Genomic DNA, 114723 nt, shown 5'->3' with positions numbered 1-114723 from the left:
TGCAATGACATTTTTAAGCTCTGCATTTTGTCTATTATTACTATTTTTAACACTAATCACAATTCCTTTCATTCATACATCAAAAGGCAGCACTGGTAACCTTGAAAATGTTATATATAAATATATGTTAAGAAGGTTAAATATTTCCACACATTATCTTCAGCCACTATTCTTATCCTTCCTTCCTAAGAGGAGAATGAATGGGGACTAGGCACTTATCCAGCATCTGCCTGTAGTGTCATTCGTTGGCACTAATGATTAGGATGCTTGAACCATGCAGTTATATGTTTTGATTCAATAATGTGACACCTAAATAGCCACTATTTTTTTCAATTTAAGCCTAAGTAGTAGTAATATTTTCATGCCAAGTTTTGACAACTTAATAATTTGTATTCTAGGGGTAGAAAATATCATTTTTTGCTATTAATTATTTAAAAAGAAAATCAGAAATGCCAACTTAATGCCTCATTAAAATAAAATCGAAACTCACTTGAACTTATTAATAATGCTTGATGAAGACAAAGTGATCTCAAAACCATGATTAATATTTACTGACCTACAGAACTAGAAAACGTATTATATTTCCCTGTTAATATAATAAGAATATAATTCTCTAACATGTACAAATACAATTTGGTAATTTATATTTCAAAGGTACGCTATAGTCTCAATGGATTAACAACTTCTATTTACCAATTCTGCATGTTACAATTATCTATAATTATATTTTGACCTTGGCTAGTTACCTGCAAATTATCCTCAACTCCACCATGAATAGGCTGCAAATAATACGTTGATGAAATATTTTAATATTTTTCTAGTTCTCAAAACTTCCAAGCAATAAGCTAATCAATATAATATTTGTATAATATTTGTAAACCCGTATTACTAAAGTTACAGTGGTACCTTTTTATATGGCTGAATCATATAAAATACAACATGGTCACTATGCCAATTGTGTAAATATATGTTACAGCAATGTTTCCCACACAGCAGTACACATATACCACGAGATAACCCTGAGATGATTTTTGAAGTGGAGTGCTACATAGATGAACAATTTATCTTTAACAGTTATATATTTATTTTAATGTTTAATAGAAAAAATATAACTAGCACATAAAATGTAGAATATGTTCAAAACAAGGCTATGATTAAAAAATAAGGCTAAAAAATAAGGTTAAAAATAATAAGTAAACAATGGCACAGGAGATATATATACATATATACGAGATCAGAAGGGTGGTATGTGACTCACATTTGGGAAACACTGTTTTAGGGAATGATTTAATTTAGTCAGCATCATTTCTGGATGCTTGTAATAATAAGCCACATCATAAAGGATTTTCCTCTAGTATGGTAAATTCTGGGTTTTTTCCAGGATAAATATTTTTTTAAAAACATGTGTTTACATTTAGTTTAAGAATATACATTTGAAAGCACTGAGTAAATTTACTTTACTTTAAAAGGATTCATCAAAATGGTAAAAATGTTCAGGAGCATTTGAGGGACATGCTATTCCTACAGAAGAGAAAAGACTACAAAGGCACATTGCATACTATGGTTATCATGGCAGCATTTAAATAAAAGTGATCTAAATAATCATTACCACTAATAATTGACGAATAATTATAATATTCTTTCATAAAAAAGAAGGTACGCTTGTGCACTAAGTGCTCTTGACTCTGGAACCACCTGCACATAAGTGTCACTGACATGGACCCACTGGCCTGCTGACTCCCTATCAGGTTCTTTCAAACCTAACAAAACAAAAAGAAGTATAATTTTACAATAAGTATGTTCTTACTCTACATTATAAACAGCAACATATTCATCACAAACTATATTATCTAATGTTAGATGTTACTGTATAAGTCTGTTTCTTCTTGGGTTAAACATCTTCCTAAATAAATTAATCTTTCAAAGCATTAATATTAGTATAATTTTACTTTAAATATCTAGTGAAATATTAGACAGCCTTGTAAATACTTATTTGCTCAAGGAAAAGAATCATTTTCACTAAAAGAGAAAGATAAAAAAGGTAGTTTGCTGATCCATAACCAAAGCCAGCAAATTTTCAACTCCAATTCTATTCTGAGGACCTGGTATGTCTTCAACAACTTTTGGTATTGTTAAATAAACTGCTACTCTGCTGCAATAAATGATGACTTAATACCTTGAAAAACTGTGTGTCACTTCATGTCACTAGAAGGGTACAGTCTTGATATTTAAGATTCTCCAAGATTATCTAAGTACTCTTAAAGGTATTTCTCACTTAACATTAACAAGTGAATCCACTTGAGGTATCCATGAAACAACTTACCTCTTCCAGAAAAGGAAGAATAAATTCATTTGTTTTTAAAAATAAAATAAAATTAAGATGGCATACCAGGTACATTTTTCTTTCCAGTGATATGTTCCAATAATCTCCTGGAGGGTGTTCTCACTTTCACATAAGCGGTGTAGTGGCCTCCTCTCATCGAGCCACTATGTTCCACTACGCCATAGAGACCATAGAGAACTTTATCTCCCACGCTTACATTCTTTTAGACAAAGAAAACACCCAATTAGTAATATTGAGTGAAATATTATTGTAAGGAAAATTAAGTCAAATGTACATCCTGCTTAAAATAACAGAAATGCATATTCAAACTACACTGAGATACTTTTCCACACAGATTGGACTGGCAAAATGCAAAAGCTGGACAACATTCTCTGTTGGCTGAGCTGTGGGGAAAAGAGTACTCACATACATTGCAAGTGGGAATGCAAAGGGGCATAGCCCCTATGCAGGGATATTTCATGTTATCTAGCTAAATTATATCTGTATTACCCTTAGATTTATCAATCCTATTTCTAGGATCCTATCTCACAAGTACATGAGCAAAATGTAAAAATACATGCACCAGATTATTAATCGTAGAATTATTTATAATATCAAAAAACTGAAATAGACCCAAATGTTCATAAATTGGGGACTGGTTGAAGAAACTCTGAAGCATCCATGTAACAGAGTATTACACTGCTTGAAAAATGGAGAGCAAATATCTCTAAATACTGCTATGAAATAATCTCCAGGATATAATGTTAAGAATAAGACAGGTAAAAGGATACATATTGTAAGCTATGATTATTTAAGAGGAGATATGCACATATACATACCTATTTGCTTATATTAAAAAAAAATAGAAGAACAAATCATAGGGTTTGTTTTTGTTTTTTGCTGAAGAAGAGTCGCCATGAGCTAACATCTGTGCCAATCTTCGTCTATTTTGTATGTGGGACACTGCTACAGCATGGCCACCGATAAGTGGTGTAGAGGTCTGTGCCCAGGAACTGAACCTAGGCCACCAAAGCGGAGCGTGCCAAACCTAACCACTAGGCCACAGGGTCAGCCCAAATCATAGTTTTTTAAAATGGTTATTTATAAGAAGGAAGAAACAGGTAAAACAGATATGGAGAAAAGTTACACTTGTCAGAATTTACCTTGTACTGTACATTTGATACATTTGACTTTGGAACTACATAAATATTTTATGTGTTAAACAAAATTTTAAAAATTTACATTTAAAATTTAACCCAGGAGCCAACCTGAAGTGGCTTTCAGTAGGCAACTATGGTCCCAAAAGACTAATACATTAGAGCATGAATAAAAAGAAAAGTGTGATAAATTGAAACATATCTAATGGGTTTAAATCCATGAATTCATAATGATAAATTAATTGACCAGTTTGAGGAAACCAGTGAATTAATTTATTATTCTGAAAACTGGTTTAAAAGGGGGTAAGGGAAAGAATTGGGCATTTATTCTACCTTTTCTGTAAGAACTATATACCATAAGATAACTAAATAGATGAAAGGAATTTCTCTTTATATAAAAGTGTTCTAGCTAAAAAATGAAGGAATGACAGAATTAGAATATCATCACTCTGTAATTCTTAATGAACTCAAAGATCTAGCATTGAGTATCATTGGTTGCTAATATCATAAAAAGATAATTGGCATTATTTGCCACCTGATAAAAGAACAGAACACTGTCTATGGAATAGCCTTACGGGGGGGGGGGGGGAAGAAAATAACAAACCTGAATCTGTTCAAGCCTCTCTAGACCCAACCACCTATTTGTAGGAAATAAAGAGGATAGAAGAACAATCATCAAAATCTAAACTACGGGAAACTACCAGAAAGACGACCCAATTTCTTCAACAAATAAATTGCAAGGTGGGAGAGAAGGGGAGAGATGGGAGAGGGGAAATATATATCCAAAGAGACATTATCCAATCATAAGGTATAGCTTTTACTTGGAATTAATTCATTTATGAGACAATTGGAAATCCATACACTAGATGATATGAAGGAATTGCTAATTTCTTTTAGTGTGAAAGTGGTATTGTGGTTATGTCTAAAGAAAAGGAGGGGGAGTGATTCTTATCTTTTAGAGATAACAGTGAAATATTTATGAATGAAATGATGCCTGATATTTGTTTCAAAGTAATATAGGAGGAGGAAGTAGATGAGCGTGTGGATGGGGCAGGACTGGCCATATATCTAAGGTTTTAGGGCTAGGCGATGGGTGAAGGGGTTCATTGTACGCTTCTGTCTACTTTTGTGTATGAGTGGAAATTCTCCATAACAGGTACTTTTAAAAAACACGTTTTCATAAATTTAATACAGAGCTTGTTAATTTACATTTTGTTTACCACATTATCAAATTCTAGGAATACTAAGTGTTAACTGACAGATAGTGCTGATATTCCACAGCAGATGAATTGGATTCACTGAAAAATTGCATTTAAGAAATTGTTGATCAATGTATTGAAAATATTAAGTTCACTAAGCATTCTATTAATACCACAAAAGCTAGACTGCTAACTAGTAAATCATGAACAGGAGAATATGTTTTCCCATAAGGGTTTCGTTCCCTCAAGGAAGACAAAGTCATCAATTTCACCCACACAGTTCTTACATGTAAGTACAAGCAATTATAAACCAGTCTCCTTACTATACCTAATTATGAAAGTAACAGCAATTTTATTGTGCGTGTGTGTGTGTGTGTGAGGAAGATCAGCCCTGTGCTAACATCTGCCAATCCTCCTCTTTTTTTTTTTTTTTGCTGAGAAAGTCTGGCCCTGGGCTAACACCCGTGCCCATCTTCCTCCACTTTATATGGGACGCCGCCAGAGCATGGCTTACCAAGCGGTGCGTCGGTGCATGCCGGGGATCCGAACCAGTGAACCCCGGGCCGCCGCAGCGGAGCACGTGCACTTAACCGCTTGCGCCACCCGGCCGGCCCAATAACAGCAATTTTAAAGTTTCATACTCAGCTGACAAGTACACTATTCTCAGCAGTATACATGAAATGGCATGAAAAACAATGCACTAGTATATTGATTTGCAAAAGATAAAGAACTCTATAAATGCTAAAACTACTGCCAATTATGCACATCATTTACAAGGAACAGGAGAGGGCACAAAACCTGCTTACCTCTCTCATCAACTATCTGCTTTCAGCAGCATTTACAAGCGGCTCTGATGACTGCCATGCCTCATACTTGACACATCTTTTCAACTTTTCCTTATTCTATCTCCCAAAGGACAAAAGTCATATTCAGTGTGTCAAATGTTCCACATGTTACTGATTTAACTTCACTAACTATAAAATTCCCTTTCAGAAGAGAAGCTTATTTACAAAAAAGAAAGAAAGAAAAGTATGGCCTAATAAACAATACATAGGATACTTTTAAGCACATTATTTGCAAGTCAATTAAATATCTTAATAACATACTATACCTTAGAAGTAGCAGAACAGAATGGTGCTAAATCAAGCAAAAGTGGAAAATCTACATGTCTGTTTACTTTGCGAAGACTCGAGCCAGCCTTAAAAAGACCAAAAAAATTTTTTTAATGCAACAAACTTAATTAATCTAAATCATTGTGTTTATCAATTAAAACCAAGAGAGGGATCCTAAAAGTTAGTTTTTTGTAGATATAAAGAAGTGACTGGGGCCGGCCCCGTGGCATAGTGGTTAAGTGTGCGTGCTCCGCTGCTGGCGGCCCGGGTTCAGATCCCGGGCGCGAACCCAAGCACCACTTGTCCAGCCATGCTGAGGCGGCATCCCATATAAAGTGGAGGAAGATGGGCACAGATGTTAGCCCAGGGCCTGTCTTCCTCAGCAAAAAGAGGAGGATTGGCATGGATGTTAGCTCAGGGCCGATCTTCCTCACCAAAAAAAAAAAAAAAAAGACTAATTAATAGTCCAAAATTGATATATGACTAAATTTGTAATTAAGTTTCATAAACTGTTAGCTTCAAAGACCATTCATTTACACGGGCATTTTTACCATGAACAATATGGTAATAATCACTTTCACTGTAGCTTTTCAACATTTAGGGAAAGATAAAAATGTGATAAAAGCTAAGCTACTGACACATATGTTATCATGAAAATATATTCAACCAAAGTTTCAGGAGCCTGGTGTTCTAGGCCTGACTCAATGACTGATTAACAGTTAATGTGACTCGAAGCAAACTCATCTGGATCAAGGCAGAAAATAGGTATAAATAGACTAGATTAGGTCCTTTTCAGTTCTAAAATTCAGTGATATTCATTCATTAAAAAGGAAAAAGCCTGAACACTCAAATCATTTTATCAATAAAAGTAAATGTTATATATTACATAAATCAAAATGAACCTTCATGTTCTTAAATAAGCTCTACTTCTTTCTCTATTTTTAATTTCCAAAGGCAGACCTTGAAAAATGTACACTTTGCATTATGTAATGATAATAAAAACTAGCTGATAGAGTATCAAAGGTACTGGATAGGAAACCCACAAATAGAAATAGACTCTATTGGAATGAGAAGATACTTAAATCTGAATTGTCTGGGTATACAAAAACTATTTAATACATGCAATCTTTCATGCAACGCTTTCACGACTTATTTCAATGACTTCTCTTTTCATTTGCACACTAATCACATAATTTTACCTTAGATCTGTTGCCTATTTCTTACCTTTCTTTGAAGAAAAAACACTTATTTTTTTACGAAAATATATCCACTTACTGATTTGTTTCTTCAAGTTATCTTTAGAAGGCTTAACATGATATCTGACGTGAAATTATGAGGTCATATCCCAGGAATAGTTATTTAATCTGTATTCGATTTGTTTGCCTCCTTTTTTTTCATCGGGTGACCTCTATAAGCATCCAATATCAGCATTGTCTGAGATCATTTCAGGCTAGTGCACCCTCCCCAAACAGTACTTTGCTGCTGAGAAATTATCTCAAGAGGAGAGACTTTGTAATGGGCTTTAATATAAGATGAATCTCCTTTTCCAGGGGAATCATTTTTGGAAAATATCTTGCCTTATATTTGGTTTTCCCCATGTCATTAAAATATAAATCTGATGTCCTGCACACAGGACACTTACACCAGGCCTCACATCTGGCATGATCTACAATGACTGGGACACATATTTTTGTGTATATCTCTATTTCCTTACAATAGGTTCTCAGAAGTGGAATTAGTCAAAAGTAATTACTTTTGTTCAAAAATTATGTTTTATTTAAAACATTACTTAATGTTCTTTATATATATATATCTTTTTTTTTTTGCTGAGGAAGATTTGCCCCGAGCTAACATCTGTTACCAATCTTCCTCTTTTTTTGCTTGAGGAAGATTAGCCCTGAGCTAACATCTGTGCCAGTCTTCCTCTATTTTGTATGTGGGTGGCCGCCACAGCATGGCTGATGAGTGGTGTAGGTCTGCACCTGGGATCTGAACCTGGGCTGCAAAAGCAGAGCATGCTGAACTTAACCACCATGCCACAGGGCCAGCCCCTTGATATATATTATTAAATTACTTTCTAGGTGTTACCAACTTACACTCCCACTGCTGGTACATGAGAGTGCCAATATTTCACTTCATCCTTATCAACACTATTATATCTTTGTCAATTTGGACAGGTTAAAAAAGGAATCTCATGTCATTTTATTTTGCATTTGTTTTGCTGGAAAGGATGGACTTTTTTTCCCATAATTCCTTGGCATTTTACTTCTATGAACTGTCAATTCATGTTCTTTACCATTTTACTGTTAGGGTCTTGATATTTTTCTTATTGATCTTTGAGAGCTCTTTACATATTTATGTATCATTTGCCATATTTATGACAAAGATCTCTATCCTGTTTGAGATTTGCCTTTCAGTGTTGTGGATATACAGCTCCAAAGTTACTACAGAGAAATAGGCTTTCAGGGACACTAAAAAACTAGATAGCAGAGACACTGCTTAAAGACTTGGCTCCCTGTAATTTCCAGTCCCTGGGAATGAGAATGTGGCTTTGCTGACATTACATTTAGACTGAGAACAAGAAGGAACTGAGATGTTAGTAAATATTTCCTGTTAAGGGCATTAATTCTTTCTGTAAGTTGTTCCTAAGTAGGGATGCAAGTACCAAATATAAAGTAACTGTGGTACATCATGAAATGAGTTTCTCAGATCTGGCATGCCCCTATCTTGTCCACATGGAGTCGCTGCAGATATACAGCTTCCAAAAGGCATGCTGATGTAATGAGACAAGATCCATCTGCTTCTGCTCTCCATACCCTTTTCATTCCACTGAGCTTCTGTAACCTTGGCTATAGAAATTCAAGAACTTAATCTAATCTTTCTGTGGCTAGGGATGGGGGTGTAGACAAAAATCTCCTCCTGCCCATCTGTGGCCCACATGAAATGTTGCAGATATATAACCAAAGCTCTCAATCTTCCCTGGAGATTTCTTTCATGGGTTTTATATTTAGAAAATCTTCCACACAGAGATCAGATTAATATTCATTTAAGTCTTCTTCTAGTCTTTTGATAATTTGTTTCATACAATTAAAAACATTTATCTGAAAATAGTATTGATCTATGGTAAGGGAGGGAAGCTCTAAATTTTTATTTCTTCACACAACTATTTTTCCTAAGTCCTTTACTGATAATCCAGCTCCCTTCCCAACTGATTTGAGAGCCTTCCTTTGTCATAAAGAGCTTTAAATTATGATGTTTTATTTATAGACAATTCTGACCATACTGTTTTAATTATTATAGTTTTATTTTAAAACTGGTACCAAAAAATCATCACTTCTAACTTTTTCAAAAATGTTTTGGTATTTTACTCATTCTTCCAAGAGAAACTTTAAAATCATTTTATCAAATGCAAAAAAAAAACCTGAGATAAGGCATTGGATTAAAACTTTAAATAACTGGAGAAAAATCTGACACATTAAAAATATTTAAGTTCCCTCCCATTGTAAAGTCCTACAGGGGTTGGCCTGCCTTGCAACCCTTAGTCCTAGCCAACCTAGCCCAGACCATGCACTCCTCTCATCAGGATCCTGAGAGCTCAGAAAACCAGGTGCACTCTGCTATTTCCCTGCTTGTAAATGAGGGTTCTTAATAAGTCTTATTTTCCATTGACATACACAAACACACACACACACACACACACACACACACACACACGCCACTTGGGTTCCTACCACCTAAATCTTCAAGTATTGTGAATTAAACAATTTTAATTAGAAAAGTCTTCTAAGCTATTATGGCTGAAGCAGTAAATGACAAATTTTTAAATTCAATAAATTACTATCTAATCCTTGACAGAATTTTACAAGATTTAGGGCTCTGCAAAACATATGATGAAAATTACTACTGTGCTACTAAAGGGACTTTTTACCTGATGGAATCTTTTAAGATGGAGAATTAGGATGGCTGGAACAGCAGAAATGAGCAATTGCTTCCTGGCATTTGTATAAACCCCTTCTACTTTCTTTTCTGCATAAAATATAATAAATTTATTTGTAACATTCCATTTTATACATTATCTACCATATAATACAGTAAACACTTATATAAAAGCATCATACTACATTTTTGAAAATGTTAAAGAAATTAGATTTCTGGTTACAGGGTGCCTCTACTCCTTTTTAAAAGTCCACTAAAGTGAAAGGGATTTTTTAAAAAGGCACACACTTATAAGGACAAAGAATGGGGGAGGTGACACTTGCAAACAAATTTTGGAAGCTGGAAAGCAGATGGACTAGTAGTGACTTATGTCAATGCTCTCCAGCCAAAGACCACCAGAAACATACCTGTAGTTGAAAAAATTGGGTCATTACTCATTGCAGTGAAAGGAGATCACATATCCTAAGAACCATAGGGAACTTCAGTAAGAGATTGTTAGAAAGGACTTGTGATAGGATTTGAATATGGTCAGTTGCATATATAACCTCAACTGATGTTAGTTGGTATTTCTTTCTTCTCCCATCTAGACATTTCTTTAATTACTAGTGTGTTAAGCATGTCTTTATTCTGATGCTTTGACATCTGGGGCCCTGCTAACACTGGAGGGACGGCCTCTCCCAGAGCTAGCTAATTCCTAGAGATAGTAAACAACTTAACTGTGTTTTTCATATGCAAACCAACCAATTCAAAGCCTATACCCCAGCCACCTCCTTTATTGGGCTCTTATACTCAAGGCCACTATCCACCTGTCCTAATCACACCAGGGCCAGGTACCAGACAACTAGAGATAGCCCCTATAACCCACGGCCCACTGAAATTATTCAAAACTAGTCAATCCTAAACCTGTTTACCTGCCTTGCCCACTCCTTCCCTTGGAAACCACAATAAAGGCTCTTGCCCACGTTCCCCCAACCCCACACACACTGCCTCCTGACCAACCCTGGTGCTTCCCCCGTGGCTCTGTGTGGCATGGCTTAGTAGGTCCCCTCCTCTTGGGAACTGTAAGTCACAAACTATCTTTTCAATGGCAGTCGTCTCTTGATCTGCTGGCCTCACCATACCTGAATAATAATAAAATCTACATTTTGAAACAACTAGTTGCTAAGAATCAGAGAATTCTCTCCATTTAATCAAGACTAGTGGTGCAGTGAAAATTTCTTACTTGACAAATCCTCTTTTTTCCACGTTTCTCTGGTCAACTAAACATAGTTAATATATTACTAGCTTTATAATTATTTAAAATCTTCAAATTTACATCTTATGATATGACTTCACACTAAATTGATAGATTTGTGAAGCACATTAATTTCATCATTAATATCACTATTACCATTGTAAATTTGAGGGAAATTTCTTCCGGAAAGAGTTCAGATAGCTAGTCCTCTGAAATTAGACTACGTGGATTTGCATTTTCAAGGCAGAGATGGATACTTCCTGTTTTCAATTTATTTCAGCAAAAATCTATTGAAAATTTACTCTGTCCAGTCAGTGTCTTCAGTGTTGAGTTACAAATATGAATAAGAGGGCCAGCCCGTGGCTTAGTGGTTAAGTGCGCGCACTCCGCTACTGGCGGCCTGAGTTCGGATCCCAGGCGTGCACCGACGCACTGCTTGTCCGGCCATGCCGAGGCCACGTCCCACATGCAGCAACTAGAAGGATGTGCAACTATGACATATAACTATCTACTGGGGCTTTGGGGAAAAAAAGGAGGAGGACTGGCAATAGATGTTAGCTCAGAGCCGGTCTTCCTCAGCAAAAAGAGGAGGATTAGCACAGATGTTAGCTCAGGGCTGATCTTCCTCACAAAAATAAAAAATAAAAAATAAAAATATGAATAAGACAATCTCTGCCTCTAAGCAGCTCAAGTATGGAGACAAGGTTCTTAGGTTCCTCTGTTTGGGAACTATAATCCACTAGTCACTGACTATCAGATAATCCATGAGTACTAAAAAAAATTAAGCTAAATATTTACCTGCAAAACTGGTTTTCTTTTGGTACTTTTGTTTCTTTTCAGTACAATTCTCACACAGAAGCTTATTATTTCCCATTAGTAACTCCATGGATGTAAAGTGGTAGAGACAGGACTGAACTGAACATTCTTTAGAAGTAGTTATATAGCTCTGAGAAAGGGTTTGAAAAGCATTTTGGGGGCTGTGAGACATCATATGCTTCTCCCCTGAAAAACATAAATTCTTTGGAACATTTAGTGGCTGATTTTCCTTTTTAAAATCTCTATCTCCAGTTACAGTGCCGCTCAAATGAAGTCCAGAAATAGCTTCAGCCACTTCCTCATCACCACTGTCAGTCTTCCTGGCGGGCGGTTCACTTGTTGAGGGATGTCCCTTTGTGTGCACAACGCATCCACCACTGGATCTCAACAACACAGTCTGCTTAGAAGCACTTTCAGATTCTGAAGCTTCACTGTCAGCATCAACACTACTTTCAGAATGGCTGGCTTCTTTTTCACTGCCATTGGTAGGGCTTCCAGTCAGAGTCGGTTCAGTATTCATGATGCTGCTTGCCAACACTGAAGAATCCCCATCTATTTCAAGGTTTTCATTTTTCTGGTGGATGACAACAGCTTTATCTTCTTCAGATGACAATTTTCTTATATGTTTTCTGCCATGAATTAGTTGATTCTGTAAGTTGACAGTGTTTTCAGAGAAAAGAATCTTGTGACCTTACTGAAAATAAATGCCAATAAGTCTTACTTAAACATTCCACAATTAGTAAATACTCTTTCTAGTACCTCTGAAATCCATTTCCTAAATCTAACTAAACTACAACCATTATAAGATATTCTAGTGAATAGTTCTAATTTAAAAGTAAACTTTTACGCAAGAAACCAACAATAGTGGTTACCTATTTGTGGAGAAGGGAACAGGACTTTTGTGGAACAGTGCTGTGAGGGAGGCTTTTCAAGTGTAAACCTCTGTAGGTTTACACAATCTCTGTGTTTGATTGTTTGCACAATCTCTGTAGTCTTGCCACTTAACCTTCTAACAGAGTAAGTTAAATCTAATAATATATCAATTTGCCATGTTAATACACATCATATCAGGTCAAAAAACTTTTTAAAATGAAGTGCAAATTCAGATTGATTTCTCTAAATTTATATGGGATAATTCAACAACCAGGTATGTTCCTCCTGAAATAATGGGTCTAGACAATGGTCATTAATGGCTGCTGACATCAAGAAAAGAGAGACATCCAACATGATGGGCACCTCCTTGATGGAAGTATCACATCACCACTTAAAAGTTTTCTTGGGGCCGGCCCAGTGGCATAGTGGTTAAGCTCACATGCTCCGCTTCAGTGGCCCAGGGTTCACAGGTTCAGATCCTGGGTACAGACTGACACACTGCTTGTCAAGCCATGCTGTGGCAGCGTCCCATATAAAGTAGAGGAAGAAGGGCATGGATGTTAGCCCAGGGCCGATCTTCCTCAGCAAAGAAAAAGAAGATTGGCAACAGATGTTAGCTCAGGGCTAATCTTCCTCACACACACAAAAAAGTTTTCTTCCCAAAAATTAAGTAAATAATCAAACTTAAACCTAATTAGGCCTCTAGATCTAACTACCTTAGAAAGAAAATAAAGGAGACAGAGGCACCTGTTAACAATATGCGGATGCAATAGCAAAATGAATTACTATTGAATGTGAGAAACTGCTGAAGAAAATAACTTAATTTCTTCAACAAATAAATTGCAAAGGAAAAAAGAATGTGGAGGGGGAATCTGTAGATTAAAAGCTTTAAGATACATGGCAATCAACTGCAATCTATAGATTTTTAGATCCTACATTCAAACACAATTTAAAAAGCCAAAAACATCCCACAAATATTTATGAGACAATTGCAGAAATGTAAATATTGACTGGATGTTGGTGCTATTAAGAAATTATTAATATTTTTAGATATGATAATGGTACTGTGGTTATGTCTTTAAAAAGAGTATTTATCTTTTAGAGATACACATTGAAGTATACGATATATCTGGGATTTATTTCAAAATAATCTGTGATGGGGAGAGGGAGAATGTGGGATAGATACAGATAAAACATGATTAGCCATGAGCTGATAACTATGAAGCTGAGAAATTGCTATATGGGAGTTTATTTTACTATTTTCTCTACTTTTGTATATTTTTGAAGTTTCTCTTAATAAAAAGTTGTAAAAAACAGACGTTTCATGAATGCACATAATCTTACCTTATCTTTAGATGAAGAATGCTTCTTGTTGACTCTGGGTTGATGAGTATTTTCCAAAGTAACAGTGCCACTGTACTGACCATTATCTGTCTCCTGTAAACTTCTATATTTACTCATTCTTCCCCAAAGTACAGGTTTTGAAACCTATATAGATGCATGTACATAACACAAAACTTTTTTAGGAAACGGATTTTGGATATCGTCTACTTTTTAAAATTTCTAACTCATTTGAAATATATATAGACAATTTCCTTAACGTTAATTCTCAAAATATAAAGCACAAGTGTTTAAAATCCTTGAGAATAAGAACTGTATCATACTTTATGCATATATACACAAACTCCAATATCAAATACACTGTACAAACTCAATTATGTACATAAATAATAATGATTCTGAGGTATCTGATAATATACTAAACAAATATCTAAATATATGAATAAATAAATGCCCTTCACAAAAGACTTATTATTTTTTTACTCCTTACCCTTTCTTCTATTATAGGAAGTGAAATATCAATAAAAGGATCTTTCACTGTGGAGATCTTAAAAAGAAAACATTGAGAATTTCAGTTAGAATTCTAATATAGACAATGTAGTTTTGTAAAGTCTTAAAGAAATAAAACTTCCCAGGCAACCTAAAATTTTAAGTTAAAAAAAGTTTCTGGGCCGGCCCCGTGGCTTAGCAGTTAAGTGCGCGAGCTCCGCTACTGGCGGCCCGGGTTCGTATCCCGGACACGCATGGACGCACCGCTTCTCCGGCCCTGCTGAGGCCACGTACCACGTACAGCAACTAGAAGGATGTGCAGCTACGACATACAACTGTCTACTGGGGCTTTGGGGGAAAATAAATAAATAAATAAAATTATAAAAAAAAACGTTTCTGAACAAATAGTGATTTAATTGGATATAGCAGCACATATTGTTAATCAAAACAAGATATCCCAAAACTTCAATAAATGCAAGCCAGTTCAATTTTATAATATTGTCAATATGACTAACCTGTAATATTTAAAGTAACTTCAAAATAAACTGCGCTTAATACAACTGATTAACTAAAGACATAAACATATTTTTGGAGAAATTAGTGCCATAACATAAATAAAATATGATATGTTAAGAAAAAGCCATGAAAAAAGCCTGAGAGCCTGACTGTATTTTATAGATTCTTTAGGACAATTTTGTTTTAAAAGAAACTCTCTAACTTTTGCGAGATAAATCAACTTCTATGCTGAATATACGAGAAATTTAAGTAACATACGTTGACACATTCTGTGCTTCAATATGACAGGCTAGAAGATGTAATATATAATCCTGACTTTATAAGACTAGAGAAGCTAGAAAGGTACCCCATAATCTGGGACAGGAAAATGGACATAAAGACTCTCTCTTTTTTGATTAAAATCTGACAAAAGTTTAAACCTATCATACTCTAAGCCATACGCTGCTTTCAGAAATATTGCTTATGAAGCAATTGAAAACCTATAAAAATGTATATGTGTTTCAAGTTATAATTAAAGTACAGATGGCAAAATAAAGATTACCACTAAATTCAAAGATGAGCTGTCTACTAAAAAAAACTTCAACAAGTCATATAAACGTAAACTTTAAATGAAATGTGGTAGATCACCCTACGTTATATTACTACATTAAGTTATTTCTACGGGAATTACATTTTAGGGCAATGCATAGTTACATAACATAGTTACTCTCTTCACAAAAGTTTCTCTTTCATTTCAATCCAAACAAATAGCTAACACATTCGAGCATATTAAAATAGGCTAAAAGAACTTCACAGGTATGTCAAGAGGAAAAACAAAATAACACATTTACTTAAAAAAATTACAAGTTATGTTTACTTCCTAGGAGTGAAGGATATATTTTCAAAAGACTTTCAAAAGCTATTATGTAGTCATCCGTCACAATTAAAAATAAATGACTGCTGATGATTATACGTGAAAGGAAACAATAAAAACAGTGTGATTGTAATCTATTTCATGTTGAAGTGAATTCTAAAGTTACCCACATTTGCACATTCTTCACACATGACCGTGCTGGTTAATTCACCAATAAAGATTTGATCTACGAAGTTCATTTTCACACCTTCTCTTCCGTATGCTGTAAAAATAATACTTTTTAATGCAAAAAAAAAGTCAACCATCAACCTAACAATGTAACATGCTTTTTTTTCTGTTGATTCAAAAGAAATCTGAATCAGGCAGATGTCCACTACCACTCTTAATAAAAATTTTACAGCATGATGTTATAATGTCTTTCTCTTTTACAATTCTGTAGAGAAAATGTGACTATCAACTACAGTAGTCTTCAAGAAATAACGAACTGTTCTTAAACTTAAGAGGTAAAATAAGTAGAGCAATAACCACTATCCGTACCACACCTCAACTCCTCCTATTAAACCCTTTAAGGCCCCTGTGCCTAACCTAAAGGTAGAGAGAGGGATGGGAAAGGAGATTATGCTTTTAATGCTACAGATGCCAGGACCATAACTATGGAAACAACAGAGCAGTAAAACACAGCATAGTGTAAAGAATTAACATGGCAATTAATAACAGTTATATGTATAAGTGCTCAGTTATATAAAAAGTTAAAATTATTCTGTTTAGGAAATATTTATAAATCAAAGGAAATTATGCTTATGATTTGCTTCAAAATAATCTGGGGTTGGAAGGAAACATATGAAACATAATAAACCACGAATTAAATGTAGTTTCAGTGGGGTGATGGGTACCTGGGGCTTCATTACACCATTCTCTCTACTTTAATAGAAGTTTGAAATTTTCCATAGTAAACCATGAGGGAAAAAATATATTAACAAACCTATTCACTCCTCTTTCAAACTTCTCTTCTATCCTTTTTGGGTATCTACCCTTCAAATTTCATATAAACATTTAAAATCATCTTAAAACATTATTGGAAGCAGTGCATGACAGAGCAGACATATCTAGATCTATCAATAAACATTTATTATTTATGATAACTATTTAGAAATTATGGTAAACTAAGATGTTTCATTAGGAAAAATTGTACAAGGGACTGAAAATAGGAAAGATTACAAAACTGGGAAAAGGTGCAAGACTGGGCAGTTACTCTAAATATGCACTAGATGGCACTATCTCAAAACAAAAGAACAAAGAGCACACTTGAGAATCTACATTTTTTAAACTCTTAAACCCTTAACTGTATATAAAGCTTTGGTATATACAATCACAATGGATGTATATTTGTTCATAAATTATAGACATGTAGTATGTACATAAAACACTCCAAAAATACAGAAGTTAGAAAAGAGAACAAATAGAATACAAATAATATTTTTAAATGTCTTCATACTACCATTAGTTAATATCTCAAGCCAAAATACACATTTAGGACAAGGTAAATGGCTAATAACATAGGCTATAAACCCACACTTAAATATTGATAATTATAAATGATCAGCTCTGATTAGACAATTGTTTTTGCCTCATATCTTGGCTGATGAAGAGTCAACACCAGGAGTAAAGTAGACATGTAGCTTGACTTACGAGTACTCTCTTTAATAAATGGTTTCTTTGCAGGAATCTTTGGAGCACTTAAGCATTTTGTCTGGTTAAAACTAGATAATACCCATAAACCCACTTATCCAAGCACACGTCAACTTCAAAATGATATAACATGATGAAAGTGAACTTCAAAATGATATAATATGATGAAAGTGAGGTTGCTACTTTCAACAATCTTTCAAATCTCCCTTAGGATACCTCACATAGGGCATCAGTGTCAATCTATATATTTGATATTAGCTTTATTTTTAAAAATTCACATGGATTCTAACATTTTCTTTCTATGACCCACTAGACTATCTTGCAGCCACTGGAGTTAGGTACGTGTAAGGCCACAACTTTAGAGAATTAGTTCACATAATGCTCAGTTCTTTTTCCCCTGAAAAGAAACTTTTAACATTTTCTTGCAAAAGAAAGTTATAAAAGACTCAACATACCTTTGACTTTTTTTCTGGTTTCATCATCAGCAGTTTTAATAGTTGGGTAATTAAATGCTTTTAGAATGCTAGCTTGTATTCTCTATAAAACAAAGTTAATAAGAATTTAATAAGAATCTACACAGAATGAATTCTTTCAAAGCAGTATTTTGTGTTTCTTTGAATAGAATCAGTTTAGTAACAGTTAACTTCAGCCTCGTCCTCTTAAAAACATGAGGACTTTCAAACAGCAAAGTACACCGGATCTCAGTTCCCTAATCCGTAAAATAAAATGACTGAAATTTTTAAAAAATTGAATATGTCCTTTCTTCCAGTTCTGAAATTTCATGAATAAACAATTCTATAATGCTAAATTCTCCCCCAAATAAGAATCAAAGTTCCTGTGTTTAGGTTCTCTCTTAGGTTTAAAGTCTTTTTCTCAGTCTACAAAAAGCAAGCAGCCTAGTCTCATTTTTCTTATAGGTTTAGAGTAAGTTCTCCTTCTTTCTTCTTTTCTTCTCTCTCTCCTTCTCCCTCCCTCTCCTCTACTCTGTTCCTAAAATGATGTATTCCTTAACCAGGACAAAAAGTAACAAACAGACCATATAAAATTTCTTATCTATGAAGAAAATCTTAATATACAAAAATATACAAAAATAATATACAATATTAAACTGGCACTATGACCTCCATGTAGATTATTTTATTTATATACATATATAAATAAAGTCCAGAATATCAATTAATGTCCACAGCAAGAAGAATACACCAAATCTTGAGAAATTATCATTTTATTTGAATTTAGTTGTCAATAATAATCATGTATTAAAGTCTTTAGCAGCTCTTAGTAAATGACAAGGTTCATATTTCCACACCTTTTGTGTATGTTTTAAGAAAGATACAACTTCACAGGAAACTTTCAGAATGAAATAAAACTATATACTCCAAGAACAAAGACTTATTTAAGCCAATAAATTATCTTTAACACTAACTGTGCCCCTAATTAGTGGATGAATTTAATCTTCTCTAATTCACATTTTAACGGGGTGAGGAGAAAACTTGTTAATTATCCTTCAAAAGATTTTTTTAAAGTAGTCTTAATCACAGGCTCATATGTGAAACCACTGTTTGACTTGGACTTTCTGGTGGGAAAATGATACATAATTCTGTTAAAAAATTATGTCAAAGAGAAACTAACTGCAGGCTTCCCAGAGAACAATAAAAACACTACATATCAGAATCCAAGATATTTTCCACTGTTCACAAAAAAATTCACAGCCTTGAATATTTACATCAATTGAAAAGAATAAAAATAAATGAATTAAGCAGCCAACTTATAAATTTAGAAAAAAGATCTCAAAAGTGAACAAAAGTAGAAGGAAAGAGTTAATGAAGATAAAAGTAGACACTAAAGAGATTTAATAAATGAATCAAAAGCTGATTCTTTAGGTGGGGGATAAATAAAACCACTAGCTAATCTTAATCAAGGTAAGGATGAAAAGGATAACATCACACCTAAGAAAAAAGGGAAACCACTAACAAAATTAAAGACATTTTAAGTAATCAGAGACTACTTTGCTCAACTCTCATGTAATTACATTTGAAAATTCAGAAAAAAATAGATAATTTTCCAGGTAATTAATCCCAGAAAATCTCCCAGCTTTCATGAGGGGGCGAGGGGGAGAACGCTGTTAAATAGGACTCCTTACAAAAGCTCCAGGCCCTAACAATTTCACAGAGGAATGCCACTAAACTATGTTCCAGGGCATAGAAAAAGGGAAACTTCCAAACAATTTTCATGAATCATAATATTGGTACCAAAAGCTGACAGAGAGTACACATAACACACATCAATATCACTTATGAAAATTTTTAAATAAAATATCAGCAACAGAATACAGTAGCACATTAAAAGAATAGAACAGTATGACCAACAGGCTTTTATTCTAGTAATGCAGAGATATTAGGAAATCTATTAATATAAGCCATCATATTCACAGATTTAATATGATAAGATATAAGTCAAATCCCTTGATGTCTCCTATTCACTATTATTTACCACTGTATTAAAGTTCTAGTCAATGTATTTAATAGAAAAATAAATCTCAGAGGTATAAAAATTATAAAGGAGATAAAATTATTTGCAGATGATATGACTTTTTACTTGGAAAAGCCAAAAGAACCAACTGAAATGAAAAACTACTGTAAGTAATAAGAGAATTTAATATGGGGTATATAAATATAATAAAGTCAATAGCCTTCACACATACAAACAAAAACCAGTTAGAAGATATGGAAGAAAATATCCCATTTATAATAGCAACTAAAAAAATAAAATAACTAGGAATAAACTTAAGAAATGTGTAAGATCTAAATGAGGAAAACTTTAAGACACTACTGGTAAAGACAGAAAAGAAAACTTGATCAAATAGAAAGACACACCATGTTCTTGGATAGGTTCTAACATTATAAACATATGAATCTTCCCCCTCAAATTTATGCATTTAACATAATTCCAGTAAAAATAGCAAGTGTTGGGGATTTTTTTAGTTTTTTTCAATGTGAGAGGTTGAAGGGGAGATTGGTTCTAAACTAGATATGGAAAAATAAACAAGAATAGCAATGAAAACTCAGGGGGAAAGTGTAGTGAGAGATGACTGGTCCTACTAGATTTATTAAAATGCACTAAAACCTTCATAATTTAAAGTATGATTCTAGTACTCATACAGATAAGAAAACAGAACCAAGGGAAAGTTGAGAAAAACCCAAATATATATGAAAAGTTAGTATAATTAGGGTGTTACCAACTTAGTGGGAAAAGCATACTATACAGTTTAGATAACTGTAGGACAGCCAAATGAGAAAAAAAGGAAATATCTTGGGAACAGCTTAAATTTCAATGGATCAAGATTTAAATCTAAAAATGAATCATAAGGGCCGGCCCCATGGCTTAGCGGTTAAGTGAGCGAGCTCCGCTGCTGGCGGCCTGGGTTCGGATCCCGGGCGCGCACCGACGCACTGCTTCTCCGGCCATGTTGAGGCCAAGTCCCACATACAGCAACTAGAAGGACGTGCAGCTATGACATACAACTATCTACTGGGGCTTTGGGGGAAAAAAATAAATAAAATTATTACAACAAAAAATAAATAAATAAATAAAAATGAATCATAAAAGTACTAGAAGAAAACATGAGGAAATTCTTTTATAACCTTGGAGTGGGAATGCCTTTTTAACTATGATTCAATATCCAGAAGCCATAAAAAAAAAAAAAAGATTGTTAAGTTCAAAACCAAAAATTTGGGGGCCGGGCCCATAGCTTAGCAGTTAAGTGTGCGCGCTCTGCTACTGGCAGCCCGGGTTCAGATCCCGGGCGCCCATCGACGTGCCGTTTGTCAGGCCATGCTGAGGCGGCGTCCCACATACAGCAACTAGAAGGATGTGCAACTAGGACATACAACTCTCTACTGGGGCTTTGGGGAGAAAAAGGGGGGAAAAAAAAGAATTTTTTAACCTTTATTTATATATTAAAAAAACCACTGCCACATTATAAGCAAAATCAAAACACAAATGACAAACTTGGAAACATTTTCTCTCCCTAGTACATAAAAAGCTTTTAGAAATCAGCAAAGGATCAAAACCCAGTAAAAAAAAAAAAGGGCAAAAAATAAGAAGAGATGAAAAAATATTACTGTCATTCAAAAAGAGAGAAATGTACACTAAAACTACCCTGAGATACCATTTGTCTACCTATCCAATTGGCAAAAATTTAAAAGTTTGACAAAACAATTTTTTGGTGAGGCTGTGGGAAAACAGACTCTGTATCTGGTATGTTGCTGACAGAAGTGAAAATTGCATGCCTATGGAGGACAATTTGGTAATATCTATCAAAATTACAAAGGCATATACCATTTGATTCAGCAATCTCATTTCTGTATTTATATAGATATACTTATACACATGCAAAATAACATATATACATTATTCATCATAGCATTGTTCTTAAAAGAAAAAACACTGGAAATAACATATAAGGGATAATCAACAAGAAATTGGTTAAAAATGTTCAGCTAAAAAACAAAATAAGGAAGCTTCCTATCTGCTGATATGGAAAGATTGCTATGATATGTTAAGTGAAAAAAGACAAACTGCAGAAAGGTATACATATAGTATATGCCACCTTTTGAATAAAGAAAGGAAAAAAAATTATACATACATACACACACCATCAAAGAGAGCATAAACCAAGAAAGACAACGTGGTTTACAGGCAACAGCAGGGCCAACACATAAGAGAGGCCAAGGGAACTCCCAGGAGCACAGTTAGGAGGAATTCCAGAATGATGCCTGTGCATCAAACGTGGGAGGCAACCAATCCAGATTGGAGCAGTGAGACTTATGAGATAGACATACGGTCAACACAAAGAGCCCACTGCCATTTTAATCTGAGAACAGATTATATGGGGAATGAGCTGCTAATGTCCTTATTCTCTCCTCCACGCCCTGCTGCCTGGGTCAGCAGAGGATACACATTATCCCCTAGAACTGTTCTGCTTTGACCTACCCTGAGAGCTATGAGGTGGGCCATGATGAACTCAGAAGCAGAAAACACACAGGAGCCTCTAACTTTTTTGGACCACAGAGCTAGTACCTGGTCTACACCTCTGCCAGTTGTTTTGACTTGGACATGCCTGGCTCAGAACACATTCACGATCTTGCCCACTAACTTCCCCAGTAAGAGCTACTGTAAACTCTGGGAAGCCAAAGCCAGACTGTGTTCCAGAGATTCTCTCAACCCATCTTCTTTTGGGATCCTTCATCCAACAACGGCAATAGGTTTGTGCTTGCTATCCAGTTTTGCAAAACTAAACAATATATTGTTTAAGTATACATAGGTAGCTCTCAAAATTATAAGAAAAAGCAATGAGATGATTTTTGTAAAAGTCAAAATAGTGGTTACCTCTGATGAGGAAGAAGTGTTTGGGAAAAAAAGCAACAAGTAGCTTCTACGGTATTAACAATATTTTATTTTTTTAACTCTGAGGTGGTGGTAGGGAGGAGTGCTAGTGAAGTGATTTTTCTTTATATTATGCTTTAAACTGCCTGTATATTTATACACATTCTTTGTACGTACGATATGATTCATAATCACCCTCCCCCAATAATTGTGAAACTGAGTTTCATTTATTAACCGGTCTATGATCAGCACATTATATTTCCTAGAACTACTCACTATTCTCTTCAAGTGTATTTTGAAAGCTAATGCAAGATTCAAAAGCTTAAATATATACAAAGTAGGGTATAAAAGTAAACATACAGCAATCCACACCATGTCATACTGTTCTGAAATACACTTACATGCAAAGGAAATCAAAATAAAAAAATGTGTCCCAGAAACTATTAAATATTGAAATAATCTCCAATTCAGACTCAAAAAATTTGAAAACTCATATAATTCAGATACTAAGCTAAAGTTGACCTTAACACCTTGAAAAAAGAATTTATTGAACTAAAATAAGCAAATTAGAATGGTGTGAATTCCATGCAGGAGAAATATTTAATGGACTTAAATGAAAAATTCCAATAAATACCAATGTTTACCCATAAACATTTACTATAACTGCAAAAAAGCCTCTCTAGCTACTAAAGATGAAGACCTCTAACTCAACTTAGAAATCTGTAAATTTATTCTACAACGTGAACATTTTACTAACTCAGACACGACTTTCGATATGATTTAATGAGCCTTTACTATATTCTAAAATGTAAGCTATGATATCACAGTATTAAAAAAGAGCAAAAACGAAGTTAACTTTTAAACTATTAGATTTTTGCTTTTTATTGCATCCTAGCCACAAATTTATATTGTCTGCTTTAAACTGTTAAAGAGTTAATTAATAGGTAATTCATCAAGTTGAGTTAAAAAAACAAGTTTAGATCCATCTACAACCTCTCATTGTTAAGAGTTGTGTTTTAAAAAAAAAAAAGAGTTGTGCTTTGAACCATTTAAAAAAAAAAAGATGGACTTTAGTCAGGGAGCTGCTAACAACTGCAGCACATTAATCAACAAGCAGTATGAAGGTTTGACTATTTCAAATCTCCATCCTAAATTTCTTTCAAACCTAAGATGCAAAAAACTCATAGTTTAAGTTAGCTGAGATATTCTGCCTTTAAAATAATTCTATCCAATAATGTATTAAAGTGATATATCTTTGAGAATATAATAAAAATGGAATAGCATTAATTTAGTGATAGCTCAAATTAAAAGAAAAAAGTGAAGAAGCACATATTTGTAAGTTGAAAAGATTGCCTATGAAAGAAATTTGTAAAGTACATTTGATTTTATTTATTTTGCATACAAAAATTTACAATTTTTGCACAAATGATCCCTTTAGTGCTCTATTCAGCAAGAGCATGTTATAGTCCTCAATTTTATAGTCATAAGAAAAAGACTTTAATGAAACAATATGAAAGGAGGTCAGTAGTTTTTAATCATTACTGAAAGACTCTGGTAGTAGACATAACACTCCAGCCTTTATGCAATCAGAAAACACATGGCGGTGACCCACTACAACAGCAGCACGATTAACAGCTGTGGAGTTCCCAGGCCAGACAATGCAGTTCCTGCTTGGCTACTCACTGTAACTGACCGGCACGACTGTCTTTGCTTACGAGACTGAATAGGTCCACAGACTTGACATTTTAATTTTGCTACACCATCTTAAACCCTCAAATAGAGAAAGATAAGAGCTTTCAAAAGCCAATGCTTCCTGCTATACTGCCTGAGCTTTTAAGATACTGTGACTCCCAATGCACCATTCTGACAAAACAATAATTTAATTGTAACAAAGAATGTCATTAACTAATAGAAGTGAAATAAAAAAAATGAGAGGGATAGATTTTATTGTTTCATTTGTAATACCAACAGAGAAACACAACATAAAGGGGTAGTTTTTAATTCCATTAACAATGATATGTGACCACCACACAGTAAACATATTCCTGCAAATCATAGAGGAAAAAAATCATTCTAGCAATTGATAGCCTGAATTAATCTTCAAGTAACTCCGATATCATCCGTACGCTCAGAAGCGTCGAAATGCTTTTACTAATCATAATGCAAAGACTGAGCATCTCTCTCCACCTTGCAACCTTGTATCGACCCCCTCAACAAGAGTATCATAATTACTGAATCAGATTTAATACTTTTTAAATAATGAAATAATTACCGCTAAATTTTAAATAGAAAGCTTAAAAAATATTATTTATACTGGTGACTGATGGCCAAGCATTAAAACTAAACTTTAATAAGCAATATGGCATACAATTAGAAAGATCATTAGCTTGGTAGTCAGAAAAACTTAAATTTGAATCTCCATTCTCAGTATCAGTTTCTAAATCTAAGAAAATGTGATCAAATATTAGCTCAAGGGGATTGTGCTAATATCCCAAAAACTTAATTATAAATCTCTTAATTGATTTTTTAAAACTAATTATAGGTAAAACATAATATAGTATTATCCTGTCAATTTATCAGTTGGTTGTTCAAATTGTAACATATTCAAAATAACTGCAAATCCCCACAAAACTAATTAGTGTAACTTACTTAAAAGACTTTATTTTGTTTTCTTCCCAAGTCAAATCCTCAACAGAAATTACCCATCTAAAGGTTAAGCACAGGGCCGGCCCCATGGCTTAGAGGTTAAGTGCGCGCGCTCTGCTACTGCCGGCCCGGGTTCAGATCCCAGGCGCACGCCGACGCACCGCTTCTCCGGCCATGCTGAGGCCGCGTCCCACATACGGCAACTAAAAGGATGTGCAACTATGACATACAACTATCCACTGAGGCTTTGGGGGAAAAATAAATAAATAAATAAAATTAAAAAATCAAAATAAAAAAAATAAAGGTTAAGCACAGACAACTTATTCAATAAGCATTCACTGAGCACCTACTATGTGCAAGGCCCATGGGATACAGAGATAATACATAGTACCATTCCTAGAGGAGCTCACAATCTAAGAGAGGTAACAAAGACATAAATCTAGAGAGAAGGTGGTAGGGTTCATAATCAAAATACACAAAAGTAGAGATGGCAAAAAGGAAATGACATCTTCAAAAGTTGAATTCAACTAATTTAATATGCAAGTCAATAAATAGCCACTTAAGGAAGAGATTATAATATACACTGTTTGGTAGCAAGAGGGAGTGGAGTGATGAATTCATTCTTTAAGATAATTTATAAGAAAATATTAGAAGCCTAACTCTCATCACTGAAAACTGGCCAATGGGAGTAAAGAAACACTATGATGTTACAATTCAAAGTAGGATTAAAAAGAAGGGGGTGGGAGGGTCTACCCTGCCTAGGAACACAATAACACCTACCAGAAGCATATGAGCACACCATTTTCACTCGGTTGCTTTGCTACATGTTAACATATAGATAAAGAACTATCACCGTGAACAGAAAACAGGATTTCACCTATTATAATAATTATGATTGACAGGGGCTGACCACGGTGCTATATTGAGAATGATTCTGAGGCTGAATCCACACTCAGAAGAACTGTTATGAATGATTAGCAATGTCTGCTTTGAGTGAAAGGGGGAAAATGGAGGATATGCGCTGTGTATTTGACATCTTTAATATCTTGCATTTTCTCTGAAAAATTGTACCCTATTTGCATAGGACCCAACCCAAAAAGTTGAAGTCAACAAACAGTCAAGGGATAGGATTACAAGGTTTGGGGAATCTATCCAGTCCATGAGCCATTCCTTCTTTTCTCAGAAACATTCCCTAGTCCAAGAGGCTGGGACCCCACTCCCTTAGCCACAAGTGACTGACCCCCAAGTGGATTCTAATCCAATATGAGAAAATGAAATTTCTCTCTTTTGGGAATTTAGAGTTGGGATTGACAAACAGCCAGTTTCGTTTTTATATATGCAGAACCGCAACGTGCAAACTATGGTGGTCATGTGCTACCATTCAGACAGAGAAGCAGAGAAACTACTCAGTCTGCAGAGAGCTGAATATAGAAAATCTGCAGAGCCAGAGAAACTAAGGGTATAAGGAGAATATTTTCTGGATTTCTGAGAACCTTCCTGTCCCTATATGCCCAGCCATACTCCTCTTCACCTTGATTCTTAGATTCCCTTTTCTTTATTTAAGCTAGTTTGAATTGATTTATTTATATCCAAAGAGTATTAACTAATTAAGAATAATAGGGTTGCGAAAGGGTGAAAAAAAAAAAATCTTATGGAAGAGGTAAAAAAAAAAAAGGGAAGAATAAATAGAATAGTTAGGAAAAAAATCAAATTACTTCTCAACTGTACATTAATATTACAGTAGAATTAATTCCTTCAGTTTTGAACCCTCCTCTTAAAGAGAATACACGACAAACAAAAAGAAATCTGACCTTTGTTTCTTCTGTCCTCACAGCATCCAGCAGATAATGCAGAAGCTCCTGACTGTCCTGTTGTTGGAAACTTTTAAATCGAGGGGCCCTATAATTTAAAAATAAAACAGGAAAAAAAAACAACAATCATTTCATCAATATATTACCATTATTTAAAATCACTTTGAAATAACATATAGTCAAAGATTCAATTTAGTCCTTCTACTAAGTGGAAAGACAAAATGTGATTGTTCCAATTACAATGAGATCTTAAGTGCACTGAGAACAACATGGCTATCATTTATTAAGCAACTATTACATGCCAAGCACAGGACATATGTTAAGTCACATAATCCTCAAACAAGCTTGGAACCTACTTTCTTCTCCAGCTTATAAATTTGGGCTCAAAGGGATTATTTAAATAATTTGCAAGGTCACACAGTAAGCAGAAACACAGTATTCAAACTCCAGCCACTGTGATCTATTATCTTCCTACCTTAAATAACCAAAAGAAGAGAAGCAGATTATACTAAAATAAAGAACTATAAACTAATATCTGTGTGAATGTATTTATTTTAAGGATTTGACAATTAGATTTCCTATTGTGTATTAATTAAATAAAAGGATCAGGTGCTATTCATGAAGACACTGACACAGCAACTATTTAGCTGATTTCAGTAATTTTAAAAAGTAAAATTTTCGGGGCTGGCCCGGTGGTGTAGTGGTTAAGTTCACACCCACATTTTTTTTTTTTGTGAGGAAGATCAGCCCTGAGCTAACATCCATGCCAATCCTCCTCTTTTTGCTGAGGAAGACTGGCCTTGGACTAACATCTGTGCCCATCTTCCTCCACTTTATGTGGGACGCCGCCACAGCATGGCTTGACAAGCGGTACGTCGGTGCGCACCCGGGGATCTGAACCCGGGCTGCCAGCAGTGGAGCACGCACGCTTATCCACTATGCCACAGGGCCGGCCCCTCCACACACTCCACTTTGGTGGCCCAGCATTCACAGGTTCGGATCCCAGGCACGATCTACGCACCACTCATCAAGCCATGCTGTGGTGGCATCCCACATACAGAATAGAGGAAGACTGGCACAGATGTTAGCTCAGGGTGAATCTTCCTCACCAAAAAAAAAAAAAAAAAAAAAGGTAACATTTTCTGCAATAAACTCCAATGCTAAAATTAATACTTTTGCCTTAAATGCAATAAGTACTGAATTTATAAAGTGCTCTGATCTAAGATGAAGAAAGAATTTTATCAAAATAATACAAAATAATAAGAATATCTTATGGTAGTACAAGACAAGTTTACAACAGTCTCATTACAATATACACAACCTCTCTCATTTGATATACATAACAGTGCTATTAAGGAATTCGTAATTAATATGAACTCCATTTTACACTTGAGAAAACTGAAGAACAGGCTAAATGCCACTGACATAAATCCAGGTCTTTGATTCTTGAGTCCAGTACTTTAAGCATTATTCCTAATTATCTCATGATAAACATTCATCCTAGTAATGCACTACTGTGAGTCCCTGGTGCTAAAAAGTTATCTGAACGAGTAGTGAATCTAGCCTGTAACAGGAACCCTCATTTCAGTTATTCACTCCTGCTAAGAAGTAGCCAAAAGCAGTATGATGTTGAGAACACTTTCATTTACTCCCCTGATGGGCTTCCCTTTCTGCATGTGGTGGATAGTGACCACCTGCTAGATCAGAGATCAGGACAGAAACCAAGAGGGACACAAATTCCAACCCTATTTGGGCCTCCACAGCTGGAATCCACGAAAGGCAGAAATTGCATGACACTACACTTGTGCTGTAGATATCAAGGAAGGGCAGTGAAGTAGAAGACTGGAAGGGGAAAGAGAAATCCTTCAGAGATCCTCATCAGCCAGGGGGCAGGTAGGGAGGGACAGCTTATGGCTTCCCAAGCAGATACACAGGAAGGAAATCATTCCTGAACCAAGGAGAAACTGTCTCCACCATGTCTCTGCCTATAGCCCCATCTCAACCATACACAAAGCACTTACTGCCTTCTACACCACTGAAGAAAATTTAATAAACCGAAAATTTTTTTCTTGCTTCTTTTACTAGGACTGGGGGAAAAACTCATATGATGACTTACAGAATCTGTAAAGGAGCCTATCGGAGCTACCAAAACCAAAAGAGACCTTCAAACTTAAAGGATAAGAAGAGAAAAATCACCAAATATATGAAAAGATTCACCCTATTCAAAATAAAGTGAAAACCAAACATTCACAGGAAATGTACCTTAGTAAAAGTGTTACTGTGGGAAAGAGGAGGAAACTTAAAAATCTCAAGTTGTAATAGGAACATGTATGAACACTCATAAGACAGGAATAGACTGTCAAGAAAAAGAAATTTAAAACAAAAGAGAATTTATAGAGATGTCTTCTGGGTGAAGATGAATCTGCCCACTGATAATCCAAAAACTTTCTCTACTTCAAACATATCAACAAAATATAAAAAGAGAAAAAAAAAAAGCATAAGTGGGATTCAATATAAAATAAATCCCACTGAGCAAAAATAGAACACAAAATAGTAGGAAACAAAAAAACAGACTTGATGGGCTCTGGGCCTGAAAAAGCTCAGTTCTGAAGAGTAGAGGAAACCAAAAGCCCTTCACCTCAGGGAATCTGAGCCAGGCTCCTCGTTTAAGGATGGTTGACCTTACCAAGAGCCTGAAAGGAAGCCCTTAGGCCAATGTTGCCTAAGGCTACAACAGAACAAAGACACAGTCTAGAGACACAGCTAAGCCAAGCCTTCTACAGACTCTTCTCACAGCCCCAAAACTACACAGCAGCACGGTAACTGTGAACCACTAAGAGACCTGGATCTCCAAGGCCAGCCTGGAGAGCGTGAGGGAGACTATCTTAACATTTAAAATTTTCAGGCAGAGAGAGGAGTGGGGCGTGAGGAAAGGAGGTGGCGGCGGTGGCAGGGGAAACAAGGGCGGGTAGAGGAAATGGGAGAAAGCAAGGGGGGCAAAGACGAGGGAGGACAAACAAAACATCTACTCCAAAGGCACCTACAAACCAATATTATAAAAAACATCAAGAAATCTAACGTTAAAAAATCAACACTGGGGGCCGGCCTGGTGGCACAAGTGGTTAAGTGCACATGCTCCGCTGTGGCGGCCCGGGGTTCACCAGTTCGGATCCCGGGTGCGCACCGATACACCGCTTGTCAGGCCATGTTGTGGCGGCATCCCATATAAAGTGGAGGAAGATGGGCACGGATGTTAGCCCAGGGCCAGTCTTCTTCAGCAAAAAGAGGAGGATTGGCATGGATGTTAGCTCACGGCTGATCTTCCTCACCAAAAAAAAAAAAAAAAAACACTGAAATGAATTTACCTCACTCCAAATAAATTTTATAGAACTGTCCCAGAGATGTTACAATAAATATGTTGAGAATGTCTAAAAACATAAACTAAAGGCATAACTGCCAATAAAAGCCTAAATATTAAGAAAAGTAGGAAAAAAAATTAAATAAGATCACGTAGATATTGATAAGATAGCCAATTAAAAATATTAGAAATAAAATAAAACTACAGATATAAAAATACAAAAGACAAGATAAACTCTATACACAGTTGAAGGGGTGAATTAGTAGATTAGAAGATAACACTGAAGAACACACCCAGAACACTATAGTAATACTGTACTTTCATTCTATCTTGAGAATTTGGTGGCACTCCTTAAGATACATGACACACTACAGAATATCACAAAACTAGAAATATATATATATTTCCTTATGGACAAAACCCGAAGAAAGCTCAGTACATCAATATTAGTTAGCAACATGAAGGAGTAAAGGAAGCACAAGATGAGCATGAAAGAGAATGGAGAAACAGAATCATCCTACAGCATTGCTGAATCTTTTAAGCAAAAGTGCATGTAAAAACTGACAAAATTCAAATAAGATCTGTACCAGAGCTGACAGTACTGTGTTAACGTCAATCTCCTGGTTTTGAAATGCACCGTCATTACATAAGGTATTAACACTGGGGGAAGCTGGATGAAGGGTACACAGGAGCTCTGTACTCTTCTTGCAACTTCTTGTGAATCTTAAAACTCCTGTAAAATAACAAGGTATTGGGGGGGGAAAAAAAGGCCAGAAGAAAGATGAAGAACTTGCTCCCAACCATCATTGCAAGTGGTCAAAGCGTCTGACAATCACGATTACAGTCATGCGTTGCTTAATGATGGGAATATGTCTGAAAAATGCGTCTTTAGACAATTTTGTCACTGTGGGAACATCATAGAGTGTACTTACACAGGCCTAGATGGTATAGCCTACTATATACCTAGGCTATATGGTACTAATCCTATGGGGCCACCATCGTATATGAGGTCCATTGTTGACTGAAATGTCGTTATGCGATGCATGACTATAACGGAAACTTCAAGAGATTGGTTCAACTTACAAACACAACATAGATGAATCTCAAAATAATTATGCCAAGTGAAAGAAGTTAGATAAAAAAGAGTATGATCCGGGCCGGCCCCGTGGCTTAGCGGTTAAGTGCGCGTGCTCCGCTGCTGGCGGCCCGGGTTCGAATCCCGGGCGCGCACCGACACACCACTTCTCCGGCCATGCTGAGGCCGTGTCCCACATACAGCAACTAGAAGGATGTGCAACTACGACATACAACTATCTACTGGGGCTTTGGGGAGGAAAAAAAAAAGGAGGAGGATTGGCAATAGATGTTAGCTCAGAGCCGGTCTTCCTCAGCAAAAAGGGGAGGATTAGCACAGATGTTAGCTCAGGGCTGATCTTCCTCACAAAAAAAAAAAAAAAAAAAAAAGAGTATGATTCCATTTATACGGAATTCTAAAAAATGCAAACTAATCTACAGTAACAAAAGACAGGTAAGAAGAAGCCAAGGGACAAGGTATGTTTCCATTGTATGATTCCATTTATATGGAATTCTAAAAAATGGAAACTAATCTACCGTGACAAAAGACAGGTAGGAAGAAGCCAAGGGACAAGGCTTAGGGGAGGAAGTCCAGAGAGAGGGATTACAAAGGGGCCCAAGAAAACTTTTAGGGGAGATGGATATATTCATTATATTGATTGTGGCCATGGCGTCACAACTGTACATATACGTCAAAACTTAACCATTAGTACCCTTTAAATACGTACAGTTTATTGTATGTCAAATATACTTCACTAGAGCTACTCAGAACATCCATTAATACAATTAATTATTTCAACAAAATTAAAAAAAACCCCATATGATTATTTCAATAGATGCAGAAAAAGCATTTGATAAAATCCAATACTTATTCTTTTTCCTTAAAAATTAACAAACATTTATTATCTCATGGTTTCTCTGGGCCAGGAATCAAGGTGTACTAATACCCCTCCTTGATAAGAACTTGCAGAAAAAACTAGGAATGAGAATTTCCTCAACCTGATGAGAGGCATCTATGAAAAACCTACAGCTATTATCACACTTACGTATGAAAGATGAAATGCTTCGCCCCTGATACCAGGAACAAAGCAAGGATGCCCACTTCACCGCTTCAACATTGTACTCGAGTCCTTGACAGTGATATAAAGATAAGAAAAAGATATAAAAGGATACAGATTGAAAAGGAAGAAAATGGTCTTTATTTACCAATGATGTTATTATCTACATAGGAAATCCCAAAGAATCTACATACATAAAGCTGCTATAACCAGTAACTGAATTGAGCAAGCCAGCAAGAAACAAGGTCGATATACAAAAATCAACTGTATTTCCATATATTTGCAATGAGCAATTGGAAACTGAAATTTTTTTTTTTTTTGGTGAGGAAGATTGGCCCTGAGCTAACATCCATGCCCATCCTCCTCTATTTTGTATGTGAGGTGCCACGACAGCATGGCTTGATGAAGAGTGCGTAGGTCCGCGCCTGGGACCTGAACCTGTGAACCCTGGGCTACCGAAGAGGAGAGTGTCAACTTAACCACTACACCACTGGGCCAGCCGCTGGAAACTGAAATTTTTTTAAAAGCACCAATTTACAATAAATGGCATTAAAAAACATGAAATTCTTAAAGTAAATCTAACAAAATACGTGCAGAATTTGTTCTCACAAAATTTTCATGAGAAAAATCAAAGACTTAACTGAAACAATATGTCATAATCATGCATTGGAAGACTCAACATTGTTAAGATGTCAGTTCTCTCCAAATTGATCTACACATTCCATGCAATCCCACTTGACAAACTGATTCTAAAACTCATATAAAAAAAGCAAAGAACCTAGAGCAGTTTGGGAAAAAAAAAGAGGAAAGTTCAAGGACTCACACTATCCAATTCCAAGATGTACCATGAAACTACAGTAATCAAGACAGTACAGTACTGGGGTAAGGATAGACATAAAGAGCAATGGAACAGAACAGAGTCCAAAAACAGATCCAACATTTATGGTTTAAATCTTCACCTGATTTTTTTTTAAATCATTTTTCTTACTATATATCTCTTTTCAAAGTAAACACAATAAAGCAAAAGAAAGTGAAACTTTTAAATATTTCAAACAATGTTTGACCCAATAATCCTATTTATCCTATAGATATACTCTCACAAATGCAATAAGATATATATAAACACATACACACACATATACACACATATATATATACACATGTAAAATCAAATAAGTTATATCCACATGTACTAATATGGAAAGATGTACAAAATACACTAAGCAAAACAATTTGCAAACAATTTATATATATCTGTGTATGCATAATCACTTTCGAAAATAAATAAGAAACATAACAGTTTGAATTTTTATCTATGAGCACCCATTACTTTAATAATTTTTAAAATTTTATAAATCTTTATAAAACCAGAACAAAATGATGCAAAAAGTTATTTTGGGCAGAGTCAAAAACAAATTTCTAAAGCACATAACGTCCTAAAAATTTTTTAACTCTATGAAGCACCCATATCTCTGAGACTATTTTAAGGGATTTTTTGTTCTTCAAGCTTTGAAAAAACAGCATTTGCCAACCAAATGAAACATATAATAAATCCTCTATATTTTGGACTACATTTAAAAGGCCATGGTACATTATGTTAAGTGAAATAAGCCAGTCACAGAAAGACAAATACTGCATGATTCCATTTATATGAGGAATCTAAAAGAGTCAAATTCATAGAATTAAAGAGTGGAATGGTGCTTGCCAGGGGCTGGGGTGAGGAGGAAATGAGGAATTGCTAATCAATGGGCAAAAAGTTTCAGTCAAGCAAAATGAATAAGCTCTAGAGATCTGCTGTTCAATATTGTACCCACAGTCAACAATAATATACTGTACACTTAAAAATTTGTTAAGAGGCTAGATATCATGTTAAGCGTTCTTTCCACAATAAAAAAGAAATTAACACTGGTACAATACTATGAGATAAAATAAAATATAATACCATGGCACAGATAACTAGCTTGAATTAAAATACAATTTTAAAATAAAATTTTGTAGATATACAAAAATGCAAGTTCATGTTGAAAGACTTTTGTTTCTACATATTTTAGTAATTCTGGATTATACAAGTTTATGGGCCCATGACAGGGCCCATTTTTAATATGTTATATGTTGTGTACTCCTGGATTCTAGCTATCACCTGTCACAAAGTAAGCTTTCAATTTTCTAGATGAAGGAATAAATTAATGCATTAAAGTCAAGTCAGCTCCTTTATGGTGTGTGTTTATTTCCAGGCACACAAGGATTTTGTTGGGGTTTTTTTTTTGTTTTGTTTTTTTGTGAGGAAGATCAGCCCTGAGCTAACATCCATGCCAATCCTCCTCTTTTTGCTGAGGAAGACTGGCCCTGGGCTAACATCTGTGCCCATCTTCCTCCACTTTATATGGGACGCCGCCACAGCATGGCTTGACAAGCGGTGCCTCGGTGCGTGCCCGGGCTCTGAACCCAGGCCGCCAGCGGTGGAGCATGCGCACTTAACCGCTATGCCACAGGGCTGGCCCCAAGGATTTTGTTTTTAAACATACTGTAATATCTTGAGAAACTCACTTAAACTCTATTTGCCTCATAGCTCATCTTTAAAAATAAGGAAACTAGGTTAGATGATCTATTATAGCACCTTTTAAAGTTCATAATTCTGTAATTTTCTTACTTTATGTACTACATCACAGGCTTCTGAGTCAGGACAGACCTTTATTTGAATCCTGGCTCTGTCACTATGAAACTAGGTAAGCTACTCAACTTCTGTGAGTCTGTTTCCTTATATATAAAACGGGGATAAACAATCACTTCTTCAGCGTATTATGAAATAAAATTTACATAAAGCACAAAGCTGCAACTAAATAAATGTTAGTTCTTTCTCTTGGTGGTCTAGGCAATCACAGCAATGTTACAGTAAGAGTGAAACTACTCATATTACGTGATAAGTACATTAGAATTTTGTATATTCTACATATAGAATTCTCATGATTATTTATATTAAGAAATAGATGCACCCACTTCTGACAAAGCTGATTAAAAAGAACTGTAGGAGAAAGTGGTCCTTTTTCAGTCTCCTTCATGCTGTGAAGAAACAGGAACAAGGCTGAGGTCAATGGTCCAGGGCTTGAAAGTTCCAACACTAATGGGTCCTTTAAAAATATGATCAACTCTATGTCAGAAACATACAATTTTAAAATAAAATATTATTAAAAATCTAAGAGTTATACTTTATTTAAATGATCACAACTAAATCGCCTCAAGTGTATTAAGAAACTTTATTCCCTCCTATACGAAATGAATATACAAAAATGGAAAATGGAATTAAATGCCTTACCTTGAAAAACACAGGTATTCTCATACCCTCCGCCCTTTACTTAATGAAACTATTAGCTGAAGAGTGAAATCACCAGTCTTTAGTTGCTTTTAACTGTCCCTGAATGTGCTCTCCTAAAAGTAAAATTACTCACGCACCTGATTATTTGTACATCTTCACAAATAATCACAAATTACATTTAGTAGCAAAACTCTATACCCTTCTTTTCTCCAAATATTTCACTAATAAAACAAGGAATTGGAAATTATGTCATAAAATTCGTACCCCATCTTCCGCTTTTAAAGGGCAGACATATAAAGCTTGACAAAAGCAGCTAAAATTGTGTGAAGGATCAACAAACCTTTTTCTACAATTTTTTTTCCCCACCAAGTTTTGTTTTTTAAAATTTGTCTTCACCAGTAACCCCCTCTTCTTACAGACAATGAATAAAAAGCAGATCCCAAATATAATCCTCAGACATTATAGAATGTCATTTTCTAAGACAACTATCAAATATGTTATCTCATTCAGGTATTCATGAAATACATGTTACATATATATTTCATACTAACCATCCTTAAAAATCCACCATCTAGCTAAAATCACAGAAAGGACAGGCTATAATTTTCCACAGCTTTTGAATATCAAAAGTGCTTTCTGCCATGTTAAGTACAGTGAAAGTTACCTCAGGAGTCAAAAATAAAATCTAAGGCAGTTTCAAAGGCCAAGCACTAAGGTATAGTATCCTCTACTCCCAACTAAAGCATTTTTAGATGAAGCAAAACCACCTTCAGAATTAAGTGAGTAAATAACCCTAGTTTTTAAAAGCACACAAACTTTGAAAACAAAAAGTTTGGTGATGAGAATGTAATATGGATGAATCTCGCACACATGTTACAGAAAGAAGCCAAAGACAAAAGAGTACATATTGTATGATTTCATTGATATATAATCTTAAAACAGGCAAAACTAATCTGTCCTGTTGGAAACCAGGTTAGTGGCTATCCTTGCGTAGTCCTGAGGCAGGAAATGGAAGGAATCTGAAGGGGGCTTCCAGCTGCTGGTAGTGTTCTGTGTCTTGAGCAAAGTGATGGTTAGTTTCAGTTCAGTGTGTTCAGTGTGTGAAAATTCATCAGCTATACACCTATGACGTACTCTTTTCTTATGAATACTTTAAGAAAAAGGTTTTTAAAAGTAAGCACACTGCTGATACGCATATAAATATTAACAGACTGAATCCAGCAACATATAAGAAGAATAATTCATCATAAATAAGAGGGGTTTGCCCCAGGAATACAAGATAGGTTTAACATCCGGAAAAAATCAATGTAATTTACCATATTAACAGAGAATAAAGAATAACATAAAGATAAAATAAATAATTACATATGATAATGTCAACAGATACAGGAAAAGCATTTGACAAAATTCCACATCCATTCATGATGAAACTCTGAGAAAACTAGGAATAGAAGGGAATGTCCTCAACCATATAAACAACGCCTACAAAAAACCTAGTTAACTTTATTCTTAATTATAGTGAAAGAGTGAATGTTTTTCCCCTAATTTAGGGATTAAGGCAAGGATGTCTATTCTCATCACTTTTGTTCAACATGTCACTGGTGGTTCACACCAGCACAATAAGGGGAAAAAAAAAAAGGCATACAGGTTACAAAGGAAAACTGGTGATTGAAAGAGTAGTGATCTACACAATAGTCCCATAGCTCAGGTCAACTGTATGTCCTAAAACCTAAGACCTAAGGTTTGAAAATTTCCCTCTTAGAATGACACAAACCTCAAGTGATCAGCTATAATATCTAACTGCCATATAGTAATCTTGAGACACAGCTCCACACGTGAAACACTTAAACTTAACATTCAATAACATTTAATAGGAAATCTTTTCAAATGACTAAGCATGAACTTCCATTTAGTAAAGCAGTCTTCACTATCTCACTATACTTTAGAAGAGGGCATTGGGATCTACCGTAAAAATTGTAAGAGGCTGAATAGGTAATGAGTTTACAGGCTACCTTTTCAACAAAAAAAATGCAATATTGTCCTTCAAAACTGCCTCCTCGGAAGAAAAATCTAAGATTACTACATTGGACTAAGAATTTTTAGAACTCCTTTTCTTAAGTTTCCAAAAGCTAGATCATGAGCTGTATATACACTCTCTCTCCCTCTGAAACACAAACTCGAATCAATTTCTAGCTAAAATCATTATTACTAGTATCAATGCCCTCCAACCAATGACCACCAGGAACATATCTGTAGTTGAACAAGGTGGATTTATTACTTGTCGCACTGGGAGAGAACACACACCACAGGGAACCATAGGGTGTCTCAATAAGAAGGTATTTGAAAGAACGCACGTAGGATTGGGTAATTTGGGAGAAGAGTCTAAGGAAGTGGAGGTCTGCTCTCGATTGGATGCTGCCAGAAAGTAGAGGTAATTCTCCGGTTGGGTATCTCGATAAATCTTATCTTTGGGGGCGGAGACTAGAATAAGGATAAAGCCATAACTAGTAAAGAAGTAGCAGTCACTCATTTTGGCCGAGAGAGGGTGTTGGGGATTTTCTAAGTGATAATCTTGTTTTTGTCTGTGTTCAGACAAAATTATGAAGTAGCCCTGCTTTGTCTCATTTTATCAGTCTTAGGGTAACCTAGCCTGAGGTTGGTATTCTGTGAGATTGTTTGAATAACAGGGCCTAACTGTGGGTGCCAGGCCAGCTTCTGAATGTCAAAAGCTGTTTTTTTTTTATTTTTCACTAGCTTAAAAACCCATTATCAGACTAGGCTCCAAAAAAATCTTTAGATGCTCACTATTAAAATTAAATCCATCTTTAAAAAACAAAAACGCTGGGGGCCAGCCCAGGGGCATGGTGGTTAGGTTCGCACACTCTGCTTTAGCAGCTCCGGGTTCACAGGTTTGGATCCCGGGCGTGGACCTGTGCACCACTTATCAAGCCATGATGTGGCGGCATCCCACATATAAAGTAGAGGAAGATGGGCATGGATGTTAGCCCAGGGCCAGTCTCCCTCAGCAAAAAGAGGAGGATTGGCAGCAGATGTTAGCTCAGGGCTAGTCCTCCTTACCAAAAACAACAACAACAACAAAAAACAAAAGAAAAAAATGCTATATTTAAGAAAATGTCACCAGTAACTACAAAACAGGAGTCCTAGTCATTTTGCTCAACAAAAGTCAAATCCCTTTTGTTTTTTTCTAGTATGTTTGCTTGAAAGCTGCCTCAATATTTTTGTATTGTTTGACCCATGACGTGTGTGAACCATACCATATCTTAAAGTTATGATTTTAGAAATTTTAAATCTGATTGTTTATTTTCACAAAATGCTTTTGAACTATTTTTTCAAGTCCTCTGACTACCATCTCTTGTTTGGAGATAGTCGATATCTATAGTTGATAGTTGTGCGAAATAGGAGAGAGAGATTTCAGCAATATCAGCGGCTCATCTGAAAAGAGCGATTATCCAGACAGTTATACTTCTTACCAGCTGAGAGTCTGAGGAAGGAGAAATCTTGAGTTTTGTCCCATTTTCTTTGATCTCATTCATCAGCTCAGTAAGAATGTAAGACTGTGCCAAGTTCTAAAAGAAAACAAAAGTAAAGGCTTCTGATTCAGTTATAATTTGTCTCTGATTTTATGGAATACTCTCTCAAAGTTTCAAATTTCAGCTAGTACAGCAAAAAAAATTTTTTAAGTTTTAAAAATTTAATTGAATAGATTTTACATTAAATAAATGTCACTATTACTGACAGAGCCATGGAAAAATACTGAGAAGACCTTTCAGATGCACTGTGGAAAAAAAAAAAAAAGGCATATGTATGTGTATGACAATGGCTAATGATAGCCTAAAACAAACAAAGAGAAAACAGAGAAATTTCTGGATTAACATTTAACAGTCATCTGACAGTCTACACATGTGCCAATAAATACAAATTAATTAAAATAATCTTTCACATTTTAGAAAGCTTTCTGATGGCTCTTACCTGCAAGACTGCATTAAAAAAGCAAGTATTTCCTAAATTCGTAATTCCTCTTACAGATGTTACACTGCTGCCTTTTCTTCCTCTCATCTTTTCATCTGTTTCACATTTTTCTTCACAAAGTTTTGAGATTCTAGAAAATGCACCTAAGTTAGAGAAAATGTAATTGACATGAGATGTAAAATTAAATATATATCATCGGACATAATTTAAATATATTATTTAAAATTAAATGAGATTTTTCCGCTGAATCAGTGCTCCTGAAGGGCAAGAATACAAACACAAATAAATGTCTCTGGTTTGGTATCTCACTGCTAAAGCAATTAATTTTAATTCATTTTAAGACACACATCTGTATCTCACACCACACTGCAGAATAAATTCCAGATGAATTATTGCTAATTAACTTTTAAATGTTTGGCTGTATGTCTCTCCAATCAGATTGATGGAGATCACGGAATGTCTCTTATGATTGCTCTTTCTTCCACAGGGGTGTGTGTGATGCTGGGGAGAACACATGTAATAAAAATTCAATATAAATGAAAACTTATAAGATTAAACAGCAAATATAGACTTTTGGCTCTCGCTGTCTCTGATGAGATCTCAAGAGGAAATAAGTTAGGACATCCCATGCTCACTCTGCCCTTCTGCACAACAGCATCAAGGGAGATGAACGGGATGCAGGTGGCCCTGTTCTCAGGGACAGGAGCAGGAAACAAACACTATAAAGAGAAACTTGAGTCTTGGCTACTGGCAGACTCATGTCATGCACATCCTGTTGGTTCAAATACAACTTGACTTGGCAACTGTGACTTTTGCCAAAGAAAAGGCATCCAGATATGGGGCTCGAGTCAATCAAGTGGGATTATTAACACATTTTCTCATAGGGTTTTCATAAGGATTAAATGAGCTACTATTTGCAAAGCACCTGGCATGGTGAGCACTATGTAAGTGTGTGAAAAACAGCTCAGAGAGCCCTCCCAAAATTGTTTTTGTGCCAAAATCCATATCTTTATGAGCTATCTTTCATGTCCATTATTTATCTGCTCTCACTTCTTTCTTCTCTTTAATCATTTCCTGTACTTTCTGGGTTTTTTCTACTCAACTTTATCTCATTTCTAATTGGATTTTCTGAATTGCTAATATGAGTTTTGCCTTTTATATTGACTTTGTGGTTTTCATAATTTCTTAGCTTTTCTTTTTAACATGTGGAAACATCTTACCTTATTGAGAAAAATGAACTGATGGTTTCTAAGATGTTTCTTTCAATAAGCAAATCTATTGTATGGAAAAGACTTTTCTTTCAAGTCTGAACTTTTCTCTTATCCTGTGATGCAATATGTCCTCATAAACCCTATTACCTGTTTTTTCCCCTTTATTCTTGTTTGTTTACTCTTTAAATATTATTGTTGTTACTGGATGTCCGTTGTCCAGATACTGAAGAGTAGTTTTTAACACCCAACCCTAGAATTCTTCGTAAACACAAAAAAGAACTAGCAAGATAAACCTCTTCTCCTGTCCTCCAGATCTTAAAATAGGTAACAAGAATTAAACTGCATACTACGGCTTGGGGACAAAGGTTGGTACAATCAGTGGAGAAGGTCACTGAAGTGCCGAGGCCAGGCATGCAGAAAAGGAAAAGTGGGAAAAGGCCAGACACTATTCAACCTGCAAGTGAATGTAAAAACCAACCAGAAAAGCCAGATTAGTGCTAGAGAAGCGCTACACAAACAAGAGGAAGCCCCACAAGGATCCTGGCTGGGTTTGCAAATGAGAGCAGTCCATCTCTTAATTTTATCTGGGATTCTAACTAGAGCCTAGAGTCGGCTTTACAGCTGTTGCCACTAGATGGTTTCATAGTGATTTTTAAGAGACTTAAGATGAAAGAGTAATTACGTCCAAGCATTACTCCATCTTTTTGGGCAAGGCAGTTACTCTGATTTTACGTTTACAAAACTCAGTCTCAACAGATTAAGTTATTTGCCCAAGGTCACAATGATAATCTTTTGCTTATGAGTCCATTGTCATTTTACTACTAATTTTTCTTCAGTGATTTATATACAATAAGAATTATAAAAGAAAGTAGGGCAAGATTCTTACAGATTGGGGTATATGAAACCCTGAACAAATATGACTCCTCAAAAGTATTTCCTTTAGTTAACATTCTTAATAAATGTCGCCATAATATTTTTTAGCTTATTAACATAAAAACAGAGCAGTTGGGGGAAATAAACTACATATAAATACATAACATACATATAAATATGTTTATTATTCCCTTGGGAAAATACTTCCAAAAATAAATTATATTTCAATCTTATAAGAACAAATAGCATTTTTTAAACTGTAACATGCAAATGATTTATGTATCTGTACCACATTTACTCATCAGTTTTCAAAACATCTGGGATAGCATCCTAAAGTAAACAATGTTCATAAGACCATCTGGACAAAACTGCAGGCAAAAAAAAAAAGCATAAACATATGGAAAAACAGATTTTAGCCTTCCCTTCAGCAGAAAGGGATGACAAATGTCGAACCTCGATATATCCACGCTTCACTGTGCGATGCTTTTCAGCACCACCTGGCTCTCCATGCACAGCCACCAAATATGGACAGCGCTGCCAGAAAGAACATATCCACAGGGCAATGGCAATAAAAATAGTCTATTTCATGGTTAAATAGCCACTTCACACAAGTGGCAAGGGTCTGTTTGTTGACTTTTACATGTAAGTCTGTGAGAATATATTCAAAATTAATTATGCTATTAGACTTGAATATTAAATAGATCAGATAATTTAACTAGAAAATAGAATGACATTTTCTAAGAACTATTTAAATGTGTTTTATTTACAGAGTGAGTTAAAAAAAATAAAGTGCAAGTTTTTCGTTTTACTAAGTAGCACATTTATAAATTGTAACAATTCAAATTCAATTGATTTATCAAATGTCCATTGTATGCCAGGTACTATATGAACCACTATAATTATTATTATCTTTTTGTGTGTGAGAAAGATTAGCCCTGAGCTAACACCCATTGCCAATCCTCCTCTTTTTGCTGAGGAAGATTGGCCCTGGACTAACACCCGTGCCCATCTTCCTCTACTTTATATGGGACGCGGCCACAGCATGGCTCGACAAGCGGTGCAACGGTCAGTGCACACCCGGGATCCGAACCCACAAACCCCAGGCCGCAAAAGCAGAACGTGAGAACTTTACCATTATGCCACCAGGCCGGCCCTAACCACTATAATTATTTATACTTAATTGCTTCTGATTTATGACTAGAGTAGAAGGAATTGATATACAGTGAACAGCACAGAGATATTAAACCTTAAGTTCATGATAACATCTTAGTTAAACTTTTAGAAACTAAACATATGTTTGCTCACTAACAAACTGTCAGCTGAGAGTTTAAGATTCTAGTTTAAAATAAGGGTGTCTGGGGCTGGCCCCATGGCTTAGCAGTTAAGTGTGCGCGCTCCGCTACTGGCCGCCCGGGGTTTGATCCCAGGCGTGCACTGACGCACCACTTCTCCGGCCATGCTGAGGCCGCGTCCCACATACAGCAACTAGAAGAACGTGCAGCTATGACATACAACTATCTACTGGGGCTTTGGGGGAAAAATAAAAAAAAAATAAAAAATTTAAAACAAGGGTGTCTGAATCAGTCTCTCAATTATTTGACACACAAACAGGTATGTGCATTTAATAAAAAAGCAATTTATTACTTCTAATGAAGGATGACTATTGATCATTTTGTTTTTAGAGACAACAAAGCTTTCTCCACCTGGCAGTGATTTTAGATCATATCCACTTTAAGAACTCTTCCTTCATAAACACAGAACCAAATGCACTAAGGACTGAACTTCAAGATGCTTTGAAGTATAGTACAATTAAAAGGACAAAGCTGCTACAGCAATAACAAAAGAAACTATACCAAATTTTGATTATCAATCATTTGTTTTGTTCTCCTCAAGTTTCCCCAAACCCATGAAATGCCCACAGTTAGAAAGAATAATCATAGAATTTCGGAGTTAGGTTACTTTATTAAAAGGAATTTACTCTATCTCACCTTACTTATCTCCATTATGTTACCAACACTGTCATCAGACACTGCAATTTTGTAACAAAAAAATATAAACCCCAGAAAGCAAAAAACATTGAGAGAAAACTTCAGGTATTCTAGATAAATTTTTTAAGCTGTTTTATATCTCTGTAGTTGACCTTTAAGAGTATAATTTGAGTACTCAAAGGGTAGCTGGTTAATTGTGTAGACCTGATAGGCTTTGTACATACGTCAGGTCTTGGCAAGACAGAAAACTAGTTAAAGCACCAGCAAAGCAAAAACAAAAACAAAAACCTGTTTTCAACAACTTGGCTAAGACTAAGACTACATAAAAAGTATCTTAAGTACCTCAAATTTTTCTACCATAAAAATGACTCCAACACAAAGATCCTGTAACCATCTTTTTTTTAAACCAAGTTTAAAGATATTAAATCATAAACACTCAAATAAAAAAACCTAACGTACCAGAAAATCTTAGGTGAATATCTTTATAATCTTGGAGTACAAAAGACTTTCAAAGCATGACCCCAAAGGCTAAAAAACCATTACAGAAAAGATTGATAGACCTGCAACAATGACATTAAAAACTTCACTATTGCCAAAAAAACAAAAACACCCTAAAAACTATAAACAAAGTTAATGCCAAAAAAATAGGTATTCTTGTCAACTATACCCTTTGTATAATCTTTCTGGAGGGCAGTTTAACAAGTTACCAAAATTTAAGACATGTTTATAAATTGCCCAGAAATTCCAAAAAATTTAACCTTTGGAAATAAAAGAGCAAGTACACAGAGATGCAGTTTTGTTTATCATGGGAGAAAACTGAAAACAATAAGAGTGGATTTGTCGTCAAGTAACATTAAACGTCTCTTTTTTCTCAAAGGTATAAATATTTGTGAATTGCCTTGGTTAATCCAGAAGAGGAACACTGGTGCTTGCCGATGCACTTTGCTTATTTAAAGAAAGAGTTTGAGAGCATTATCTCCTCTGATAATTGTCCCCACTGTAGAGATGATAATGAAATCCAGGCACACAGCTAGTTAGTGATAGAGTAGATTCAAACCCAGGCAGTCTGGCTTCAGAAGCCACACACACAAGCATTATGATCTACTAGCTGTCTGTATAATAATGGATGATAAGATTAATGTGTGATCATTTAAGACACTAACAAAATGCTAGTGGTGATATGAAAGAAAAGGCCACTACTCTTAAGCAAAAGCAGGGTGTAATCAATTGCTGGATGTCTTTGGTGCATGAATTTATAGCTTTATTAAAGTTTACAGCAGCCCTTCTCATAGGGTTTTCAAAAGAATTAAGCCCTAATCTCCTAGGCACCCATTGTATGCAATTAGCTTCTCCCTAAGTATCCAAAGGTACTAGTTAGTGCTACCTTCCAGAGAACTGAGAAAACAGTCACTCACATATTTTCTGTGTTCTGTAGTTTGGATGAGGAACTCGGGATTTAAATCTCTACAGGTAACAGTAAGTTGTTTTTCAAATGCCCAACATCGTTTTGTCCCTAACCCCTTTTATTTTTATTTTTAAGATTTTATTTATTTATTTATTTTCCCCCCAAAGCCCCAGTAGATAGTTGTATGTCATAGCTGCACATCCTTCTAGTTGCTGTATGTGGGACGCGGCCTCAGCATGGCTGGAGAGGCAGTGCTTCGGTGCGCACCTGCCATTCGCGCCCGGGATCCGAACCCGGGCCGCCAGCAGCGGAGCACGCGCACTTAACCGCTAAGCCACGGGGCCGGCCCCTCCCTAACCCCTTTTATACATGAAAATAACTATTTCTAGTACTTATTCTGAAAATGCAAATGTCTTAGGCATACAACTGTCACTTTATAAAACAAAATGTATTACTTCAAAAAAAAGTTCAAGTATTACATTACATTCAAATTGTTACTTGTAAAAAGGCACAATATTATTTATCCTTAGATACACTGTTTCAGATCCCAAGTACCATTTACTTTTTTATTTCAAAAGAAGATACAGCAAACTTAGACTTAACAAAACCAAAAGAACCAACATAACTCATGTCTCTTTACACCAAGAATGAATTTAACAGAACATAATATTTTATGCTCTCTTTAAGCTCCTTGAAAATGGCATCCCACCAGTATTAAAATTATGGGCCAAATTTATTGATTTAGAAAAGAATGTGGGATTGTCAATCATCCATCTAGTTTGTGAAAAGTAAACCAATATTCAACGGTATTATTTCACCAGGAATTCCTGTATTCCATAAGTGTTTGTAGAATACTTACGTGACATTTACAAGACTATCAGAGTGACAAGCCTTTCCGAGAATATTAGCCTACTTTTTAATAATACATATTTCTGGATGGGTCTCACAAGAAAGTTTTCTCGCTCTTTTTCAATCTTGTGTTATAGATAACCTTGTCATTATATGGGGATTTTATCTGTTTTTAGTTTTCTGGTATGTGTTTGAGGGGGAGGGTATGGAGGGATTTTTTTTTTAAAGCAAATCCCAGCATCAGATGTGAAATCTACACAGCTGTAAGCATTCTTCTGGGAACCTGCACTGGGGTCCCCTCAACTGTTTAATGCAATTACCTAAACCAATCATGTAGTATTAATGTAATTTGCCCATTTCTACAGCTGAAAAGAAATTTAATCTTTAAAGAGTGGTAAAAAGGAAAACCTTGCTGCCCCACTACTCCTCTACCTTGGAACCAAACAATAATTAACTCACCTGTTTATTCTCAAAATTCCACTAACTCTTAGTTAACCATCAGCTTTGGAAATCTTTATTTAGTCATATAATAAATTGATAATGCCACACGAATGGGCAGGTATCATACAACGGCATTCCTATCTATCTCCAAACTACAGTCAAGTGATTTTTCTAAAATATAAAACTGATCATCCACTTCTCCGCTTAAAATCCATTAGTGGTTCCTCACTGCCTGCAGGATAAACTCTAAACTTACAAGGCCCTTCAACATCTGTTCCTACTTACCTCTAGAGTCTCACCTCTCACCATCCCTCAACGTCTGAAAACTCAACCTTGTAGCCCTATAAGATTCCCTGAACATATCAAGATCCCTCGTCAATGAGCCATTTCCTCTGCCTGGAACACATATCCCTTCCTTCTTTGCCTAGCTAATTTCCAGATATCCTTCAGCTCGGCTTAGAAGGCTCTTCCTCTAACTAGAATTCTGGCTCCTCCAGTCTACGTTAGATACTACTCCACAGTGTTCTCATAGCCCCGTGTACTTGCTCCATCACAGCACTATTTAAACAAGCAATTATAATTAAGTGTGATTTGTCAGTATCCCTCACAGAACTAAAAGATTAATAATAGCAGGAGCTGAGAAACAGCTCTGTCTCATTCACTACTGTATCTCCAATATCCAGCACAGCATCTGGCACAAGGTAGAAACTCAAATCTAGTAAACCGAATGAGTAAATACAGTAATTTTGATTTTAATATTCAGAATTTTTTTGGTGAAAATGCAAAGCTTATCTACTACTTCAGTACAAACTGGAACATGCTAGCTCAGTTCAATTCAGCAAGTATTTACTGCCTAGCCACATGAGAATCAAAAAGAATATAAGCCAGGGTACAATCCCCAAGGAAGGTACAGTTTTATAAATAAGACTCATATACATATGAAAGATAACCACCACAAAGCCGTGTGTTATTAGATTCTCAAGTATGCTGCATAGAAGAAAGAGAGATAAGACAAAGGATTGGGAAAGTGTCCTCGAAGTAGGATTTGAGTTGAGCCGTAGGGCAAGTAAGGCTGAAGACAGAAAACAGAAAGACAGAAATGGGCAGTTCAGCAGTTCTGAGAGTGGATCTGAAAACACCCTCTTCCTTTCAGGAGTCCTGAAGGTCAAAAGTATTTTATAATAAGCCTAAGATGCTATTTGCTTTTTTCACTTTCATTCATTCTCAATTTTACAATACAGTTTTCCAGAGGCTACATGCCATGTGATATCACAACAGACTGAATGCAGAAGTAGAGATGAGAATCCAGCTGCTTCTATGAAGCAGACATTAAAGAGATTTGTAAAAATGTAAAACAATGCCACTTATTAAGTTTGTGCAGTTTTGGAAAATATTTATCTTTTCTAAAAATACATTATTTGTGTTAACATGTCATGGAATTATTGCTATTTTTCAGTGAATTAATAAATAATTTTTTGTTTTAATTTCTAATATGATAAATATTGATAGGTATAACCTACCTAACCTAAAGGGCTACTGAGACCAAAAGTTGAGATTCACTCATCTAGTTGCTTTTAGAGATGGATGGGGACCAGCCTAGATTCTGTTTAGAGAAGCCGAATTAGATACGAAATCAGCTCAGGCATTGCATAACTTAAAAACATGTTTAAGGTACAGATACAAGCTTTCCTCTCTGTAGAGTTATTTTTACTTAATGCAAAATATATTATTATTAATTAATATATATTTTAAATCATTCTTATCCTCCCACCTAAGCACAATACATAGTTTCATATTATTTTTGAATTACCATATACGTAGTTTTACATTTCTACAGTCTTCACAATTATCATTTCAAATAGTTGCATAATCACATCAAGCATTCTTACAAACCTCAATAGCAACTTTCATATTTGATTTCTAAACTGTTTTATAAAAATATACTAAAGCCTAATGCAAGAAAGAATATGGCAGACTACTATTGCTAAAAATCTACTTCTAGAATGCCAACGGATCTTATTTTAAACCAAACTTGCCTGAGAGACGCTGCAGCTTAGAACACAAAGATAATGACATCTTGCCCTAGAACTTCTGGAAGCCTTGAATTCAGAATTATGTCTCTCCTTAACTTTGAAGGTTCTGCAAACTCTCAAACTCCCTCAAGAACCTGTTTCCCACAATTCCAGGTGCTACCCATGGTTCCATAAACACAATTAAAGATTACACTGGTGCCTCCCACCACCTGAAATGATTTCTTCTCTCATGGCTACCCACCCAAAGTTCATCCTTTAAGGGTCAGCTTGAAAGCCAGTTCACCCCTGATTCCTTCTGAGTTCCTTTCCACTGAACATTACATCCCCCTTTGAATAGCTGAAGGACTTTGTGTGAACATCACCCAAACTACAAATTCTATTCTGCTTATTTTATCATTACTTTTTTATCTCACACACTCTTTTAGATAAACTTCTTTAGGGCAGGAACTTTCTTCTCAATCTCTATTCCCTGAAGCACCAAGAAGAGGGAGAAAGTGCTGAGGAAAATGAGGCTCAGACAAACCATAATGGCCCCATGTCACAAAACTAGTGATAGAAAGACTCAAATTTGAATGACAGAGCCCCCCTGACTCAAATTCATGTTCTTTCTACCATCCCATCCCATGTTCCCTACCTTACATCCTTTGTGATAATAAATATTCAAGAAATCTGTAAAACTGAATAGAGTTAGACTGGCTTTGTTCCTAACCTCAAGAAACCTCTAAGGTAAAAAATCCAGAGAAAATAATTTCTACAATTGTACTTTTGCCACCCTTGGCATTTTCCCTACTTTTGTTCTTATTATGGCCAATAAAACAAATTTACTGTGCAGTTTTCAGGAGACAGCATTAAGACCAACATCTGTTCCTGAAGTATTAAGGTCTATCACTGCCATATTTTCCTGGTTCTTTATTTGAGAAGAATTGGAGCTGTGACTAGTATGCCTGGGACAGAGTAAGATTTCAATGTTTGTTGAATAAATAAATGAATGAGTGATAAAATTAATCATTTCTTCTGCTGTCCAGGAACCTGAGTTTACCTCCTCTAGATCCTCCTCCAATTTCTTTGCCATTACTGTCTCAGAGCAATGGCTAACAAAACAATGGTATATTGGGCTATAGAAAATACAACTGACAGCTATATTTTTATATAATTTTTCCATTTCTGAGGCCACCTACTAAGCAGTTCAATTCTGCTTCATGTCCATTCACTCCCCTTCACCTAGTTACTCAATCAAAATCCTGAGGTTTGTACTTGATTCCTCCCACTCTCCCTCACTCAATACATCTAATCCATCCACTTTCTACCAGTGCCTCTACTGGTCTCTCACCTGCCCTAACACAATTACCTCCTTTAACCTTCTTAACAATGTCCCCATCTCCGCTCTTAACCCCCACAGTCATTCTCCACATAGCAATCAGAGTAATCTTTATTTAAAAAAAAGATGAAATGACTGTTGCTCCCCTGCTTAAAACACTCTAATAGCTCCTGTTACACTTCAAATAAAACAAAAATTCCTTACCATGGAATTCCTTACAGTATCCTTCATGACCTGCCCACCCACCTCTTAAATTTATCTCATTCTACTCTCTCCCAGCAAACCACACTCCAGCCATACTGGCCTTTCTGATCACTGGGACCACTAGATTATTATCTATCACTGCAATCTCTTCTTTTCCTTTGTAGCATTTATTATATATTTGCTTATTTTTTGTCTGTCTCTCCCACTAATCTCTAAACCTCAAGGAGGCAAGATAAACCTGTTTTTATTTTACCACTACATATCAAAAAAAAAGTATAAACCTGGCATGTGGCAGGCACTTAATATTTTTGAATGAAGAAACTGCTTCCCTATATACCCTTAATTTATATTAACATGTATTATATATGTTAGATAATTCACAAAAGTATATAATACAAAATATAATAATTCACAAAAGTATATAACATATAATACTATTACTATTGTATAATTACTACTATTGTAATAATTACTATTGTATAATAAGGGATTTGGCTGCCCTTTGTCCCAGGTTCCTGAGAAGTACCCTCTAAATCCTTAGATTTCCAGAGTGACAGCAGTGTCTTTTTTATTCATTGTGGGCCCCTAGACAGTTTATGCTAATGAGATGACTCAGCCGTGCCAGAAAGATCAACTCTGTGATTAGAGGGTTAGGGTACTGGAGACTGAGTTAAACCATGTGGCCAATGATTCAATCTGTCATGTCTGTGCAATGAAACCACAATAAAAACTCTGGACATCAAAACCCCAGTGTTTCCCTGGTTAACAAATACTCTGTGTGTTGTTACACATCAATGTGTTGGAAGGTGACGAGTCCTGACCCCACAAGAAGAAGATACAGAAGCTTCATGGTTGGGACCTTCCCAGACCTCGCCCTAGGTGTGTCTTCTTTTAGCTGGTCCTGATTTGTACCTTTTTTCCTTGCTATAATAAAACTGTAATTGTAAGTATAGCACTTTCCCAAGTTCTCTGAGTCAGTCTAGCAAATTACTGAACCTAAGAGGGCATTGGGAACCCCTGAATTTGTAGCCAGTTAGTCAGAAATGCAGGTGGCCTGAGAACCCCTGAGTTTGAGGATGGTGTCTGAAGTAAGGGCAATCCTGTGGGGGACTGAGCCCCTAATTTGCAAGGGTAGCCTAAGTCAAGTAGTTAGTGTCAAAACTCCACTACAATTATGTGACAATTAATAGATATCATTTCATAAATGTGTGTCAGGCACTATGCAAGTATTTTTACATACATTATTTCTAAATCTTTAGAAAACATCTCTAATCCTCCCAACAACCCCACACAAGAGAATTATCATCCTAATTTTTTAAGTAAGGAAACTAAGGAGTAAAAGCCACACGGAGAGTAATTTAGGTGGAGCCTAAATTCAAACTCAGCACTGTTTGACTCAAAAGCCCGTGATCTAGTCACTACCCTCTCCAGCTTCTCATTATTGGTTATGTAAATACAACACAAGATAACATCACAGGATTGCTACCTAAGAATGCATGGCACTCGTACTGAGAGGTTACAGTAAAATATAAGATACTCTTTACGAGTTTATGAACTCTTTCTATGAAACATAAAATATTGTTCTTTAATACAAATTTCTTTAGCAACTGCTTAACTTACTTGTTTGTGTTTTAGAAACATGTTTCTGGAGAAAATCAACTGTCTGAGCCAAAACCTTCTTATTACAATGCGTTGATAATTTTTCATCACACTCATAACACCTGAAAAAATATGAAATTTAAGCAAATATTATGAAAGCATCTTCAATATTTTGCATATCAGGTAATAAGGTTGGTATTTATCCACTTTGTCTTCAAATTATGGGGGTAAGGGGGATACATAGGGTGAGGCACCAGGTAAGTCTAGAGAAATAAGCGGGGGACCGTTCATACAGAGCCTTATTGTTCAAATTAAAGTTTCGGTAGTTTATCCAAGTATAATGGAATGCCATTCAGGGTTCTTAAGCAGGGAAGGGAAATGATCCAATTTACACTCTAAAAGCATCACTCTGACAGGGCCGGACAGATAGCGCAAGTGGTTAAGTGCGCACGCTCCACTGTCGCGACCCAGGGTTCACCGGCCCGGATCCCGGGTGCCCACGGATGCACCGCTGGGCAAGCCATGCTGTGGCTTGATGCGGCATCCCATATAAAGTGGAGGAAGATGGGCACGGATGTTAGCCCAGGGCCAGTCTTCCTCAGCAAAAAAAAAGAGGAGGATTGGCAGATGTTAGCACAGGGCTGATCTTCCTCACACACACAAAAAAATAAAATAAAATAAAATAAAAAAAACATCACTCTGACTAATGTCAGATCAGAGGGCATCAGGAATAGAAGCAGATCAGGGCTGAAGCAGTAGATGTGGAGAGAAATAACAAATTTATTTTATATATTTTCAGGTAGAAGAAGTAATGAATTAGATATAAGAGATAAGGGAGAGGGAAGTGTCAGAAACACCGACACGGTTAGGGAGAAGCAGGTGAAGGTATGCCAGCGACTCTCAAACAGGAGCAATTTTGTCCCCCTGGGGGGACATCTGGCAATGTTTGCAGAGATTTTTGGTTGTCACACTGGGGAAGCTGCTACTGGCATCCAGCGGGTAGAGGCCGAGAATGCTGCTAAACATCCTGCAATGTGCAGGACAGTCCCCTCACAACAAAGAGTTATCAGCCCAAACGACAACAGTGCTGAGACTGAGAAATCCTGGTCTAGAGGAAACAAGACTTGCTGCTAGTTGGTGATGTTTAAAGCTGGGTGATGGGTACAGAGGAATTCATTATACCATTTTGTCTACTTTTGTTAAAAGGGTAAAAAATAAAATAAGATAAAAAGGGGGAGAAAATAATTGCCAGGCTTCTGGCTTGAATACTTAAGTGACATGGGTTCCACTTACAGAGATGGGGAAGATTGGACAAGATAAGTGTTTTATTTTGCTTTGTGCTTATTTGGGAAGAGGGTGTTAGGATTTTCAAAAGCATATCCTTTTCAGAAAACTACCCTCCACTAAGTTGACACCCTAGTGCATATAGTATTAATAAAGGTTTCTTCTATATATTATCATTACTTGTTTCCTTTATCTTCATGAGACCCAATGGTCAAATAAGAACATGTGTTTGAAAGTGTTGCAAGTGTTTTATAAATGTAATGCATTCTACCAATACTATCTTACATATTCACAATCTTCTTACTTATAAGTATTACTGGTCCTGGGATCAATAGCTGCAAACTAGGTTTGGGTTCCTTTTCTAAACAGCACTCAAAATTCAGTCAAAATATTCACTGAGTGTCCACTCTATCACTTGCACACAGAAATACATAGATATACCTTTAAAAGAAACAAGTCAGAGAAAACATTCCCAAAACATCTTTTCCAATAGACCGTTACGGAATTTAAACAATTACTGTTACCAGACTTACATTCTAATAGATGCTCAATATTTATTGGTGTAACTATTGCCAAAAATAATAAAATATAACTGCTCATTTGCAAAATATTGAAATGTCAAGAAATTTTTACTGACATTGCAATTTAATTTTTACTTGTTATAAAACATACTGTGCAAATTCAAGAGAACAAAAATAAAACGTAAATAAAAACAGCACGATGGCAGTGAATTTGTAGAAGAGGACAGCTAAAGATAACTTAATTCTACTTATTTCCATTAGAAATAATCCAAAAAATTTAATTCAGCATTTACTAAGTGCCAGGCACCGTTCTAAGTGCTTTACATGCATTTTCTGGTTTAATTCCTCACAACAATCAAAAAAGTCTTCTCATTTTAAAAATAAACAGCCTTACAGAAGTATTATATTTTCTTTTTACAGATAAGAAACTGAGACACAGGAGGGCTACAAATCAGTAATGTAATAGAGAACAAGGGAAATGTTAAACCTTCTTTCAACAGACTTTTGAGAACTTTAAAAGCACTTATTTATATGTTAACTTTAAGTGTTAAATCAGTGCCTCTTAACCGCCACCAGGCATAAGAATCACCTATGGAACTTAAAACTACAGAAGCCCTGATTTAATAGGGGACCACTAGCACCTATCCACCCGTGTGATTCTGAGGTTAAGTCAGAGGTAAGAAACCACTGTGCTAATAACTGTTATCTGTTAAAGCAGCATTAAATCCACCACCTAGCAACACTTTGCTAGCGATGATTAAATTATCAAATCTACACTCTTCCTTTCTTTTTCAGGTTTTTCAGGTTCAGGCTGGCCTTCTCTGTAATCCAAACTAGTGAAGTTTTCTACTGAAATTGTTAAACTTTTTAAGGTTTAAGAATTGGATGGGAAAAAGAAAATAGTCACAACCTTTAAATTTCTATAAATGCACGTGACAAACTTGAATTTCTTCCTTTAAAAGGAAAATAGTTCTACGGACCTCCAAGTGTGACTTAAATTATTTTCATTGTGTGGGAGATCAAGATTTGGCCACCCTGAAATTTATCTCTTTACCTTGGTTGTTTTCTCTAGGGACATTTGACCTCCCCCACTAACTGCCTAAAAGAATTTAACTCTGGCAATGGACAGACTGGCAGGGTCCTCGCTAAGCCTATTCTTTTCAAAGTTCTGTTTACCAAAGATTTACATTTGTAAAGGTATCTCCCTCTGTGTAGTGAGAAGAGGTGGGGGATGACCTTATCTCTGGAAACTCTTATCAGGATGGAAGGAGAAGACTTAAATCTACATACTCTTGATTACTGTGATTTCTGTCTCTTTGGCCACATTCTCTATAGGTGGCCCTGCAAAGAATTGTCTGACAAACATTTACATTTCCCTCTCCATGTGAATTGTCTCCTTCCCCTCTGAAATCCCAAACCACTACCACCCCCAACATCCTCCTCTGTCTTTAGCTGAAGATGGTATTTAAGATGAGAATCACTGCTATTGTGTTGAGAAACTCAGTTTCCCTGGTTTCTCCCATGTATACATGTTATTAAATTTGGTATTATTTTCTCCCGCTAACCTGTCTTTTAATTATTTGGCCAGCCATAAGAACCTTAAGGGAAAGGGCAGAGGGGGATTCTCCCTCTTCCCCAACAGCTACAACAGAAGTTCTGACATACAATCACCTGAGATGAGCCTATTCTACAAGGTGCCACTCACTTCTCCCACCACCTTTTTGTATTTCAGTGGTCCTCAAACTGTGGCCCCCAGACCAGCAGCATTGGCAACACCTGGGAACTTGTTAGAAATGCAAATTCTTAGGCCCTATCCTAGAACTACTAAATCAGAATCTCTAGGCCTGGGACCCAGTAATCTATTTTTTTTTTTTTTCCCCTTTTCTCCCCAAAGTTCCAGTCGACAGCTGTATGTTGTAGTGGCACATCCCTCTAGTTGCTGTACGTAGAACAGCGCCTCAGCATGGCTGGACAAGCGGTGCGCGCCCGGGATCCGAACCCCGGCCACAAGTAGCGGAGCGTGAGCACCCAACCACTAAGCCACAGGGCTGGCCCCCCCCAGTAATCTATTTTAACAGGCTCTCCTGGTGATTCTGATGTGCCCCATGAGACCATTGCTCTATTCAGACCATAGAGAAATGTTTATTGAGCTGCCACACTATGGCATCATCTCCTCTACCCTGGCTCCAATACATCATTTACCCATTAAATGCCCTCTATTCTTTCCTCATTCTCCCCAGTACTATTACTTGGGGCCAACAACAACAAAAACACAAATACAGCAAGCACCTGACCCTGTGGCTGAATTAAATCATAAGATGATGATATAAGCTAAAATATCCTTACATTAATTTTGGAACCCTGAAATGAAAACACAAAGTAAAAATATTTTTGTCTTTAAAAAAACTTGAAAGCTCCTGAAAATTCCTTCAAGGAACCCTATGAGTCTATAGATTCCAGTTAGAAAATTTTTATTGTAAATTACATAAAGAAAGCTTTTCAATACAGTGTCCACTTCAGTATACCACTGAAGCGGTGTGGTATGCCGTAAGAGACTAGGGAATCAAAAGACTTGTTTTAGTGCCTAGATTTTTACGTTGTAACCATAAAAGGGTAAATGATACTCAGTGTCCTTATACATAAAATGAGGGAACTGGACTTTGTTCCCAACCAGGGTGAAGTAGTAGAATCACCTGAGAAGTTTCTACAAACTACATAAGAAGGGCATTTCCCTTCCCTGGCAGAGAATCACCAAACCACTTAACTGCTTGAAGCTCCTTCCTCCTCTAGACCTCTGGAATTCTTATTAGCAAGCTCATTATGAAAAATCAACTAGCAAGAATTTTTCTTTACCATACAAAGAAAATGTTAAAGAAAAGTAGAGGGATAACTAAATTTTTTCTTATTTAAATTTTACATTCAAGGGTAATGTTAATTTTCTTAAATTATTCCATAAGTTGTGTTCAGGCTAAAAAGTATAAGCTGGTATAATATCTTTAAATATTTTACCTCGTAAAGCTCAAAGAAAAAGATATTTTTTGTAGCGGACACAAGTTCTAACAAAATCTAACTTACCATATAATCCATGTGCTCAGATTAATTATAATACAATGAAGCTCTGTTCTCCAACTCTTGAAGTGCTTCAATGAATGCTGTCTTTCTGAGCTCTGACCACATCCCTAAAGATGAACAGAATGTTATTTATATGATTTACATATAAGTTTGTTTCAAATTAATCAAAACTTAAAACTTAAATCATACTCAAACTTATACTGAAAAAGTATTGTTTCATTTTTAATTTCAAGCACGAGGGAAAAGTTTCAGAAAGAAATACAGATTCTCATTGAACTCAATTTTTCTTGCAAAGAGGCTAACTTGTTTTATGTTACGCAGTATTTACCTAAAACAATCATGAGCCAAGTTAATTTCCCTAACATTTAAAAATGCATACACTGTCTTGTGCATGGTGGGACACCAAGCATCCTTGTAGGCCAGCAGTGCCCCCTCCCCTATCCACAAATTTCCTAATACCATACATACCTCCACCCAACCCCACTGAGAACTAGTGAGACTCAGACCAATCATAGGAATTTCCCTCACCAGACATGTAAAGACTCAATTCCAGTCCATGTGACATGAGGGGCAGTCTAATGGATGTTTCTGGGAAAGTTATACATATTTTAAAAAAGAACACAGAGAAGGGATGTACTTTTTGCCCTCTTTCTGGTCTGAGGATTGCTGTGTGATACATAATGCATGAAACATCTCTGGCCATCCGGAAACCATGACATTGAGGATGGCACAGCAGAAAAATGGAAGAAATCTCAGTTTTTAATGTTCTTTCCACTGAATTAACTAACTCTGAAGTGGCCCAAGTTCTGGACTTTCTATATGAGATAATAAAGATTCCTCTTATTTAAAAAAAAGGTATATACTTTTTTTTTTTTTTTTTTTTTTTTTTTTTTTTTGTGAGGAGATCAGCCCTGAGCTAACATCCGCCAATCCTCCTCTTTTTTTTTTTTGCTGAGGAAGACGGCCCTGGGCTAACATCTGTGCCTATCTTCCTCCACTTTATATGGGACGCCACCACAGCATGGCTTACCAAGCAGTGCATCGGTGCGCGCCCGGGATCCGAACCAGCGAACCCCGGGCCGCCGCAGCGGAGCGCGCGCACTTAACTGCTTGCGCCACCGGGCCGGCCCCAAAAAAAGGTATATACTTTTAATCTTATTTAAAAATTCCTTTATTATAGATATCAATGGCTTCTAAGCTGTTCACAGAAATTATTTTGCAAAAATAAAAAAAGCAGAATAATCATTTCTCAGAGAGAAAAAATGAATCTAAAAAGATGAAAAAAAAACTGAGATCTATTTCCTAAGTAAATACAAATCGGTAAAGGCAGGTCCAGATATGAGAACTACTACTGAAAATGGGTTCCATTCTCTTTCAAAGTATTTATAAACCACTCATGATTACTTCCTGAACATAACGTACTTTTTACTTTAAACATTGCTAAGCTTAGCCTTGGAGAGTTCTATCTAAATATGGAATAAATTTACCTTGAGTTCTAAGCATTACCAACAGTCCAACTCACAGTAGGCATTTAAGGAAAACAAATAATTTAAGACAAACTCACACATAAAAAACACTTTTCTCACCTGAAAACCACACTTGAGGCACAAGCAAACATCAGAAAGAAGTACTGGCTGTCCATCATAGAATCTTCTTTCTTTTAAACATTCTGAGCAAACTGACCACAGATTCTCAGCTATTGCTCTTTTCACATGATTCACACTGACAGCATGATTTACATGTGGGCAAGTGAAATCTACTGAATAAGACAAAACAAAATTTGAACATTTTCTTTGCTAAACCAAAGTACTACCATCAGTAAACCAATAATAACATTAAAATGCTGTAACTAAAAAGCACAGAGATTCAAAACACAAAACTCAAAAGGATACAGACTGCACGATTCCATTTATAAAACATTGGTGAAATAACATAATTATAGAGTTGGAGAACAAATTAGTGGTTGCCAGGGGCTATGGATGGGGAGCAGGGGGTGTGGCTATAAACCGGTAGCACTCTAGTGGTAATGGTACAGTCAAGTATCTTGATAGTGGTGGTTACAGAAAGCTTGCATGCAATTTAACTGCATAGAGCTACACACACACGAGGGCATGTACATCTGGCGAAATCTGAATAAGCTCTAAGGATTGTACCGATGTCAGTTTTGTGGTTTTGATATTGTACTATAGAAATACAAGACGTTAAATCAGGAGAGGTTGGGTGAAGGGTGAATGGGACCTCCTTGTATACGTCTTTGTACCTTCCTATGAATCTAAAATTAGTCCAAAAATAAAAAGTTTAATAAATAAATAAAATAAAGGAGATTATTTACAGAGCGGCTACTATGTGTCAAGCATTTTGAATGTATTTCTATTAAGATACACACATAAAATCTTTTCACATAGACCAGCTCTGCTATGATGCTACTTTCATCATTGTCAGGAGGAAGTAGAGAGAACAAACAATGGCATAATTTATAGGAACAAGAATTCTCAGAATTCTCCTTAATGAATATTCCAAATAACAAACGATTTTGCACGGTCCTTAATTATCCGTTATAACAGATTCCCACTGTGTGGAGACAAATGGCAGAAATAAGCAAATACGTTTTTAATTCTTCAAATAACCATATTCTTCTCCCAAGGGCACAATAACACTTCCATTTCTCCCAAATGCCTGAACACTTCAATTTCTCCACCTCAAATATCCCAAACACCAAACCCACAACGACCTGCCAAAATCACACAACAAAGGAATAGACTGAATAACCTGAAGAGGGAAACAGGGGTATGTACATTTCAACCTTCTCCACTGCCCTTCCTAAATGCAAAGCATTCCTTTTCACCTACTAGTTAACTAGGGAGCGGCTAACCATTAGTTTCATTTCATCCTGAAGACTACGAATGTGATTCCTGACAAGTTACTTATAATAAAATATAATTTCAACAAAAATAACACGTAAGTCTGATAAAAGATTAAAACTTCTAATTTTACACCAAGAACAAGTTAAAAGAATAGACATAAAAGGAGTCACTCTGAAGCCCTATGTTTAAAAAGCAAGGTCGCACGCCATTAAAGAAAGGGCTGTCAGGGGAAGACTGATAAATGACCACACAGGCTCAGGATCTAGAAACGGCTTACCAAATGTCATTGCTTTGTTTGAGTTTTCATATTTTAAAATTCCAAGGGGAAAATCATTCTACACACCTTCAACATCATTTCTAGCGTGGGATCTGGCTGGGGTACAACTTAACCATTCTCTGATTCTACAATTCAGACTCATAAAACTGAAACTGTTAATAAATTCAGAGATAAGTAAATTCAAGATAAAAAGTTTCCAGGCCCCTAAATTAAATCTACTAGCTTTTAAATGTCTCAACCATATACACTTTTTATATGTATAAGTAAATTAAAAGTTTGAAGTTTTCCTACAAGAGCTAACCAGAGTTTAAGCAGTATTCACTATCTTTTGTGGGGGAAAAATGTAAAAAAATTTCCTTCTATGTTAATAAGTAAATTTTCTCAGTTTTTTGTAACTTGTTTAATCATATAATTGTCTAAATTTCATCTGACAAATAGGTCCTCTAGAGATTCCTGAATAAAAATATAAAAATGTATTCAAGTCCACAGTTGTTTCACATTAACAAATCAAAAACAACCAGAATCTCCATGTTTTCCACTTAAATATTAATAGAAACTTTACAAGGAGGTCTTCCAGTTTACAAATAAGGGCATAAAATCAACACTTTCCCCTTTCTCCTCCCAGAAATTATCTAAGAGCAACAAGAACTGGAAACAAAAATACGAAGTTCATTTTCAGAGAAACCAGGAGAGAGCTGAAGCCCCAAGTCACAAATTAAGTGGAAGGGCTCTCACCTTAAAGCAGCAGAGATCAACTAGGAGAGCACACAGAAGGAAGCAGAGAGAACACTGCAGCTGCAGATGTCACAGAAAACAATGTATGCTTCGCAGACATAGAACAAAACCTCAATCTCTGTGCTCAACAACAGTTGCAGGAGCTCCCCTATATCCAATTTTGTTTTGAGAGGAAGCAAAAGAAGGGAATTTCTCATTCACTAAATGAGAAACAAAAACGCAAGCCATATTTGCAGGAAACAGTCTCGTCTCTACGGCGCTTGGAGAAACAGACACTTTGGATTCTGAAAAACCCCAGGGCTGCATAATCCTGTTGGTTGGAAAGAAAGGCCTAACTCAAACTCCAGTTAGGGCTCAACAGAGATCTGGCCCTCCTTCTTACCCAAATATTCTAAAACTAACCAGCCCAAGAAAAGCAACCCTACATCAAAGAATGAGTAATCAAAGAAAAATCGAAGGCACAAATTCCATGCTAAGTTAATATAAGAAAAAGGAAAGAAGGAAAAGGAAAAACAAACGGCAGAGCAATCACTGCCATGAAATAAAAACACGAAACAGAGGCAAACACTCTAGCATGAAGTGGCAAAACCAACCGAAGGTGACTGGCAGAGTTCAGGAAAGAAGTGGAATTAAAAAAAACATAAAACCACAAAAATGAAGGCAAAACTAAAAGAGCATGAGGTGAAACAGACACTGCTGAAAGCAAAGGAAAGGATAAAAATGAAAACAACAAGCAAAATGAAAAGGAAATAGGAGTTTTAGAGGATTTGAGAAAAAAATGATAACTATGGAAGAGAGGCAAAGGAGAGTTAACATAAGAATAATCAGAATCCCTGAAAAAAACCATATTAACAGAATAGAACAAATATTTAAAGATATAATTCAGACTTCCTTCAATACAGCAATCTAGCTATCCTGAAACACTATCCAAGCTAAAAACACTTAAAAATGGACACAATATATTAAAAACATCTTCTTAAATGGAGAGTTGAACTGGTAAGAAAATAAGGAAAATTCTCAGAGGCCAAAACCAAAGGCATGAGGCTAAAGTGAAAAGCAAACCATGAAGCCAGCAGCTCCCTAGGGTCATCTGCCAATCTTGGTGACTTGACGGCTTGGTTTTAACAGGCCATGAGAAACAGAACGACAACAACAAAGATGCCAATTCTAAGTCACTTTATAAAGTAAACAAAATCCACTAAAAACACCAACGGGATTTTTTTGGAACTAGACAGCTGATTTTTAAGTTCAGGCAGAAAATGCTGGAAATAAACAGCATAAGATTTATTCATTTAAAACATATATTGTTATTTCTTTTCTGCAAGACCATTTAGGACGCCAGATATCACAATTTACCAGCAATGTCGTCGGAAGAGTCTTCATCGTGAGGTGTGCTGGGCCTTTTACTTCTTTTGGCTTTTTCAGGTAAAGCTTGGGATGGCTCTTTCACCCGCATCTGTTATTTACTGAAAAGGCTGGGGGAAAAAATGAATACACTTTAAGCCTCAAAATTAAAATTTTATGTATTTTACTTAATGCATATTAACATTGAAATGACTTCAATTTTAACTGGTCTAGTAAATCCGTAGAGGAAGAAGAGAGGAACATTAGCTGAAACCAAAGAAATCTTTATTAAACTAATATACAAATGGCACATTACATTTGACTTCTACCAACTACTCCCTAGATATGCGACATCCAGGTAAATGAAAAAACTCAAGTTTGATTAAAGGAGTAAGTGCTGCTTCTGGGTCACGTGTTCCTCTTGCCCTTTCTCCTGTCCCACCAGCTAGGAGACAGTAGGATCTGGAAAAGTCACAAGGGACCAGGGATGGAAGCCATGTGCCAAGCACAGTAGAGCCACTCTACCTGTGCTGTATGACCTAGCACTGGACTATGGAGAGAGAAATAAATTTCTATCTTTTTAAGCTACTGCATTTTTTTGTGTTTTTTTCCCCACTTTTTTATTATGAAAAATTTTAAACTTCCACAAGGGTTAAAAGAACAGCATAATGAACACCAATATACTGTCTAGATTCCACATCTAGAACATTTTGCCATACTTGTTTTATCTAAATATCAATGTGTATATAGAAAGACATATATACACACGTGCATATGAGTATGTTTGTTTTAGCTGAACTATTTGAAAGTAAGTTGCAGAGAGCATGTATCTCTTAAGGACATTCTCCTACACAATCACATCATTATCACATCTAAGAAAAGTAACAATAATTCTGTAATATCATTTCATATCCCATCATATTCTAATTTCTTCAGTGACCCAAAAGTGTCTTCTATATTGATTTTTTGAATAAGGATGGATTCAGTCAAGGTTTGCACTTTATACTGGTTATGCCACTTTAGTATCTTTTAATCTATACCCATTCTTCCCAACTTTTACTTTCCTAAGACACTAGCTTTTTTAAGAGATCAGGACAGTGCACATGAGTCACATTGGAGATCTTGTTAAAATGTGGATTTTGATTCAACAAGTCTGGCACAGGACCTGAGATTCTGCCTAACAAGCTCCCAACAGGAAGTCACTGCTGGCACGCCATAGACTACACTTTCAAGAGCAAGGTTGTACAATATCCCACACCAAATTTGTCTCTTTCTTCAGGGTGTTATTTACCTCTACCCCTTATATTTCTTAAAAATTCAAAGTTAACTTGAAAGATTTTAGATACAAGTTAAGCAACTTTTTAAACCACTGTATTTTGGAGGCTCTTTTAAAGTAGTTTAGCCTAACTCCTATCTAATATCATGCTGCTCCATGGCTAAACTACCCTGTAATTTCCATGGTTATTTGTTTATTTGCTTTTATTGATCAAGGTGGAAGAATCTTTCAATTCAATAATAAATTCTGAATCTGGATTTAGTCATACCATGTTCCACATAAGGAAGCTTTTGAGTTTACCATTTTAAGAGTTATTTCTTTAAGTCCAAGGGTCATCAGTATTAAACTGAGCTGCAACTGAGGCCTTCAGGGTTACAGAGATGCACAAGGCCCCAAGTTCCTTGACCACTTCATCTCTGACTGCCTTCTCCCTCCAAACTTCCTCACCCACTTACCCCTACGGTTCCACCTTGCAAAATCACTATTTCAAGTATTCTGTTCTCTGATCACAACTTCACGCTCTTCCTACTTGCTTGATCAGCCACTCCTATTCTCCTTTAGTGCCCAGGCTGACAAGAGGCTGCATCTCCACAAGTGCTCCCATGATCACTATTGCAGGGCAGGGAGAAGGGGAGGTGGCAAAGGGAGTGCTGGTTCTCAAAGTTTCACTTGGAAGTGACACATGTTACGTCTGCTCATATTTCACTCATGTCTGCTCACATAGCTAAAGCAAGTCATATGGCAATATTTAACTTCAAGTAGACATGAGGGAGTGTACAAAGACTGAAACCTTATCATGTACCCAGAAGGAACAGAGTATGTATGTGTTCACAGCCTTAAAGACTCCCATATCACCCCTCTAACAGAACCCCAATCCTAGATGAACTCAATTAACCATGGATATCTGCATCCAAACAGGCTTGAGAGAGTCTTGTAAGAATGCAGATTGGGTCCACTAAATTCATAATCTCAATCTCAAATGGATCAAGACATCCCATTATCTTCTCACCTTCTGGTCAATTTACCCACTCCTCACACAGCCATGTGAAACCTTTTTCATTCTCCCAACCCTCCAACTCCTCCATCTCCCTACTCCTCAAAATATAAGCTAGTCTTCTACTTTACTGAGGGAAAAGAGACATAATCAGATGGCAAATGTGATCTCACAACCCCCAAACTTATAAAATTACTTGCATCCATTTTAACTTGATGTCCTGAAAAGAGAGACATAACAACAGAATCCAGGAAAAATGGCCCATGAGAAACTGGTCATGTTTTTTCCATAACTGCACAAATAAACTCTTGATAAAGATGAGCATTAACACATAGATAATGCTGGCAGAATAACAAAAAGAACCAGGTATTTGACCTAGGATCTATAAAATACCTGCACCTTTTTTCAAAAACACTGACTCAAACTTAACTTGGCAATGTAGAGTCAATTTCCAGTGACTTTTCTGACATGTGATATATGTCTAAACATAATCATTTTAGACAGTAACCCACTACCTAGGAATCTCTTATTTGTAGAGTTTTCTTTTTCAATTCCCCTTTAAGGCAAAAAGAGACAAAATTAAAGTCCAATTATTAGAGCCTCAGCTACTTTCTATCATCAATATTGTCCCGGGAGTTCCAAGACCACTTCACATTTGGAGATTCACCAGGACGCAGCATATAGTTGCACTCATGGCTAAGGTTTGTTACAGCAATGTTGTGGACATACAGCCTGATCATGATGGAGAAAGAGGCGAAGTCTGGAGGAACCCATATGCCGGCTTCCTTATGTTCTCTCCCTCCCAGGAGGGGTCAAACACAGCACACTCTTCCCCCAGTAAGGAAAATCCAGCAATGTCTGTGCAACGTTTCTGCCCAGGGAAGCCCATTAGACTCGCAGGCCCAGCATTTTTATGTAGGCTCATAACTTCGGCATAAACCATACTGTTCCCAGATGCCAAACAAGGGCTAACTTTGCAAGCACACCTTTCTAAGGACAGCAGTCTCAGGCCCTATGTTAACTGTTTTCAGCACAAGTAAGTTCTGGTCATTTTTCTCACGTGGTTTCCCAAACAAAACTTTTCAGTTTTCAACCTCAGCATTACTCTAACACGTCTTTTCTCTAACGTAGGATGTGCAACTAAGTTGTTTGGAAATGCTTGATTTTTTAAAAACACGCTAAGCAAACAAAAGCCCATATTCTCAAAAAAGAAAAAATCTTTGTCTCCTACTCTCCGACTCTTGGGCAATTATTTCTAGTGCAGAGGCCAGCGGCAGGAGGAGAGGGACACAACTGTCCTTTTACATACCAGGCTCAAAAAGATGAACAGCACTTACATACTTTTGCTGCGCATCACGCTCAGGTCTAAGCACTTCAAAGACACTAACTCACTTAATCCTCACAACCGCCTTATGAGGTAGGTTACTATTATCTCCCAATTCTACACGTGAAGAAACTGAGCCACCCAGAGGTTAGGTTACGTGCAGAGGTAAGTGAAGTGGGGGATGGGGATTTGGCCCTCCAGAGCGCCTCATACCGCACCATGCTGCCAGAACCCCGTGGTTAGACATGCTTCCTTTACTTAGGTCACTAACAAAAACATCCACAGGTTCCGCAGAGAAAACGCGCTGTGAGGAGAGACCAGGCGAGAGAGGCGAGCAGGGCGTCGGGCCCCCGCCCCTCCGTCACGATGAGGCGGACCCGGGCCCCCCCCCTCCGGCGGCCCCTTTTCCGCCCCGACAACCGGCTCCTCCCGCCGCCGCCCGGACACCGGGCCGCTCCGGCCGCGCTCACGCGGCCCTCGGTGACCGCCTGGCGCCCCCAGGGATCAGGAAGGCAAGGGGAAGCAGGGAGCCTCTCTCCCAGGCCTGTCACGCCACAAAGGGCCGGGGTTTTGGAAGCGAAGACCGAGACACTGCGGCGACCCCAGCGGTGCACCCCCGACTCACCCCGCCGGGCCGAGCCGCCGCGTCTACAGCCCGAAAAGACTGCGCCTGCGCGGCCGCTCGGGGACCGGCGTGGGCGGGGCCTCGTGTGCCTGCCCCCACGCCCAGGCGGAGTCGGGGCCGCGCCCGCGGAGTGGGGCGGGGCCGGGGCGGGGCCGGCGCGCGTCGCGCCTGCGTTATCTACTTTGGCAGATCCGGATAGGCCCCGGCTAATCTTAGAGCAACAGCAGGGGACTCCAAACTGGATCCGAGGAGCTCCCTGGAGTGCGCCGCTGGGCTTTTCCCAGAGCTAAGATGAAGTCCCACTTGTTGTTGGGCGCCTGGCCGGACAGCCTCCGACTTCCCTCCCTTCCGTCGGACTTTTCCGTACGATACAGTCACATCTGACATGCATCGTGTATTATCTTTCATTTTTTCATTATTATTGTCTTACCTGTCGTTTTCACTTCTTTGCTAGACAGGAAATTTCTTGACCTACACCTATACCTCTTCAAAGCTAGATTATCCGTTAAAGTGGTCTGCATATTGCATATGTTCAGTTAAAGTAGTTGATTTGAGAATATTTTGTTTGATGATATTGCAAACAACACTAGTTATGGATAACTTCTACAAGTCTTGTGATCTTTCACAACTCTTCACGGGGGACAGATGTGACCTTATGGATAGAGCCTTGGATTACGAGTCAAAAGATACCAGAAATAAACCAGAAAACTCTGATTTTTCCTTAAAAACTCTAATTCGTTTCTTACAAAATAGTTAAAATTATTTCCATGTAGAGAATTTGGCTAAGGAGGTAACCAGATGTTTACACTGTATGTATGGAAACCATTCATTCAATGAATATAACTGAATACAAATACGCCAGTCACTGTGCTAGACCTAGGGGTACATAATCTATGCTTTGGAGTAAGGGAATTTTTTTCACCAGTAAAAAGGAAATATTCCCCAAATAAGGATAAGTCATGTTGGGCCAGGTGGCGTGGTGGTTGAGTTTGTGCGCTCCGCTTCCACAGCCTGGGGTTTGCAGGTTCGGATCCCGGGTGCAGACACACACACCGCTTGTCAAGCCATGCTATAGCGGTGTCCCATATAAAGTAGAGGAAGATGGGCTCAGATGTTAGCCCAGGGCCAATCTTCCTCAGGAAAAAAAAAAAGAATAAGTCTTGTTGTGGTGTAATTTTGAAGTTAAATTGTTTACTTCATAAATGAAAAGTTTTCATTTATTTTAACATCAGATTTGAAACAGAACATGGAGAGAAATAAGAAGAGAACTTGAGCAAATTTAAATAATTTGCGTACTGAATTGCATTGCAGTAAAAAGGATTTTTTGAAATGTATCATATATCGGAATCCAATTTATAGTAAAAAAAAGAGAGGGGATTGAATTAGAATATGGAAATTTAGGTTCTCTTTCTCATAAAAAGAAATTTAGGAATTATGCAAACCACTATACAATACTTAAATTTTTCCTGAAAATGACAAAATTCCAAAGCTATCTTCATTTCCAGCAGATGTACCCTTAGCATGACCAAAATCTCCAGAGATTGCAATCTGTATTTCAAAACTTGGCATGAGTTAGGGAAAACTGTCTAATACTAAGTTTTTATATCTGATGTTCTTCAAATTATTTATCTTTTCACACAATTGAAATTAAAATTTACTATTTGGTAGAGTCTTCAAATGAAGGAAATCATTTTTAAATGGTACCCAGTAAGTATATTTTTAGTGCTGTTGCAACCCATTATGACAAAACATCAAATGAAAATACAAATTTGCTTAAGATCAGCTAACTGTGTATATATTTCAAATAATGTTAAATATCTTAATTTTACCATCATTGTTCTGCCTGGAAATGTATGGGATACTCTGCTAAGCAATAGGCTATACATATATCTTTTAAATTTTTATCCCGTATTTTTTAAGACACACTCTTTATTGTAAAAGTAATACATGATAGTTTAATATAAAGTTTCTCATCTTTTCCTCCTTCCCGCACTCTCATTTCCTTTCCTCAAAGGTAAAGAATTGTCTTTGCACATACAATTTGCATTTGTACCATCTTTTTATATGATTACCTTTTGTTAAAAGAGAACACAGTCAGATTAGATGGCAGTCTACACTCTATTCTACAGCTTGATTTTTTTTGCTTAGTATGTTTTGGACATATCTCCACATTAGCCTCATTGTTTTGACTAGTTGCTTAGGACTCCAGTGAATGGATGTATCATTTTTTTCCCAATTGGTCCCCTGTTCATGTACATTTATCTTTGCCTACTTGTGCAAATAATTTCAGTAGGTAGACTATTAGCAGTGGAAATGCCGAGTCGATAGATGTTCATTTTAAGTTTTGATAGAAAGTCTTTTGAAAAAAGTTGGATGAAAGGCAATACATTTCCTAACCCTTCACTTGATTTGTCTAATATCTGGGGGCTTGAAGTGGATTTAGAAAGAAATGGGAAAAATCTCCTCCTTTCCAATTGCCTTTCACTGGCATTATGGCAAAAAATAAAATGAGTTGTGGGAGAATTAACGATTCATAACAACTCTACACTAGTAGACCTTTCCCACAAGAGTTAAACTATTTCTCTCCCTTTCATCCCACTTTAAACCTTGCTGACTCTCTCTGAAGGAAGCACTTGGGCGTTTGTCCAAGGACCAATGATCAAGATTCTGTATTGACAAGGTCTTTATGCTCCAAGGATTCTTAAATAAACCAAGGTTGGCACTGTGCAAGATAAGGGAGGACATATTCATCTTTTCAGAAAAAGGAAAAATCCTACAGAAAAATATTTCTCAAATAATGTCATAAACATTGGAAAAAGAATTGCTTAGCAATACGTGCCCTTGCAAAAGTGTAAATCAGATTAAATGTGATTCACTGAGGCCAAGTACATCGTTTGCATTTCTGTGTCCATACTACCTGTGGTTGATGATGCATATTCAGGACAGCTTGGAGATGCCATGGGGAGTACATGAATCTACGATGTATAATGACATCAAAGTTTATCCAATAGATTACACAGAGACTAAGGTTAAGCTCCAAATGATTTGGAAAAACATAATTGTAAGTAATGTCATTGATATAGAAACCAGAAGTGGTTTTATTTATTAAATTATTGAAAACTGCTTAATGAAATTATTCCTTGGACACATACTTTAACAGTGCCATTTAGAAATTAATTTTTAATTTTTCACTGTGAATAAATATGCAGTTAAATATAGCTTCATTATGCTTGGGAACTAAGTTGAGAATAAATCAAAAATAAGGTAATGAACCAAATTGAGAATAAATTAAAAACAAGGTAATAAGAAACTTTATGTGGTAGGCTGAATAATGTCTCCTCCCCCAAAGGTGTTCTAATTCCCAGAACCTGTGAATATGTTACCTTACATGGCAAAAGGACTTTGCAGATATGATTAAATTAAGGATCTTGAGAGAGGGAGATTATCCTGACTTATCGGAGTGGTTCTAGTATAATCACGAAGGTCCTTATAAAAGGAAGGCGGAAGCACCAGGGAAAGAGAAGGGGATGTGACAACAGACGCAGAGGTCAGAGTTAGAGAGAGATTTGAAAATACTAAACCGCTGGCTTTGAAGATGGGGAAAGAGACCACAAGCCAAGGAAAGTAGGCAGTCTCTAGTAGACAAAAAAGGCAAGTAGAGAAATTCTCCCCTAGAGCCTTCAGAAGGAACACAGGTTTGCTGACACCTGACCTACAAAACTGTGCATAATAAATTTGTAGTGTTTTATGCCAGTAACTTTGTGGTAATTTGTTACAGTAGCAATTGGAAACTAACACATGTTATAAAATAGTTGAACCTAACCCTGACAAAGCCATCATCAAATATACAGTCATCAAGTTGTGGGGAAAAGATGACAGCATGAGATTACCTTAATACTGACATCAATTGAACCAGCTATTGGCGTTAAGAGCAATTCTTAAACAAGCGTCCATGTAGTTTGCCTTAATCCAATGTATGAGAATCCTGTTATAAAGTAAATTAGAGAAATGTATTTACTTTAAATCTTTAAATATTATCTTTGGTATATTTTCTACTTTCCACTTCTCAAATTTGTCTCTCCATGAAAAAATAATAATCAAAACAAAAAGGCAAGCCCAGCACTTAGTTTCTTTGCAAAGGACGTTCAGTTTTAAAGCAGGGCGCGTTGCTGTCAACGACTACGCCTTGTGGCACTACCCGGTTCGGCCGGAGCCTGGCTGGAGGGCGCCCAAGAGCCCGACGCGGCTCGCCCGGCGGCTGCAGGAGGAGGAGGAGGAGGAGGAGGAGGAGGAGGAGGAGGAAGAGCAGAAGGAAGTGGTCAGTAGCCGGGCGGGCGCGAGTGGAGATGGTGCTGCTGCGGCTGCTGCTCTGGAGTGCGCGCTGGGCGATCCTCGGGTCTGCGGACTCTGCGCTCTGGGGTGAGCTCGGTGGTCCCCGGGGAAAGGGAGAGCACCAGGGAAGGGATGGCACTGGTGAAGGTGCTCGCTTGCTTCTCTAGGCTTCCCGTTAAAAGTCAGACCCATTGCTCTTGGCACCTGGGGATGTGGCACCCATTTGCAGTTCTTGTTCCTGCAGATTCCGAGCTGCCGGGGTTTGGGGCTGCTCTGGGGGACGCAGGGAGAGGGGTAAACTTTGCTCCGGGGAGCTCGCGTGGGAAGGCTTTTATAAAGGTATTGATGCTTGACTGAGCAATGAAGGTCAATTCGGGACTCGGAGAAGCGAGCCGGATGAAGGGTTCTTGCCCGAGAGAGCCGTAATGATTAACTCACAAGGCTTCGAGTTAGACACTGGTGACCGACTAGAGAGCAATGCTCATAAGCTTGATGAAGCAATCACCTAGAATTACAACATGTTACAGCTAGAAAAGTACCACTCCTAATTTTACAGATGGCGAAACAGAAGCCAGAGAAGCGAAGGTGGTTAGTGGAGGCTTTAGGTCTACAGTTCAAAGCAGGTCTCCAGTCCCTTCTCTTTGCTTTACATGCTGCCTCTCCTTTAGCAACAGCTTTTATTTGTGGTTGCAGATACAGGGCCCCAGCATAACACTGTCTCCCCCACTTCTCTTCCCAGTTTTTATTCCGTTTTAACTGTTGGTACATCCTCTGTGATTTAAGACGTGCTTTTCTATGCAAATTCTTTGTTTGGTTTTACCTTTATACTACAATCATTTATTGAGCATCTAATCTGCCAGGCCTCCTGCTGGGGATACAGCCTCTGCAGTTCACTCAACCATTTTGGGGGGAGACAGACGCAAGGAAACAACCACCACACACAGCCCAGTCCAGTGAGACTGCAGTGGAAAGAAGTGACTCTGAGTTGAAGAAAATGTTAGAGAAAAGGTGCCTTTTTCCTTTAAAAAATTCTACCGGTAATACATGATTAGACTCTCATTATAGTAAAACAAACACTAAAGCACAGCGTGAGTCCCCCTTTATACACCCTCCCCATCCCACTTTCCTCCCCAGGTGTGGTTTGGTACACATCCTTCTAAACAATTTTCTATGAGTATACATAAATAAATGTAAAATACTACATATATAATCTATGTTATATATATAATATAAATCTGTATTATAAATCACATATACATAATGTGACCTACTGTGCATACTTTTCGTAATTTTTTCTCACTTAGGTATTCAGAAGCTTTCCATGGCAGCACATATAACTCTTTTAACCACTGCATATATTCCGTAACATGGATTGTTACAGTTTATTTAGACAGTCCCCTATTGATGGACATTTTGGTTTCCAATTTTTTGCTATTATAAAAAGTTCTTCAATAATTATTGTTGTACATGCCTCTTTGTGTATGTGTACAAATATTTTACTAGAATAGATACCTAGAAGTGGAATTGTGGGATCAAAGGGGAGCTAAGTGACATTTAACTGGATCTTAAAGGAGAGTAAGAATGTGCCAGGTAGAAAGGAGGGAGAAAGGTATTCCTCTCAGAAGGAACAGTGTGCATAAATCATGAAGGAAAGGCAAAAGTATATATTTATTGATTGTACTGCATGGATTATTTAAACCTCACAGCAACTTTAAAAGTTTAACTAAGATTATTCCCATTTTCCAGATAAGAAACTAAGTTTCAGCGAGTTCAAGTAACCTGCCCAGGGTTGCAGAGCTAAGTGAGCAAGCTAGGATTTGAACCTGGTTTATCTGACTCTGAAATCCCTGCTCTTTCCACTATAAAAATGTAGTTTGAGCACATGTATGCTTTTGATGTAGCTGGAAGGCAGAGTAATTGGGGCAGAGGAGGAATGTGGGAGAGGAGAAGGTTTGATCAGTTATGCTGGTAAAGTGAGTTGAAGGGCATTATTGAACATAGTAAGGAACTTGGATTGTATCCTGTAATGTAGGCTGAAGAGAGTGCCCAAATGAATTAGATTCACCAGTTGGAAAGAGCAAAATTGGAGTTGATTCACAGATTAGGCTGAAAAAGGTGAAAATCAGGTATAGTCTGTATGACTCATGAAAAGCCCTGCAGAGAACCACACATCATCTCTCAATAAATCCCAAACAGCCAGTTTTTCTTCATGTAGGAATAGATCACTGTTTTGGTTGAGCAGCAGGTGAAGTGGTTGATTTACAAGTACATAGAGGCCATGTTGTACAAAAAAACACACTATTGCTTTAAATAAAGAATTAGTGTGGAGGAGAGGCTCATACTTAAGGGGCTTGGGGGAGCCGAGACTCATTAAGGGAACATACTGTCTTCAGGCTTCTGCTCAGTGGAGAGGCTGGAAATCTAGTCTTCGATGATTACACACTGTGTTCTTCTCCCACCCCAACAGGAGTAGAGCTGAATTAGAGACGGTTAAATGTCGGTTTGATGTGACTCTACTATACAAAAAAAACATAAGGATCTTTGATTCAGTTACACAGGTTACATGCTGTGATTATGTTTCCCAACGGCTAAATGTCACAATCTTGAGTTTAACTTAGTTTTTTAAGTTACCATAGTTTTCCAATTGCTAACAATGAGGAATAGTAACAAGTGTGAATTCAGCCTGCTGGCCCTTTATATTCTGGGAATTCACAAAACAGCTAGTTGAATGAGAAATAATTCCAGATCTTTTAAGATCTAATCTTGTAGACAAAAATGAACCAACTTTTCAAAATATGAAGAGGATGAGGAAGCCTGTATTTTTATTTTTAAAATTTATTTATTGTAAAATATCTATAACATAAAATTTGCCATTTTAACCATTTTTGAGTGTATAATTCAGTGGCATTAATTATGTTCACAATGTTGTGCAACCATCACCACTACTTCAAAAAATTCTTATCACCCCAACAGAAACTCTGTACTCATTAAGCAATAACTCCCCATCTCTCCTCCCTCCAACCACTGGTAACCTCTAACCTACTTTCTGTTTCTATGCATTTACCTATTCTAGATATTTCATATAAGTGGAATCATAAAATATTTGTCCATTCATGTCTGGCTTATTTCACTTAGCATAATTTTTCAATGTTGTAATTTCATGTTGTAATATGTGTCTGAACTTCATTCCTTTTTATGGCTGAATAATACTCCATTGTATGTATATACCACATTTTGTTTATCCATTCATTTATTGATGAACTCTTGGATTGTTTCCACCTTTTGGCTATTGTGAATAATGCTGCTACTGTAACCAAGCAAAAACAGGCTCATTCTGCTCGTGGCAATCCAGTGCCAATCAATTGCAAACCAGTTGGTGGTTGAGAAAGGAAAGTTTATATGATTAGCTAGCACAATTGGAAGATGGTGGACTAGTGTCCTAAAGAGCCACCTTAAAATCATACAGAATCTTGAGGCAGTTATATAGGGGAAATGGGCAGGGAAGGAGGGGGTTTAGGGATGTTAATCATCCGGTGTGATGAACTTCATGGAGCCACATTATCTCTTTCTTCTGTCATTCGTGATGGGTACCAGCACAGTTTTTCTTTCTGGAGGTCACCATGTTCTTCGGGAACTCAGAGAACAAAATTATCATCTTATAACAGCTGGGAGATATATGTAAGCAAGAGTCATAGAGCTAGCAGATCATGTATTTTGCAAAAATGAGAGGTGCTTAATCATCTAGGCTACGTGCAGGCTAGCGTGTATTCACAGAGACTGGTGAGTCAGGATCACAGCTACAATATTACTTCCTTTCCCTAAGGTGGCTTCCCTCATGCTTACTTAAGATCTAGCTGTTACACTATGAGCATTGGTGTACAAGTATCTGGTTGAGTCCCTGTTTTCACCTTTTTGGGGTATATACCTTGGAGTGGAATTGCTGGGAAACCTGTATTTTTATTTTTTTATATTTTTTTTTGTGAGGAAGATTGGCCCTGAGCTAACATCTGTTGCTAATCTTCCTCTTTTTGCTTGAGAAAGATGGTCCCTAAGCTAACAATTGTGCCAGTCTTCCTCCACTTTGTATACGGGACATCGCCACAGCATGGCTTGTTGAGCAGTGTGTAGGTCCTCACCTGGGATCCTAACCGGCAAACTTCAGGCCGCCAAAGCAGAGCATGTGAACTTAACCACTATGCCACCGGGCTGGCCCCGGAAACCTGTATTTTTAAACTATTATAGCTATTTGTTCATTTTTGCTATCAGTGAGAAAGTCAAATAAAAATATTAAAGTGTATGGTTTTTACAAGAAGATATGGTTTTCTTTTTTTTTAATTTTTTGTTTATTGCAGTAACGTTGGTTTATAACATTGTATAAATTTCAGGTGTACATCATTATACTTCTATTTCTGCATAGATTACATCATGTTCACCACCCAAATACTAATTACAACCCATCACCACACACATGTGCCGAATTATCCCTTTTGCCCTCCTCCCTCCACCCTTCCCCTCTGGTAACCACCAATCCAATCTCTGTCTCTATGTGTTTGTTTATTGTTGTTATTATCTACTACTTAATGAAGGAAATCTTACGGTATTTGACCTTCTCCCTCTGACTTATTTTACTTTGCATAATACCCTCAATGTCCATCCATGTTGTCACAAATGGCTGGATTTCATCGTTTCTTATGGCTGAGTAGTATTCCATTGTGTATATATACAACAAGAAGATGTGGTTTTGACTTTTCTTACCTGCTTAATAAATGGAACCACTAGGCATTTATTTTGGCCTATGGGGACTGAAAAAAATTTAGTAAGACATTAAAGGCATCGTGAACCGAGAAAATTTGGGAACCTCTGGTTTATACACAGTGTTCTCCAACTCACTTTTTAAAATTTAATACTATATTTTGGACAACTTAAATACTATTCCATTGTACAAATGTACGACTTTTAATATAATCATTCCCTTACTGATAGACTTCCAGCTAATTTCCATTTTTCAATATTACAAAGAATGCTGCCAAATGATATATTTATGCATATATACATTTGTATGTATTCATGCTAATATTCCTGTAGGATAAATTCCTAAAAGTAAAATTGTGAGGTAAAAAAGATATACATACATAAAAGTTATTGCTGCTAAATTTCCCTTTCAAAAGGTTTTAGCATTACACAGTCCTAACAATGTAGGAGTACCCATTTCCTCATATCCTCACCAATATTATCAGTTCTTTGAATTTTTACAAATCTGACAGAATTTTAAAATTTTGTTTAAATCTTGCATTTCCTTAATAAGAAGTGAGATTGGGTATCTTTTCACATTTTATTGGCCATTTCTCATGTCAATTCCCTGTGCTTGTTTTGACAGTTTTTCTATTGAGATTTTTGTCCTCTTCCTATTTATTTGTATGAGCTCTATTTTATTGATAGTAATCTTTTTTTCCTATTCTACAAATATTTTGTTCCTGCCTGCCACTTGTCTTCTAATTGTTCATTGTACTTTTTTCCCATATTTAAATTTATTATTTTTATGAGGTCAAATCTTTATGACTTCTGCTTTTTGTGTCATGTTTAGAATGGCGTTTTCACCCCAAGATTTAAATAATCTGCTTATGTTTTCTATTATTTTAAGTTATTAGCTTTTAGGTTTAAATTTGAATTTATTTACCTGTAAGGAATGAGGTAATAACTTGCTTAAAGTTTCTTCCTGGTGGCTAGCTAGCTGCCCTACATTTTTATTGAATAAAATATAATTTCTCCATTAATCTGAAATATCACTGTTACGTAGTGAATTCTCATAGATGGTATATTGTGGGTCTGTTTCTAGACTTCGACCTTTAAATCTTTTCCTATGCCAGTTTTGCACTCTTTAAATCAATTTCACTTTATAATATAGTTAATATTTTAAACAAAATTTGAAGCATTTTCATAGTGGTTATTTTGTTGTGAAATATGAACATTACTAACATTGTTTTTGCTTTGATTTTATTTTTAAAATCTTTTGGATTTTCTTTCATTTTTTAAAATATAATTTTGGACCAACAGGAAAGTTGTGAAAGTAAAATGGAGTTCCCTTTATTCTTACTTACCCAACTTCCCCTAATGTAAACATCTTACATGATACAATTATTGAAACCAGGAAATTAATATTGATATAATACTAGTAACTAATCCACAGACCTTATTTAAATTTCACCAGTTTTCCCACTGATGTCTTTTATACTCCTAGATCTAATCCAGGATCCTACATTGCGTTGAGTTGTCATGTCTCCTTAGTCTGCTTCAGTCTGCGACAGTTCCACAGTCTTTGTCTTTCATGACCTTGACACTTTTAAGAGTATGGTTATTTTAGAGATTGAGTTTGAGGTTTTCTTCTTAGATTCAGGGTGCACTTTTTGGCAAGAATACTAAGGAAGTGATGTTGTGCTCAGTGCATCATATCAGGGGGTACATGCTGTCAACATATCTTATTACTACTGAAGTGATCTTTAAAACATTGGTTATTTATTTATTTTGTTGCATTCACAAGAGGTAGAGCTTTAATGGCTATTTAGTAAACACTTCTCAGCTAAAGACAGTTTTCCATCTTTTTCCAAGGATTTCAAGCTGGCAGCATTTGCTACCCTATTGGATAATTAGTAATTAAAAGTATCTTGTGGGGAGATGCTATTCTGTTTCCCTTCATACTTTCACCCACTACATCTAGCAGCTACCAATGCTTCTTGCCCGCAACAGTTATTACTGGGGTGTTTCCCTAATGATGATTTTCTGTTTCCATCATTCCTTCTACATTTATCAGTTGAAGTAATCTCTTCTCTCCACTTATTTGTTTATTCAGTTATATCCTTATATCAGTATGGACTCGTGGATTTATTTTATTTTATGGGTAATTACCCAGTACCATATTATGTTACCAATTATTTAACAGAGATAGAAACAGTGTCATTAAGGACTTACAAGTGTAGTTTCAAATGTGAGGTCCTCACATCTAACATGGTTTATTGTCTTCACTTGCAAGGGGGAAATGAAATTAAAATTTTCTTAACATTGTAACTTGGAGTAGGGTAAGATTTATAAATTATTTGCACAATTCCGTTACCAAATGCTGAATGTATATTTATAAGCCTCCTCCAATAAGGGGGCTGAGAGAGAGTAGGATAGAGAGCCAGCACAAGGCCAGCCATGAAGCATGCAGGGCAGGAGGATAGGGCTGCATCCTGCTGCTCCGAGCCAGGCTGTGTGCTAAATACAGACATTGAACACACAGTTTAGTATAAAGTCAAAAAATCAACTATGGTTAGCTGACTGGAACCACAGGGAAATTTCCTTTGACCTACTCTTTCCAGATATTAATAGCGATGTCATTTTGAAGTGTTCTGGTGGCACAGTAAGGAGAACAGTATTGTGAGGACGCGGACACACAGCAGGGGGCAAGAACACCCCTGACTAGCAGAGGAGGTGGAAAAGATGAGTGGAGGGGGAAAAAAAGCATGGAGCAGACTGAACTGGGCATCTGGGACTTATAATTTACATAAAATTGGTGCTGCATTCCTTGCTTGGTGCTGCCAGCCTGCCTGTTTGGCATTTTGAAGGTGACTAAATTATTTTATTCTTTCCAGGTTTGAAGTCAATAAAAGGAAGCTGCCAGAATTTTTGTACGGCTGTTTCTAAAGATGTCACTTATAAGGAACTTAAAAACCTGTTGAATTCCAAAAGTATTATGCTAATTGATGTTAGAGAGGCATGGGAAATTCTTGAGTATGGAAAAATCCCTGGGTCTGTCAATATACCATGTAAGTGATGTGTCTTAAAGTGATTCATTTAAAAAAATATATATTCAATAATTTACTGTATAAAATTTAATTGAAATTCTTAACATTTTCTTTCAGTGGATGAGGTGGGTGAAGCTCTACAGATGAACCCAAAAGCCTTCAAAGAGAAGTACAATGAAGTAAAGCCATCCAGATGTGACAGTCTAGTATTTTCTTGTTTAGCCGGAGTGAGAAGCAAGAAGGCTCTGGACACAGCAATATCTCTGGGCTTTAACAGGTGCGTAGATGAAGGATAAAAAGGGATTCAAGAATGTGTATTGCAATGTTTCATATGTACAGTAGTCCCTCCTTATCCACAGGGGATATGTTCCAGGACCCCCAATGGATGTCTAACACTGGATAGTACTGAACCCTATATATACTATGTTTCTTTCCTATACGTACATACCTATGATAAAATTTAATTTATAAATTAGGCACAGTAAGTGATTAAGAACAATAATAAAACAATTGAAAAGTTATAACAATATCCTGTAATAAAAGTTACATGAATGTGTTGTCTCTCAGTCCAAACCTATCCCTGAATCTGTGTACCCATCCCTGACTTGCAGTAAATGGCTTGGTGTCACTTGCTTCAGGGGGTCCCTTGCTGAAGTCTTTGTATGGGTTCAGTGCTTCCTGTCACAACACGTTGCTGTCAGTTGGAACACATGTTCTGTTCAAGGCTTCCATCCATAAGTTTAATGCCTTTTCCATCTTAACTAAGCACTATTCTCACACTGTAACCATTAACTTTTGTTGTTTGAGGTGCGACAGCAAAAGTAGTACAAATTTCTTTTTCCTTCTTCACAATTTCACGGGTAGATGATTCATTCTTACTGTAGATCTTAGCATATGATTTTTTTCTTTCCCTATTAAGTCGAGAACTTTCACCTTTTCACTTAAAGGAAGTACTTTACGGCTTCTCTTTGGCATATCCAAATCGCCAGCATCACTACTCTTGTGCTTTGGGGTCATTATTAAGTAAAATAAGGGTTAGTTGAACACAAGCACTGCGATACCATGACAGTTGATTTGATATCATAGATGGCTACTAAATAACTAACAGGCAGGTAGCATATACAGCATGGATACGCTCGACAAAGGGATGACTGACATCCTGGGTGGGACAACACAAGATTTCATCACCTTATTCGAAATGGCTCGCAATTTAAAACTTATGAATTATTTCTGGAATTTTCCATTTTAATATTTTCGGATCGCAGTTGACCACAGGTAACTAAAACTACGGAAAGCAAAACTGTGGATAAGGGGGGGACTACTGTATTACATTTTTATTAGTCTGCTGAAAAATTTCTTAGAATTATCATGTTAATAATGGCAGGATAGCAAGACTAAGAGCCCCTACCTTCTCATCCTACTCAAAAGGAACACAATCTTTTAAATAGGCTTAAAGTCTAAATAGTATGGTGAGCAGCCATTGCATCTCTAAACCTCTAAAGTTCTTATCTCTGAAGTTCCTATCAAGCAGGAGAAAATGTCTGTAGTTCTAACTATTTGATGTATGTTTTCAGTGCTCAACACTATGCTGGAGGATGGAAGGAGTGGGCAGCCTATGAATTTTCAGAGAAGAAACAAGGAAATTGAATTTTGGAATACAAGCTGGCGCTTTCCTTGTCTACATGCAGCCTAAGATAGTGGAATGAGCAAAAGAATAAAAATCTAGCCCTGGCACCACTGGCTAACGGGAAGGGGATTTTGTATAAGTCAAATATTTGGTGAATCTTTTTCTCAATTATAAGTTGAGAAATACCATTTCTCCCTGCCTACTTCCAAAGGCTACTGAGGATTGAGATAATGTATGTGACTTGCCATGGAAATATAAGGGTTGGGATTCCAGGAATTAATTTTCAAATAGTTTAGTATAGTTCAATAGTATTCCAAAAGACCAGATTGCTTGTATTACCTAATCATAATGCATGACAATTTGTATTAGTATAGCTTCTATTCATCAAAGAGGCTATGAGCTAGACCAGTAGATTAACAAACAGACTTGACCCTAAAATACCAAGAATCTGGGATCTAGGAAAGTAGGTAAAATATGAATGATGAAAATACATTAACAGCATCCAAAGACTTAGGGCAGTGTTGTGACCAGTACGGTAGTGGTATAATTTGCAATTTAAAAAATTAATATGCTGAGGACAGAAATCAGAACAGAGGTTGCTTCTGTGGAGGGGAGAATAATAACTGGAAAAGGCAAGAAGAAAATTTCTAGGGTGATGGAAATGCTCTATATCTTGATTGAGGTGTTAGTACATAGGTATATACATTTATCAAAACTCATTGAACACTTAAAAATATACATTTTCTATAATTTATCTCAATTAAAAAACAATGAAAATAGAAAAAAAAAAAAAGGTATAAATGTAAATGAATCCCACCAGCATGAGTATATTCCTTTGGAATGTTAAGTCCTACACTTGTTAGTGCATTGATGGTAAAACAAATTTGTGCTTTCTTCTGTCTGTGCCTCTTCAGACCCATCTGATTTTAGTCTCATTTATGTAGTCATTCAGATCATATAAGGCCTAGCAAGTAACTACAAGGACTTGGTTTGTCCTAAGTGATATATTAAGCCATTGGAGAATCTAGGGTAGGGATGTGATATGGTCACCTTGGACTTCTATTTCTGATAATGTCCATCTAGTTTCTAGCAGAGCAGACTCCCTACAAGAACTAGAAAAGCTGGAAAACACACACACACAACTCACTTCGATGTCAGTTCATCCTCTACAGCTTTCCTTCTCCCTGAGACCGTGGCTTTTCAAATCCTTGCTGCCTTAGAAATTCTTTCATGCCTTTAAACAGATTTTGTTTATATATTTATATAAACAAGTATTACCAGGGCAAATATACTAAAGCAGCGAGGATTTGAAGAGCCACAATCTCACAGACACGGAAAACTGTAGAGAGTGGGCCAACAGTGAAGTACTAGGTCCATCAATGAATAGCAGCCTGGGTAAATACTCCAGGCTTTTAGTTGGAACCCCTGAAAAGCTATACTCTAGGAGTAGAGGTGAACATAAATTGACCAACCCTCATAAAAATGTAAGACCAGCTTTGAATCAACTAAATGCCTGAACGAATTTAGGCAGTCTTCCTGATACCCTAAGGGCCTACCAGAAGTACATGCTCTCTTGGAGAAAGATACCATTGTCTAGTTAGAGCAGGGGTTGGCAACAGTAAATATTTTAGGTTTGTGGGCCATAAAGTCTCTATTGAAACCACTCAACTCTGATACTGTAGCACAAGAGCAGTCATGGACAATACGTAAATGAATGAGCGGTCACTACGTATTCCAGTAAAACCATTTATGGCCACGTAGGTTTGAATTTTAAGTTTCATGTGTTGCAAAATATTCTTTTAATTATTTTTCCACCCTTTAAAAATATAGCATACATCCTTAGCTCAAAGCTCAGGCAAAAACAGGTGGCAGGCAGGATTTGGCCCATGGGGCATAGTTTGCAGACCTCTGAGCCAGAGCCACAAATGATCGCTACAGTTTTCATATACAGTGTTCAAAATTCTATCAAAACTTACTAGAAATAGCAGTAAATGGGACTTCATTATTGAAAAATAAGAGAAGAAGACACAATAGAAACTGATCCACAGATCTACATATTGGAGTTTTCAGACACAGACTTTAAAATAATTGTGATTTATATATTCAATAACAGATGACAAAATGGAAAAATTTATTAGAGGAATGGAAACTACAAAAGAGTATCAAATAGAAATTCTAGAATTTAAAAATACAATAACTGAAATTAACCTGGTAACTGGGTTTAACAGCAGATTAGACACAGCTGATGAGAAGGATTAATAAAAATGAAAAAACTGAAGTGCACATATTAACATGGATGACTCTTACCATGTCTAGAGAAAAGAATTACAGAAACATACGGTACAACATACAAAATACAATTTATTATTTATATATGTACATATATAGTATAAAGTATAAATAAATTATGAGAATAATAAATACCAAATTCAGAATGGTTGCCTTAGGGGGGAGAGAACACTGGAGGCTTTAACAATAATATTGTTAACATTTTATTTAGCATGTTTGGTGGGTAAACAAATACTTATTATTTTTACCTTTTGTATGTATGGGATAGGAACTGAATATCCCCACTTGCAGATACTTAAAGCAGACTCTACAATTGTAACACATTTGGATTCCTGGTACTTTTTTAAAGAAAAAAACACATGATAAATAATGTATCCTATTTACCCAAATATAATTTTCCTTCTATCTTTTGAAGAACCAAAGGGTTAATAAATTAATTAGAATAATTTATTTTCTATATTAGATCAAACTTATAAAGACAATTTCAGTTGTCAGTTATTCTGAAATTGCACTGACTTTTACAATAAAACTCTTAAGAGTAAAACCATTACTAAGGTCTGTAACAGATGCCTCAAAATGTAAAAATATAGCATATGATTTAATACATCATTTAAGAGGTGGCTGCTTTATTTCAATCATGGGAGAATATCACTTTTACTCTGATAATGCAAGGGTACATCAAGAGTTTTAGAAATGTAGAAGAATAGCCAGATCACATTTTTAAATACTGTACATTATTTTCATAATGGAACAGAAGGAAGATGTCCTAGAAAAAGCGGCAACAGTGAGCAGCCTGAGTTCAGAATTAATCCAAGTCTCTCACGTTTCCTTATTTACGTGGTCTTTCTTACCTGCCTTATGATCTCAGTGATGTCTCTTGTTATTCTGTGATAACATACCGTTTTGCTATCTAGTATGTGTATGCCATAAAAATACTGGACAGAGGTAGGATCGGCAGCTAATCTGTGAGAAATTTGTATTATTTTAAAAAAAAGGAAACTTGAATGTTTCTCCCATCATCCAGTAAAAATTATTTTTCAGTGTCTAAAAGGACAGCAATTTATTAATAGAAAAATGTAATTTTGTCACCACCTCTTTTCAGTGCTACAAGTTTCTCCAGGAGCAAGGATAAGAAGGGAAAAGGAAAAAGGAGAGTAATTTTAATAAATTATCATAATGGTAGAATCTAGTTGAAGAGTATCCATGTGGGTATAATAGTTCCTACCTCATAGTAGTAATTTTATAGATTAAATCAGATAATGCATGTCAAACATTTAATACTATGCTGTTATTACTGTGTGAATCAGTACCATATGATATTTATAGGCAGTTGATATTTTGGGTTGCTGTTTGCATTCACTTAACATTAATGGGTATAGATGACAGGTGAAAGGTGCCAGCCCGGTGGCATACCGGTTAAGTTCATGCACTCCACTTCGGCGGCCCAGGGTTTGCAGGTTTGGATCCCAGGTGTGGAACCGCTCAACAAGCCATGCTGTGGCAACGTCCCATATAAAGTAGAGAAAGATGGGCACTGATGTTAGCCCAGGGCCAATCTTCCTCAGCAAAAAGAGGGGGATTGGCATCGGATGTTAGCTCAGGGCTAATCTTCACAAAAAAAAAAAAAAAAAGGGCAAGTGAAACTTCCAACTAAACATCTGAAGGTAGGAATGGCAGTGAGATCCCTTACTGAAAACAGGAAGATAAAGTGAAACTCTGAATACTGAACAATGAGATACCCAGCCACCTGATCTCACTTGTCTCCAAGAACTCTTGACAGCCCAGTTCATAACACCTCAGAAAGCTGGAAGCTTCCTCTCTAGAAAAACTGACCCATCCCAAAGAAAAAGCTTCAGAATATGATTGGGGGTAGGAGGGATGGCTAAAGAAAAAGTTTTGTTGCTCCCTTACCCTACAGTGAAGCCCACCACTGAAGAGTCCTACCCAAGCACAGAGACTTTCCAATTAGCTTTCTTTGTATCTCTCAAATATGAAGGATCCTGAGATAATTAAGGCAAGACTGTAACTTGAAAGACTGTGACCAAACCAAACAGAAAAAAGGAACATCAAGGAAACAGTGTTAATGCAGGAAGCAAAGAAAATTTTAAAACAACCAAAAAAACCTAAACTAATACCCTTAGAATGATGAAAACACATTACACTCTCAAACAAGAGCAAGGTGCTACTTAAAAGAAAAAGGAATCTCCAATGCACCTTTTCTCAAGAAGCTACTAGAGGATGGACTGCATTAAAACAAAGGCATAAATGAGCAAAGAAAAAGAAGTGGATCCTCCATATCTTGGATGCCTAAACAAAAAGATGAAAGACTCAAGGAAGAATGTCTCCCTGTGAGTGATACATGGAATAAATGAATAAATACAAATGATTCTGGTGGTAGATTAATAAAAATACAAAGTAAATTGAGCAAATTACAACCAAGGCAATTACTACTTTCAGAAAGACAAAAATATTCTAAAAGAAAGGAAATGTAACCATAGTATGCTACAGAACACAATATTATCTATGTATACTTAATATATATTGAATATGAATTTAACAAAAATTACACAATTGAGAGGATGATACAAGTCCCAGTGTAGAACCGGGTTGGAGGGACATGGGAGAATAGGGGGAAATGTGTGAGAAAGTGAAATCTTCATCTTCCATAGTAGGAAGTTTGTTGTTGTTAGTGCCATCGAGTGGATTCTGACTCCTAGCGACCCTGTGTACAGCAGAGCAGAACCCTGCCTGGTCTTTTTTTCACCATTCCATCATCTTCCAGCACTATGTCAGACAATGCTCCATTGCTATAGGGTTCATGGCCAGTTTTCTCAGAAGTGGGTAACCAGGTCCTTCTTCTTTGTCTGTCTTAGTCTGAAAGCTCTGCTAAAACCTGTCCACCATGGGTGACCCTGCTGGTATGTGAAATACTGGTGGCACAGCTTTCAGTGTCACAGAACACACAGCAGCCATAGTATGACAACAGACAGACAGGTAGTGTGGTTCCCTGACCGGGAATCGAACCCAGGCTTCAGCAGTGAGAGTACTGAATCTTAACCACAAAACTACAAAACTACCACAGTAGGAAGTTGATAGACAATATTTACAATTGAAAAAAAATCAAAAGGTAAAGAAAAAAGAAACTAGAGGGTAGGCAGAGGAGGCAGTTTGGTAAAGTATTGAAGAGAATGAGCCCAGCTGCCTGGGTTTTAAGAATTTGAATCTAATCCAAGCTCTTGTCACTTACTTGACCTATGACTGGGTAAGTTACTTAACTTTCTGGTTTTGGGTTTCCTCATCACTAAAATGATTGTTCTGAGAATTAAATGACTTTGTAATGTGGAGAGCTTAGAACATACATGTCACATAGTAAGTGCTCCATAAATGCTATAATTATAAGCTTGTTACTTGGAAATGCGGAAGTAACACAACAGCAGAGAAATGACTAAAAGTTGCTCTGGCGAGCAGGAATGAGAGGCAGGGAGAAAGGGACAGAGCCCTTTATGTCTTACAGCAGCACTGTTCAATGGAATTATAATGAAAGCCATGACATAATTTTTAATTTTCTTACATTTAAAAAAGTAAAAGAAGTGAAATTAATTTTAATAGTTTTTTATTTAGTCCTATGTATCTAAAAAATCATTTAAAACATGTAATCATTATAAACAAATTATTTAGATATTTTACATTCTTTTGTTTTGTGTAAGTATTTGAAATCCAACGTGTATTTTTACATTTACAGCACATCTAAATTCAGACTAGCCACATTTTGAGTGTTCAAAAGCCACATATGGCTAGTGGCTATCACTGAACAGTGCAGCCTATGGTAGTATTTGATTTTTAAAAACAATATGCATCATCAATGGCTGCTAAATCACAGAAAGAGACAACCAGCCATTATATACCTCCTGATGAAAGACATCTTATATAGTAGTCTATAAAAAAAAAAAGTTGAACCTGAACCTGACCAAGCCTTTAAATTCAATTACCATTTACAGAAAATACAGAGGAGAAAGGAACATGTTAAATGGCACTTAAGGATACAATCAGCAAAAATCCGTATGACAAGAAACTCTTAGTAGACAAGCAGACCCAAAAGAGGAATTTTAAAAACAAAACTGAGGAATCCATGAATTTAAAAAGATTTAAAGGATTTATCAATGAATTGCAATGTGTGGTCCTTATTTAGATCCTAACTAGAATTATTTAACAAGTTTTTATGATATTTATGAAATAATTCAAAATTTGAATGCCGAGTATTTGATATTATGAAATTATTTTGACCAATTCTTTTTTATGTACAATATTTTTACAGGTTTTTTTTTTTAAAGAGCCATTATCTTTTAAGGATACATACTGAAATAATTATGGATGAAATGATATATCTTGGATTTGCTTCAAAATAATATGCATGTTGGGGAAAGCAGGCAGGAGTTTAGATGAAATGAAGTTGGCCATGAATTGATAATTGCTGAAGCTGAGTGATAGGTACATGGGGTTCATTACCCTATATTATCTACCCTCGTACACGTTGCTTTACATCTTCTACAATAAGAGGCTGTAAACAAAACTACAAGGTATATGTATTAATTTTCAAAATAGAATTTTTAAAAAAATAAGTAACCTTACAGGAAAAATTAGGGTTAAGTCAATGACTGTGATAATCACTCTGCCCTTCCAACCAAAGCCCAATCTTAATTCCTTCAGACCTGAGAACTCTTTTTCTTATTTCTTATCCTGCCCATAAGCCGAGGAGACCTATATTTGTCATTGGTACTGAGTTTATAATCTCCCTTTCCAGCTTATCTGATACTCTCCACAGGGAAGTAGAACTCCCAAAGTCTGTTTATAAACCATTTGAAATTACCCACTTGACAAACTGTAGGAGGCTTTAATACTTATCTAAAAGAAGAAGGACTCTCAGAAAACATAAGGCAGATCCAGAAAGATAAATTCAAGACACTAGCCAATATAGCTGGAGAATTTACTTTTATTCTTGCAATTTTATACTAGGAAGTCAACATTTAATTTAATAATCCATTGTTCACAATTGATTTATAAAAAAACTTTAATCCTTAAATTGTACATCAATATCCTATGACTCCAAATTTTATTTATCACTCTCCTTTGAGTCTGAAGAAAATGATTATTAAGTTCCACAGACAGCACAGTCCCACTGACATAACATTTAATCTGAAGTCCTACACTCATATGAGAATTAAGAATAGCCAGTATCAAACCGGCCTGAAACCTGATTGTGTTCCTGGCTCAGGATACCTGTAGTAAATTTGTAAATCCACACTAAGACACAAAAATAAACTAGGGTGTGTATGTCATATAAAAAACTTTTCACAGTAGAGTAAAAACATTAAAATGTTACCAGATTTCAACCATATGAGGTGTTTTATCCAATTCGCTTTCAAAATGCCTGATTAACTGTGAATTTAACTCAAATAACTTCATGTAAGATTTTTTTTAAAGTTTGCCCAGCACTTCAAAATGGTTATGGAATTAATATAATTTTTAAAATGTCAAAGTATGCTATACATATTGCACTCTTCTGCTAGGCTGGGCTAGTATCTTCCATGGCAAGATACCCAAGCTACTGAATAAAATACACTTTTAAATCAATAGGTACTTGATTAATTTCCCTGAAATTATCAACATCATTACCAAAATCTTCCAGGATTTTGTAAGATTTGATTCCTTAAATACAGTTTTAAGTTTAACTTAAGGAGGGAAAAAACCCCTCATATATTTGACTTTTTATGTCCTTTTTTGGTCCTTCAATGACCAAAGAGAATTTTAAACAAATTATGCTTCATGTTTCCTGGCTTAATAAAAGCTATAATTTCTATTATCCAAATTAAGAAAAATTATACTAATCAAAAGCTATTAATTTTCAAATGTCTATGTATGTCTGTCTGTAGGTCCCCTTAGAACCTTTCCAAACTTTTATAATCAAGAGAATTTAATCAATTATGTACTAGAATCAAATTAAGTAAGGAAAAACTTATTTTGCAAAAATAAAATCACTTCCCAATATGCTTGACAGAAACAAGCTATTCATTTTCATTTGTGATCCATTGAAGGCATTACTGAAATCTGTCCAATGGTTTATTTCCAACTGGTCCACTATGGAATTCTTCGGAATGTTTTAAGATTGGCTGTAGCTAGAGTTCTGACTTCCATTTGGACCCTGCTCTCCTTCACTGTTCAAGTGGGGAAGAAAGAGATTTTACACTAATTAAAAGACTCATTTTCAACACCCTGATAAGCCTACTAATTTTTAAAGTTAGTTATTCTGTGGTACAACTCTATAAAACAAAGACATTCCTGATCGTAACACAGATGTGGAAAAATTAAAATACAGAAGACTAACATTTGGTTTTATTTTTTTATTCTTGTGTAACTTAATGCCCCCACACATAACAAACATTCTGAAAGTTAGTGTCTATATACACTCAAAAAATTTAAATTGGGGTATGGGATATCATGGTCATTACAGGTATCACTCAACATAGAGATCAGAGCTGCTTCTGAGCAAATTTCCTATAAAATTAAATCTTACATATAAAATCTTATTCCTACTAATTATGAAAATCAAGAAGTGTTCTTCCAAAAAAAATTGTTGTTCAAATGCATAATAAAATCATATGTAAATACAGAAAACCTTTATAAGTCAGAAAGAAATATGGTAATTTTCTGGAAAATGCTGAATATTTTAAAACAATAACTAAAACTGAAAATACCAGTAACTGTAGCAATAGGATTACTGCCTTATCTTGTCCATCATCATCTTGCAGCTTCAGGCCCTGCCACTAGTGAAGAATCACTCAGGGAATTTCTGCAAAAAATGCATCCAAAGGCAGCTGTTTGAATGACTGCCTTAAACAGCTCCTTGTATAAGTCAAGTATTAATTTTTTCCAAACAGTAACATTAACTTATCAGATCTATAAATCTACATTAATATCATATAACTTAATTATTTTTCTTAATAAATGATTAAGATGGGTAGCATTTATTTCCCTTCTGACTTTTTCTCCTTACTCCAAAAGATCTGATGTACAGTGAGAACTGAGAACCACTGACCTAAATATATAGATCTTATTAAAAAAAAAAAACAAAAAACACAACAAAAACGCCCTCTTAGCACAACTGATTCCTATTTAGCAAAATTATGTTCCTGTGTGCCATGGATCTTCGAGTCACCCAAAAGCCAATATCCTTTATTTGTTTTTATAATATCAGATCAATCATCTTCTAAGTTTTTAAAAACTGCTACTGAAATTTATAAAACAGGATAATAGCCAGTAGTGGAAAAAAAAAAAAAAATAAATAGACATGGGACTCCTAGAGAATTCTTTATCCCTGAATTTCAGATGAACTCGCCTAATTCTGTTGTTTAAATTTATGTACAGTATATAGCCATATGTTGAGGGATACCTGTAATAGACCTGCCATTGCATTAGGAAAAGTTATTAAATAGGTGATCAGATTAACGTATTTTTTTAAATGAGACATTCTCAATCTATCAAGTCATAAATTAAAAAAAAAATTAACGTGTCATGAAGTTTTAGAATAAATTTTAAGAAAACAAAACAAAATATGGAAAAATATGATAATGGGTATAAACTATATAATTAAATGAAATCGATAATTAACGTCTACAAAGTACCTGTTTGGAGGAGGTTTTGGTTTCGGCATCTTACTAAGAATAGTTGCCATCTCTTTTCTCTCATCGAAATTCTTCCACTGCTCATATAGTTTTAAAATAACCCTGATTATTTCCAAAATCTAGAAGTAAATATTTGAAAAGTTCTTAGTGGCAATGTCAAGCAACATTTAGTACATAAAGAACACACATCACACACTAGGCATCTCTCAGAAAACAGTGTAAAGACAGAGTCTGTGTCCTTCAGGTTAGATTAGACAATCCTGATGAATCTGAGAGCAGTATTTTTACCACCTTGCTATTTGGGCTTTTCCTCCAAGCCTCTCATCCTTTAATATATATGCTCTGTCCATCCTTATCCATCTCTACAGTTGGTTTCCTTCTATCTGCTGATATCTTAACCAAAACAAAATACGGTATGCCACTATGAAGTCCCCTCCTCTAATACCAATTGTTTCAAACAATTTAATGAGAGGTAGTGCACAATGGACACTGTTTTGATTCTCTGTTAACTACTCTACACAAGTTACGGTGCTCAAAAACTGGCAGCTACGAGCCTGTCATATCCAGTTTCCAAATTAGCCCTTTCTTCCTCATCTGAGTTAGACCTAACCTTGGACTAATTCTAATCCTATCAACATTTCAGCAGAAAAGGTACAAAAAAAGGCAAAAACCACTTTGCCAGCAGACAAGCTGTGTTACAGAAGTTTACAGTAGTATTACAATAGTCACTAGGGAGCTTTTAAAATAATCCTAGAAATTGAAGGCTGTTTTGCAACCAATCAAGCCAAAAATTTACCTTTCTGTTTAAGCCTAAACCGAAAAGAGAAATACAACCTAAATAGTCAACATCAACTCGTCTCACCAGACATGTTTCTTAACTTTTTTTTTTTTTACCAAAAATCTTCTAAGACTGGTGGACATCATTAGATTTTAGGCTCATGATAAGTAAATATGACGTTAACTTTAAAATGTTCAAGTTTATATTCAACTAAGAGAATTTTAAAGAATACCTTCTCCATATCGACAGAAAGCTCAGCAAACCACTGCCTGGCATCTTTCTGCTGTACAACACAGGCTACATGTAGGCAAGCTGGAAAGAAAATGAGAGACAAAGACCCATGTTTAACTGAAAACATGGAATGTATCGACTTAGAACTAAAGATAAGATTTTCAGTTAAAATTTTCATTGTATTTTCCAATATTTTTTAAAAAATTATATAGATTCATATAATAGCTCCATTGACAATCCCATCAATTTAATAGATATAGATAGAAAAAAATTACTGGACTATATTAAGGTTCTTGACATCTCCTGCTCCTCACTGTACGCTAGTCACGGTGCAGTTGCCTTGAGAGTCAGGTCACGTTAGAGAGGAAAAAATCGAATGAGGGAATTAGAACAGGGAAATGATCCCTGAACAGCAGTACAAAGTAGGGGTCAAAATGCACCCACAAGTCAGTGTGACCAAGCAAACCCCCAAAAAACAACAGCAGCAGCAGCCAATCAATACGCTGATAAATTTCAATGATATTAACTGTTTTTATATTTCAATTAAAAGCAGTGTTGCCTCTGCTTTTTAAAGTTATTGGCACATGATCAAGTTGGGCGAAAATTGGGCACCCTCGTACAGAGTTCAGCGTTTTTAAACAAACAGAGCTTGGAAAAAAAATGTAATGCACTGTATACAATATAATTATATACATTATAAACTAACAAAGATAATAAAAGAGCCCAAAGACAACAATCTATATCATAACTTTGCCTAATGTAATTCCTATTGAACAGCCTGGCTCACACCAGCTTATTAAGAGCTGTATTTCCTGGTCTGGTTACCCACATGACTTTGCTAAGGATGACATTCTAGGCAAACAGCGACTCAAATGTGAACTGACATACTGGTTGCCCCCAGTCAAACGAAGCCATAAAGTCGGGTGTAGGTCCAGGAGGGACTGAGAGGCCAAAAGACTGAAATTATAATAAGAGGTAATTAAAATACAGTGGAAAATGCCATGACAGGGGCACACATAGAGTAAAGTGGAGACAGAGGAGACATCCTAAACCCAGACTGAGGTAATGTAGGGAGTTTGGGGGTGGGGAAGGTGTCACTAAAGAGGTGATATCTGAGCCAAGTCTTAAAAAAGGTGAGAGTGGGAGCAGAGAATGGTAGGTATATAAACGGTAAAAAGAAGCTGTGGATTTTATCCAGAAATTGGGAGGAGCAATGAAAGATTTTAATTGGGAGACAAATTCTGCCTTTTAAAAAGCTCTTTCTAGCTCAGCGTTTCTCAACCTTGGCACTATTGACATTGTAGGTTGGACAATTCTTTGAGACTGCCTTGTGCACTGTAGGATGCTTAGCAGCATCCCTGGCTTCGACCCACTAGGTGCCAGTGGCATCCCACCCCACTTGTGACAAGACATTGCCAAACATCTCCCGGGGAGCAAAATTACCCCTGGTTGAGAACCACTAGCCTAGCTCAAGTGTGGAGGACAGACTGGCTCTCTGAAAACAGGGATGCTGGAGGCCAAACGGCCAGTAAAAAGACTGCTATGGTAACCTGGATAGATATGAGAAGATGGCTATGAGATTACGAAAGAGACAATCGAGAGGAAGGCACATTAGGTATTGGTTACCAACTAGATGTAGGTATTGAGGGAGATAAAGAGCCTAACTGCTGGGTTTCCAAATAAGGTAATTAATTAATGTAATTGGCCAAGCTAGCAAAGACATTAAAAGGAGCATATTTTTGGGCAAAGTGATGAGTTCAGTCCTGATCATGAGTCTGAGGTGCCAGTGAGATGCCAAAGTGGAGCTATCTAAAAGGCAGATGGGTATGAAGAACTGCTCAGGAGCAAGATCTTGGTTAAATAAGGAAATTTAAATGTTTCACCACATAAGAGATATTAGAAGCCAGAGTCCTCAGTGAGACTACCCAGGAAGAACAAAGATAGCAGAGATGGCAAAGATGTGGCACATGGCCTGCTATTCCCTCCTTCCTACCTATGTAGATCCTAGCATTCTTTCTCACTTAACCCAGAAGCCACTCCTGAATCCTTCCAAATACAGTGTTTTCAGGGAGCCTCCAGTACTACAAAAGTATAGGTATAACCTATTTGTCACCCCTGATGTAAGAAGGCTAAGAAACATTAACATTTAAGGAATAATTGAAAAAAGAGAAACCAAAGAAAGTAAGTCTGGACTGGTAAGAACGGGAGGGAAAAATCAAGAGAATAGAGTCATGGAAATCAACAGAAGAAAGAAAGAGAACAAACTAACAAGTGTTTAACACATGGTAGGCATTATTTGGTGCTCTACAAGATATCTCGTTTAATTCTTGTAACAACTCTGTATGGAGTTATTAGTATCCCCTGCATTTTACAATTAAGGAAACAAACTCAGAAAGATTAGATAATTTTCCCACAACTGTAAAGGAAGCAAAATTTAAACCTAGGAATATCTGACTCCAAAGACTGTGTTCTAACCCATTACAGTACTGCATTCCATAGATAGTGGAATGGCAGCTAACTTCTCCTTCCAGCAAGGCATTCAGGACCACAGAGGCTCCTTTACTCAACCTCTGGGGACTTAATTGGGCTCAGGAAACAAAAGACAGGCTCAGTTATTTTATATAAGTTACAACTAACATTAGCAGGCTTGCTTCTGAACTTTTCTCCCTCAACAAACAAAAATGTTCTATTCAGACATTGGTTACAATTATTTTAAATGATTAAAAAAAAAAAACTTACCAAAAAAGGGGGGTGGGGGGACAATAATCCTGATTTGTGACAGTTGCAGTTCATATTATTGAAAGTTCACATGCAAGGATTAGTCTATTACTTCATGGAACATAAAAACATAAAGTACAATAGGGTGAAATTTCTTTTAGGATGACCTAAATAGGTTTATAACAATTTAACTAATAAAGGTACACCACGCTTACATACCTAAAGCTATCATGAAAGGAGGATACAGTAGGCAAAGATCCGTTCTGTAGGTATCATTCACTATCCTCCTATAGAAATGTAAATCATATTATTACTGAAAGCAGAACTACCTCGCATGATTGTACACTTCCCCCCAGAGAAGGCCAGATTTCCCATCTTTGTACACATTTCGCTTTTATATTATTGAAGCACAGATACAAAGGTGAAAACATCAAGGGAAAAAGATGGATACATGAATGTGACAATGAATAAGAATATTTTAATGAATAAAATTACAGCTAAATATATGTTAAGTTTTAAAACCTCACAATAAATTATAATATAAAATAAACATTTTCCTAATTTTTCAAAAATTAGAAAATCAGATAGGAAACCAGAAATTATACAAATGAATTAATATGTATGTTGAATATCACCAAAAAGTATTCTGATTAAAGATATCTTAATTTTTATCTAAACAGTCTGTTTTTCATAAGAATCAAATTTTAATGGAAAGTTATCAAATAGATAATTTAAAGATGCTTATCATTTTAGCATTTATACCAATAGTTATTAAAATTCAACAAGCAGATATTTGGCTCAACATAAAATATCTTGGGGGCACCGGTTTAGTTACTTTAAAAATACTAAACTTGACGTTTAGTTGTCAACCTTCCTAGCTAATAACATGTTACACTATGAATAACTTCTGTTCTAATTACCATGCAAGGGGAAGCAACATGTCTTCTTGGCCCATGTCCTGCACATACTGGAGCAAAGGTCTATAAGGATGATACACTATCAAGCAACAATCCTAGAAACAGTTTAAAAAATGTGTATGTATAAAAACAGATTTATTACAACACAAAAACCTTATCATTACCCAACTGATTTGTAAGTGTGTATTTCAAAATGTATTTCTCTAACTCATGCTTGCTTCCCTCTTAATCTCTTAAGCGAGCAGTACGGCAGCCCTAAACTCTACTATAACAGTGAAGGCAGTGCTCTCTCTTGAATATACCTTGATAAATCGGTTGGCAGTCAGTCAGCATCCATTCCCTTAGAGACTCAAAGTGTCACATCTGCAACACACTGAAACCTCTTATTAGCCTACAAATCCGTAATTCCCAATGGAGGAGCAGAATTCTGCCAAAGACATAATCTGTCTTTAAGTAACACCACACACATACACAAATTGTGCAAATAATTTACAGTGGTTTAATGCCCTGACTGGTTTGCTTGTTATCTTTTTATTATAGTTACTATAGAACAGAAAAATGTTCCCATCCTAAGTAGGATATACAAACTACTTTACAGGCTTCCAAGAGGATATAGGTGATGATGCTACTAGGTAATATGATTTCACCATCATGTATCATTGGATGGTTTTAAAGTGCACCTCCCTACAGATCGTTTCTTTAATTCCTAACTTCACTAAATTTGAAAATAAGTTTTACTTGATTAATCACAAGGAAGAAATATACTTACCATTAATTCTAAAAGATAGAATTCACATTCTAATATCTGTTAAAAAAAGATTATAAATGTCAACATGAAACCAAATTAAATGAATCTATTTAGTCTAACATAATAATTTAGACATCACAGTAATTGATCAAAAATTTTTACCAAAATTTTTTTAAATCAAGGAAAACATAGTAGCTTATATTAGAATGAACATATGCAAAAAAATTACTTTTTACTATTACACAATGCATGCAATTATGATCAGAAAGCATTTTAATCCTTATAAGGAAAAGCCAGCATCATATAAGCATTCTTATTTATTTAAAATATCCTGTACAAACTTCAGTTTTGCAACATTTTCCACTCAACAAATGCAAAAATGCAATTATCTCCACTTAAAATGTTATTCTTATCAGTAAATCAGTAAAAGAAAAGAATACTAAAATGAAACAAAAAAGTACAATTTAAATTTCAAATATGGTTTTTATACTGTTCCATTATAGCAGTTCTCAACCACAGCTGCACATTAGTATCACCTGGGAGCTTTTAGGAACTACCAGTGCCTGGGCACCAAGTCTGAAAATTATGATTTAGTTGGTTTAGAGAGGCCCCAACATCTAAAAATTCCCAAGGTGATTTAATGGGCACCCAGTGTTGATAACCACTGCTATGAAGTATTTTTTTTAAATGGTAGAAGCAATTTAGCTTTAATTTAGACTAAAGTCTATGTTCTTGTAGTACGTGAAACTGCCATTTCTAGGAGAGTATTCAGTTTATTCTAATATAAAATGGAGACAGTTTATATACAACTTTGATAAGTAGTTTTATTTTATACAATATACTTACATGGTTCATCCTATAAGGAAATTCCTTTGGAAAGGCATATGAAAATCTAGTTTTTACTGCAGAAAACAAAAAACAACTTAGACTGAGAAAATGGGAAAGTGAATTAACCCAAAATTTCTTTAACACAGTATAGAATATTAAAGGTAGGGCTAAACCATTTTTAGTAGGAGCTCTTAGAGACGCTTAGCGACACAGATTTTTTTTGTTTTCAGGGGAGGGGAAAGACTTAGTGGTAGGAAGCCCTAGGCCTCCATCTATATTACAATTAGAGAGTTTCAATTACATATTTGACATATTAAGAAAGGGTTCTGCTACTTAAAAAATAAATAAGAGGGCCAGAAAAAAATCACTGACTTTATCATCTCTAAAAATTTTCCAGCTTCAGAACGGCATTGATCTATTCTTCAGTAATTTAGCTCAGAAGGAACACGGATTAGATATGTGTTCACAAATACATATGTATATATTTGTAAATATATATAAATAAATATTGGAAAGATAATACAACCAAAAAATGTTAACAGTAGTTATCTCTGAAATATAAGCATTTTTACTAATCAATTCTTTCTAAACTTTTTATAATAAATAGGTATTTCTTTATCAAAAGATGTTTTAATAAAAGCAGGAATATATGTGCAAAGGTCTCTATGACCTTTTTCATACCGCACACAAACACATACATACACAGTTACTACTCTTAGTCACTAAAAAGTACAAATGAAAAAAACTGTTACCTATCAATCCTCCATCTCCTCAAAATGGTCTGAGTGTATACATTTAAGTACTATTTGAGAAAACTGCATTCAAGTCATTATGATGCAACATTTCACTCAATCAAATGACTACTGAGAAGTTCTAGAGGATCTGTTCTGTGATCCCTCCCACTTGTACAAAGCCCAAGTGACCTCACTGAGATTAAAACGAATTTCATTTATTCTATGTACTGTATTTTCAAAAAGTTTTATTTTGTCAGTTGAGTATTCTAACAGCTAATTTAAATAGGTAACATCTGCCAAGATTTGACACGTAAACCATTTAAACTTGATATTAGGAAACTTTTGCTTAATCTTTCCTTTCCCCCTACTTTAGTTAATTTGAAAACGTACCTATTAAGGTTTCTGAGTTTTACAAATCTTTTTGAGGTAAACAAGATGTAAAGCGCACAAGTAAAACAGGTACTTATAATGGTAACCATCAACAAGGTAGAGTTATCTGTACATAAAACAAATCTACAGCCCTAACCCCTGGAACTTGACACCTAAACTACTGAAATCAGATTTACCTGATACTGTCAACTTCTCTCCTATTCCATGATAAAATCGCTCTGCATTTTGATTTTCTATCTTCTAATCCTTTTCTTCCTTGGAGGAAAATGCATCCTTCTTCCCTGTTGCTACTCCCACCACTGTGCATTGCTTTCAGCTACTCAATTGATAGTTCCTACGTTTTTTTTCACCTTTAACCATTCCTCCTCCAATAAATCTGTTCCATCACTTACTAATATGCTCAAATGTCCCTTAAAAACAAAAACAAAACTTCTACCAAATTATATTCCTCTTCCTTTTTCAAGTAGACTTTATTTTTTAGAAGAGTTTTAAAGTTTTTTTTTTTTTTTAGATTTTATTTATTTATTTTTTTCCCCCCAAAGCCCCAGTAGATAGTTGTATGTCATAGCTGCACATCCTTCTAGCTGCTGTATGTAGGACGAGGCCTCAGCATGGCCGGAGAAGCGGTGCGTCGGTGCGCGCCCGGGGTTCCAAACCCAGGCTGCCAGCAGCGGAGCGTGCGCACTTAACCACTAAGCCACGGGGCCGGCCCTAGAACAGTTTTATAATTTTATTTATTTATTTTTTTCCCCCCAAAGCCCCAGTAGATAGTTGTATGTCATAGTTGCACATCCTTCTAGTCGCTGTATGTGGGACGCGGCCTCAGCATGGCCAGAGAAGTGGTGCGTTGGTGCGCACCCGGGATCTGAACCCGGGCTGCCAGCAGCAGAGCGCACGCACTTAAGTGCTAAGCCACGGGGCCGGCCCATAGAACAGTTTTAAATTTACAAAAAACTGAGAAGATAATACAGAGAGTTCCCATTACTCCCTATTATGGATTGAACATTGTGTCCTCCAAAATTTGTATGTCGAACCCCTTGTGATGGTATTTGGAAGTGGGGCCTTTGGGAATTAATTAGGTTTACATGAGGTCATGAAGGTGGAGCCCCCATGATAGGATTAGTGTCCATATAAGAAGAGGAAGAGACACCAGAGATCTCTCTCTCTTTGCCATGGGAGAACTCAATGTGAGGAGGAGGCTGTCTGCAAGCCAGGAAACAAATCATGGCCGATCAAGGCAGGCACTTTCATCTTGGACTTCCCAGCCTCCAGAACTGCAAGAAATAAATCTCTGTTGTTTAAGACACCCAGTCTATGGTATTTTGTTACAGCAACTCAAGCAGACTAAGATACCCCCTCACCTAGTTTCCCATTATTAACATCTTACATTAGTATAGTACATTTGTTATTATTATGAACCAATATAGATAAATTATTATTAACTAAAATCCATAGTTTACTCAGATCTCCTTACTTTTTAACCTAACATCGTTTTTCTGTTCCAGGCTCTTCCAGGATACCGCATTACATTTACGTGTCATGTCTCCTTAGATTCCGCTTGGCTGTGACAGTTTTCCAGACATTCCCTGTTGTTAATGACTTTAACAGTTTTTAGGAGTACTGGTCAAGTATTTTGTAGGTTAACGCTCCACTGGAATTTGTCTGATATTTATTAGACTGGGGTTTTGGGGTGCTGGAAGGAAGACCACAGAGGTGAAGCGCCACTTCATTATAACACATCAAAGGTACGTACTATTCATGTGATTTATCACTGTTGATATTAACCTCAATCACCTGACTGAGGCAGTGTTTGTCAGGTTTCTCCACTGTAAAGTTATTCCCCCCACCCTTTTCATAATGTACACATTAGAAGGAAGCCAACGCCTAAGGGAAATTTACGCTTCCCCTACTTGAGGGTGGAGTTCGATACATAAATTATTATTCCTATCAGTGTGGACTCATGGATATTTATTTTATCCTTTGGGTTATAATCCAATACTTGTTAAATTTTGTTGCTAAAATTCTTCCAACTTTGGCCATCGAGAGCTCTTTCAGTTGGCTTTTGTGTCCCTCTGACATATCCCCATTACTGTAGGGTGTTTTTTTTCTGAGTACTTCCTTGGCACTATAAGATGTTCCAGGTCTATCTTGTGTATTTCCTGCTCCAGTCCTAGAAGCAGCCATTTCTCCAAGGAACCCTTTTACTAGAGAATGGTATTAGAAACAAAGATTAAATATAATTCTTTTCAGAGCCCACTTATTCTCCTCTTCTGGTACCACCCTTACCCCCTCAATGTCCAGGCATGAAACTTCAAAAATCATTTTTGACTCTTCTTAAATCCTTTCTTTTCAAAAGTCCTGCTGATTCTATCATTCAAATGTAGCCTGCTGGTTCTCCTTGTTGGCTGCCAAAACATTATTTTAAGCCTTCATTAGTGCTCACCTAGATTACTTCAATAACTTCAAAAAAATTCTTTTCCATCTTAAACCTCTTAGCTTTTATTTCTCACAGCACCCTGTGGTGACAGCACTCACTACAGTTTGTAGTTTACATAAAACTATTTCAGAGAGTTTTTTTTTTTATTGATGTCATCGTCTATAACACTGTGAAATTTTACTTGTACATTATTGTCAGTCATCGTATAAATGCATCCCTTCCCCCCTTGTGCCCAACCCTCAATCCCCTCGCCCTGGTAACCACCAAACAGTTCTCTTAGAGAGGATTTTTTTTGGTTGTTTTTAAATTGTGGTAAAAATACACATTACATAAAATTTACCATCTTTAACCATTTTTAAGTATACAGTTCAGTAGTATTAAGTACATTCACACTGTTGTGCAACCATCACCACAATTCATCTCCAGAACTTGTTTCATCTTGCAAAATTGAAACTGTGTACCCATTAAACAATAACTCCCCATTTCCTTGTCCGTCTAGCCCCTGGCAGCCACCATTCTACTTTCTATCTCTATTAATTTGATGACACTAGGTACCTCATATAAGTGGATCATACAGTATTTATCTTTTTGTGACTGGCTTATTTCATTTATCATACTGTCTTCAAGATTCATCCACGTTGTAACATGTGAAAAATGTCAAAATTTGTCTGTCTACTTCGACTCACACTCTCCTCCAATTCACCTTACATAATTCTGCCAGATTCACCTTCCTAATGCACAATTCTGGCATCACCCTCTTTTTGAAAAATAAAGCTTTCAAAGGTACCACCACTGTCAACAGAACAAACTACAGATTCCTCACTGGAGGCCCTCTATTATCTGGCCTTAGCCAGGTAGGCTCTTCCCCCCTATTTCCTTACTCATCATTCACTTAACATAACTCATTAGCTTTCTCTATTTTTGACCAAACTCTTCAATGTTCCTAGGCTGTCTTTCCCCTACACTTCCCCAGGTTCAAATTCTATCTTTCTTCACTGAATTCTATTTAAGCCTTTCTGGATTCATATAACAAATAATCTTTTCCCACTCAAAACATTCACTGCATTCTCTGAAACTCTCTTATACCACTTATTTTCTTCTGTATTCATATTTGTATATGCTGTCTTATTTTCTTGCCCTTAAATTGCTTGTGTTTATCTTTGTATCCACCACTGCATCCAGTATGGTGTTTTCCAGTGATAATCATGCTGTTGTTGATGATGATAGTACCACTAAAATTTACTGAGTATTATGGACTGAATTGTGTCTCCCCCACTCACAAATTCATGTTGAAGCTCTAACCTGCAGTGTTACTGTGTTTGGAGCTAAGACCTTTAAAGAGGTAATTAAGATTAAATGAGGTCAGGGCCTGGCCTGGTGGCACAGCTGTTAAGAGCGCAAGCTCCGCTGCGGAGGCCCAGGGTTCGCAGGTTCTGATCCTGGGCACGCACTGACACACCGCTTGTTAAGCCACGCTGTGGTGGCGTCCTGTATAAAGTAGAGGAAGATGGGCAAGGATGTTAGCCCAGGGCCAGTCTTCCTCAGCAAAAAAGAGGAGGATTGGCATTGGATGTTAGCTCAGGGCTAGTCCTCCTCACAAAAAATAAAATAAAATAAATGATTAAATGAGGTCATAAGGGTAGGGCCCTAATTCTACAGGACTGGTGTCCTTATAAGAGGAAGAGACACTAAGGGTACACATGCACAGAGAAAGGGCCATGTGAGGATACAGCAAGAAGGCAGCCAACTGCAAGCCAGGGCGAGAGGCTTCAGGAGAAATCAATTTGTTGACACCTTTATCTTGGCCTTCCAGCTTCCCAAACTGAGAAAATAAATGTCTGTTGTCTAAACCAACCAGTCTCTGGCATTTTGTTATGGCAGCCCTAGCAAACTAATACACCGAGCGAAGCACTCTTCTAAGAGCTGTATTGATTTTAACTCATTTGATCCTCATAACAACCCTATGACATAGATATTATTAATAGCCTTATCTTGCAGATGAGGAAATTGAGAAATAGAGAGGTCATATTTTGCTCAATTCATCACGTAGAAAGCACTGGAGCTGAAATTTGAAACCTAAGCTGTCTGGCCTATATAATTCACTATACAATTTGTGAAATAAATAAAATAGTCTACTATAAAAATTTCCTATTCATTGGTAACCAAACACTCTTATTAATATATCTTTAAGCCTTTGCATGAAAGATATAAACAAACGAACCTCGGTAATACGTTATTTTACATTTTTAAAAATATACACCCTTCTAAAAAATTTGGAAAACAGACTAAGCAGAAAATAAGGCACCTATAATCTACTACTCAGAGATGAGCACTGCTAACATTCTGGTAGATTTCCTTCCAGTCATTTTTCAATTTTTTAATAATTCGATTTTACAGAGGGCAACTCAATACTTCATTAATGTGACATATTTGGTATATTAAAGTCTACAGCAAAACTGATTACTACTCTTCTATCTTTAAAAGAATAAGATATGACATGGAAAAGATTGAATTAGATTATTACACTCTTCTCAGAAAGGGAAATGATCCCAAAATAGGAAAATCAGTCAGGCTCACAAACTTAAAACCACAAAAAGCCTTCTTATGCTTCTTCTGTGTAAGATCACAGAAGAAAAAAAAAATTAATCCGAATTATCTTTTGTTAGGTGATGGCTTTCTGCTTAACCTATGAAGATGGAGCACAGCATAATGTTAATACCTGTGTACAATACTTTACAACTGCTACTTTACAATGTTATTTCCTTTAATACCATGACTCACAGGCAGCTAAACCCCATTTTTTTAGATAAAGAACTAAGGCCAAAACGTAAAGTAACTTGCTCAAGGTTATGCAGCTGCTGCTTAAAGACAGAACTGGGGCTAAGAATCAGGTCTACTGACTACAGAGTCAGCATTTTTTTCTGCACCATGTTTTTCCATATGGAGGTAAAATACATAATTCCCATCAAAGACATATATTACAGTTGCTAAAGAAATAGCTTATTCCATCCACAAGACTGACACAATGGCTGGTCATTAGGAAGCAAAAAATATAGTAAAGTAGGGAAATGAATTTTTTCTTTACCCTTATCATAAAATTAAGAGCCACTGAGTTGTTTTTGGATCAATTGTTACTATCCATTTTTAACATTAAACATCATGTCTTAGAGATAATACTATCAGTGTTTAAAAAATTTTTTATTTTAACTTTATTTTTACCCATAATACAGTAGCCATAAAGGTGTCCTTAGGAGAGTTAATAAACCCGACTAATCTCTCAGAGGACTCATAAACTGAAAAATATCTACATCCTATGGTGCTTTCTTTAGAAGCACAACCTTAAAGCAGGATATACTTTTTGCACTTACATACAGAAGTAGCAGCAGAAATCAATCTTGTATTTGAGACTACTCCAAATTCCTAGAGAAAGAAAAGTACATGAGATCAGGTACATGTTAACCCAACGAACCTAAGGGTATCTGAGGTCTATTCAAAACCAAGTATTTCCTACATTCCCCCAATGTTTATAGTCTGTTCATCTCTTCCTACTTGTGGTATGAAGTACTGAAATCTCTAAATACATTACCTTTCCATAAAATTGCTACAATTTAAGACGAATGTTTAAATAATTTTATACTTTAATATCACTGAAAGATACCACATTAGAAACCAAGCCCTAAAGTAACAGTGCCAGTTTTCTGTACTCAAATTAGTTTCCAAGAAGATTGTTAGAGTCTACACTTAATTGCAAGAATAAATATTAAGTATGCTTCCTATTCAATTGAACCTGGACTAATGTGCAGGTACTTCATGCCATTTAATAATAAAACAACTCAGTCTCTGAAGAAGATAAACTTTAATATCACGAAAAGAACTCAAAAGACCATGTAAACAATTCTTTTCAGAACAGGGAGACAAGATGATACAGTATAAGACTTCCAATGTCAGTTCCCATTTCCTCCTTGAACTTAATATACGAGTGTTGTAAAAATAACTAAAATTTATCAGATGATGGACATATACTGTCTCATTTAATTTGATTAACTTCATAAGATTCCTAAAACCTTCATGTCATTTTAAAACAGAAAAATCAAGAATTGGTTCCTTATCCAACAAAAGAAACTAAACTAATAGTAGTCTATTCAAATACCTTCAACCTACATCCTTATCCTATGTGTGTGTGTGTGTGTGTGTATGGCGGTGGAGGGGGGATACATGTGTGTGCATATATATTTATATTTAAACCTCAAACCATAATAATTGAAACTAAAAATTAAATGCCTGAGACATCTTAAATGCCATTTCTATACAATTCCCATAAAACTAGACAAACACAGAAAGATTTGGTCATAGTTAAAGATAAAAAGAAAATAATGCTATAACCAAATATGAAAGAATACATGTTTTTCCAGGAATAACTCTTTATCCAAAATTCTTAAAGTGAAAATTTTCACTCAGTAAATCATAAAACAGGGTTCTACTCAGTAAATCATGTAACAAAAGATATTTAACAAACAAGACAAATTAAAAGCCCAAGTTAATCACAAGAGTAGAAGATTATAAAGATTTTGTCTTGGTTTCCCATAGTGGTTGTGCTACATAAAATTACATGGTAATATCTGGAGAAACCACTCCATAATACAGGCCTTCTATAAACATTTTCTCTTCCTTTAAAGAACTTAACAACAACAGAGCTGGATCTGCCTCCTTAAACTACCACTTAAAATTAGAAAACTTTAAACCTCTAGAAAGCTTTTCCTAATATTATTTCTAATACAGTCAACTCTCATTTTAGGTAATAGTTCGGAAAGATGTCATGGATAATCCTAAATAATGGCTAAAACAAAACGAGTAGCAAAAGGAATGTAAACTTACTAGGTTAAGATTACATTCAATATTCACAAATAAAATTACTATTCTAAAGACACCATCCAAAAATTGAAGCATAACACAAAAGTTTCATAACACTAAAGATTGCATTGATCAGTTATGAAAACCAGTCAGTATCTGCTATAATTGTCTGAATTTTAGCTGAGCTCTCTCAAAACTACTGAAAACGTAAATAAGCTGAGCTGAGATTTGGTCTCACCTGCAAGTTCCCATCTCTCTTCTCTCTCTCTCTCACTTAATTTCTCTACCCTCACTACCCAAAATATTCCTTGTTAGAATCTCTATAGCAGTAGCCACCCCTAATCCTTGCTTTCCCCCTTGCTTTCCCTGTGGCTTGGTAGACAAGCCAATCATGAGGAGGCAGGGAGGGAAGACAGTAGGGCATAGGAAGCATAGGGAGAAGAGGGACATTCTCAGGTTATAGTAGACAAGCTGCGGCACTTATGAAGACTACTTAGTGCCAAACAATAAATGTCTTAGAAGCAGTAGAGCAAAGCAGTTAAGAGCATGGGATTAGGAGCTAGACCCAGGGTTCAAATACTAGCTCTGTCACTTAACAGCTCTATGATCTTAGCCAAGTTTCTTAATCTCTCTGTGCCTCAGCTTCTTCATTTATAACATGAGAATATTGCTACTATATATCCCATAGTTTGTTATGAGGATTAAGTCTGTTATACTTGTAAAAGGACTAAGAATAGCTTTTGGTACATAGTAAGTGCTAGATGTTTGTTAACTGAATACATAAAATAAAGATATGTATATATTTATTTGATTTTGTATAAATTTCAATATTTTGCATAAATCACCATCTGTTGTTATTATTTTTACACAGGTAATGTGAAAACTGGGACAGATTAACCAACACTCATGGACTATACTTTGATGAAGAACAGAAAATTATTTCATACCTCCACTTTGGATGCCAAAAACACACATGTAGGAGCCATCAATACAGGATCTATACTTTTCAGAGAATACCTAAAATATGATAAAGTTAAATGTCATTGATATAGAAAACACATGGAAAAAAACAAGATAATTCTATGGCGAACACATGATTTATTTATACTAAGGTTCATCAACATCAGGTAAGAATTTCAAATAGGCATAACATAGTCCCAAAATAAAACAGCCCTACCTGGCATAGAATCTCTTGAAATAGACTGTAGCAGTGGCAATAACTTGTTGTCTTAATTTAAGATGTTCACCTAATGCTTGGATAACTAAAAGGAAAATAATAAAGTTTTAAATATATCTTCCGGTATCATTATAATATTAACACTGAACAATAACTTCCATGTGGTTAAATCATGACTATATTCACTTTTAACAAAGAGAAAACCCTATACATGCTATAAAGCTCTACTTGGATCACAGTGGTCTAGTATAAGAATTTGCAAATTTGTTAAAAAAATATATAGGTATGCATAAACAATAACAAATAGAAATTGCCCCATAGGAAAAATTATTCTTGCATTAAGGAGGTTGAATGATAGGTATATTTCCCCTCCATCTTCTAACTATTTTCAATGCTTTTCATATTATCTTTAGAATAAATAAGAATAAAAAGAAAATATCAAGACACCTATCAAACTCATGATAATTACTGCTTTAAAGTTTATTTTAAAAAATCCATAATGAATCCTCAAAACAACAGTGAAGTAGGATTGCAGAAGGGTGAACTGAAGGTTAGAAAGATCATGTGACAAAGCTACCATGTGGCACAGCCAGGATCTGCTGACTCTAAATCCCCTTCCCTCCAAAGCAAACTTGTAAGACAGGAATGACCAACACTGAATGTCAATCCAAAGAATCAAAGTACTTTGCTTCAGCCAATCTTAAACTGGGTTTACTAATGCATTATAAAGGCTTAGGGAGATAACACTTTCAAATGGTCTTGAGTGTCTCTGACATATAAGATTCACAAAAGACTTTATTTAGATCACTTAAAAAGAAAGACAAATGATGTAAGCTGTAAAAACAACACATGTGTAAATAAAAATGTTAAGTAGGGACTAAAACAGTTCATCACAAATTACTATAAAAAGTATTTTACTTCAGAGGTAACCAACTGTATCATTTCAACCAATTAAAGAAAAGTTTACCATTTGTAAAAAATATTTGTAATTTCCAATACTCTTCTTCTGAGAGAAACTTTAAGTCCTTTTGGCGTTCCTTCAACAGATCTTGTTTATCCAAAATCCATTGCAAACTAGAAGAAGCAAAGATTTTAAGACATGCTATAGAAGATCAACTAACAAAAAACATTCTGAAATTGAAGGGTTGTTAACATTCTGAGAAGTACAAAATACAAGTAACCTTGAAAGACAGTATTTTTCACGTTTCTTGCAACTCTTGACACTAAGACTTATCTCACTAATAAATGTATACATGCCCTGAAAAAAATTCTGCTCTAATCTTTTCTCTTCTTTCTCAGTCTCTCTCTCTTACTAGATTATACTGTATTTCACTGATTCTAAGACTCTGATATCAAGATGCATCTTACAGAGAACAGACTGGTGGTTACCAGATGGGAAGGGGGTGGGGGGGGAAAGGGGGGCGGCACAAAAGAGGCAGATGTGTATAGTGATGGGTGGAAACTAGACTTTCGGTGGTGAATACGATGCAGTCTATACAAAAGCTGAAATAAAATTTACAGTGTTATAAACCAATGTCACCTCAATAAAATAATTTTTTAAAAAAAGATACATCTTACAGTGATGCCTTAGCAATTTAATTAACAGTATGTTTATTCTTTCTTAGTGACACATAAAATAATGGTGAAATTATTTGGCACCAATTGATGGCACCTTAGATTTGATGAAGTATATCTTTTCTCAGTTGCTCATGAGTAACTAGAGTATTTCATTTCCCTACTTCATAAATTCCAATCATGTTAAAAGCTGTTTCAGAATTTATAACACTGCCTCCTCCTCCTGCCTAGTCTATTTTTAACCAGAGATATGAAATTGACATGACCCAAAAAAAGTATTCTGCAACATGCTTTTGTCACTCAGTATGTATTGGAAGTCTTTTTATGTCAATGAATTTGTTCTTCAGCATCCTTTTAAATTGCTGCACAGCATTACGGATGGATCATTATTTATTTTGTTAATCTCTATTGAGAGGCATGTAGGTTATCATTTTTTCACTATTACAAGTAATGCTTTAATGAATATCTTTGTAATTCATCCTTGTATATTTGAGTAATAATATATTTGGAATAATTTCCTAGAAGTAGAACTGATGGATCAGTTTTGCTGGTAACTTGGGTATACACTGTCAGTTTGTCTTCCATAAAAGTCAAACCAATTTCCATTCCTATTAACAGCACATCAGTGCATCCTAAAATATTTAACCCTGTGGGTTAATGCCAATCTTTTAAACACTGTACAACTTAAAGTCAAAGTAGTAGCTGTGGTTTTTTTTTTTTTTATTTACTCCTGAAGTTAAACATTTTTCCATGCCCTTATTGGCCAAACATAGTTCTTCTTTTGCACACTGTAATTCTAATATGACCATTTGTCTCATGGGATGGTCATCTCTTAAAGATTAAGAGATTCTTCTGATCTAAAATTTGTATACATGGATAATAAATCATTTCTCTGTCAAATATGCTGCAAACATTTCCCAAGTTTAGCATGATCTCTCAATATTTAATCATTTGTAATACAGAAATCTGACTCACTCATTTATTCAAATCTACCCATATTTTACTTTGATTTTATGCTTGTTCTCTGGCACAAAATGATAAAAAAAATATTCACTTGTTTTCTAATACCTACCCTTCAGGCTTTGTTCTTTCAATTTGTGATCCATCTGGAATTTATTTTGGTACAGGATGTAAAGTAGGAATCCAGCTAAATGTTTTGTCAAATGCTTATCCAAATGTTGCCAAAGTATTTCCTGATGGATAATTCTATCATTATATTTGGATCCTCTTTATAATTTCCTATTTTTTAATTGTTTTTCTTATTCCTATGCCATGCTATTTTAAAACATATAAAATTAAATAATTAAAATCTGGTATGGAAAATACCCCCTTGCTGCTATTCTTCAGAAATTTCTGGCTATTCTATTACAATTATTATTCTAAGACCGACCTGAACTTTAGAATCCTTAAGTCAAGTCCCAAAACAGGAAATCCATTCAAAATTTTGTTTGGGACTGCATTAAGTTAAAAGATCAAGATAGGAAGAAATAATATCTTTACAATGCTAGAATTCAAACTTCATTTAGTAAAGTCTTTATCTTCTATTACAGACGTTAAAAATTTTCTTCCATTAGGCTCTGTACATTTCTTAAGTTTATTCTTGAGTATTTTATATTTTCTATTGCTATTGTAAATTATATTTTTCTATCAATCATTTAAAAGAAAGCTTTCTATTTTACATTTTGTAACTGTACACCTTTTTAAACCTTTATTTCTAATAATTTTTCAATTAATTGAATTTTCTAGTTAATTTTATCTCCACATATTGATAATTTTGTCATTCTTTTTATATCTCATTCTCCTATCAATTGCACTGAGTAGCACAGTCAGAACAATGTTCAAGAGGCACCATAAGTTTCCTAATGTTTCACCATCAAATATCTCTTAATGCTTTGGTATGTTTTTATCACATTACAAAAGCATCCTATTTACGTTTTAGTAAAAGCTCTAGTCAATAGATGTTGAATTTTATTACATGTCTTCTTGGTGCCTTCACTGTTTATTAACAGATTTCCCAATATTGACTATACTTCTACAATAAAATCACTGTCATTTTTTTATACTTTTAATGTAACGCTGGACTCCATTTGGTAATATTTTATGTTTGCATCAATATTCAAAAGTGAGACTGTTTTTAGTGCTACCTTTGCTAGATTTTATCAGCGTTATCATGGCACCATAAAGAGAACTGGAAAGCTTTCTTTCTCTGTGACCTGGAACAATGTCAACAGCAGATTCGCCTGAAAACTGAGAAAAAATTTATCCTTGAAATAATGTGGGCCTAGAGCATTTTTTAAGTAGTATCCCTCTGGTAACTTTCTTAAGTTGTTTTGGCTTTCAAATTTACTACCATGGAAACAACCCAAAGGTACATCTGGGTTTATTTACTTTTCTCATTCCTAATTTTGTTTTTTTTTGTGAGGAAGACCAGCCCTGAGCTAACATCTGATGCCAATCCTCCTGTTTTTTGCTCAGGAAGACTGGCCCTGGGCTAACATCCGTGCCCATCTTCCTCTACTTTATGTGGGACGCGGCCACAGCATAGCTTAACAAGTGGTACGCTGGTACGCACCCGGGATCCGAACCGGCGAAGGCCGCCACAGCAGAGCTCGAGCACCCAACCGCTTGCACCACCGGGCTGGCCCTCTAACTTTGTATTTTTGTATCATTCCTTTTCACCTTGATTCAGCTAGCAGTAGTTTCATCTTGTTTTGGTTTTCTCTTCCAAAGAACCAGCTCTTTATAACTTCTGACAATTTTTTTTCCTTTTAATACATTACTATCAGTGTTACCTTTATTAAGTCTTTTTTTCTGTTTTTCTTAGGTTTATTTCACTGTTTCCTTTTCAATATTCTTAAGTAGAATATTTGTTTTATTTTTATTCTTTCTTAGTTATTCAGTTAAATTTTCAATTATGTTGATTTCTCAGTTATGTTAATTTTCTTAAATTTGGCGCCAGCTATAATCCCATAGATACGGATATATATTGATCTTATTATGTTAGTTCCTAGATATTATGTAACTGTATTTTCAGTTACCTCTTTGATACAATAAAGTATCCAGAGTTGGTTTTGTAGTTTTTATCTTTGTTACCTGTTTGTTAATTCATTCAGTCAACCAGCAAGTATTTAGCACCCTTCTAGTTTTACTGCATCTTGGTGAAAGAATGTGCTGTGTTCTACTTCAACTTTGTGGAAAATATTGTGATTCACTCTGTTTCAGAATTATTACTAATTTCATCTCTACAGTCATTTTATGTTTTTAAAAATATAAATTTCACATAGTATGGAAGGTAAAACCAATACGACTTGTAATTCTAAGATTCATCATTATTTATGTGTTACTAAGAAAAAAAATTGCCATGCTGATTTCAGAAATGTTAAAATGTGCAACTTGGAGCCATGAAATACAGCATATTTCAAGTCAATTTTCCCTTTTCACCAAAATCACCTAAAACAATGGCTTTCACAATCTTTTTGTTTGTTTGCTTTTCCAGAATTGACTGTCTTGTCTTTCATACTCGTTACCTTTTGCAGATCATGGGCTCCATGATTCGCAAGGGATCTGAGTAGGGCAAAGTGGCCCCTTCCTCCAGGACTATTTGAATTGGGAGGCAAGGACAGTTTCAAAAAACCACATTTAATATTATAATAATTTTATATTTGAAAAGTGAAAAAATAATTGCTTTTATAAAATAGATCCTGCCCCCCTTGTGATAAGTGTTCTCATTATGCCAACAGTAAATGAAAGCCTAATGAAAACACTTATCAAAAGGGAGGCAGGATTTTTTTTTAGAAAGTTGAATACCGCTATAACTTCTGACAACCAACAGCTAGCTACCTGTTAATTCTCTCAGCTTCTTTCAAAGTTTATCAGCATCTCTCTTCTCCATCACCTAAATTTTCTGTATTTTAATTTTGCCCAAGCAAATATTTCAGTGAGTGAAAACAGTGTAAAATAAAAATATGATCAGAAGTAAAGCTTCTAGAGCATTTCCTCTCCACAGAATCGCTTTAGAGCAAAAGGAAAACTTGCTTTTCTAAAAATAGGTTTCCAAGCCCACTGTTTTTTTTTCGTGCAAAGGGCTAAAAAAAAAAGAATAACAGAAATCCGTCTTCTTCACAGAATCAAAATTTAAGTTACAGTTACTAATGCTCTTATCATTAAAAATTATTTACACTAAGGTATCATCTTCAGATTTTGTTCACCTTTCAACTGCACAGAGGAAAGCCTGGTCAAAGTTCAACTAGTCCCATCACCCATCTTCCTGCCTAATTAAACAAATACATTTAGGGGGCAAGTGTTTTTCATATTACTCTAGCTCTTCCTGGAAGAGCTAGACAGAAACAATATCTTATTCATGAAAAAGGTTAAAGAAATCGGCAAAGTCACTGCAAAATAAAACATATGGCACAGACTAACAAAATGGATAAACTCTGAGAGCACCTGCCCTAGACCTTACCAACCTAAAACTCCATCGAGGCATAAAGTAGTGGCAGAAAGCGGTTAGTGGGAGAACAAGCCTGGCTCCCCCTTCTCCCCGGAATAACATCAAATCCACTCAAGACAGAGGAGGAATGACAAAGGACGACGATGCCGATCCCCTGAAGAGATCCCAGGCCAAAGCGAACCACAAGAGCCAGCCTCAGTCCTGACTGTGTCACACTTCCCATACCTGTCCCCACCCCATCCCCCCCACCCCAGGCCTAGCTAATCCGAGAACCCGAAGTTAAACTCGCGAACCTTCCTTCCTCGGAGACTGAACCCTCTCCCCCCGCTTCCCGCTCACAGATCATTCCCCCCTAAACCCGGCCAGGGGGCTGGGAGAGGGGAATCGCCAGAGAAGAGCGCATCCCGCTTCCGGCCGCCGCCGCCTCCCGAGAGACCCCGCGGCGTCGGGACAGGGGCCGGGATCCAGGCCAAGCCGAGTCGCAGGCCCGTCCTCAGCGCCCCCGAAAGAGCCGGCCCCGGGCGAGAAGACGGAAGGCCACACTTACTAATGGGAGCTCTGCCAAAAGTTCCCTGCCATGGGACACAGCCTGCCCTGATAAAAAAGCACCAGCCGGCGGAGTGGCCCGCGGAGCGACCATAGACCCAGCCCGCCCGGTAACCGCGCTCCTCAATCTGATCTGCTCGGCTCCGCTCCGCGGCGGCGACGGTAGAGGAAGAGGATGGCACCGTATTCGCCTTGACGCCGGCCGGCAACACTACTGCATAAATCCGTTCCTATGGATAAAAGTTCCGCCCTCTCCTCCTCCCGCGGTAGCGGAGGAAGCCGGCGGGGAGGAGATAGCTTGCGCGCGCACTGAGCTGGGAGACGAGAACTGGTGCTCCCGAAGGCTCGCTGCGATCGGGAGGCTCTCGCGAGAGTTTCGCGCCGATCCTGCCCTAGAGCCGTCCGGGCTCGGTCGTCTGTGGGCAGCGCACGTTGACCGTTGACCGGAGTACGGATGAAATGGGGGAAGTAGCGCTGTTCGGGGTGGTGGTGTTTCGTCTTATAGGCCTCCACAGCAGTACTATGACATTGTATTAAAGTATAAGATTTTCTGACTTTAATTCTTTCTCCTGCAATTGGAAAGAAAAATAAAGATTATTTTGGCCTCAAGGACCTACCGAGGGGCCGGCAGGGTGGCGCAAGCGGTTAAGTGTGTGCGCTCCACTGCGGCTGCCTGGGGTTCGCTGGTTCGGATCCCAGACGCGCACGAACGCACCGCTTGCCAGGCCATGCTGGGGCGGTGTCCCATATAAAGTGGAGGAAGATGGGCACGGATGTTAGCACAGGGCCAGTCTTCCTCAGCAAAAAGAGCAGGATTGGCAGAGGTTAGCACAGGGCTGATCTCACAAAAAAAAAAGGACCTACCGAAACCTACCAGCAGCAAGCCGAATACGTTGTTAACGGAATTCTTTTGGAGTGAAGCGCAAACTTGTAGAGCAGCAGTGTTTTCTTTTAAATCTAGAGAACCGCCAGTTTTGCAGAACAGCTAAAAACGTTTTCCTCTATTACATATATATGTATATGTAAATATGTACACACATGTATATTCACATAGATGTACCAAATAAAAACATACAGACAAAATGAAATAATTTAATTTTGCAAGATGAACTAATCTGTATTTCCCATTTCTATTATCATTGTGACATCGCATTTATTGTAAAAGTTCTAATTATTTTTCAAAATAATTGGACACACTTGAAAGTTGTTCATGGAAGATCCGTGTTCCAAGGTACCTTAAGACAGTATTTTTCTCACTGTGGGTGGAGACCACTTAGGGTGTGGTGAAATTGAGTATGATAAGTATTTTCCCAAATGAAATAAAACAAAATATCAGGTATGTCAGAAAAAGCAAGAGAATTATTTTAAAATTTTGATTTAGTTACCTATGTATATATGTACTAAATCAAAATGTGAAATGCATGTCAGTAGCTTAACGTAAAAATATATTATGTCACATGTCACTCCCATCAAGTCCCATAAAGTCTGATGTAGACTAGTTTGCTCTCCCTGGTGGTTATCCTCCACATCTTCAAGCATCTAGTATGTTTCCATCTTTCAACTACTCCATTTTGGTTTTTTGCCTCCAGGCTTAAAACCCTTCTAGAGAGAGTGCAGAGGACTCTCACTGGCTCTTAATCAATGTTAAGAGACTTGAACCAGAGAACAACACAATCACTTCCTCTCAGGACCTGTTGACCAAAATAGGCTCATGCCTCTAATCTAACTGCAAGAGAGGCTGAGAGATGTAGGAAGCATGTGGTATATTTGACAAACACTATTGTCTGTTATGTTGCAGATCCCAGTCAAAAAAAGTTTGCAGGACAGTAGCTTAGGAACATCAGGCCATAAGCTACTTAACAGAGGTTCAGAATTTCTTCAACTCCCAGGTTGTCAGCCTGACACCATCCAGAAGATAAGCACAGTTCGACAAAGTAGTATTGTTAAATGTTTTGTTCTATTTGCTCCTCTTACTTTGCTTTGTTTCTACCACTAGACTAGCATTCTGTTTTATATCTATTCTGTACTCTTCTTCCCATAAAACTGTGAGCCCCTTCATCTTTGTATCTCCATTAGTTCAGGGCATAACACATGTTAGGCACAGCAGATATGGTATTTGAACCTGACTCTTATATAATTGTGGTGGGAGGGGTGCTTAAAGAAAAAGACTATAACACTATGGACACAAAATTAGGTTGAAAATTGAGTATTTAGAATGCGAA

General features: G+C 36.3%; 3 protein-coding genes across 10 annotated transcripts; 1 reads left to right on the top strand and 2 right to left on the bottom strand.

Annotated features, from left to right (window-relative positions):
* Window positions 1-1174: 1174 nt before the first annotated feature.
* USP45 (ubiquitin specific peptidase 45) lies at window positions 1175-66429 on the bottom strand. Of its 5 annotated transcripts, none has more exons than XM_058566581.1 (18): window positions 66414-66429; window positions 62207-62325; window positions 58561-58730; window positions 56978-57081; window positions 52119-52219; window positions 40177-40319; window positions 39678-39773; window positions 35871-36001; window positions 27384-27471; window positions 17994-18075; window positions 16020-16111; window positions 14482-14538; window positions 13995-14138; window positions 11760-12426; window positions 9720-9817; window positions 5791-5877; window positions 2390-2543; window positions 1175-1760 (listed from the first exon to the last, which is right to left on the bottom strand). In XM_058566581.1, exons 2-18 carry the CDS (start codon window positions 62304-62306, stop codon window positions 1630-1632), a joined length of 2445 nt encoding a protein of 814 aa, XP_058422564.1. In that variant the 5' UTR covers window positions 62307-62325; window positions 66414-66429; the 3' UTR covers window positions 1175-1629. The 5 variants fall into 5 exon arrangements, with proteins under 5 accessions (XP_058422564.1, XP_058422563.1, XP_058422565.1 ...); XM_058566580.1 differs by having other exon boundaries at window positions 58561-58733; window positions 66414-66428; XM_058566582.1 differs by lacking the exons at window positions 1175-1760; window positions 9720-9817 and having other exon boundaries at window positions 2466-2543; window positions 58561-58733.
* A 4310-nt stretch (window positions 66430-70739) lies between these two features.
* On the top strand, window positions 70740-83613 carry TSTD3 (thiosulfate sulfurtransferase like domain containing 3). Its single transcript, XM_058566579.1, has 4 exons — window positions 70740-70832; window positions 78374-78547; window positions 78644-78803; window positions 80101-83613. Exons 1-4 carry the CDS (start codon window positions 70760-70762, stop codon window positions 80171-80173), a joined length of 480 nt encoding a protein of 159 aa, XP_058422562.1. The 5' UTR covers window positions 70740-70759; the 3' UTR covers window positions 80174-83613.
* A 3799-nt stretch (window positions 83614-87412) lies between these two features.
* On the bottom strand, window positions 87413-112737 carry CCNC (cyclin C). 4 transcript variants are annotated; one of them, XM_058566575.1, is made up of 12 exons: window positions 112503-112732; window positions 106898-107004; window positions 105931-106015; window positions 105701-105770; window positions 103271-103322; window positions 96360-96415; window positions 95535-95570; window positions 94769-94860; window positions 94068-94135; window positions 91132-91211; window positions 90122-90240; window positions 87413-88654 (listed from the first exon to the last, which is right to left on the bottom strand). In XM_058566575.1, exons 1-12 carry the CDS (start codon window positions 112532-112534, stop codon window positions 88600-88602), a joined length of 852 nt encoding a protein of 283 aa, XP_058422558.1. In that variant the 5' UTR covers window positions 112535-112732; the 3' UTR covers window positions 87413-88599. The 4 variants fall into 4 exon arrangements, with proteins under 4 accessions (XP_058422558.1, XP_058422560.1, XP_058422557.1 ...); XM_058566574.1 differs by lacking the exons at window positions 87413-88654; window positions 112503-112732 and adding exons at window positions 88693-89289; window positions 112249-112379; XM_058566576.1 differs by lacking the exon at window positions 87413-88654 and adding an exon at window positions 88697-89289 and having other exon boundaries at window positions 112503-112737.
* Window positions 112738-114723: the final 1986 nt, after the last annotated feature.

This window comes from Diceros bicornis, chromosome 23 (assembly GCF_020826845.1).
Source record: "Diceros bicornis minor isolate mBicDic1 chromosome 23, mDicBic1.mat.cur, whole genome shotgun sequence".
NCBI classification, from domain to species: domain Eukaryota; kingdom Metazoa; phylum Chordata; class Mammalia; order Perissodactyla; family Rhinocerotidae; genus Diceros; species Diceros bicornis.
Note: the sequence above shows the minus strand (reverse complement) of the source record. Positions and strands in the feature narration are given on the sequence as shown.

Coding starts and splice junctions, on each gene's coding strand:
- TSTD3 (XM_058566579.1), top strand. CDS start 70,760: ATGGTGCTGCTGCGGCTGCTGCTCTGGAGTGCGCGCTGGGCGATCCTC. Junction 78,548..78,643: donor TGGGTCTGTCAATATACCAT/GTAAGTGATGTG, acceptor ATTTTCTTTCAG/TGGATGAGGTGGGTGAAGCT. Junction 78,804..80,100: donor ATATCTCTGGGCTTTAACAG/GTGCGTAGATGA, acceptor GTATGTTTTCAG/TGCTCAACACTATGCTGGAG.
- CCNC (XM_058566574.1), bottom strand. CDS start 112,301: ATGATCTGTGAGCGGGAAGCGGGGGGAGAGGGTTCAGTCTCCGAGGAA. Junction 105,771..105,930: donor TTCAAGAGATTCTATGCCAG/GTAGGGCTGTTT, acceptor ATCATATTTTAG/GTATTCTCTGAAAAGTATAG. Junction 89,290..90,121: donor CCAAAACCTCCTCCAAACAG/GTACTTTGTAGA, acceptor CATTTTTTGCAG/AAATTCCCTGAGTGATTCTT.
- USP45 (XM_058566580.1), bottom strand. CDS start 62,306: ATGCGGGTGAAAGAGCCATCCCAAGCTTTACCTGAAAAAGCCAAAAGA. Junction 57,082..58,560: donor GCCTCAAGTGTGGTTTTCAG/GTGAGAAAAGTG, acceptor GTTCATCTTTAG/GGATGTGGTCAGAGCTCAGA. Junction 2,544..5,790: donor TCTGTTCTGCTACTTCTAAG/GTATAGTATGTT, acceptor TTTGTCTAAAAG/AATGTAAGCGTGGGAGATAA.